This window comes from Chiloscyllium plagiosum, unplaced genomic scaffold (genome assembly GCF_037043375.1).
Source record: "Chiloscyllium plagiosum isolate Xiang-an unplaced genomic scaffold, Cpla_swu_hap1 HiC_scaffold_1, whole genome shotgun sequence".
Taxonomy (NCBI): domain Eukaryota; kingdom Metazoa; phylum Chordata; class Chondrichthyes; order Orectolobiformes; family Hemiscylliidae; genus Chiloscyllium; species Chiloscyllium plagiosum.
In genome coordinates this window covers 141,289,960-141,411,855 of record NW_028270139.1, presented here as the reverse complement: position 1 = coordinate 141,411,855, position 121,896 = coordinate 141,289,960, and the positions used below count along the sequence as shown (strand labels likewise).

Genomic DNA, 121,896 nt, shown 5'->3' with positions numbered 1-121,896 from the left:
TTGCAGAACAGAGAGTTTGAGGGGTTCAGGTACAGAGTTCTTTGAATTTTGGATCACATTGATAAGGTTAATGGTAGTTGTATTTTCCCTAGGTTGAGGATTTTAAGGCCAGGGCGCACTCTTTGTCTTGCTCACTTTCGCACTGTCTCGCTTTTGCATGCGCTCGCTCTCTTTCACGCAGTTGCACTCACTCACTCATCCCCCACCTTCCTGATAAGGTTATTTGCCAGTATGTTAACTAGAGTATCCATTTTACGTGTAGTTTTTTGATAAATATTTTAAAAGTGGTGTTTAAATGCAATTGTAGAAACGCAGACACTTGAATCAAGATGTAATGCAAAAGGTTAAATATAAGGCCCTATCTAAGAATCTATTTTCTTGGTTTAAAATTATCATTTACTCTTGTTACTTCAGGCAATAGCCGTCAATGTTTTAAGTAAACTATTCACTTGTTCATGTTACCATTTTAAAAAAAATGCATCCTGGAGAAACTCAGCAGGTCTGGCAGCATCTGTGCAGAGGCAAACAGAATTATAAAGATCATAAAATGTCGAAGCAAAGTAGGCCATTCAGCTCATTGGTGCAGATTCGATGAGATTATGGCTGATATGATAACCCTCAACTCCACTTTCTAGCCTTGATTAATTTACTGATTAAAAAATCTACCTATGCCCTATTTGAGTATACTTAGCCACCCAGCCTCAATAGCTTGTGGTATGGTGAAGAATTCTTCAAATTCACAAGCTGCTGAGAGAAGAAATTCCTTCTCATCAACTTAAATGTGTGTGACACCTTTATTCTGAGATTATGACTTTCGGTCCTAGACTCTCCCATAGTGGGGAAACAACCTTTTTGCAGCCTTTTATTTAAGTAGAAAATTATCTGCAATCTTTTTCTGTGAAACTATAGAATTCAATTATTGTATTTTCACCAAGGAGCATCTTAACGAAGCTAATTAATTAATCCTGTCTCATTGCACAATAAAATTTTTTCGTTCCACGGGATGTGGCTGTCCTGGCTAACCTAGTATTTATGGCCCATTCCTAATTGCCCAGAGGGCAGTGAAGAGTCAGCCACGTTAATGTGGAGACATATATAAGCTGACCAGGTAAAGTTTAACAGATTTCCTTCCCTAAAGAGCATTAGTGAATCCAGATGGGTTTCCTGATAATTGACAATGGTTCCATAGCTATCATTACAGACGTTAATTCCAGATTGTTCGTATTCAAATTCCACCATTTGCCATGGCAGGATTTGAACCTCGATCCCCAGAAAGGTAACTTGAGTTTCTGAATTAATAGTCTAGCGATAATATCATTAGGCCATATCGCCTATCCTTGGTATAGTATTCCAGCTAATCATTTTTTTATTTTTGCATTTCCATTCATTCAAAACTTCTTATTTTCTGTCGTGGAAGAAGAGGACGGTGAGGGCAAGAGTTATTCCGCAGAATTTCACTGTTATAGGGTTGCTTAATCACAGAAAAGATTGACAAGGGTTGTGACGGATGATCAGAAATGTTTATCTTGATAAGTCATACAGGATGTCATTTGACCTTGAGAACTATTTGATACTTTTACAGGAGTGGAAACTTGATTGGAGGGATTCAGATATTGAATTCCAGAGAAGTTAAGGACAGGTTGGAAACATGACAACATGTTCAAGGAAAATAAAAGGAGGTAGAGTTGAACAGTGGTTTGTCATGATGGTGAAGTTGAGGATTATTCTTTTGAGGATAGGAGCATTGATGGACTTAAAAGGAAGAAGGGTAAAACCTTGGGGTGTGAGAGCTGTTTACAGTTTTAGATTAACAAGGAGTGAGAATGGAAAGTTAGATGATCAACTGTTTAGTGGGAATAGAATCAAGGAACAAAAAAAAACGGAAATTTCTGGAGAAACTCAGTCTGGCAGTATCTGTGGAGAAAGTGTGTTAAAATTGAATCCAATGGCTTTTCAGAATGGTGTGGTTCTCCAAGCACATCAATTCTACATTTCCAAAATGGTGAGAAAGGAATACTAAAAAAGCAGCCAATTTTCACTCCTACGGGTTTTTGGAAATATCGATCTGCTGATCTTGCAGATTAACTTTAACTTTATGCACCGTTTTTGAACCAGGACATTCTTTCCAGTAGAAAAGCCATAGTAGTGATGGTAGAAGTTTACATTCTCTCAATTCCTAGAAATGTACAATTGATTCTGATATAACGTGATAGTTCCATTCTCATGAAATCTCGTGTTTTAAGAAAATTGAGTGATAGCCACCCCATTTTATCTAATGGGGCCAGAATATCATTATAGTCATTACAGGTAAGGAAAGTTTACATTCTACAAATAAGTCTAAATTCTTCAATTGCATTAAAGCTAATTTGCGTTAGAGAAACATGTGTTGCATCAGAACTGACTGTACTATTTTTCAGTTAAATATTTATTGCCGTATACAATTCCATAAACATGAAATTTTAATGTATCCCTATAGTTCAATTGGAAATTCCATGTTATTTTTATTCTGATAAACTTCACTATGTTTGCATAGATACAGTAATATATTCTGCTTTTTATTCTGGCAAGAAATATGAAATATCTCTAAACTATTATGTAGATTTATTGACTGACTGACTGATGCTTATAGTCACTTTGGCTGTGATTTCAAATATTTAAGCTAAATGATACTGAGTAATATTGCCAAGCTGAATTTTAGATATTGAAATTTGTTCCAGATTGCAGATTTTTCCCTTGTCTCATTGTAAATTATTTGCTTTCTTTCCAGCTATTTTTTTTTTTTGAAATATTACTGGACCACTGAGAAACTGCAGTATAATTTCCTGTAATAAATGCCAGTGACTGGAAAAATGAGGAAAGCTAAACTTTTCAAAGGAACTCTAATGTAAGATATGTATATTTGGTAATACATCTAATATCTTGTTTAAAAACTTGCATTGTTAGCAGAAATGTTTTCCAATCAATGTTGCTTTTGTGAAGAAGCTACTAAACTTGAATTTTGTTTTTAAAGACTCACACTGTGCAGTTACATATCTCTAATCCTAAATTCCTATTCATTATATTCCTAAATTAACTAATTCTCTATCTCTCAACACCTGAGCATGAAATCTGTGGTGTAGGATAGATTAGTCTGCAGCTGAAATTATCACCAGGCAAGTCAGATTCTAGGCTGAATCTAGCTTGATAGATACCATGATTTGGTTTTAACAAAGTGGTATCTTACTGAAGCAGATATAGTCTTCACAATAAAACAGAAGTTTATGAAGCAAAAGAAATCGAATTAACTATGTTATTTAGGTGTAAAGCACACAATGATTTTTAAAGTGTCAACCTACACTCCACTTAATTTGAAACAAAACTCCCTTGCACCTCTCAAGATACCTCTGTACAGTATCTAAAAGCACCACCGTGTACAGTACTCACCAGAAAACATATTTTCCCAACACCTCAATAGAATAACACTGATTTCAACTGCCAGTCTTGAAAACCAGATAGATGTTTGGAGCCTTTACATGTATGCCTGCATTAAAATATTCTCCACTTCAAAATAAACTTTACAGGGTTTTATCCTCTGGTATAGGAATATCACTAAACTGCCTCCTCTAAGGTAATTTTTTCTTTTGCTAACTTTTCTCCTTCTCCATTCATACTTTTGTTTCCTCACACTGAGAGTTCAGTGCCACAGATGAAGTCAACATTACTAACTTCACCCAGGGAAATAAAGACTGTTGAGTGCCATATTGTTGCTGAATTAATTTTAGTGAAATTCATTCTTATTAATGGCCAGTTCGACTGTAATCATCGATACCACATCTTGGAGGTCAGCATTGCTGTTGTGATTCCTATATATTTGATCATTCTCAAGTTCCTGACTTGTTTTCAGGACTGGATGCCATACTGGGAGACCAGAGCTGTTGTTTGAGGTGGATTGCAAGTTACACCAGAGGCTGCCAGGCTCCTCAAGGTGAGGTTTGATACTTGGATTGCCCTGGCAGAGCCTTGCAATACATTCCAGATGGAATGTGCTATATGTTCCTGGCATGCTGACCCCTGAACAAGTTGAGTAGACACAGCAGCTGGGAAAGTGATGTAGACTTCTGAAGGCGAAGATGAGGATGTTGACTGGAAGAAACATCACATTGAGCGTTAGGTTTTGTCTGGCTTCTTGCTCCTAACTGGTGATCAGTTCCAGGATGTGAGTTGGGTAAGATCTCTCAATTATTTTTTGTTGCAAAGACAAGTGGCCTCTGTTTAATGGCAACAGCAGATAGAACCCTTTTTTGGCAATAAATGTTGCTGTTAACAATACCTCCTGAGGCCTGAAAGATTTGGACAGTCAACCCTTCGAGTGTTTGTGGCTGGAAAGCCCAGATATATAGAGGTGATCCTACCCAGGAGCAGGCACGGCTTCCTCACTCAAGCTTCCATAGAAAGCAGAATTGAGCCATTCGTCTCATCAAATTTGTTCTATCGTTTGATCATGGCTGATATGTTTCTCACCGGGCGACATTGGAATTCAATAGTTAGCACTGCTGCTTCACAATACCAGGGACCAAATGCTAGCCTATAGCAACTGCCTGAGTGGAGTTTTCACATTCTCCCCGTGTCTCTGTAGGTTTCCCCTTGGTGCTCAGGTTTTCTCCAACAGTTCAACGATGTACTGGTTAGGTGGATTGGGAAATGCAGGGCTCTGATAGGGAGGTGAGTCTGGGTGGGATGCTAAACAGAGGGTCGGTATAGTCTTGTTAGAACAAATAGCCTGTTTCCACACTGTAGGAATTTTATGGAATCTATGGAACCCCCAATCTCCTGCCTTCTGCTCATAACTCTTGATCCTGTTATTCGAGATAAAGAACCTGTCTATCAACACGTAGTGACTTGGCCTCCACAGCCATCAGTGACAACAAGTTCCACAGATTAACCACACTGTGACTGAAGAAATTCCTCTTCTCTGTTCAAAAGGGTTGTCCTTTCGATCTGAAGCTGTGCCCTCTCGTCCTAGTGTTTTCTACTAATGGAAACATCTCCACATCCACTCTGTCCAGGCCTCTGTCATTCTGTAATGGATTCCCCACCACCCCCCAACTCATCCTTCTAAACTCAAAAGAGTACAATCCCAGAGTCCTCAACCCTCCTGCTAGGGCAACCCCTTCATCTCTGGGATTATTCTTATAAACCTCCTTTGGACCCCCTCCAAGGCCAGCACATCCTCTTATAGATATGGGGACCAAAACTGTTCACACAATTCCAGGGCCTTATACAGCCTCAGAAATGCATTTCTGCTCTCGTATTTTAGCCTTCTTGAAACGGATGCTAACACTGCATTTGCCTTCCTAATTACCAACTGAACCTGCATGCTAACCTGAAGAGAATGTTGAACTAAAACACTCTAGTCCCTTAGTGATTCAGATTTTTGAAGCCTTCCCCTGTTCAGAAGATACTCTATACGTCTTCTTCCTACTTAATCATACATTTTCCCACATCTCTCACTTCATTGCCCATTTTCCTAGCCTTTCCAAGTCTTTCTGCAGCCTCCCCACTTCCTCAGCACTACTTGTCCTTCCACCTATCTTTGTGTTATCTATAAACTTAGCATCAGTGCCTTCATCCAGATTGTTAATGTATAATACTGTCTTCTCCCAGTCAGCCAATTCTCTATCAATGCCAGTACATTGCCCCTAACACAAGGACTCTTATCTTTTTTAGCAGCCTTCTGTGTGGCACCTTGTCAAAGGTCTTCTGGAAATCATAGCTCACGTCTACTGGCTCTCCTTTGTCTAACGTGCTCATTACCTCTTCTAACAGATTTGTCAGGCTTGATTTCCTTTTGACAAAGCTATTCTGATTTAGCCCTATTTTGCTATTCACTTCCAAATATGCTGCAATTTCATTCTTGATAATGGACTCTAAAGCTTTGCGCACAGCACCAGGCTAACCAGTTTCCTGACTTCTGTCTCCCTCAAACTCTTAAACAAGTGTTAAATTAGCCATTTTCCAGACATCCAGGATGCTTCCTGACTCTAGTGATTCCTGAAAGATAGCAACCAATGCCTCTACAATCTCCTCAATTATCTCCCTCTGAACTCTGGGGTGTAGTCCATCCGAGCGATTTCATCCAACTTCAGATTTTTCAGCTTCCCCAGCAAGGTCTCATTAATGATCACCTCTGCCTTCTGAGTCTGAAGGTCTGGTGTGCTACTAATCTTTTCCATTGAGAAGTGGAAGTGGTGGTGCAGGGTACCCCTGGAATGTGTAGAGAGGAAACCTCTGAGGGTTGTGTGTGGGTCCACCTCCACCTGGGTGCCTGCGTGCATCATCTTTGAAAGGAATGGGCAGCTGGAGTGAGATTTCCCTCTTGCCTTGCTGGTGATGCTGAGCAGCAATGGTAAAATGGCTACAATGAGATGCATGCATGCCAGAACCAGCAATTAATGTCATTGTACAGTTGCATTTTTGAACTGTTGAAGTCCTTGTGAGTGTAGTGACAATTGCAATGCTGTTAGCAACAGATCTCAGAATTTTGACCCAGTGACACTGAATCAGGATGGTGGTTGGAAGGGAACTCAAAGGTGGTGGTGTTCCTGAAGGGCTAAGCCTGAAACGTTGACTCTTGCTCCTCAGATGTTGCCTGTCCTACTGTGCTTTTTCTAGCATCCCACTTTATTAACTCCCATATTTTTTGTCCTTCTTCTAGATGGCAGAGATTGCAGATTTTACTTATTTCAGGATGCCTTACCTCTAACCTGTTCCTAAAGCTCTTTTATGGCTGTTTCATTTAAATTTCTGGTAGTTGGTGACTTCCCCTGTCAAAAGGATCTTGACAGTCAGGGATTTGGTGACAGTAACATCATAAAGTATTATGAATAACAGTTGGATTCTTTTTTTGCTGGAGATAGTCAATGACTGGCATTTCAGTGATGCAAGTGTTACTTGCCACTTGTCAGCCGAAACCTGGATTCTGTCTAGTTCTTGCTGTACTTGAACATGGATGGCTTCAGTATCTGAAGAGACCAATGCCAGGCATCAGCAAACTCCCCACGTCAGACCTTTTTGATGGAGGGAAGGACTTTGAGACAACTGAAGATGGTTCGGCCAAGGGTACCATGCTGAGGGAGTCCTGAAGAGATGGTCTGGAGTTGAGTTAACTGCCTTCCAACAATCACAACAATCTTCCTTTGTAGTAGATATGACTCATTCAGTGTAGAAGTTTTGCCTTGATTGCCATTGACTTCAGTTTTGTTAGGGCTCCGTGATGCCACATTTCTTTAAATACTGCCTTAGTATTATGAGGGCTTCTGCCTCAACAACCCTTTCAAGGGAGTTCCCTGATTCCCACGACCCTCTGGGTGGGGTGGGGGAGTTAGAAATTCCTTGCATTCCCTCCATTAACGGCCAAGTTCTCTTTGCATCTACTCTACTGTTGTCCCTGTACTTTTATGCATCTTTTATGTATGTTCTCCTCCTTCCACCACCACCCACACCAACTCAGATTGAGGTTGCTTTTCTTAAAGCAGAGAAGATTATCTTTTTTTCTCTACATAACTAAAATATGATAGCCCGGTCAACATTCTACTAAATCTGCTTTGCACTCTCTCTAGTTCAGTCACAATACTTATACTGTTGCCCAAACAACAGTTTATACAGTTTCATGCATAATCTTCCTGCTCCTAAACACTCTCTTTGGCTAATAAGGGTAAATATTCCATATGTTGCTTTAATCATTTATTCTACCTGTCGTTGCTATCTTTGTGGACTTCAAAACCAAGATCCTTGATTCTTGGTGCTTTCTAAGGTCCACCATTTATCATGCACTTCCTTGCCTTTGCTATTTTGCCTGAGTACATCACGTGGCACAGTGGTTAGCACTGCTGCCTCACTGCGCCAGAGACCCGGGTTCAATTGCCGCCTCAGGCAACTGTCTGTGTGGAGTTTGCACATTCTCTGTGTCTGCATTGGTTTCCTCCGGTGCTCCGGTTTCCTCCCACAGTCCAAAGACATGCAGGTTATGTGAATTGGCCATGCTAAATTGCCCGTAATGTTAGGTGAAGGGGTAAATGTAGGGGAATGGGTCTGGGTGGATTGCTCTTCGGAGGGTCAGTATGGACTTGTTGGGCTGAAAGGCCTGTTTCCACACTAAGTAATCTAAACCTCACACTTATCTGGATTGAATTCCATTTGTCACTAATCAGCCCATCTGATGAGCCCATATATATTCTCCATTAATCTCACTATGTGCCATCATTCAAATTTTCATATCATACATGAACTTAGTTTCAAGTCTAAATGTTATATGCAGCACATATAGGGAAGTCCTTGATACTGATCCTGCTGGACATAGGCTTCCAGTCACAAACTCTCACCTGCACTGTTCCCTTGTGCCTCCTGCCATTCAGCCAAATCTGGATCTAATTCGTTAAATTTCCTTGGATCATATTAACTCTTACTTTGCAATCACCTTCCTTTGTGGGACCTTTATCAAAAGCCTTGCTGAAGTCCAAATAGCCTACTTCAAATGCATTGGCCTCAACTACACACCACCTCATCTCTTTGCAAAATTCAGTCAGTTTGGTCAGCTGCGACCTCCTCTAAATACAACCATGCTGCTTGTTTTTAATTAGTTCCTGCTTCTCCAAATGCAGATTAATTCTGTCCCTCCAAAATTACTTCCAGTAATTTCCCTAGCACTGGTTAGGCCGACTGGCCTATAGTTTCGTGGTTTATCTCTCTATTTCTGTCCGTCTGTCTGTCCATCCTGAATAACAGAACACGTTGACTGTCCTCCAATACTATGGAACCTGTCCCATGGCCAGAAAGGAATTCAAAATTATTGCCAGTGTCTCTCCTATTTCCTCCTTTGCCCCTCTCAACAGCTTTTCACCCTGAAGTTTTTATCTACTTTTGAGCCTGCCAGACCACTCAGAACATCTGTTTTGTCTGTACAAATTTCTTGAATTATATCACATTCTTTCTCTTTTTTTTTATACCCACAGTGTCCCCCTCACTAGTGAACACAGACAATTATTCATTTTAGGACACCACCGATGTCCTTAGGCTCCATGACCAAATTACTACTATGATCCTTTTATCCTTAATGTACTTAGAAAATCCTAAGTTATTTTAACCTGCCATTATCCTTTTCATGCCATGTTTTGCTCTCATTTTTTTTATATATAAGTTCCCCTTTGCACATTGTATACCTTTTCAAGGGTTTTGCTGTTTTAGCCCTCAGTTTCTGCCATAGGCCTCCCTTTTAATCTTGGATACTATATAGCCCTCTATCTGGGGTTCACTGGATTTATTGACCTCACCTTTATTGAAACATGTTGACACTGTACTCTTCCCCCTTGACATAGATGTGTCTAGAAGTATCTGTTCCCAATCCATTCTGGTCAAATTATATCTGATCTTATTAAAGTTGGCCATCCCAGAGTTTAAAACTTTTTTTATTTCAGGTCCACCCTTGTTTTTTTCTGTAGCAGCCTTGAATTTAGGGGAGTTATGATTGCTGTCTGCAAAATATTCCCCCACTGATACTTCAACCACTTGCCTGTTTTCATTACGTAAATTTAAGCCCAGGGCCGTCCCATGTCTTGTAGGGCCTTCTACATTCTTGCTTAAAAAGCTCTCCTGGATGCATTTTAAGAGACTTTTTTTCTAAATCTTTTGCACCATGACTACCCTAATTAATGTTGTGGAAGTTGAAATTCATTACTACCCTATTACTTCTCCACTTCTGAAATTTATCAACTACTCTTCCAAGTCATCTGCCTTGTTTGTCAGACATGCCTCATTAAAATAAGTACTATCCAACTATACTAAACATCCTTGTGTCTTGCCTGGCCCCTTAACAAGGAAACCTGGTCCCATGCTGGTTCATGTGCAACTTGTCACTTTGCAGAGGTTCCATTGTCCCCAGATGGTCCCAGTGCCTCAGAAATCTGCACCATTTCTCTGGTATGCATTCATTGGGATGAACCACTATTTCTAAACTCACTAGCACGTGGCACTGGAAGTTATCAGATACAATACGTAGTACCTTGCTTTCATAATATTTATACAGTGTGAAAACAAACCCTTTGGTCCAACTAGTTCATGCTGACCATATTCCCAAACTAAACTAGTCCCACCTGCCTGCATTTAGTTCATATACCTCCAAACCTTTCCTATTCATGTACTTATCCAAATGTCTTTTAAACAAATAATTGTATCTGCATCCACCACTTCCTCTGGCAGTTCATTCAACAGATTAAATTAGATTCTCTACAGCGTGGAAATGGGCCCTTGGACCCAACAAGTCCACTGACCCTCCTTTAAACTTATGTCCCCTAGTTTTTAACTCACTCACCCCAGGAAAAAGACCTTTGCTATTCACCATATCTAAGCCCCTAATGATTTTATGAACCTCCTTGAGATCGTCCCTCAACCTCCCATACTTCAGTGAAAGAAGTCCCAGCCTATTCAGCCTGTTTTAATAATTCAATTCCAGATGTCATGGAGCTGTACTGAATGGAAACAGAGCCTTTGTTCCAACTTGTCCAGGCTGACCAGATATCCTAAATTAATCTTGTCCCATTTGGCCCATATCCCTCTAAAACATTCCTGTTCACATGCCCATCCAGATGCCTTTTAAATGTTGAAATTGTACCAACCTCCTCCTCCATCTCTGGTAGTTCATTCCATACATGCACCACTCTGTGAAAAGGTTGCCTCTTAGGTCGCTTTTATATCTTGACTCCCTCGCCTTATACCAGTGCCCTTAGTACCCTGGGGAAAAGACCTTGGCTATTCGCCCTATCTATGCTCCTCATTATTTTGTAAACTTCTATAAGGTTGCCCTTCAGCTTCCGATACTCTAGGGAAAATAGCCCCAGCCTATTCAGCCTCTCACTACAGCCCAAACCCTCAAATCCTGGCAATGTCCTTTTGTAAATCTTTTCTGAACCCTCTTCAGTTTCACAACATCTTCCTGTAGCAGGGAAAACAGAATTGAACACCTTATTTCGATAGTGGCCTAACCAATGTCTTCCTGGTAAATGTTTCTTAACTTTCTCCAGTTTTATAATATCCTTCCTATAACAGGACAACCAGAACTGCACACAGTACTCCTGAAGAAGCCTCACAAATAACCTCAATATGACATCTCAACTTCTATACTCAAAGGTCTGAGCAATGAAGGCAAGCATGCTAAATGGCCCTTGACTATCTTGTTTACCTGTAACACAAATCTACTTCCTAAATTCTGCTGACAGGACCTTATCCCTTTCATCGCCTATGTTGTTGTTACTGATATGTACGGTAATGTCTTGTCAGTATGCCTTCAGGATGTTCTCCATCCATCCAGTGACTTCCCTGACTCTGGCACCTGGAAAGCAACATGCTATCCTGGAGAATCTTTTTGCGTGGCTACAGTGGACTCTTGTTTTACTTGCCTTTCACTACTCTACCTTGTAGTCACCTTTTTCATTTGTCTGTTCAGTCTCCACCTATGATATGATCACCTCACTGTATGTTCTACCCATGACATAAACAGTATAACAGATGCTCCACAGTGAGTTCACCCACAGTTCCGTCTCTGAATGCAGTTAGCCAGCAGCTGTAGAAGGATACATTTCCTGCACACATCGTCACCAGGGGCAACTGAAATTTTCATGATTTACCAAATAGTACAAGAGGAGCATGTCATGAGCATGACCCCTGCTGCCATGGCTTCCCTTACACCCCTTAGTTAATTTCTTTTTTTTAAAATAGAATTATACCATTAAACTTAATTCCTTAACTAACTTTACTTCCCTTGCCCTATTTTGCTTAATTATGTTACTTTATTGTATTAGCCCTGACTTTCGCTACTTATTCCTGTTATTTCTAGTTAATTCCTTCTTCCAAAAGTGCATTTTTAAAAAATTCTCAGGCTAATCAGCACCCCCAACTTCCCTGTCAATGCTTGCTTTTCTTTTCTCTTTCTTAATCAATAATTCCCAGAAACTGTAGCTGTTGAACTTCCCTGTCTGAGTTGAAGCAGAAGTGATGGGTCCTGATCCTGAGCCTCCTGCTGTCTCCCCTTTCTCCTGAATTTAAGCTAAAGTGCTGGACCCTTGATTTTGGGACTGAAAATATTGTTTTGCTGCATCTTTTAGCCACTGCCTTTGTGAGCAGTGTCTAGTAAATAGTAACTCCTAGGGTGTTAATGGTGGGGGATTTGGTGATGGCAATTCCATTTTGTGACAACTGGATCTCTTGTTGGAGATGGTCATTGCATGACATGAATATTAATTGCTCCTTATCAACCCAAACCTGAATATTGTGCAATAATCCATGAATACTGCCACTCTTGATTTTACAGTAAGACCATAAAGTGTGGGAGGAGAAGTAAGCCGGTTGGTCCATTGAGTTTGCTCTGCTAATTATTGAGATCCTGGCAGACTTGATGGGAAGCTTACTGATTAAGCAGCTGAAGGGAGTTGAGTAAGGTCATGATCCTAAGGCCCATCTGCAATGATGTTCTGTGGATGAGCTGACTGACCTTCAAAGAATATGCCAACTTTTTTTACTCTAAATGTTGGAGTCAGACATTTCTAGATGTGACCAGAGGCTACAATAATATGCAATCTATGTACATATACTGGCAGTAACAACAGCAAGCATGCCAGAGAATTGCATAAGAGCAACCACATAAGGTCCGCAACCAGATAGACCACAGTAATGGTTCCAAGTGAAAAGGTCTTTAGCCAGAAGCAAACAAGTTGTCCCTCCTGATTGACATGTACACCAAGTCAAATAGGATGTTTGTCGAAAGAAAATTTAAATATGCTCACAACTAAAATTGCCAGGTGAGCAAGTGCAAAATTTGGAGAATCTTGAATGTACATCTGAATTGTTGCGAGTAAACGATACAACCTACAAGTGTCTATTTCTTTCTTTGGTATATACAAATATAACAAGTTTGAATGGAAACCACAACCTGTTAGATATAAGTGGGCTGACGATAATAAGTCTTCTGATGTGCGTGGAGTTCAACATTGTCATCATTCAGGAGACCACCAATATACCAACTATAGCAGAAGAGGCCATGTATAACTGACCATAACATATAGCAGATATGAATGCATAGTTCTGACACTAGAAGGAACTTCAAAAGATTTCATAACAATAGAAGCAGGAGTAGGCCATTTGGCCCATTCATTAAGATCATGGCCGATCTATCCAATATCTCCGCTCCTCCTACCTACATTATCCCCATAACCTTTAATTCCCCTAACGTGCAAAAACCCATCCAACTGTATCTTAAATATATTTAATAAAGCTGCCTGTCCTGCTTCCTTAGGCAGAGAATTCCATAGATTCACTACTGTCTGGGAAAAGCAGGTCCTCCTCCTCCTCTCTGTCCGCAATCTACTCCCCCTACTCTTGAGTCCATGTCCCCTAGTCCTAGTCTTATGCACCAGTAGAAACCACTTGCCTGCTTTTATCTTGTCCATCCCTTTCATAGTTTTGTTTCTGTAAGGTTCCCTCTCATCCTTTTAAAATTCTAGCGAGTACAGTCCCAGGCAGTTCAACCTGTCCTCATACGGTAACCCCCTCATTTCTGGAATCAGCACTGCTTCCAAAGTCCAGTAAATTATTCCTCAAGGAGACCAGAACTGCGTACAATACTCCAGGTGCAGCCTCACCAACACCTTGTACAATTGCAGCCTCCCTCCTCTTAAATTGGTAGCTATGATGTGGAGGTGGACAAAGTTTAAAAATCGCACGCAACCCCAGGTTATAGTCTAACGGGTTTATTTGGAAATACAGCTGCTCCACAGCTACCTAATGAAGGAGCAGCACTCCGAAACCTAGTACTTCCAAATAAACCTTTTGGACTATAACTTGGTGTTGTGATTTTTAAATTAGATTAGATTAGATTACTTACAGTTGTGGAAACAAGCCCTTCGGCCCAACCAGTCCACACCGTCCCTCTGAAGAACAACCCACCCAGACCCATTCCTCTGCATTTACCCCTTCACCTAACACTACAGGCAATTTAGCATAGCCAATTCACCTAACCTGCACATCTTTGGACTGTGGGTGGAAACCGGAGCACCCGGAGGAAATCCACGCAGACACTCAGAGAATGTGCAAACTCTGCACAGACAATTGCTTGAGGTGGGAATTGAACCCAGGTCTCTGGCGCTGTGAGGCAGCGGTGCTAACCACTATGCCACCGCGCCACCCACTTGATGCTGTATTGTGTCTCAGTGGGTTAGGGTAATCTTGCCAGCAAATATTTATCCACATTCTTGTGAACATTAGGGAAAACATCTCAAAGTGAGGGTGAATGAAGGTGGTCCATGAACAACCATAAAAGTGTGAAACAACCTAGTCAACTAATGGTGGTTACAGCCTCCTGTCTGAAAAATAACCCTCCACTACCGCCACTGTCTTTCTCCTACCATCAAGCCAATTTTGTTGCAACAGGCTAGCTGTTCCCTGGATTCCATATGAACTAACCTTATTGTGTGGTACCTTATCGAAGGCCTTGCTAAAGGCCATGTAGACAATCTTTACCTCACTATCCACAACCACTGAATGAAGGAGCAGCGCTTCGAAAGCTAGTGCTTCCAAATAAACCTGTTAGACTATAACCTGGTGTTGTGATTTTTAACTTTGTACACCTCTATGTTCTTGGTCATCTCTTCAGAACACTCAATGAAATTTGAGAGATACTATTTCCCATGCACAAAAAGCCATGCTGACTATCCCTGATCAGTCCTTGCCTTTCCCAATGGATGTAGATACTCTCTGTCAGAATCCCCTCCAACTACTTAACGTTAATGTTAGGCTCACTGTTCTGTAGTTACCTGGCTTTTCCTTGCAGCTTTTCTTAACATTAAACATCCTCCAGGTTTCCGCCACCTTGCCTGTGTGTCTGTCGATGATACAAATATCTGTTGAGATGCGCCCTGCAATTTCTTCACTCGCTTCCCACAAAGTCCTGGGGTATACTTGTTCACTTCCCAGGGATTTATCTACTTTTATGCATTTTAAGATCACCAGCACCACCTTTTCTATAATATAGTCACTTTTTAGGGCATCTTTATTTGCATCCTAGTTCCCGAGCTTCCATGTCTCTCTGCACAGTAAATACTAACGAGAAATATTTTAGGATCTCAACTATTTCCTGTGGCTCCACACATCGATGACCTCCTTGATCTTTAAGGGGCAGTATCTTCTCACTACACCTTTTTGCACTTTAATATACATGTAGATTGTCTTTGGATTTTCCTTTTACCTTATCTGCCAAAGCTATCTCATGACTCCTTTTTGCTCTCCTGATTTCCTTCATAAGTGTACTAACATACTCCCTATTTCATTTGATGCCAGCTGTCTATCCCTGGCATATGCCTCCTTTTTCTTGACCAGAGACTCGACATCTCTGGTCATCCAGTGTTCACTATCAGTCTTGCTGTTCACTTTAACAGGAAGATGCTGGTTCTGAACTCTTGTTTTTGAAAGCTTTCCACTTTCTGGATGTCTCTTTACATGCAAACAGCCTCCCCAAATCAACTTCTGAAAGTTCCTGTCTAAAACCATCAAAATTGGATTTGCTCCAATTTAAACTTTAAATTGTGGATCAGACCAAGCCTTTTCCATAACAATTTTAAAGCTAATAGAATGATGGTCACTGGTCTCAAAGTGCACCCCCACTAACACCTCAGTCACTTGCCCTGCTTTATTTCCTAAAAAGATGTTGAGTTTTGTCCCTTCTGAAGTAGGGCCTTCTACATATTGAGAAATCTTTCCTGAACACTCAACAAATTCTTTCCCAGCCCAGCCCTTAATACTACGCAGCCCCAATCTTTGTTTGGAAAGCTAAATTTCCCTCCTATTATAGCCATGTTATTCTTAAACATCTATCTGTGATCTCCCTATATATTTGCTCCTCAATTTCCAGCTGACCATTGAGGTCCTATCAAAGTGATCATCTTTCCTGAAGAAGGGCTAATGCCCGAAACGTCGAAGATTCCTGAAGAAGGGCTAATGCCCGAAACGTCGATTCTCCTGTTCCATAGATGCTGCCTGACCTGCTGCGCTTTTCCAGCAACACATTTCCATCTCTGATCTCCAGCATCTGCAGACCTCACTTTCTCCTTTTATATCTCACTACCACCCATATACCCTCATTGGATAGTCCCTCAGGAATGTCCCCTTTGCTGTGATTTTTCTGCAATGAAGATGCCACATGCCCCCCACCTCTCATGCGTCCCATTCTTTCCTTTCTGTAGCATCTGTACCACAGAACATTGAGATACCAGTATTGTCCCTCCCTCAGCTGTGTTTCCGTAATAGTTAGGATATCCCAGTCCCATGTTCCCACCCGTGCCCTGAGTTCATCTGCTTTAAATATCAGGCCTCTTGCTTTGGAAGAAATGCAGTTTAATCAGTCTTCCCTCGTTCCTGACATGCTGTTGTTTGCCTTTTCTATTTAACTTTGAGATAGTGAGAACTGCAAATGTTGGAGGGTCAGAGTTGATCTGGAAAAAACACAGGCCAAGCAGCATCAGAGGAGCAGGGCAGTTGACTCCCCTTCTCTGCTACTTGACTTGCTGTGCTTTTTCTATTTAACTTGCTCTCTTTAACTTCTGTACTGGCCTCAACCCTCTCTTTCATTTCACTACTGTTTGGGGACCCACCCATTTTGCCAAACTAGTTTAAATCCCTCCAAGTAACTCTAGCAAATCTCTCCGCCAGGATATTGGTGCCGAAAAAAATGTGTTGCTGAAAAAGCGCAGCAGGTCAAGCAGCATCCAAGGAGCAGGCGAATTGACGTTTCGGGCATAATCCCTTCTTCAGGATACTGGTGCCCTCTTGTACAGTGACCTGTACAAGAGGGGTGCACCTCTGCCCCAGAGGATATCCCAATAATCCAAAAATGTGAATCCCTGCTCCTTCACCAGCTCCTCAGCCACGAGTTCTTGGCCCTATCCTCCTATTCCTCCTCTCGTTAGCATGTGGCACCAGGAGTAATTCGGAGATTAGTACCTGAGGACCTTCTTTTTAACCTCTTGTTTAACTTCCTATATTCCTATATTTACTCTGCAGGACCTCATCCCTTTTTCTGTGTACATCCTTGGTGTCAATGTGTATAATAACCTCTGGCCACTTGTGCTCGCCTTTGAGCAATTGCTGCAACTGCTTCTAGATGTCCTTGACTCTGGCAACAGGAAGGTAACATACCATCCTGTAAACTTGCTCGTGGCTGCAGAAATGCTTGTGTGTGCCCTTGACTAGGCTGTTCCCATCACAATTGCTCACTTTGACTTTGCCATACCCCCTGCTTTACTGCCAGTTGTGGTGCCAAAGACTTGGCTGCATGTTCAGGCTTCTGTATCTTCTCCCCAATGGTAGAGGTTGTAGTAAAACATTGTCAAGGTGGGATGGATCTTTGAGAATACTGGCGGTCTTTCCTTGACAGCGGGCCTGGGAGATGGATTCTGTAGATGGGGGGTTGGCCCCTCAGCCTCTGCTCCAGGGAAAGCAGCCCTGGCTTATTCAACCTCTCCCTATTAGCTCAAATCCTCCAGCCCAGGCAACATCCTTATAAATCTTTTATGAACCCTTTCAAGTTTCACAACATCCTTCTGATAGGAAGGAGACCAGAATTGCACACAATTCCAAAAGTGGCCTTCATCTTCAGACTACCTCTTCTAATATTCAGTCACACATGGTGCTTGCATAGGAGACAGTGAGGACTGCAGATGCTGGAGATCAGAGCTGTGTGTGTGTTGCTGGAAAAGCACAACAGGTGAGGCAACATCTGAGAAGCGGGAAAATCTACATTTCAGACCAGAGCCTATTTTCCTGCTCCTCTGATGCTGCCTGACCTGCTGTGCTTTTCCAACAACACACTCTCAACCATAGTCTTGTGCAGGATAAGCTCCCTTGAATTAGGCAGCATTTACCAAACTGAACTGTTGGATACATTAGGGACATTTAAGCGATTCTTGGATAGGCATATGGAAGATTAGTACAGTGAAGTGTATGTAGGTTAGTCTGATCGTAGGGTAGGATAAAAGGTTGGCACAACATAGAACTGGCCGTTTGGCCCTCGGTGTTCAAACTTTTTTTTCCTGTTTCATTGGGTGGGACCCTGTGAAATTGATTGTTGTCATTGGCTATTGGGTCTGGGATATTGTGATATATGGACCTTGACTTATCTTCCCTGGTTATTTTGGGCACCCACCAGGCATTGTTGACAGTGTTTTGATAAGTTTCTTCCCATTCCAAACGACCGCTCCTACCTTTCCATTTATGCCTACCTTGACATCCCTCCTGTTTTGTCCATTTCGGTGATAATTTTTGTGAGGTTTTGCTGAATACAACTTAATGCTATCATCCTTCCCATTGGCACGTATTGTTCTTCCCACCACTTTTTTTATTTTGTGTCATTTTTTAAATGTACTATATTTATTTCCTTTGGTACAATTGAAGTTGCTATGACCTGATGCTCAGGGCTTCTTGTGACTGCCTTGCTGCAACTGCTGCTATCTGATACTCTGGTCTTGTTGCGACTTTTGCCTTAGCTGCCTCAACTGCCAAACGGTTACCCAATTGAAGACTTCTGTTTGCTTCTAATTTACTGCCTTCAATGGTCATCTAACATAATACCATATGATAATGTAAAACTCTAAAGGCTTACCCACTGTCTATATAAATGTTCGCCTGTTGCGTGCAGTGTCACATTGTATGCAGATCTGAACACAACACTTAGTTTTTACTTTATTTCCTTTGTCCTCCACACTCAGATGTGTATGATCACTTTCTAAGATGGTGTTCTACTCCTACACATTTTCTTGCTTAATAACATTCTTTAACAGAAACTGATGCTAAATCTTAATTACAAGCACTTCAAATTCCACACGTCAGAAAATTACTCAGGCTTACCACTCTCTGGTAAAGAAATTTCTCCTCATCTTGGTCATAAATGGCCTACCTGTATGTTAGACTGTCGCCCCTGTTTATGGATACTCTGGTAATCATTTATCCTGTCAGTCCTGTTAGGATTTTATAATCTTCTGTAAGACCATCCCACCCAATTCTTCTGAACTCCAGTGAATATAGTCCTAAATGATCAAGTAACTCTTCTCACATCAGTCCTGAATTTCCAGAAACCATTCTGGTAAAACTTCGTTGAACTCCCTTCATTACCAGAACATCTTTGGATGATGAGTCTCCAGGTTTGGTCTTAGCAAGACATCCTTACTCTGTCCTCATCCTCTTGCACTGAAAGTTGACATACTATTTTCCTCCCCCATTACATGCTTGCATTCAGTGAATGGTATTCAAGGACATCCAAATCTTGTTGCTATCTTCTCTTCCTCTCAGCCTAGGAGAACAAATAGCTGCTAATTGGAACCATTAGTGGCTAACAATAAGTTGTTTGTGATAGCAGCATATATGTTTACAAGGCTTGGTGTGTGCATGTTGGAGTAAGGAAAAGGACATGGGGTTAGGTGCACAAACTTTCAAAATTTTGAATTTGATATTGAGTCCAAGAGACTGCAAGTGGAAGCTGAGGTGCTGTGTTTCCAGCTTGTGTTAGGCTTGCTCAGTGCTCCAGCAAAGCTTGAGACAGACGTTGGCCAGAAAACATGTGTTGAAATGACAGGTAACTGGAAGCTCAGGGTGACTTCTGCAGATGGAACATAGGTATTCTGCAAAGCCCAGTCTGCTGTCTGTCTCTCCTTAATGTAGAGGAGACTACAAATGCAGAGTGATACCCACACTGAGAAGGAATTTAAAAAAAAAAGATTTCAGATAAATGGAGTTTAGATCAGAGTGGTGCTGGAAGGGCTTTTGCCCGAAACGTCAATTTTCCTGCTCCTCTGTGCTGCCTGACCTGCTGTGCTCTTCCAGCACCTCTGATCTAAACTCTGGTTTCCAGCATCTGCAGTCTTCACTTTTGCCTTCAGATAAATGGAACCTACTTCATTTACCAGTCTTGGAAGTGCGATTATATGTTGTGCAAGTAAGCATGCAATTACAACAATCCACTCACTAAATTTCTGAGAAAAGCAGCGGATATTCATCTAACATTATGAATGCAGATATTTATTTAATTGGTTATGGTTTTGTCTTTTGTAGGTTCACGATTGTGATTGTGTTGTCTTACATTATTCTTGGAATTCTCAACACGTTTCTGTTTCCACATTCTTTGAATGGTGATATATGGAGCTTATACATTGTGAATGTAGAAAAAATAGAGGTGAGTGCTTTTGGAATATGTTTGCCATTTTCAAAATGTATATAACCTTTTGTGTGGCCTCTTCAGATATCATGTTTTAAAATTATCCTGAAAAATTCTGCAGTACGTTTTATGTTGACATCCCACATTAAATAAGTGGTCTCAAGTAATCAATATATTGTCAAGGTTTTGTTTGAGATGGGCATCAAGCAAGATTCTGAGTTTTATTGTTGGAAAAGTGTGACCTCCCAGTAGTGAGCTTTGAGACCAGGAGGCCATGTAAGTAGTGTGGATGGTGGACTACCTGAACCTTGCTGTCCCTTTGTAAGTAGGTTTTTCATGCAGGAATTCCTATTCTTGACCTTCCCATCCTACTGCCAGTTAATAGCCTTAAATGTTCATTTAATAACCAGATAAAATACTTTATACTGTCATTGCTGGTATTAACCCAATGGTGGGCAGGACTGTGCCAAATGATGTGTACCACAGCTAAAGCTGTGTCATAGCTGAAATAGCAGTTATTAACCTTGTTTAGATTTGAAGAAGTTTGGATTTTGAAATAGTACGTTTTTGTGAGTCTGCGTATTTCAGTAGCCATGGTGATTTCATTTTAGGAGAAAGTGAGGACTGCAGATGCTGGAGATCAAATGATTTCATTTTAAACAGGTTGTGATAGCCTTCAGTCCAAATTAGTTTTTGTGTATGTTAGAAGTATTTACTATCTAACAAGGTAAACAATTGTATATCAAGGTTTCTGTTAGAAATTTCTGGACATTTTTTTTGAAGCTTAGGAGTAACATTCATAGCTTAACAAGAGTGAGACCTTCATGTTTTAGTTCTGATTTTGAACTGTTCTGTACAAGCTCTTGGTTGAAGATGGATGTGTAAAGCAGTACTTTTGACAAAGGGTGATGAGTGAAATTGTGTATGCTAATTATCTTAGTGTGAGAGGTTTACTGATATTCTCCTTAAATAAAACCTGAAAAGGTTATTTGAAGCAAAGTACGTTTAAACTTAGATGTGTGAAAGAAGCTATAAGATTTTCCATCCCAGAAGTTGGAGTCAGTTCAATTAAATATATTGGTGTTTTTAGTTTATTCATGGGATGTTAGCATCACTGCCTCGCAACACCGGAAACCCGGCTTAGATTCTGCCCTTGGATGACTCTGTCTGTGTGGATTTGCACGTTGTCCCTGTGTCTGCAGGAATTTCTTCTGGGTGCTTCACTTTTCTCCCACAGTCAAAACATGTACAGGTTAGATGGGTTGTCCACACTAAATTTCCTGCAGTGTCCAAGGATGTTTAGGTTAGGTGGATTAGCCATGAGATATGTAGGGTTACAGGGATAGGGTCAGAGGATAGATCTAGGTAAGATGCTATTCAGAAGGTTGGTGTGGACTCGATGGGCTGAATGGCCTGCTTCCACATTGTAGGGATTCTGTGATTCTAAGATGTTCTGGAGCTGAGGTGACTACCTTCAACCACAGCCATCTTCCTTCATGCCAGGTATGACTCCAATGAATGGAAAAGTTTTCTTCAAGTGGAAGAATTTTCTTTCTGATTTATGGTGACTCCACTTTTGCTGAGTCATCTTGATGTCACAGTCAGTCGCATGCAGCCAAAGATGTCAAGGTTAGTCACTGCCATTTCACCTCTCGAAGTAAAGCTCTTTTGCCTATGTTTGAACCGAGGCTATAATTAATTCAGGAGTTGAGTTGCCCTTGCAGAACACAAACGGATAGGCAGTGAGAGAAGTGTTATCAGGTTGAAGAACATATTCTTGTTCCTATTTCTGATTTTCTTAAGTTCTTAGATTAATTACTTTTTTTTGTTCTTTTATAGAATGCCCAGAGATATGCTGCAAAGGTGTTAGGACAAAAATGTCGTAAGTCTTATGTCCAGCAAGAGATGAATATTTTGTTTCCTCAAAAATATGACATCAACATGCGCCCTTTCCTGGACAGGAATTCCATTTTACGAGAATCCGTATTCAAGTATAATACTCCATTTGGTTTTAACACTCACCAAAATCGTCTTCACCAGATCATGGATGTCATGCCCACAATATCTCTGCCAGAAGAACTAGAAAGTGAGAGCTGCAAGCGCTGTATTGTCTTGGGAAATGGTGGAATATTGCGAGGATTAGGTCTTGGACCTTATTTGAATAGATTTGATGTTGTTATCAGGTATGGAATATATCCTACTTATGCACATTGATCATACACAAGGAAACCTTTCTCAAATAACTTAATATTTGAAAGACATTGTTTTTTGTAGGCTGCCAGAATTATTGCAGTATAGATGAGGTCATTTGGCCCATCATATCTGCACCAGTTTTTGCCTCAATGTGTCTAAATGTAATGTTACCAGTTTTTCGATGAAATTTAGAAAGTTTAATTCAAAGATTGTTAATATTGATTATTAAATGGCACACAGATTTGTTATATAGAATCACGTGATTCCAACCTAGTACTCTTGCAGTGGAATCCCTCATCCTGGAAGCAGATGTGGCGAAGGCAGAGAAATTAGGGGTAAGGGATAGCATTTTTACAGGAGGGAGGGAGGGTGGGAGGAGGAGTGGTTGCAGTCATTTGATCCTTTGCATCTACTGGACTAGTTAATGTGATCATAATGGATCATCCAACTCAGTACCTTTTTCTGTCTTTCTCCTCATACCCCTTCATCCCTTTAACCCTGAGAACTACATCTAACCCATTGAAAACATTAAATATTTTGACCTCAACTGCTTTCTGTGGCAAAGAATTCCACAGACTCATCACTTTGGGTGAAGACGTTTCCTTCATCTCTGTAATAAATGGCTTACTCCAATGCTTAAACAGTGGTCTCTGGTTCTGGACTCCCACTGTGTTTACCCTGTTTGGCCCTGTTAGAATTTTATAGGTTTCTGTGAAGTCCTGTGATCATTTTCCTGAACTGTGGTGAATATTGTCCTGTCAGTCTCTCACCATATATCCGTCCTGCCATCCCAGGAATCAGTTTTGCTCTCCCTCCATAGTCAGCCATCGTTCCTACGATAAGGAGACCAAAGCTGCATGCAATACTCCAGGTATCCTCGCAGCAAGACTTCTCTGCTCCTTACTCAAATTCTGTTTGAAGACCACCATACCATTTACCTTATTTTCTCAAGTGCTGCAACTGTATGCTTTTCGTGATTGGTGTAGAAGGACACTCTGGTCACGTTGCACCTTCACCTTTCCAAACTCTCACCATCCAGTTAATGACCTTTAGCTTTGCTATGAAAGAGGATAACCTTGCGTACATCCACATTATACTTCATCTGCCATGCATTTGAGAACGTGGTCAACTTGTCCAAATCACACTGAAGCATCATTGCAGCATCCTCACAATTTACCCTCCTGTTCAATTTTGTGTTGGCTACAAGTTTGGAGATATTGTATTTAATTCCCTCTTCTAAATCATAAAATATATGCACAGTGAATAGCTGGGTCCAAGCACTGATCCCAGCATTACTCCATTTAGTTACCATTACCTGCCACCTGATAAAAGACCTATTTATTTTAACTGTTTGTTTGCTGTCTTTCCATGTCAGTACACTACCCTGATCCCATACACTAATTTTACATACTAATCTCTTTCTTGGGACCTAATTGAAAGCCATCTGAAAGTCCAAATAAACCATGCCCACTGGCTCCCCCTTTTCAACTCTACTGATTGCATTCTTGAAAACTTCCAGTAGGAATATCAAGCACCATTTTCCTTTCATAAATCCATGCTGACACTTTCTGATCTTGTCGCTAATTTCCAAGTGCTCTGCAGTTGAATCTTTTATAATGGACTCTAGCAAGATGGCGGTGGGGTCAGCAGATAACTGCTCCTGAGCAGGGGGCTCAATCACTCATGGTCCAGATGCATCCACACTGCTTCATTGTTGAATTTTGAGCTGAGTAGCTTGATGATGTTTTTATGGCTTTTGGTTGCCTTGGGGCTGTTTTCTGATGTCCTCTTGTGGGAGGCCAGGGCCCCGCGATCTCTAGCCCCACTCCATCTTTGTTGGTGGCATCAGCAGATGAACCTATCAGTAGACTCCAAGCCAGGACCCATTGGTCGATGTCCCGCATCAGAGGTGGCATGACTGTCTCTAGCTAGGAGACGGCGGACACAGAAGTGATGATGCTACCAGAAAAATAACACATTGCCAGGACTATGGGGATAATGTCAGACAGCGACGATTGGAGGAGCAGAGAGGCTAAAGCTTACAGAGCGGGAAAGCTGAACTTTTGAAGCCGTTTCAGTAATATCAATTTATTCAGAATTTTATAATTTATATAATTTATTCAGTAATCCAAGATGGCACCAGAGAATGGTGACATTGTATACTTTTCACTGTACCTGGGTAACAGTGACAGTATATTAATAAATATATCTCAACTCTGTGCTGTTAATAATTTAAGATTTTCTTCGTCCCCGCTATCATGTTCCTAATAATAAGTTGAAACATTTTTCCTCCTCCTGGTATCAGGCAAACTAGCTATAATTTCTCCTTTCTCGTTCCTTTCATGATTGCCAAGCTAATGTTTGCTATCTGCAAATCTTTGAGTGGTTCTGGATCTAAAGAATTCTGGAAGATGAAAAGCAATGCAACCACTATATCTCTGTAGTCATTTTAAAAATATTTTTTATAATATATTTTTATTAAGAAAAAATAGATTTTTAAATATTACAACAAATACAAAACAATGCAATTCAAAACAGTACAAAAATAGTACAAAACTAAACCCAAATAATAAAAAAAATTCCCCAACCCACCTTCCTATATGAATGTATAAACATATATAGAGAAGTATAAAATTAAAAAAAACCTAAACTAGCTATTTAACTAAGTAAATACCTAATAACAAATAAACAAACAAATAAATAGTTTGTTTATAAATAATAACTCAGCCCAGCCAAACCAAACACTCATACATTCACAGTTCCTCCTCCCTGGATATTGGACTCATGAAACACAATCATTACGGCTATATAAAAGCCCTTGTTAGTGTGGCAGATAAATCTGTGTCCAGGTATTTCAAAAAGGGTTGCCATGTCTTGTAAAAATTCTCAGTTTTGTGGTATACCATATTTGTGAGAAAATCCAGGGGAATATGCTCCATAACAATCTTCCTCCAGCCCCACAGGCCTGGGGGGGTTTATGATATCCAACCTAGCAAGATATTCTTCCTTGCACAGAATGTAAGAATATTGAAAAGTTTTGCCTTATGTGAGTCTGCAGGAAATATAACGGGTAGGCCCAAAAGGAGCGAAATAGGGTCCTTCTCCACCCCTACTCTAAAATCCTCTCCATTGCGCCCACCACAGCGCTCCAATATGTTTGAAGCCTGTCACAAGACCAAAGACAATGGGTAAGAGTACCCGTCCAGACCTTGCACCCGGGGCATGCTGAAGATACCCCTGGTTTAAATTTTGACAAACGGTCTGGGGCTAAATGGACTCTGTGGAGAATTTTCAACCTATTGCAAATTGATATCTTCCTTGCCTTCTCCCAAATATCCTCCCATGCCTTTGAAGAAACATCTTGCAGAGTCGATCAGACTCATCTGAGGTAGCACCCCCCAATTGGTGATATAGAGTACTGACAGAGCGTGTACTCTTAGCCCTTAGTACCCCTCTTTCTATGTCAGATTTGTAGGGATCAGTCAAAAGTGTGGTGCTTTTTTGAATAAAATCCCTAACTTTAAAAAAATGAAAGAGGTCTCTATTAGGTAACTCGTACTCCCGTACTAACTGATCGAAGGACATCATTACATCTCCCTCAAATAAATCACCCATGCAAGATATACCCCTAGCTGCCCAACGTTTAAATCCTGAATCTATCACACCTGGTTGAAAACTCGGCATACCCACTAAAGGTGTAAACAAAGATGTTTTGCCAATATTACCTTCCCTCTGCCGAATTGCCCTCCATGCTTTAACAGTATTGATGACTATTGGGTTATGGCAATATTCCCTAACTGTCCTCACCTTGTCCAAAAATAGCAAACTGGTAAGGGGGCACCTTGCCTGGGAGACTTCGATATCTAGCCATATTGAAAGAGGATCCCCACAAACCCAATCACTTACGTAGGTCAAAAGTGGGCAATTTTTAATGTCCGGAAGGTCTACTCCCCCCAATCTGTGAGGCAACTGCAGTTTGGCTAATTTAATGAGGGGCCGTTTACGGTGCCAGATAAAGGTGCTGAACCAACTGTTCAGTCTCCTGAGTGTTTGTTTATTGAAAATCAGGGGGAGCATCTGTATAGGGTATAGCAAACGAGGGAGAATATTCATCTTAATAAGCGCTATCCGACCCAACCATGAGACTGGAAGTGCCTCCCATCTTTGGAGATCTTGTTTAATTTTTTCAAATAATTGAGTAAAATTGGCTTTGGACAGCCAATCCAGAACTGGAGTAATGAATATGTCCAAATACACAATACCCCCCTGTGACCACCTAAATGGGAATCTATAGTCACTCTCAAGAGCCAACTCTTTCGGAAGACCACCCATAGGCATCTAAAAGGCCTTGATAAGGTGCCACACGGGAGGCTGCTGAGCAAGGTGAGGGCCCATGGTGTTCAAGGTGAGCTACTGGTATGGATTGAGGATTGGCTGACAGAAGGCAGAGAGTTGGGATAAAAGGTTCTTTTTCGGAATGGCAGCTGGTGACAAGCAGTGTCCCGCAAGGTTCAGTGTTGGGGCCGCAGCTGTTCACGTTATATATTAACGAACTGGATGAAGGAACTGGGGGCATTCTAGCGAAGTTTGCCGATGATACGAAGTTAGATGTACAGGCAGGTAGTACTGAGGAAGTGGGGAGGCTGCAGAAGGATCTAGACAGTTTGGGAGAGTGGTCCAGGAAATGGCTGATGGCATTCAATGTGCAGTGTGAGGTCTTGCACATTGGAAAAAAGAATACAAGCATGGACTACTTTCTAAACGGTGAGAAAATTCATAAAGCCAATTCAGAACAGAAATGCGGAGACATTTCTTCAGCCAGAGAGTGGTGGGCCTGTGGAATTCATTGCCGCAGAGTGCAGTGGAGGCCAGGACACTAAATGTCTTCAAGGCAGAGATTGATAAATTCTTGATGTCACAAGGAATTAAGGGCTACGGGGAGAATGTGGGTAAGTGGAGTTGAAATGCCCATCAGCTATGATTGAATGGCGGAGTGGACTCATTGGGCTGAATGGCCTTACTTCTACTCCTATGTCTTATGGTCTTACAGGCATAGCCTCTGATTTAGCAAAATCAATGTTAAACCCTGAAAAAGCGCCAAACGCGTGAATGCATTGTATCAGGCAAGGCACTGAAACTGCTGGATTTGTCAAGAAAAATTAGAACATCATCTGCATACAGCGAGATCTTATGTAATTTTGACCCCACTTCTGGAGCTGATATATTGAGATCCCCACGAATGGCCTCTGCCAACGGTTCAATCACCAACGTAAAAAATAATGGTTAAAGGGGACAGCCCTGCCGGCTGCTCCTAGAAATAATAAAATTGCTTGATCGTACCCCGTTGGTAATGACCGCAGCGAGAGGTACACTGTAGAGAACCTTTACCCATCAAACCGGTCTAGAGTATAGAAAAGGTACGGCCACTCAACTCAGTCAAATGCCTTCTCTGCATCTAAAGAAATCACCAATCCCTGTATTGACTGCTGTTGGCATGCTTGAATTACGTTAAGCAGCCTTCTAACGTTATTGGAGGATCTGCGACCCTTTATGAAGCCCGTCTGATCCTCTTTAATAATAGAAGGTAACACAGTCTCCAGCCTTAAAGCAAGAGCCTTAAATGTGGACTTTAAGATCCTTTCTAAGAGCGAGATGGGCCTGTATGAAGCACAGTCTTCCAGATCCTTCCCTTTTTTTTAAGGATAAGTGAAATATTGGCCTCTCTCAAAGATGGTGGGAGACAAACATGACTGTATGAATCATTAAACATATTCAGCATCGGTCCTGACAGTATACTTATAAATTCCTTATAGAATTCACTGGGAAGTCCATCAGCACTGGGCGCCTTTCCACTCTGAAGCTGCCTCACAGCTTCCTGCACTCCTTGCTCTGATAATGGGGCATTGAGAAAGGACTGTTGTTCGGGAGTCACACCCGGGAGCTTCAGATCTCTAAAAAAGGATTCCATTTTGGTTTGCCCCTCCTCACAATTCTCAGACTGATATAACTTAGAGTAGAATCTCTGGAATGCCACATTAATCTTTTTAGAATCACGTTAGGTTCCCAGACCCTTCTCTAATTGCTGTAATGGTTTGTGGGGCACTTCTCTTTCTGGCAAGGTATGCTAAGTATTTACCTGGCTTGTCACTATGCTCGTATAACCTTTGCTTTGCAAAAGCCAGCTCCTTCTTTGCCATCTGTGAGAGCACGGAATTTAGTGCAGATGGCAGTGCCGTAATCCTCTGTAGTTTGACCAACGAGGGTCTGTCAAAGTAGGCCTTCTCGGCTGCCTCCAACCGTGCTTCAAGGAGACGTTGCTGCTCACCCTTCTGCCGCTTCCTACTTGTGGAATATGAAATAACTAACCCTCTCGCATAAGCTTTGGCAGTTTCCCAGAGAACAGATGAGCTATCAACCGAGCCTATGTTGATGTCTAGGAATGCCCGAAATTCCCTAGAGAAATACTCCTCAAACTTGCTGTCCATGAGAATAAAGTGGTCCATTCGCCAGTACCTTGAATCCACTGTAACATCCTTAATTTTAACCATGAGGTACACTGGAGCATGATCAGAGATGGCAATATTACCAATCATACAGGATGCCATCAGTTCCAGGGTTACCCCAGGGGTCAGAAAAAAATCAATCCTCGTGTGACATCTGTGCGGATTGGAGAAAAATGTGAAATCCCTACCTGTAGGGTGGAGACACCTCCAGACGTCCACCAATCCTAATTCCCCACACAAACCCAATAACTGTTTAGTTTGTGCAGAGGGTCTCGAGGGACCTTTAGGCAACCTGTCTACTGTGGGGTCCATGAGGCAGTTAAAATCTCCCCCTATAATGATGTACCGAGACTTGAGACTTATCAGTTTAGAAAAAGCATCTACCAAGAATTTTAAGAGGATTAGTTGGGGGACAATAAACATTTAAAATGCCATATTCTTCCCCATTTATCAAGGCTTTAAGAATTACAAATCTCCCGTATGTGTCTTTAACACATTCCACAATTTAAATGAGAGATTTTTCCTAACCAATATAGCCACTCCCCTACTTGTATTAAATGACGAAAAATAAGCTCAGTCAAAGCCATTCTGCTGTAATTTCAGATGCTCCTTGTCATCCAAATGTGTCTCCTGTAACAAAGCAATATCCACTGTCTCCTTTCTAAGACTCGAGTACCTTCTTCCTCTTAATTGGTGAGTGACTTCCCTTGATATTCCAGGTACACCATTTAATCAAATCATTAGCCATAATCTTCTGCAATTACATTTAAATTCCAGAGAGGAGGAACCCGAACCACAAATTGCTGAGCCTTAGTGTCGCATGATCCACCAAATATAAAAACTACATAAACTAAAACCACTACATTTAACAAACATACAAAATTATTAAAAATAAAAAAACAAAAACAGATAACAAACCAACATATAAAGCGCCAATAGCGCTGAGTAGGGGAACTCACCCCCTGCCCGGAGGGGGAAACTACCCGTCCCGAACTGCCCATAAATAGGCATCTAACCATCTCAACCACCTTCACCTCTCCCAGCTAGGGCCGCATAACAAGCACAAGCTAAAAAGAATAAACACCCCATAGAATATCAATATGAATAAAAAAAAACATTCTTTTATAAAAAAAAAGGGAATAAATACCCCACCGATCCTTTGGTATGTCTTAACTTAGAAATTTAAAATGTATATCTTAACCACCGCCAGACATAGTTTGAATCAAATTATCATCAATAGAGGAAAAAAAGGGGAAAAACAAAGCTCCAACCGGATTTCCTCCATTTCTTTTACAGAATGATAAATGCATACCCAAGCAACAATATTTATACATACTACAATTGTTTAACTTAGGTTAGTTTGTCCACAAAGACTCTTGCCTTCTCCGATGTGTCAAAGAGATGCATATATCTATCGTAAGGTGATCCGAAGCACTGCCGGATATCTCAGGGAGCACTGAATCCCAAGCTCCTTCAATCTTCTCTTGACACCATCATACGATTTTCATTTCTAGATCACTGCCATTGAAAAGTGCTGAAAAAACATGATCTTAGACCCCTCGTAAATTAGGGCCTCCATGACTCTCTTCTTATTCCGGTAATGATGGAACCGCACCAGGAAAGGATGAGGGCGTTGACCCAGACCCGACCTCCGTGCTGCGACCGGTGAGCCCTCTCTATCTTCAATCCTCTCATGCCAGTCTCCAAGTCAAGGAATTTCAGAAGCCAATCTTCAACAAATCCCGCAGGCCGCTCATCCTCCTTACCCTCAGGTAGACCGATGATCCTAATGTTTTTTCTCCTGCCCCTGTTTTCAAGATCATCCACATGGTCATGCAAATTACGAACCTGTCTTCAGGGCTTGGATCTCTTCCTTGAATGAACTGGCATCAGCTTCCACCACTGTGACCCAGTGCTCCACCTCATCCGTCCTCTTCTCCAGGTCTCCCAGCTGCTGCTTATGCTTCTGCAGCATGAGAGAGACTGGAGCCAGCTTATCTTCAATCTGTTTCCCCAACATCTCGCGAGATTTCGAGAGCTGGTTCACCAGGTCCTGGAGAGTAATCTGCTCTGAGGCTGCTGCAGGTTGAGCTGCAGGCCCTGCCTCAGATGCTCCTCCTCCCTTTTTAGGCATTTCTGGACAGCCAAAAATACAGGTAAGTAAATTTTTAAATGTTTCTTGGGGCTCCACAATCTTTCCAACATCCCAAGAAATCCTGATGACCTGGGCTGGGTGGGTTCAAGGACTGTCCTGTTCCTGCTGCGATGCGAAGCTCTGCAGTGTGATCTTCTCAGATCGCCGCCATCTTAGATCCCCTTCTGTAGTCATTTTTAAAAAAAGCTTGTATGTGTGCCATCAGATTTAGGGGCTTTGATGACTCTAGTCGCATTAATCTCTAGTCCTCGCTTCTCTTGAAATACTAATTCAAGATCATTATTCATGCTGCTTCTTTGATTCTCTATTTTTAGGTTTTATGTCTTTCACAATAAATAAATATAGAAAGGGCTGAGTTTTCATTCTTGGGCTTCAAGCATGACTTCAGGATGGATTGCAGGCCAGGAAACTGGAAATACTAAACTGTGTAAGGATTTTCAAGGTAGTGCCCCATTGAAAGATTGGGTGAGGTCCCAAGAGGCAATCAATTGGGACAGTCAACTGGATTATCAGTGGTTCTCTAGCTGGCGAGGCCATATGGAGAGTTGGGCATTTACGATGTAGATAGGTAAATGACAAAATAGAAGTGCCTTTTGAAGACTTTACTCCTCCACAGAATAGCCTGTAGCCACAAGTGTGGCCCCTTCAATCACCTTTTGCACCAGGGAGCTAGAGAAGTGGTGTAATTAAAGAGGTATCCCTGCACTGCTCTCGAAACTATCTTCATTCATTTGCTAAGCTTTAGCCTTGGAGAGAAATACCAGGTGTTATGAAGACTGCTGTTATTAGATACTTCAATTGAGTTTCATGTCCAGGGTAACAAGCTATCTCACTGAAAATAATCCAGAGGTGGGAGGATGATGGCAGACCATTTGCTGATTCATGATGCAAAACTGCTTTTATTGCCCACCTCCGAACATTCTGTCTTTGCTGAATGAAAATCCATATTTGCTGAATGACTCAATTCTGAGGAATGAAGCAAGGCAGGTGATCGGAAAGCTGTTTTCAATTGGTGTTCCGCATGGTTTTGTGTTGGGACTGATCTTTTTTTTATATATGTTAAATTGAACTTGATTTGAACTTGAACATAGGGGAAATTTGCAGACGACACAAAAGTTGGCTGTGTGGAGGATCGCTCCAAAATGATATAGATAGGTTGGTGGAGTGGGCAGGAAAGTGGCAGATGTAAGTTTGAGGTAATGCATTTAGGGAGGTTGAACAGTGAAAGGGAGTACCCAATGAGCAGGAATGTGCTGAGTGGGGTAGATGAAGTTGAGACCTTGCCGTGCAAGTGCACAGATCCCTTAAGAACATAAGAAACAGGAACAGAAGTGGACTTAGCTCCACTTGTCCGCCCACCCGCTTGCCATAACCCTTAATAATTTCTTTACTTTTCAAAAATCTATCTTTGCCTTAAACATTTAGTGAGATAGCCTCAGCTGCTTCACTGGGCCAAGAATTCCACAAGTAGCAGCACAAATAGATAAGGTAGTAAAGAAGGCATATGGAATGTCCTCCTTTTATTAGCAGAAGTATAGAATACAAAAGTAGGGATATAATAATGAAACTGTATGAGACAGTGGAATGTGGGAGTTGCTGGCTGGCCCACCTTTTTATCTGTCCCTAGTTGTCTGTGAAGGTGGTGATGAGCTTGAACCTCTGCAGTCCACCTATGGGTTGACCCACATTGCTATTAGGGAAGGAAGTCCACTCAGCAACAGTGAAGGAACGGTGATTATATTTCCCAGTGAGGATGGTGAATGGATAATGGGAGGTTGGTGGAGAGCTTCAAGACAGTGGTGTTTCCAAATATCTGCTGCTCTTGTCCTTTTAGATGAAAGTGGTTGTAGGTTTGGAAGGTGCTTCTGAGGATTTTTGGTGAATTTATGTTGTACATGGTGTAGATAGTACACACTGCTGCTCGTGAGCATGAGTGAATGCAAGCAGATGTAGTGCCAATCAAGCAGGATGCTTTATTCTGGATCATGCCCTTCTTGAATGTTGTGGAAGCAGCACACATCCAGGTAAGTGGAGATTATTATATCACGCTCCTGACTTATACTTTGTAGATAATGGATAGGTTTAAGGGAGTCACGAGGTAATTACTTCTGGCAGTACTCCTAGCTTCAGACTTGGTCTTGTAGCCACTGTTTATGTGGTACGTCCAGTTCAGTGTCTGGTGAATGATAAGTACTAGGATGTTGATTAGCTGGGGGGATTTCAGTGATTGCAACACCATTGAATGTCAAAGGGCGGTGGTTAGATTATCGGTAGTTGGTGATGGTCATAGTCTGGCATTTGTGTGGCATGAATATTAATTGCCACTTGTCAGCCCAAGCCTGGATATAATCCAGATTTTGTTGGACTGCTTCAATATCTGAGGAGTTGTGAATGGTGCTGAACATTGTGCAATCATCAGCAAACATTCCCACTTCAGACCTCATGATGGAGGGAAGGTCCCTTCCCTCCATGAGGCAACTGAAGATGTTTGGGCCTAGACTATGATCATCACCAACAAGAGACCATCTAATCACCGCCCTTTGACATTCAGTGGTGATACAATCACTGAATCTTGAACTCCTGCAGAGATGTCCTGCATAACTCTCTGAAATTTAAAAAAAATAAATTTCTCTCATCTCAGTCTTAAATCTGCATTCCTTAATTCAGAGAGAGTTCCCTCTGGTCTTAGACTCTCCCATGAGGGGAAACATCATTTCAGCTTTTGCCCTGTCTCAAGCCTCTTGAGAATCCTGTAGGTTTCGATGAGATCACCTATCATTCTTCTCAAGTCCCAACCTGTTTAGCCATTGTTCATAAGACAATCTCCGCATACCAGTGAGCATCCTATTGAACCTTTCTGAACTGCCTTGAAAGAAATTCTTTCCCTAAATAAGGGAATCAAAACTGTCTACAGATTTGCTCTCACCAGCACCTTGTACAGTTGCAGTAAAGCTTTCCTATTCTTATACTCCAACCTCCATGAAATAAGGTTAACATTCCATTTGCCTTCCTATTTACTCACTGCACCTGTGTGCTAGCTTTTTGTATTTCGTGCACAAGTACCCCTAAGTCCCTTTGTTACAACCTTTCTGGTCTTTTGTTCTCCCTTCCAAAACAACTTCACAACTTCACCCAGAGAAAATCCACGCAGACACAAGGAGAATGTGCAAACTCCACACAGACAGTTGCTTGAGGCTGGAATCAAACCCGGGTCCCTTGTGTTGTGAGGTAGCATTGAGCCACCGTGTCACTCCATAGTCATCCACCTTTTGCCTCTTGCTTTAGAAGTTTTCAAATTCTCAGGTACTTCTCCAAAATCCAAAGAATTTTGGAAAAGTACAACCAAAGCATCCACCATCTTTATAGCAAATCTTTTTCAGAATCCTTGAATGCTTGCTAAGAGACTTATTTACCTTTCGCCCAGTTAGCTTGTCAGATAATACTTCCCTAGTAATGGTTCTGGTATTTAATTCCTCACCTCTGTTCTTTATCAGTGGGATGTTCAAAGTATCTTCCACCATGAAAAAAATATGTTTAATTCCTCTGTCAGTTCTTTGTTCCCAATAACCGTCTCCCCAGATTCATTTTCTTCAGGACCTGTGTTCATCTTTCACCTCCCTTCCTTTATATCTTCTTGTCAGTTTTTATATTCATGGTCAATTTGCCCTCATGGCTTATTTTCTGTCTTTAATATCTTTTTTGAATTCCTTTGTTGGATTCTTTTATCACAGTCTTCAGGACTATCACTGATCTTTGCCTCTTTCTATGGTTTTTCTTTCAATTTTAACTCTTAACTTCCTTGATTAGCCTTTGTCAGTTTATCCCTCACTTAGAATCTGCTCTTTAGTGGGTTGAATTTTTGCCGAGACTCATGAATGACCTTCAACATCTGCCACTGCTTGCTTACTGTCATTCCTGCTCATGCATTCGCCCAGTTAATTTTAGCTAACTGTATCCTCATCGTAATGGACCTTATTTAAGTAAAAGACAGTTGTTTCTGATGCAAATTTCTCACTCTGTCAAAATTAATATTAAATTCTATTATTGTTATAATCACTACTTCTTAGGTGATATTTTATTCTCTAATCATTTATTGCACCTGCCTCATTGTCCATTACTAGATACAAGACAGCCCACTCCATGTAACTTGTATTCATGGAATACCTAAATGCTGTACCATCCTTGCAGCATTCTCAATTTATTGATTTTTTTTTTTAGATTAGATTACAGTGTAGAAACAGGCCCTTCGGCCCAACAAGTCCACACCGACCCGCCGAAGCGAAACCCACCCATACCCCTACATTTACCCCTTACCTAACACTACGGGCAATTTAGTATGGCCAATTCACCTGACCCTGCACATCTTTGTGATGTGGGAGGAAACCGGAGCACCCGGAGGAAACCCACGCAGACATGGGGAGAACGTGCAAACTCCACACAGTCAGTCGCCTGAGGCGGGAATTGAACCTGGGTCTCTGGCGCTGTGAGGCAGCAGTGCTAACCACTGTGCCACCGTGCCGCCCACAATGTAATATTCTAATTCTTGTTAGCAGGTCATTAATTGCATTCGGTGATACTTTCTCCCTGTTTTTTGCTCAACTCAAGCGAAACTATAACTTGATATTCTGAGCTAAAATTTTTTCAGGCCAAATTTGTTTTTGATTTTGGGGAGACAGTGACCTCACTGGAGTCACAAAACTATTTCCTTAAACATCTGCCATTGTCGCTGAACTGTCTTAGCCCAGTAATTCAGAGGCTGAGACAGTTGATCAACAGTGACTGATGTTTAAGGAAATAGTGACTCTCAGCACAGATATATGTTCTAGTGAGGAAGAAGGATCCTAGAGAAAGGATAAGCTGACCATGATTTTTTTTTATATAGGTATTTTTATTGAAAAGAAAATTTTTCAGATTTTTTACAAAATCTCAAAATTAGTACCAACAAGTATAAGCACCAGTATAAAATTAAATAAGAAAGAAAAAACAAAAAAAAAGGGAAAAAACCCAACTAACTACAAATCTATCCTACAAACAACCAAAACATAAAATAGGATATCATACATTACTAGCAGTAAATGACAAAATAATTAAATAACTAGATACATGCTCAAAATAGATTTACATCAAGACATAATAGAACCCGTACTTATACAGGATTCCTCCTCCCGGGGGTCTCTGAACCAGCCAGAACCATTACCACAGCCAGAAAAAAGCCCTGGACAGTATGGCTGAAATATCTGTGTTGATGTAGTTCAAAAAGGGCTGCCATGTTTTATAAAATAATTTCATTTTTTGGTGCACCATATTTGTGAGGAAGTCTAGAGGGACATAGTCTGTGACTATTCTGTGCCAATTTGAAAGTCCTGGGGGGCCTTCAGCTACCCAATTCACTTGCACAAAAGGAGAGAATGGCAAATAATTTCCTCCCGTACACATCCAGGGAGGGAAAATCTGAAGAGCCCAAAAGTAGGGACACTGGATCTAATCTAATCTCCGTACCCAAGATCTCTGTCAAGGCATTCACTACTCTATTCCAATACCTACAGATCTTATGGCATGTCCATAGACAATGCGTGAGAGCGCCAACTTCTATTTTACATTTAGGCCACATTGGGGATGTTCCTGTCTTGAATTTTGCGAGTCGTTCAGGGGGCATTTGAGTCCTGTGAAGTATCTTTAATTGAATAGCCTGAGTTCTATTACAAATAGAGATCTTTCTGGCATTTTCCCAGATGTCCTCCTACATTTCTAAAGAGATTTCCAACTCTAATTCTTGATTCCAAGTTTTAAATAATTGTTCCATGTCCTTCAATACCTTATTGTATAGTGAGTGATAAAGATTACTGACTGAGGGCAGCCCCATCAGCCATAGCATTCTCCTATCCCTATCTGATTTGTAGGGGTTAACTATCAGTGTGGTCTTCTTTTGTATAAAGTCTCATATTTGGAAATACCAAAAGTGATCCCTGTTAGGCAATCCAAACCTCTGATGCAACTGCTCATAGGATATATAACCTCCACATCAAACAGGTCTCCCAAGCAGGAGATACCTTTGGACTTCCAAGTTTTAAATGTAGCATCTGTCATCCCTGGCTGAAATCCCGATGCTCCCACTATAGGGGTGTAAGGGAAGGTTTTTTGCAGGTTACCCTCATCTTGTCGCATTATCCTCCAGGCTTTAATTGTATTTAATACAGTAGGATTTTTACAATAGTCCATAATAGCTCTCACCTTGTCCATAAATAAAAGATTGATATGGGAACAGTTTGCTCAGGAGGTCTCAATATCTAATCAGATTGATTGTGAGACCCAATTAGCTACATAGGATAATAAAGAGCTCAATTGATATCTCCTGAAATCTGGAAAGTCCAAGTCTTCCCCTTTCTTGTGGAAACTCCAGCTTTTCTAATTTGATAAGGGGCCGTCTTTGATTCCAAGTAAAGGAGCCGAGCCAGTCTTAGAACTTAGGCAACGCCTGTCTCGGCAGCATCAGGGGGAGCATTCTCATAGGATATAGAAGACAAGATAGAATATTCATCTTAACTAAGGCTACTCAGCCTAACCAAGATATTGGGAATCTCCCCAGCGCTGAAGGTCCGGCCTTATTTTCTCTAATAAGTGCACAAAATTGGCTTCATACAGCTGACCAAATACTAGAGTGATAAAAATACCTAAGTATAGAAAACCTTTTGGTGACCACCGAAAGGGAAAGCAACATCCGTCCGCTAGATTGGATACATTGGCAAGACCTCCCAATGGCATGGCCTCCGATTTCATAAAATTGATTTTATAACCTGAGAGCATACCAAATAGATTGATCACTTGAATTAGGTGGTGCACGGATTTCAATGGATCACTTAAGAGGAGGACATCATCTGCACAGAGAGTGACTTTGTGCTTGCCCGATCCAACCCTCGGAGCCATTATGTTATGGTCAGCTCGTATAGCTTCCACTAGTGGTTCAATCACTAGCGTGAATGATAATAATGGTGAAAGAGGACATCCCTGACGACAGCCCTTGCCAACATGAAGCTATCCGAGCCTAAACCATTGGTGATCACTGCTGCTTTGGGATCATTATATAATACTGAAACCCATTTAGTAAATACCTCTCCGTCACCGAACCTTTCCAGTGTATAAAAAAGATATGGCCGTACTACCCGATCAAATGACTTCTCTGCATCCAAAGAGACAGCTAGACCCGGTATTGTTCCTTGTTGAAAGCCTTGTATCATATTTAAGACCTTTCTAATATTCTTAGTTAATCTGTGACCTTTTATGAACCCCGTCTGGTCCTCTTTTATGATGTATGGTAAGATCCTCTGCAGTCTTAATGCTAACATTTGGAAAGAATTTTGAAATCTACGTTTAGCTCATCTATATGATGAGCAATCTTCTGGGCCTTTCCCTTTTTAAGAATGAGACAGTTACTTGCTTCTCTCAACGAAGGTGTTGACTATGTGAGTATTTATAAGTGGCCTGGCTAGTTCCCCTATAAATTCTTTATAGAACTCCACCTGGAATCCGTTTGGCCCAGGCACTTTGCCACTCTGAAGCTGCCTAACCGCATCCAGTATTTTTTGGGTTGTCATGGGGGCATTCAAGATTGACCCCTTCTCCAGGGTTAAGCCCCGGAAGGCCAAATTTTTAAAGAAGGATTCCATCTTCCCAGATCTATCCTCACAGTCCTGCGATTTATACAGTTCAAAATAGAACTTTCTAAAGGCTGTATTGATCTTTTTATGATCACAAGTCAAGGTACCAGTACTTTCTCTAATGGACTTGATGATGGCTTTTCTTTCTAGCAAGGTACACTAGATATCTGCCAGGCTTGTCACCATATTTAAATAATCTCTGCTTTGCGAATAATATTTCCCTCTTTATTTGGGTAAGTGCGGTATTCAAGGCTGCACTAAGGGCTATGATCCTTTCTAGGTTAGTAATGGAAGGCCTGTCAACATACACTGTCTCAGCTGCCTTCAAGCGAGTCTCAAGCAGGTGATGTTGCTCTCCCTTTTTTTCTTTTCTGTATCGCAGAATATGTGATGACCAAGCCTCGCACATACGCCTTAGTGGTCTCCCACATCATCGACTGGTTACTGGCCGTACCTAAATTAATTTCCTAGAAGGTTTTGAATTCCTGTGAAAAATACTTTATAAATTTGCTATCCTTCAATAAGCAGGGATCAATATGCCAATGTCAGGGGCCTATCCTATCATCCCTAGTCTTGACTTCCATATATACTGCGGCCTCATCGGAAATAGCTATCTATTTTATAAGACCGTATCAAATTCAGAAGGGTCGAAGGGGCACAAAACCTATCAATTCTGGTATGGCACTTGTGTGGGTTAGAATAAAAAGTGAAGTCTCTTCCCTGGGGATGAAGGCATCTCCACACCTCTACTAGCTCCTTATTCAGATCCACCAGTTGTCTAGATCTCAGAGATATACCCGTAGTGCTCCGAGGTATCCTATGCGTTTCTGGGTCCATAGTACAGTTAAAATCACCTCCTATAATTGTAGGGCGGACCCCAAAACTTAGAGAACACTTCCGTTACAAATTTAAAAGGGTGTGGCGGGGGGGGGGCAATAAAGATTCAAATTTCCATATTCTTCTCCATGTATTAGGGCTTTGATCAATATATACCGTCCAGACTCATCTTTTATCTGGTTTAGCATTTGGAAAGGAAGATTCTTCTGAATAAGAATGGCTACTCCCCTACTTTTTGAACTGAAAGATGAAAGGAAAGCCTGATCAAATCCACCCTGTTGTAGCTTTAGTGTCCTTTATCAAGTAGATATGTCTCCTGTAAGAGAGCTACATCGACCCTTTCTTTTTTAAGACTTGATAATATCTTTTTCCATTTGATTGGTGAATTACTTCTCTTGACATTTCAGGTGCACCACCTAAACGAATGACTAGCCATGATCGTCCAGGCAAGCCCGAGACTCCCCAAGAGGAAGAACCCCACCCAAAAGACCTTGAATAAAGACCATAGAAAATTCACAAATACAAAAATTCTTTAAAACATTTAAACCAACACAAAAACTACTCCCAAATTTAAAAAAAAAATGCAAAACATATTTGAAAGGAAACTTTCACCCTTGCTCCCGGGGGCATAACTACCTATCACTAACCCCACCATGACCTCTCCTAGCTAGGGCCCTGCCCTTGGCCCAGGCATTATAAAATGGAGTAAACAAATTCAATGGTTTTATAAAACACTAGTTAAAAGTGAGTAACCCCCCCCCACCTCCCAGGAAAGACGAGTAGAAGAGGGATGAAAAAGAAAAAAAGGGGTAAACAAAGGGGGGCAAAATAAAGTCTTTATCCATACAGTTCGAGTCCCACAGTCTATTTAAGAGAGTCCAAGAATTCTTTTGCTTTCTCTGGTGATCTAAAGTTATAAACGGATCCTCCATGGGTGAGGCGCAGCAATGCGAATAACCCATGGGGTATTGAATATTTAGGTCTCTTAGACGCTTCTTTGCCTCATCGAATGCCCTCTTCTTGTGGACCACAACTGGGGAGAAGTCCTGAAATAACATTATCCTGGAACCCTTGTGCATCATGGCCTGAGGGTCCTTCCCCAGGATTCTGGAGGCTTCCAGGTGCATTTGTTTTTCTTTGTAGCATTGGAGTCGATTAGAGCTGGGCAGGGGCCGCTGTTCCGACCCGAGCCTGCTCACTCCAAACGGGTGAGCCCATTCCACCCGCACCTGGCCCAGTCCTGACTCCAACTTCAATAATTGTGGGAGCCATCGCTCCAAAAAAAGTCCACAAGCTCGCCTTCCTCTTCCCATTCGGGAAGGCCCAGCAACCGAATATTTTTCCAACGACCCCAATTATCGAGGTCATCGATGTGCTCCTCCAGGGTCCGGATTCGCTGCTTGAGAGCCCGGACCTGATCTAAGGACGACTTGGCAGCCGTCTCCGAGGCCGCGGCCCATTGCTCTGCCCCTCTGATGCGCTGTTCGAGTTTTTCGCTCTCTCAGCCATGCTTCTGCAGCATGACCAAGATCGACTCCCACCTGGACCGTGTCTCCTCAATGACAGCATCGATATTCTCCTGAAGTTTGGTGATACCGGAGAGCAGGCTCGCCATTGCAGGCAAGTCCCCCGAAGCAGCCGTGGGCGCCTCTGCTGCTGCGGGAGGGGGTGGGGGAGGAGTCCCTGCCTGTTGTGAGCTGTGGAGTTTTTATCCTTAGTCATTTTAAAAGAAACCCCAAACTATCCAAGTTTGATGTAAAATGACTGAATACGCTGGTCAAAAGCTGTCCTAAATGATTTAAAGGGTGAGGTGAAGGTGGGTGCCCCACTTTGCCCGAGTCTGAGGTAGAGCATTGCAGACTCAGACTTACTGGGTCGCCGCCATCTTGAATCTCAAGCTGACCATGATTTAACGGGATTTTTAGGTTGGTAGCAAATTGAGAAGAAAATATAATGTGGCAAAGATTAGTCATAAGCCCTTGAGGGCAGTCTGGGATCTCGTCTTCGAGAGTCTTCGAGGGCATATTCTGCTTGCAAGGGGTCAACCATTTAAGACAGGAAGAGGAATCTCTTAAGGTAGAGAGTCTGTGGAATTCTAGATGATAGAAGCTGTGCAGCCAAATATGTTTAAGGCTGAGCTAGGCGGGTTTTTAATCGGTAAGGGAGTCGAGCATTAAGGGGATAAGGCAGGAAAGTCGATTTAGGTTGCAGTCAGATCAGCCATGATATCATTGAATCGCAGAGAAGACTTGATGAACTAAATGGCCTATCTGCGACCCAATCCTCCCAGCAATATGGTTGACTCCTATCTGCCCACGGAAATGGCCTCGAAAGCACTCAGTTCAGAAGCAATTAGATTTGGGCAACATCTATTTTTCAGAGAGTGCTTTGCAAATTCAAACAGTATCTTTTCTTTCTTCTGATATCTCATAGCCCCTTAAGGCTCTTTACCTTTATTTTCTCTGTTCCTTCCTATGCTTATTTTATCCAAATTACTCTACAGCCTTAATATTTGCCTTATTGTCTTTGAATTTACAGTTTCGTAATTCTTCCATTCCTCCACCCTTTCATTTGAAACTGTAAGACATAGGAGCAGAAGCAGGCTGTTCAAATCATCAAGTCTACTCCATCAATCAGTGAGATCATGGCTGATGTGATGATCCTCACCTCTTCCTCCTTACTTTTCCTTATAAATCTTGATTCCTTTACTATTTAAAAATCTGTTCCTCTCAGCCTTGAATATACTTAACTCTGTGATAAAGAATTCCAAAGATTTCACTCCCCTCTGAGAGAAGAAATTCCTCTTCATATCTGTTTTAAATGTACAGCATGTTATTCTGAGATTATACCTAGATTCTCCTACAATGGGAAACCACTTTCCTGCATCAACCCTGCCAAGCCCATTAAGAATCTTGTATGTTTCAATAAGGTTATATCTCTTCTAAATTCCAGTGTGTACAGGTCCAACCTACTCAACCTCTCCTCATAAGACCGCCCCTGAATACCTGGTATCAGCCTAATGAACCTTCCCTGGACTGCCTCCAATGCCAGTATACCCTTCTTTTGATTAGGAAACCGAAACTACTTGCAGTATCCCAGTTGTGATCTGGCTAGTGCCTTGTACAGTTTTAGCAAAACCTCCCTAGTTTGATATTCAATTCCCTTTAAAATAAAGGGCAACATTCTGTTTGACTTCCTATTAGCCTGTGAATGTGGACTCTAGCTCTGTGCACTACTCTAGTTACTTGATTTACTAAGACACTGGTCCTTTTTTGGTGCCAAAGGAATAGCGTCCTTTGGATGTCAAACCCCATAAATTGACATTTCTTCCCTCGTGCAAATTTAGCACTTTAGTCTGTATACACTGTACAAATTTGCTCATGATTCATGTTTTAATTTCAGCAGCTGCTTAACTCTTAAAAGATCCTAATTTCTTGTCTCGTCAGTGTTCCTTGTTCCCACACGAGACATGGTAACCTGATCAAACCCTCATATTACTAGTTCTTCTCTAGAGACATAGAGACATACTTGGCTCCATGCAAACAACACAACATCCTGATTGCCTGCATGTGGGAGGTATTTACAGTTTTGGCTACATTCCAATTAGTCCTTTTTTTTTTGAATGCATGAAATCCAGTTAACCAAGTCTAATGGCAAATGGCAATTTGCACATCAAGATGTATTGACAAAGACTCTTTGTCACATGATAACCAGATCAGATCGTTGACTTCTGACTTGCCCATAAGAAGTTTGGAATGCTGTTGTGATCATGTTCGTTGGGGGAGAAAAAAGTCCTTGTCCAACTAGTTGTTAATTTCACCATGTCTGATTACATGAAGTGACCGTTCAGGCACACCATGCCAATTCAAGTATTCCATTTAACTGAACCCATTACACACATACCCTTAAACAGAACACTGCCATTTAAGTTATTTTTGTGGTTTTAATTACCTACCAAGAAATGTATATTCATCTCGCTTAGGTTGAACAATGCACCAATCCAAGGATTCACTGACGATGTCGGTAACAAAACCACTATAAGAATGAGCTATCCAGAGGGAGCACCAAAATCGCAGTTTGAATACGATCCTTATATGCTGTTTGTTGCTGTAATGTACAAGGGAGTAGATTTCAGCTGGCTGAAGGCCATGATTAAAAAGGAAAGAGTGGTGAGTAGATTCACTAAAATTTCAACATTTCTTACTGATGTATATTTGCATAAGTGCTACGACTGATTTCTGCCATGATCTATATGGAATAATGGTTGACTCCTGTGGTAATACAATTGGATGTAGTAAACCTCATTACCACTATAAATGGCCGTCCATTTAAAATTTCAAAGACATTGGTATACCTTAGCCATTAGGCTATATACTGGATCTTCGAATGCTGAGATACTTGACCTTTTATGCAGTAGATGTATTCTGTACTTCGCACATTTTCTGTATCTCTGCATTCTTTAGCTATCAGGATGCATTGACAAATCCAATTTCGTATTTCTTGGAGATGGTATGATATAACCAGAACAGATCTTCGTCCTCTAACTTGTCCTTAAGACTTTTGCAATGCTGTTGTAACCAAGTATGACTTCTGCTGCATAACAGGTATAAAGTTGACGGAGGGCTGTTACTCTCACTAGAGAAAGATCACAGTTGATTAAATCTCAGGGTCACCATGCCTCAGGCAAGGACAAAGGTTGAGAAGGAGAGTCCTTCGTGGTAACCTCAGCCAGTGTGGAAACTTAGTCCACATTGTTGGCATCACTTTGCATTGCAAACTACCACTCCAGCCAATAGAGCTAACCGGCTCACTCCGTAACAGGTACCTAGCTAAAGAACCTGACATTGTTCATAATCTGGTTTGCAGTTCCTTTGTATTGTTCCCTTTTTTGCCAATATTGCAGTGATGGTACAACAGCTTGAGTTTTTTGTAGAGATGAGGATATTCTTTATAATCTATTCAAGCAATGTGTGTGCAGCTGGTTAAACTAGCATTTATTGTCCATCCCTAAATGGCCCTGAAGCAGGTGGTAGTGAGCTTCTGGAACTGCTACAGTCCTCATGGGTAGACCCACAATGCTGTTTGGAAAAGAGTTCCAGGATTTTGATCCACCAACAATAAAGCAAAAACGATTTAATTTTAAGCCAGGATGGTGTGACTTAAAAGGGAAGTTGCTTGCAGGCGGTGTTTCCATGCATCTGCATCTCAGACTATTGTGCTCACTAGTAATTCCTATTTCTCAATGTTAATTTCTTAAAATATTTCACCTTGGTGTTTATACTTGTTTCTTCTTTTTCCATTGTGAAGACTGATGCAATGTATTAATTGAAGACAGTATTCAGATTTTATGGACCGACACACAGATTATTTACGTGATCCATTATGGGCCCTACTTTTTCCCTGATTGTTCTTTGTCTTTTCATATATTTAAAAAATCCCTTTTGAGTTTTTCTTTATTCAAACTGTCAGTGCTTGCACATGCACTTTCGTAGCTTTCTAATTTATTTTTTAAGTTCCCCCTTGCACTTTTTATACTCCCATAGGGACTTAGCTTTGAGCCCTTAGCATTTGTCATGAGCTTCTTTCCTAATCTTGACATCAGGGTTCTCTGGTTTTGGTTCTGCCCTTTGTCCTGTACCCTCTCTGTTTCGTCCTTTTAATGCCCCCCATTGCTCTGACACAGTTTTATCTGCAATTAGCTGCTCCCAGAGCACTTGGGCCCAGTTGTATTCACATAAGAGCATGAGAAATAGGAGCAGAAGTAGGCCTCCTCTGCCATTCAATAAGATCAGTGGGCGGCACGGTGGCACAGTGGTCGGCACTGCTGCCTCACAGTGCCAGAGATCCGGGTTCACTTCCTGCCTCAGGCGACTCTCTGTGTGGAGTTTGCATGTTCTCCCCGTGTCTGCGTGGGTTTCCTCCCACAGCCCAAAAATGTGCAGGTTAGATGAATTGGCCAAATTAAATTGCCCGTAGTGTTAGGTGAAGGGGTAAATGTAGGGGATTGGGTCTGGGTGGGTTGCGCTTTGGCAGGTAGGTGTGGACTTGTTGGGTTGAAGGGCCTGTTTCCACACTGTAAATAATCTAATCTAATCATGGCTGATCTTTTTGTGGACTCTGCTCCATTTACCCACCTGCTCACCATAATCCTTCATTCCTTTAACTTTTCAAAAATATACATGTAAAAACATTCAATGAGGTAGCCTCGACTGCTTCACTGGGCAGGGAATTCCACAGATTCACAACTGTCTGGTGAAGACATTCTTCCTCAACTCAGTCCTAAACCTGATTTCCCCTTATATTGAGGCTAGACTCTCCTTTCTCAAGTAAGGAGACCAAAACTGTACTCCAGGTGTGGCCTCACCACACCATAAACAGCTGCAATATTACCTCCTTATTTTTATACTCCATTTAGCAATGAAGGGCAGTATTCCATTTGTGTTCTTAGTTACCTGCTGCACCTGTAAACCAATTTGTGATTCATGCACAAGGACAGCCAGGTCCTTCTGTATAGCAGCATGCTGCAATTTTTAACTATTTAAGTATTAACTATTGTTGCTGTTATTCTTTCAAATTGGATGATCTCGCATTTATTGACATTGTATTCCATCTGCCAGACCCTTGCCCATCACTTAGCCTATCTATATCCCCTGCACACTTTGATCTACAACTCATCTTCATGTCGTCTGTGAACTTTGACACACTACACTTGGTCCCAAGCTCTAAAACATCTTATATTGTAAATCATTGCAGTCCTAGCACTGATCCCTGAGGCACACCACTAGCCAGTGATCGCCAACCAGAAAAACACCCATTTACCCCCGCTCGTTTCTTTCTTTTCGTTAACCAACCTCTACTCATGCTGGTATGTTACTCATAGTGTAGTGCACCTTTTATCTTATGCAGCAGCCTTTTGTATGGCACTTTGTCAAATACCTTCTGGAAATGTTCCCTATTGTCCACTGCACTTGAAACGTCCTCGAAGGATTCCTGCAACTTAGTTAAACATGGTCTGCCTTTTATGAACCTATGCTGTGTCTGCTCAACGGGATAATTTATCTCCAGATGTCTTGCTATTTCTTCCTTATTGGTAGATTCAAGCATTTTCCCACTAACAGGCCTATAGTTACCTCCCTTTTGTCCAGTTGCTTTTTTAAACAGTAGCATCACATTTGCTGTTTTCCAATCTGCCATAACTGCCCCAGAGTCCAATGAATTTTTGAAAATTACCATGAGTACATTTGCTGTTTTCCCCTGCAATCTCTTTTAGTACCCTGGGATGCATTCCATCAGGGCCAGGAGACTTATCTACCTTTAGCCACATTAGCTTGCCCAACTTTACCTCTTTAGTGATAATGATCCTTTCTAAGTCCTCATCTCTTCAATGCCTTAGTCACGTCCTCATTTCCCATTATTAAATCCCCCTTGTCATCCTGTAAAGGACAAATGTTTATCTTAGCCATTCTTTTTCATTTTATTTATTTGTAGAAACGTCTGCTGTTTGTTTTTATAGTCTGAGCTAGTAATCTATCTTACCTTTATAGCTTTTCTGATGGCTTTTTGTTGACCTTTTAAAGATTAATCAATCTTCTATTTTCTCATTAATCTTTGCCACTTTGTATGTGTTAGCTTTCAATTTTATACCCTCCTTTTTTTCCTTAGTTATCCATGGCTGTCCTTTTCCTACGGTCCTTCCTTTTCACTGGTATATACTTTTTCTGAGCACGGAGAAAAATTGCTTTGAAAGTCTGCCACCATTCCTCAATTGTTCCACTATGTAGTCTTTGCTCCCAGTCTACCTTAATCAATTCCTCCCTCATCCCATTGTAGTCTTCTTTAAGCACAAGATACTGGCATTGGATTTTACCTTCCCATACCTGATCGCTCCTTCTAAGAAAATCCCTAACTATAAAATCATTAATTATTCCTGTCTCATCGCACAGGACCTGATCTAGGATATCTTGTTCCCTTGTAGGTTCCATTGCATATTGTTTAAGGAAGCTATCATTGATGCATTCTATGAAGTCAAGGCTGCCTTGACTGACTTAGTTTGACCAATCTTTGTAGATTAAAATCCTCCATGATAATTGCCTTACCATGTTTACATGCTTCTATTATTTCTTTGTTTTTTTGCTTGCCCCGTTGTGATGTTATTATTTGGTGCGTTATAAATCATGTTTATCAGTGACTTTTTCCTTTTACTATTTCTAATTTCCACCCATATTGTCTTATGGTCTTATTATTAAGCTGGGGAGTGTTCAGAAGAGATTGACTAGGATGTTGCCCAGGATGGAAGGTTTGAGTTATAAAGAATGACTAGATAGGCTGGAACTTTTTTCACTGGAGTTTAGGAGGTTGAGAGGTGACCGGATAGAAGCATATAAAATAATGACAGGTATAGGTAGAGTTCATGGTAGTTGTCTTTGTCCTAGGATAGGGGATTTCAAGACTGGGGGGCACATTTTTAAAGTGAGAGGAAAGAGATTTTTTAAAAAAAGGAGCAAATTTTTTTTAAGAGGGTTGTGCTCGTGTGGAATGAACTTCCTGAGGAAGTGGTGGATGTGGGCACAATTACAACATTTAAAAGACATGTGGATGATTACTTGAATTGGTAAGGTTTAGAGGGATATGCGCCAGGAGTGTGGGACTACTTTAGTTTGTGTTCGGCATGGACTGGTTGGACAGCGGATCTGTTTCTGTGCTGTATGACTCTGACTGTCCACAGATGCTGTCAGATCCGCTGCATTTTTTCAGCATTCTCTGTGTTTTGTTTCAGATTCCATCATCCACAGTATTTGTCTTTTAACAAAATAAAAAGGCAGATGCAGCAATCAATTGGGAAGGCAGATGTTATGTCGGCCTACATTTCAAGGGGATTTGAATTCAGAAGTAGGAATGTCTTACTGCAGTTATACAGAACCTTATTGAGACCATACCTGGAGTACATTGTGCAGGTTTGGCCTCCCTACTTAACAAAGGATATATTTACAATGGAGAGAATACGAAAGTTCACTAGGCTGATACCAGGAATGACAGGGCTATCGTGTGAGGAGAGCTTAGTTTGACTGAATCTGTGTTCACTAAAGTTTAGAAGACTGAAAGGGATCTGATTGAAAAATATAAAATTCTAGCAGATCTAGCCACACTAGATTAAGGGAGGAAGTTTTCTATGGTTTAGAATTCTAGAAATAGGGGTCACAGACTCTGGACATGTTTTTACCCTGGTATCCAGTAGGCAATATATCACATCTGTGGCTGTAAGAATATCTGCCGACTCCTCCACTAACAAATCCCCAACCACTACTGGCCTTCCACATTTCGTCCTCCCCATCTCTGAGTTGCTAGACCTCCCACAGCATCACCTTGGTTCTGGTTGGCCTCCACAGAGTAACAGTAACTTTCATTGTTTTCTAATGCCAAAAGGTTGTTTGCAAGTGCATGACTTTGGGATTCCCTCACTGTCTGCCTGGTCCCCTACTTCTGTCTGGTTGTCACCCATTCCTTTTCTGTTTACATTTCTTTAAACTGTGGAGTGGCTACACACTGAAATATGCTGTCCACCAACCTCTGCTCTGCAAATGCTCCTTACTGCCCTCAGCAGCAGTTCAAGCTCCAAAGCTACAGTTGCACTAGCTGGAGGCACCCCTACACATATGGCCATCCAGGGGAGCCTGGGAATTCCCAAATAGTATAGCACCTGCATATCATGGTCCTAAGCTCCCCAGACATTTTTAACTAAATGAAATATGGATCCTTGTTTTTATTTTACCATTACTCCTACTTATTCTGATTTATGTTAGGCAAACAACCAGAGCCCCTTTACTCTATTTAATGAAGAAATTTAGTTTTCAAGTTCCAAAATATTAATGATCTGTGTGACGTTTTAAGCTGTACTTAGGGTCTTAATTTAAGTAATTATCCAGTTGAGAGATGAGAGAAAAAAAAATCTATTTCATCTTCTCTGATGATTAGATTAGATTAGGTTCCCTATAGTGTGGAAACACGCCCTTCGGCCCAAAAAGTCCACACTGGCCCTCAGAGTAATTCACCCAGACCCCATTCCCTCTGACTAATGCACCTATGGGCAATTTAGCATGGCCAATTCACCTAACCTGCACATCTTTGGATTATGGGAGGAAACCGGAGCAAACCCACACAGACACTAGGAGACTGTGCAAACTCCATACAGACAGTCGTCCGGGGCTGGAATCGAACCTGGGACGCTGGTGCTGTGAGGCTGCAGTACTATCCACTGAGCCATCGTGCCACCCCATTATATAAATTTCAGTGTTGTTGAAGCAGCTCTGCTGCTGATCTCTCTCTGCTTCTGGGCTCTCTTCGCTCTTATTGTTCCTTTTAACCTTCTTCCCGAGTCCCAAGATTCTGAGGCACCACGTATTTAAATTGGAAAATTGTCTCCCCGTATAGGTTGTGATGAAGGTGCCCGAGGCAAATATGTAGAAATTGTAAAATAAATTAATTGCTGTAACATTGAATGGAATGATCTATTGTCACTTGCATTTTACAGTGAACAATACAGTAAAAATCACCACAGTCTGGTACCATTTGAATAGTAAAAATGTAGCTCTACATAAACATCTGTTAACTTTTGCTATCTTCTTTACCACTTAGTCATTTTGGGAAAGAATTTGGTTTTGGCAGAAAGTTACGGAGGAATTACCAATTAAACCAACACAATTTCGAATTCTGAATCCTGAAATTATCCGCGAAACAGCTCTGGATCTACTGCAGTTACCTGAACCTCGATCAAAACTCTGGGGTTGGCACCAGGTAGGGGCTGAATTTGGGGTATTTGACGAAGAAATGTGGTTTAGAAAATGGAGTTTGGAGAAAAATGATTTTGAGGCCTGGTAATATGATTATCCATGTTTAGTAGACGGTTGCACTGGTTTGTGATTGTGGAAGTAGTATCCTTTAATGTTTGCTCGAAGCAAAAATGTAGTTCTGATTGTGAAGCACTAAAATGTAATGTTTTCAAAAGCCTTTTCTGCATCCAGTGTGATTCGCTTCTGTATCCATAGTGATGAATGTTATATTGCAGGGCACTTGATATGCTGAGAAACTTTGTTTTGTACAATTTAGAGAAAAACTTCTTGCACTTACATAGCATCTCTCATGACCACCAGACAGCTCAAATAGGTTTAGAATGGGTGACATACCTTTTTGAAGTAGAGTCACTGTTGTAAAAATGGATAGAATTGAATATTGAACATAAAGTTCTATTTTATGCCCTGTTTGCTCCTGGTTCTCATTGCATTATTTCTAAGGTAGCCACTATTTTAAAATTCCCTTTCAGTATTTGTTAAATATTCTATTACTCTATTAAATATTCTGTGAGCTGTTTCCATGTATCTTAACTGTGCCTAAAACTCCTGAAATTCTGGAGTGTTTTCATCCCTATCCTTCTCTTCATTGTAACCATTCAATGCTTCCACATCTTCTCATAATTTGTGTTTAATTCTCCATGTCAATCACTATATGCTGTACAGTGTCAGATTGTCTTTCTCATTGTGTGACCAGATTATACTTAGGATAATTTCAGATCTGAATGCTATACAAACTCAGTCATTTCCTGCAATTTTTGTGTACTTCCTATGGCTGAAAATCCTATTTAATGTTTTTATTGGCATCATATACATTGCTTATGTCCAACAGCATTTCGAAATTAGTCAAGTTTTAAATCACTCATAGGAAGTGGGTGTCACTGGCTGAGCCAGCATTTATTGTCTGTTCTTATTTCCTTTGAGAAGATGGTGCTGAGCTACCACCTTCAATCACTGCAGTCTATATGCTGAAGGTAGATGGTAGCCCCAATGCTGTTGGGAGGGAGTTCCAGGATTTTGGTCCAGCTACATTGAAGGAACAGCAATATATTTCCATGTAAGGATAGTTGGAAGGCATCCTCCAGTTGGTGGTGTTCCCATTTTATCTGCTGCCCTTTGATATTCTAGATGGAAGTGGTCATGGATTTAGAAAATGCTGACTAAGGAGGCTTGGTGTGCTTCTGAATGCTTCTTGTAAATGTATACGCTGCTGCTACGGAGGTTTGGTGGTGGATGTTTGTGGATGTGCTGCCAGTTGAGCAGGTTGCCTTGTCTTGGATGGTGTTGAGCTTCATTCTAGACTAGTGGCAAGTATTCTGTCACAATCCTGACTTGTAGCTGGTAGACAGGCTTTGGCAGAGTCAGGAGGTGAGTTGCAATATTCCTAGTCTCTGACCTGGTCTTTGAGCCATTGAATTCACACGGTGAGTTCAGTTTAGTTTCTAGCCAGTGGTAACTCTGAGAATATTGATAGTATAGCTTGCTACACCATTTCAGAGGGTACTTTCCAGACCTACAGCAATATGATTGACTGTTGTCACATGTACCCCAGACCATGTAAAAATGGTAGATTTTCTTCCCGGAAGGACAGTGAACCAGATGGGCTTTTCCAACAATTGAGAATGGTTTCATGTCATTAGATTCTTTATTTTATGACATTTATTCAATTCAAATTCAACCATCTGATATGGTGTGATTCAAACCAGCTCTCCAGCACATTACCTGCATCTCTGGATTAATAGTCTAGCGATAATACCAGTAGGCCAACATCTCCTCAGCTAAATGTCCTGTAAATAACACTATTGTCTTACATTAAAGAAAAATTCTGTTTCTTGGTAGAGACATGAAGTAAAAACAGAAAATGTTCGATTATATTCAGCAGATTTGGCAGCATATTTGAAGAAATTTTTCTGCACTAGAATGTCTGATAGATGTCTACAATTAGTTAGACCTGTCCCTGCACCGTTCAAACCAAAAGGTTTACTCATAAAGTGAAAGATGTGTGTTGATAGTATCACAGTCAGGGAAACCAAGTGTTTGGAACTTGACTGAACAGAGCAACCAACTGGATTCTCCTTCACCAGTCAGAATTATGGATTTGGAGATAAACAGCAATACAACTACTAAGTAGAATGGGGAATTTGGTGTTCAGTCAACTACAATAAAACAGAGCACCTAAAAAAGCTGTATTTTAAAAAAAAAGGGAATGTAAGGAAAAATATTGAGATTTGATGATTTTTGTGTAAGGGAGGTTGAGTTGCCATATTTAAAATTTCAGTGCGATGATCTTAACGTTTCATCAGTTTTATTGTCAGCAACTTGAAATAATGCAGTTGTTTCTGTCTTTATAAATGCTTCAATGCTTACAGTCCTTTCGCAATCTTTTAACATTACTTTTTCTTATATTATATGATATTACTATGATTATTATACTATATTATTGTTATGGAGCAGGCCACACCCCCTCAAAACATTTCAAGAAAGTGGTCCAGACCCTAACTTTGCTAGTTGTTTGCAGCAGGTGTAGATGGATATTCCAGGAGTGATGCAGCTGGATGATATGACTACTAAGTAGAATGGGGAATTTGGTGTTCAATCAACTACAATAAAACAGAACACACAAAATGACTGTATTTTTTTAAAAAACACCAAGGGAATGTAAGGAAAAATGTTGAGATTTCATGATTTTTGTGCCAGGGAGGTTGAGTTGCCGTATTTACTAGCCCTAAATATCTGGGACAATTTGATTAATATCTACCTTATGAATATACCAACTCTGCACATTCAACGCACACAGGTGAAATGTTGTCTTTGCAACTCTCAGCAACATCTGACTATTCACAACTAGGGTCTTGACTATCTTCTTAACATATTTTGAAGGGGTTTGATCTGATCCATAACAATAGTATATTAATTTTAGCACACAGAAGATCTTCGTCGCTAAATAAAACAAACTCCTGAAGAAACTTAGCAGATATGGCGCATCTACAGAGAAAGAAACAGTGTTAACATTTCAAGTCCAGTATGGTTCTTTGGAACTGAAAGGAGTTGGAAAGAATTACCTGGCTCATTTCTAATGCTTTGGAGAACTATTCCAAAACAGTTAAAAGTTCATTATGAGAGCTCTACCCCATGGTAAAACCCAGTATTTCTTTGATCCATGACAGTTTCTGCTAAAGAAAGGCACACATATAGTCCTATTCTTAAGGCTAACTGGCCAACCTGAGAAATTAATTCAGCATTATGAAACTGATTTTTTTAATGGAACCTGATATAAAGAATTTAGCATTTTCTGTGGACCATTCCCCTGGATCAGATAGCACGGTATAAAATCATAAGTGATGGTGTGTGTATGGAATGAGCTGCCAGAGGAAGTGGTGGAGGCTGGTACAATTACAGCATTTAAAAGGCATCGGGATGGGTATATGAATAGGAACGATTTGGAAGAATATGGGCCAAGTGCTTGCAAATGGGACTAGATTAGGTTAAGATATCTGGTTGGCATGGACGAGTTGGACAGAAGGGTCTGTTTCTTTCCTGTATATCTCCATGACTCTAAGTATGAGCAGGACCAGTTGGCTCATTGATCCTTTTCCGCCATTTGATAAAATTATGGCTGCCACAATTGTGGCATTGTTCAGATGATACCAGTATGATCTCTTGGCTTCATTTAAAATTTTCCCTCAACCAGTACAATTATAAGTTGTTAAGAAGGCGTACAGTGTTTTAGCTTTTATTAATAGAGGGATCAAGTTCCGGAACCATGAACTTATGCTGCAGCTGTACAAAACTCTGGTGCGGCCGCACTTGGAGTATTGTGTACTCCATTATAAGAAGGATGTGGAAGCTTTGGAAAGGGTGCAGAGGAGATTTACTAGGAGGGTATGGAGGGAAGGTCTTATGAGGAAAGGCTGAGGGACTTGAGGCTGTTTTCGTTAGAGAGAAGAAGGTTGAGAGGTGACTTAATAGAGACATATAAGATAATCAGAGGGTTAGATAGAGTGGACAGGGAGAGCCTTTTTCCAAGTGTGGTGACGGGGAGCATGAGGGGGCATAGCTTTAAATTGAGGGGTTGGTAGATATAGGACAGATGTCAGAGGTAGTTTCTTTACTCAGAGAGTAGTAAGGGTATGGAATGCTTTGTCTGCAACAGTAGTAGATTTGCCAACTTTAAGTACATTTGAGTCATCATTGGACAAGCATATAGACGTACATGGAATAGTGTAGGTTAGATGGGCTTCAGATTGGTATGACAGGTTGGCGCCACATCGAGGTCCGAAGGGCCTGTACTGCGCTGTAATGTTCTATGTTCTATAATTGAAACAGATCTGCCATTTATGTCATTATGTCCTATTTGCAAAGTAACTGTTTAATTTGTTTATATAGGAGTATAGACTTAAAAGTAATTAACTGTATGTGAAGCATTCAAAGATATAATAAGCTGCTATTTGACATGTATGTTATTCCACAGTCCAAGTGTGGTACAGATACTGACTATTGTTCCCAGTGGAATGTCTACTGCTGAAGATTCTTTGCGGCTGGGGGAGTTGTGGCGAGATGAGGGGAGCAGATTACTGACTGACTGTGGCCTTAATTCAAGAAGGGGAGAGGGGAGAGTACATGTCTGAATATAGTGAAATAATGTAAAACTTCCCAAGGAAAAGCTATGAGGGACTCCCACCTGATTCTCAGCCACAACACACATTCATCTCCATGGATATTTTTTTCCATATATGTAAAATCTTAATTGTAGAAGATAAATAGTTATTTGGCAGTATAGGACTTGAATTTTGCTGAAAAAACACTCATTTGGCAAAACCTCCTGCACACCACATTATTCACAATGTCAATTCAAGTGGAAAGCTCACTTTTATGCTGAATGGGAAGAGAATTATGATTGGGTGGCAAGTGGACTCTGGTAGAGGCATTGCTATGGAGAACTCACTCGTCAATGCTAATTGAAGTTAATAATCAGACTTTTGTTTAAATTTAAACACAGCAGGTTGACTGTGATTGGTCTGAGAAGTGAACATCTACTTTAGACAGGCACACTGTGTGAATATGTTATTTCAGCCTGTGTATTAATATATTTTAAAAGTGAAGTAGCTATGTAAATTAAAGTCAAAGTCTGAAAGTATTGTGTGTGCTGTGTTTTCTGATTTTAGCCATTCCTAGGATATGTAGCAGCTGTTGCAGCATATTTGATTTCTGTCTTTTTCTTCCTTTGTTCTGTGCTTCTCCAAAGTGATTACGTAGCTGATAATGGATGTTGAACATTCTGGGAGCATCTTGCAGGATACTTGTGTTTGTGACGTGAATATGGGGCAGACTACATGGACCAGCTGATATTCTCCTGCCAGCATGTTTTTTTCACACTTCCTTGTGTTCTTTGTTGAAACAGCTAATGACTTCAGTGTTTCATTACTTTCTTATATTGCACTTGTATTGTTTAAATTTTAAAAATCTGTCTGGCATTAGCAACATAATATTATTTGATTTATATTTCAGAATATTCCTACATTGGGAGTCAGTGCTGTTGTTCTGGCTACACATTTATGTGATGAAGTCAGCTTGGCAGGATTTGGATACAACCTTAGCCAACCACAAATACCATTGCATTACTATGAAAATGTCCAGATGCATGCTATGAAGGCCCAAACTATGCACAATGTGGAAACTGAGAGAAATTTCCTAGAAGACTTGGTTAAAGCTGGTATTGTGACAGACCTTAGTGGAGGAATTCACTGCAAATTTTGTAATAAGTTGGAAAGCACAACTTCTGAAAGTTTGCAATTCTTTTCAAAATGAACAAGTGGACTTCAGAGTAGATATCATTTGAAGCAAGTTTTTGGCAAATCCATTGGTGAATGTTGCAGTCCTAAATGATCCTACTGAAGTCTTTTGCAGGAATTATTTTTCTCAATTGTGCATCAAACATGCAGCAAGTGTAAATTTGAAAAGAAGGTATGTGATCCACTGAATTAATATGGTAATTGAGCTAAACTGGAATCATGAATGTCACTGAAGCTTTTGATGGAATGTATAATATTCTAAGCTTGGAGTATTTGTGTTAAATTGAAATTTTCATTTGCCTACTGCACATGATACTCTCATGTATCAATTTTTAAAAAATATATTCCTTGGATGTCACTGGATGGTAAACTCTATTCAGTATTAAGGTGATGTTAATTTGAATATTTCAATAATGAAGTTGGTAATTTGCAAAACAGATATTTTGAACATAGTCCTCATAATCATTTTAGAAAAAGGCATCTCTGCCTTGGAAAGTACAAATTAATTTACATTTTGTCATACTGCATACTTGATATATATTAGAGGATTGAAACAGTAATTCTAAATGATGTAGAAGAGAAATCTTCAGAATTCACTGTATGTCTGGTAGCCATTCCCTTCACAAATTTGCTTTTTTGTGCAGTACTGTTTTCCTTTTTACCACAGCAGGTCAGGCAGCATCCAGGGAACAGGAGAATCGCCGTTTCGGGCATAAGCCCTTCTTCAGGAATGATTCCTGAAGAAGGGCTTATGCCCGAAACGTCGATTCTCCTGTTCCCTGGATGCTGCCTGACCTGCGCTTTTCCAGCAACACATTTTCAGCTCTGATCTCCAGCATCTGCAGACCTCACTTTCTCCTTCCTTTTTACCACTCCAACTGTAATGTTTGTTCATTCAGGATTTTCTGGAAATAATGCATTCATGTCATGTTTTGTACTCTCGCAGTTGATTATTTCTGCCATTTGCAAAAATCACCAACTGTGATATTCTCTGGGAAAGCATTTCCTCTGAATTGTGAGACTTGCTTGTTGATAGGACTATAGTAATTTATGATTCAGATTTTCTTACATAAATGCTATGGTGATGAGAATGCACTTCCATAATAGTGTAAAAGAACTTGTGGTAAACTAATAGCTCATTTTATATCTTGTTTGATTTTTCTTTGAAAGAGCGTCAGGTCTGTAACAGATTACAGATTCACTGACCACCATTTCACACCACTAATAAACTCATTTCCAAGTTTTTATTACTGAGAAACTTTGAGAGTTTACTGAAGACATTTTGGTGATTGGTGATCAGTGTGTAGAATATAAGGTGACGTAAAATTCTGCCTCTGCAGAACTGTCAGTTAATAATATAGTTAGTTGCAGACATGTTTTCTAACTTTTTGTTTCTATTTATTACTGTAAAATAATACCATACTTGTCTACATATTCCTATTTTTATATGTACAGGTAGTCACTTGATTAGTTTAACAGATGTCAAACTTATGGATTACAGCATATTCTTTTAGAATTTTATACTGGAAATGTTAATTGTTAATTTCTTCAGGTGGTAATATGTGATTGCATTTTAAATATTTCAGCTTAGAGAAAAAAATTTGGATAACCCGGTTTATTAACTGTTGCCATGGCAAATATCTTTTCTCTTTATTTGTAGGATTTTTAAAAAATGCCTCAGCTGCATTTAAATTCTGGTTTGTTTGCGATAACTTGCTTAAATATGAGTATGGTAAGGCTTAAAATGTTATTGCTTTGCTCAATAAAGCATTTTTTTTTCTTCCCCTTGAAATTAGCAAAAAAAGATGTTGCATTCACATTTTTGCTAATATAGATAAATGGAAGATAATGTATTGAAAGTTACTTTTAGAATGACTGTTGTTATTGAAATTTACAGTTATTTACCATGGCAGCAATGTTATCACTGGAATTAATAACACAGAAAGTTGACCAATGATCTAAAATATTTCGTAAAGTCACAATTAACTAACATTTGGCCTAAAATTTGGATGGAAACAAGGAAAAGTGTATTTGAAGAGAAATCATTGTAAAATCTGAAAAGGTTTCATCTTTACAACAGTATAATTACGACCAAAGGTGGAGAATTTTGTTCCAGCATTGCACTATGTTTTATTCTGTTTAAATTAATTATTGTACATTGCTCATTTCTTTTACTTTTGTAATGACATGCAAAATGTTATTTCAAGGTTGTCTATTCAGCCTGTTGTGTTTATAGGCAATCTTTTTCTATGAAGATTTCATCAACAAGCAAACAACCTGAGCCACCAGAAGAATTAGATAAAATAAAAATGCCGTTTAGGAAGATTTACAAAACTTACTTCATAGTAATTAAGGCAAAACACTGTGGATGTTGAAAATCTGAAACAAACAAAAGATGCTGATGAAACTCAGCAAGTTTGGCACCATCTGGCAGATAAATAATTAATGTTTTGAGTCTGGTATGATTTTGTCAATTCTGACACAGAAGCTGCAAGATCTGCATTTCTCCAGGGTTCCCGAATGTGTTTGAACCATCCAGTGTTTGTTTTTATTATATATTTAATACATTTGCCAAGTGGGTGCTACTGACACAGCTTCAGTCGTGAAGGGATCCTATCGTGATGTAAAATTACATAAGGATTTCCTGTCTGGTTCCTATTGTGCCATGCTAATTTGTAAAATCTACCTCCTTGTGTAACTTTGGCAGAGAAGGCCTATTGATTGGGATTAATAAAATATTATTACAAATTTGTGACCTAATGATGTGATCTTTCAGGTTTTCAGAAATTGGAATTTTCAACGAATCTCAAATATTAAGAACACAGATGAGGCCATTTGGCCCACAGCTCTTTAAATGAGCGTCATTACGGAGTGATAATCTTCTGCATTTCCCCGACATTATTTGTATCCAAATAATCACCCAGTACTCTCTCAAATGCCTCAATTGAACTTACTTCCACCACATTTCAAGGCATTGGATTCTCTAACCTAACTGTGCCACAAGGGAAAAAAGTTTTTCCTCACTTCACCCTTGCTGATTTTACAGATCTCTTTAATTGCCCTCTTGTTTCTGTTCCTTTTACGAACAGGAATGGATTCTTGATCTACTCTATTCAGCCCACTGATGACTTGAAAACCTTTATCAAATCATCTCTCAGATTTCTCTCCAAGGAGAAACATCCCAAGTGCTTCAATCCATCCTTATACTAAAGTTCCTCATCCCTGGAATCATTCTTATAAACCATTTTCACATTCTTTCCAATATCCGCATCCTTCCAGTAATGTAATGCCCACAGTTGTTCACAGCACTCTGACTGAAATCTAACACGTGTCCTATACAAGGTCAACATCACCTCCTTGCTCTTACGCTTTGTGCTCTTATTAATACAACTGAGGATATTGTGTACTTTACTTGCTGCTCTCTCTGCCATGAAACATAGAAATTAGGAGCTGAAATTCAGCATTCAGCACTAGGTGGAGGCAATGGCCAAGTGGTATTATTGTTGCATTGTTAATCTAGGGACCCAGGTAATGTTCTGGGGACCTGGGAGTCCATGGGAGATACTAGAATTTAAATCAAGTAATAGTCTGGAATTAAGAGTCTAATGATGACCATCAGAAATAATCCATCTTGTTCACTTGTGCTTTGGGGAAGGAAGCGACCATCCTTTCCTTGTCTGGCCCACATGTAACTCCAGACCCACAGAAATGTGTTTTGAGTCTTAACTGCCCACGAGGTAATCAAGGCCGGCCTTATCCTATGAATGAATTTTTTTAAAAAAAGCTTCAAGCCTGCTCCTCCATTCATTGTGACTATGGCTGATCATCCAACTTAGCGTTTCTGCATTTCCTCCATATCCTTTAACTGCTAGTGCTGGCCCTGGGCACTGGAATTGTGGCCAACTTCCCACTGTAGAGGTGGTGATGGGAATTGTGTTTAACAGGAAATTAGAGACTCCTGCAATAAAGCATATCTGTAATTATGGGTGACTTTAATTAGAATGTAGATGGGCAAATCAAATTAGTAACAATACTGCAGAGCAGGAATTTGTGCAGTGTGTGCAAGGTGATTTTCTGGACCAACATGCTGAGAAATCAACTACAGTACAGACCATCTACAATTTAAAATTCAGCAAAGAAGGATAAAGATTGAGGGAGGTAGGGGAATATAGTATGAGAATAAGCTTGCAGGGAGTATAGCTGGCTATGAAAACTTCTATAGTTCATTTTTATGTTTATGAAAAAGGTGGAGACAAATGTAGATCCCTTACAGTCAGAAACCAGGGAATTTATAATAGGGAACAAAGACATAGCTGACCAACTAAATACATACTGAAGTTCTGTGTTCACAAAGGAGGGTGCAAGTAATACACCAGAAACATTGGGGAACACCTGATTTAGTGAGAGAAAGGAACGGAAAAAATTGATATTTTTAGGGAAATGCTGTGGAAATTGGTAGGATTGAAGGGACATAAATCCCCAAGGCCTGATAGTTTACATCCCAGAGTACTGTGGTCGTCAAGATAATGGATGTATTGATGGTCATCTTCCAAGATTCTTTAGACTCTGGAACAGTTCCTACAGGTTGGAGTATAGCTAATGTAATTGTACTATTTTAAAAAGGGGGACGAAGAGAAAGCATCAGAAATATGGTTGACTCTTAACAACATTCTGGGCAATTTGGGATAGGCAATAAATGCTGAATGAAGATGAAGGGGTACTAGGTTAAAAATGCTTGCAGAGCAAGAATAGAGAAATTAAAGACTTTAAGATTAACATGGACAGAATAAGAAAAGATGGCTACATCACTCCCCCAAAAAAGGAAAATCCTGCTTCTGAGTGACCAGCACGTTATTGGAGGAGAGATATCACAGTCTTGTCTTATTTTCTCCATGTTAATCAGAAGGTTTTTAATTTATCTATTCTTGCTCTGGAGGGGTTCACCTTAATTCTTTTCAAATCCCAAATATGCCAATAATCAGAACTAATCCTCAGAGAAGTTGGCTCCACCTTCATAACCATTGTTTCATAACCTCAATCTTATTTTTATAAAGACAGGCTAATACAAATATGGGGGTTACTCAGTAAATGCTTTATAACTGGTAAGCAAGTGATGCATTCATTGAATTGGTGTTCACTAAGAAGAAGGACATGAAAGTAAGATTAGAAATGGATATATTGATATTCTATTAATATTAGTTCGGATTTATTGTAGAAATTTTATTGCATGTACCTGATTACAGGAATACAAGAGATAGGGTTCGAGGGAGGGATTTGAATAGGAGGATGAGAACTGTAGGGGTAAAGGAGTACTGTGAAAAGTTGCCACTCCCCAACGCCATGCTAGATTACTGAAGTTAAAGGCAGAAATTAAAGAAAGAGAAACATCCAGGTCTGTCCTGGCGGTCCTTTAACAACCTGACACCATGAGTCCTGAGCTGAGGTCATCAATATCGCCATCACTGGAACAAAGACTTGCCACTCTCTGGCACCATCTCGCCGCCACCATCTTGAGTCCTGCATTGCACCCACCACTGTTGCCAACACTGCAGCTGCTGTCTCACTACCACCTGTGCCAGACCCACCAATGTCTCCACCGCTGGAACAAAAGGAGCCACTCTCCAGCACCATCTTTCACCACTGGGCCCACTTTGCTGATGCTGCCATCGATGCCCATGCTGCCTGGTCCCATGTTAGGCATACACTTACTACTGCTGCTATGAGTCCATACCTGACCTATCTCATAGATGTAGACGGAGTAACTCTCTTTCCTGGACCTTTTCTTCTTGCCACTTTTTGTTTGTGTCTTCTTGAGGGTTTGAGTGTTGTGAAAAATGTTAAGTCCCCTGGATCTGGTGGGGTCTATCGCAGGATACTAAGGGATTTGCTTCCATATGAGAAGAATTAGCTTATTAGGGATAGTCAGCATAACTTTATTCAGAAGCGGTCTTGTCCCACAAACTTGATTGAGTCATTTGATGAAGTGACCAAGCTGATTGATGAGGGTAGGGCAGTGGATGTTGTCTACATGGACTTTACGAAAGCGTTTGACAAGGTCCCTCAAGTAGGTTGGCCTAGAATATCAAATCGCATGGAATCCATGCTGAGTTGGCAAGTTGGATACAAATTGGCTTTGTCATAGAAGACTAGTTTCGGGTGGGCGTTTTTCTGACTGGAGATCTGTGACCAATTGTGTTCTGCAAAGATCAGTGCAGGGACCTCTGTAATATAAATGAATGATTGGGTGAAAATATAGGTGGTCTGATTAGTAAGTTTGCAAATGACATGAAAATTGTTGGAGTTGTGGTCAGTGAGGAAGGATATCAAAGGATACAGCAAAGTATAGATCATCTGGAAAGTTGAGAGAAGAAATTGCAGATACGTTTAATCCAAATGTAAGTGATGCATTTTGGGAGGTTAAGTGCAAGAGGAGGGTATACAGTAAATGGGAGGACCCTGAGGAGGGATGCTCCAAGCCTAGATCACCCTGCAAGTGGCAACACAAGTGGATAAGATGGTAAAGAAGGCAAATGGCATGCTTGCAATGAGTATAAAAGTTGGCAAGTTGCATTGTAGCTGTGTAAGTCTTTAGACAGGCCACATTTGGAGTACTGTGTGTAGTTCTGGTCCCTGCTCTATAGGAAGGATGTGGAGGCTTAGGAGAAGGTGCAAAAGAGGTTTACCAGGATGTTGCCTGGATTGGAGTATTAGCTGTAAGGAGATGTTAGACAAACTAGGATTGTTTTTGCTAGAGCAGCAGAGGCTGAGGGGTGATCTGATAGAAGTGTATAAAATTATGAGGGTAAAGATAGGGCAGTTAGTTGCAGTCTCTTTACCAGGGTGGAAATGTCAAATACAATGTGTACATGTGTAAGGTAAGAGGATGAACATTTAAAGTAGATTTCTGAGACGTATCTTTTACACAAAGGGCATTAGGCTCTACCAGGGATAACGGTAGAATCAAATATGATAGTAATGTTTAAGAGGCATTTGGACAGGCAAATGAACAGGTAGAGAATAGAGGGATTCAGACAGTGTGTAGGCAGAAGGGACTGGTTTAGAATAGCATCATGATCAGCACAGACTTGGTCAGCTGAAGGGTCTGATCCTGTGTTGCACTGTTTGATGTTCTAAGTTCAGATAAATGGATTTGTCACTTAAATGCTTAAAAGACGTACATATTATTTGGAAGCCTGTATTTATTATTCATGTTCTGCACCTGATTCAAATACTCAACTTCAAATAGTATCTGGATGTTTGGGCAGTTTATTTTGTGTTTCCCATGTGAGCCAGGGTGGAGATGGCCAATAGTACAGAAGTAGAACTAGGCAGCCTTTGTAATGTAATTTGGAGTTAAAAGCTCAGCTCTGGAACAAATAGATGAGCTCAGATTTGTCAAGGGAAGAATGTTGTGAGAAAAGGTTGAAATCGCGGCACGGTGGTATAGTGGTTAGCACTGCTGCCTGACAGCGCCAGAGACCTGGGTTCAATTCCCTGGGTTTCCGCCGGGTGCTCCGGTTTCCTTCCACAGTCCAAAGATGTGCAGGTTAGGTGAATTGGCCATGCTAAATTGCCCGCAGTGTTAGGTGAAGGGGTAAATGTAGGGGAATGGGTCTGGGTGGGTTGCTCTTCGGAGGGTAGGGAGTGGACTGGTTGGGCCGAAGGGCCTATTTCCACACTGTAAGTAATCTCATCTACTCAAGGTAACAGAAGCATGGGTGAGTATTTGAGCAGCAGAACTGAATCGGGATAGCGGGGCAGCTCATACAGCTGGAAGTTGTTTTTTGTTTTATTTGGTAGAGAGGATGTGGGAACAGAACCTTAGCTCGGGGCCATGTTGAATGCTGCGTTTGGTGGATTAAACATAAGTGAACAAATCCTTGCCAAACATATTGTGGGAAGGTACAGAAAGATCAAAAGGAGGAGGTTGGAGAGAAGTTTGCTATTGCCTGGCTTTTTTCCACTCCATGTTCTCTTAATGGAATTTACTCTGTATCCATATAATTTAATCAATGCTGGGGGCAAAATCCTTCAGCCTCCAAGAACAGCTGGGAATCATGATGCAGGATTAATCCATACCTGTTCCTTATTCACGCTTTGTGTTGCCAGCTCATTTAAATCGTAGTGGTAGCTAGTGTCAAATATGGTGTGGATTGGCTACGATATTAATTCGTGTGAGGCTTGTGCCACTTAAAGGTAGCCTGCGATACTTAAAGCTGACCCATAGCTTTTGAAGAGGAAGTGCATTGTGACTAAGGCAGGGGTATTGAATTTGAACCGTAAGAAGACAGACTAATGGCATAACACCAAGGCAGACTAGTGCTCAGTGTTCACTTCAACACTGGAAACCTTAGGTTGCCAAGAGGTCCTCCCGATGAACTTAGAATGGCAGTGGAAACTGTTAATGCAAACAGCGTGGCTTGTAAGGACCTGATTGCAGTGGACAAAGCTGTTTAATTCCTTCACAAAAGCAGTCAAGGTCATTGCATTCATCCTCAAATGTCATATTCTTAAACTGAACCACTAGCCTCACGGTATCAACCATTACAGCCGCATCACCAGAATACGTTTTCCCACATTAACTGACACATTTCACTTTGGCTGTGCATAGTAGGTCAATGTGTAACTCTTGGCAGCAGTAGCTAACTGCTAGAGCTGTGCCTGTGCTCTATGGCTCACCATTGGAGGAGACTGAGGCCATTGCTGACTATGCCAGAATTTATTGCACTTGAGATGGAGTGAACTATGAACCAACTTCATTTCCTTTGTGTCTACAGTAATTGGCAAGGCAGATCATAACTCAATACAAGCCTGGTAGCTCAGGCTGGGGGGGGGGGGGGGGGGGGCTAGTGCAAAAAGATAAGGCAGGGATGCTGTGATCATCCAGGTAGACTCAGAAGGAGTGAGGTCTTTGACAGAGAATGAAGAGTTTGCAGATGCGTCTTGGTCCAGTCCATGAGCTGGGTGTGTGTCCCTGAGCCTACAATGTCCTTGTTGCAGCATTGCAAAAATATTTGACAAATTAGCCCAAGGTGCAACACTGAAGTGCAGAAGTGACCTGTAATTGGATCTGAGATGTGCCTTGAGGACTCTTCGAGGCTGCCATACATCAGGTGCCAGTGTCTGTGGACATGTGTGTGTAGCTGGCGCCCTGGGTTGGGGAGTCCTAAACAAGAGGACATAAGTTTAGGGTTAGAGGAGAAAGATTTAAAAGGGATCTAAGGGACAACTTTTTCACTCAAAGGGTGGTGCGTGTTTGGAATGAGCTGCCAGTGGAAGTGGTGGAGGCTTGTACAATTACAGCTATTAAAAAGCATCTGGATGGGTATATGTGGGATAAGGATTTGTTACCTTGCTCACCCACAGTATGGCCACATTAAAAAAAACATAGAAGCTGGCCTGCAAAAACACAGAAATCAAGCCTGCCAATATACAGGGGAACCTCGATTATCCGAACAAGATGGGTGGGCACTATTTCATTCGGATAATGGATTATTCGGTTAATCGATTAAATGCCTTTCCTCTGCTTGGAGTTTTTAAAGTCTGCTTTCTGTTCAGGAGACTGCAGCAGCAGCACACAGCACGCCAGCCACCACCCCCTCCCCCTCAACCATCCAATACCTCCGCATGGACCCTGAACACCGTCCGCCCTCCAACACCGCCGCCCCCGTTCCCCGCCCCCTCAACCATCCAACACCTCCACAAGTCCCCCGACCACCGCCTGCCCCCCACCCCTGCCCCATCCAACACCGCCCTTTGCCTGCCTCCATCCCCATTCAGGACTGCCCCTGCCCCCTCTCCGAGGCAGCCGGAGTGGACACCAATAATAAGACTACTGCTGCTGCTGCCTTTGTGGGGTAAGTCTCCAAATAGCTCGCGCGCACAGCCACAACCCCACACACAACATTTTACTACATCTTTTTGACAGGTTCCACCTCTGCCCTATACAGGACAACGTTGGTCAGATTATCTGGGGGGACATGGGGTGGGGGGTTAGGGTACACCCCTCTGTAGAACTCCAGGGAAAGTGTGCGAAGAGAGAGAGGTCAGTCATTTGGAGACGGTGCCTGTTTAATCATTGTTAACAAAAGACGCGATCACTGTTGGAAACATGTCGTTGATGTAACGTTTCTAACGGGACGTCAAGATCTCCTTCAGATAATCTGATTTTTGGATAATTGGTATTCGGATAATCGAGGTTCCTCTGTATATAGAAACTACCCACAGTGTTCCAGTCTTGACCAAACAGGCTAACATAAAAACCAGACGTGGCCAAGCCCCTTCCGAGTCCAGAGAATACACTCCCTAAAATGGCTTTTCACAATCAGCTCCCAGCCCGTTTAGCACTGAAGTCTCAACACCCTAAGGACAGACTCATTTCCCATTGAAACTGGTACTGCATACACAAACAGGCAGACCGAGAAGCCCCAGAAGACTTCACTCCCAGGAGGAACACAATGGAGACACCTGGATGCCAGGAGAATCCTCCAGAAGACATTCTCACCCACTCAAGGAGATGGCTGGAATCTCCTGTGTCAATTATTAATGAATTGCTACTGATGGACGCTTGATTAATTTCCATTCTGTTTATTCTTGTTTTAATCTCTTTACAATTATTTTTTTTTTCAAAAATATACTTTATTCATAAAATAATTTGATGGTCTGTACAGTTGGTCATGCCATACATATGTAAACATGTAAATACAGAGATCAGAATTTATCATTTTTATATAGGTCTGTTCATTTTTCAATCATATGCCCATATGATTAGCTGAGGCGTCAGCAGAGCCCAAATGACTGCATGGGCCCCCTGTTCTTCATTAGACAGGCAGACTTTACACAGTGGTCTTTCCCCACCGCACCTTGGCGGCAGCTGCCCCAAGCTTCAGCGCGCCCCTCAACACGTAGTCCTGGACCTTGGAATGTGCCAGTCTGCAGCACTCAGTCGGGGTCAACTCCTTCAGCTGGAAGATCAGCAGGTTTCGGACCATTAATCTCTTTACAATTATCACCTTTGTGTTGTACCCGAATAAAATATGCCTACACTTTCTGTTCAGGGAAGAGCATTTGGTCATTTGTGCAGAGAATCACTTCTGTGTCAGCCTGGTTAATTTCTCTTCCGTGATATTGCTTTGTGTAATAAACTGCTTGTGAATTTCACTACGATCCTCATTTGTGGTCTCTGATCCATTGGGCTCAATTCTCTGACAGTACATGAATAGGAAAAGTTTAGAGGGCTTATGGTAAAAACAATGACTGCAGATGCTGGAAACCAGATTTTGGATTAGTGGTGCTGGAAGAGCACAGCAGTTCAGGCAGCATCCGAGGAGCAGCAAAATCGATGTTTCAGGCAAAAGCCCTTCATCAGGAATAAAGGCAGAGAGCCTTTATACCTGATGAAGGGCTTTTGCCTGAAACGTCGATTTTGCTGCTCCGCGGATGCTGCCTGAACTGCTGTGCTCTTCCAGCACCACTGATCCAAAAAAATAGAGGGATTATGGGCCAAGTGCTAGCAAATGGGACTAGATTAATTTAGGATATCTGGTGAGCATGGAGGAGTTGGACTGAAGGGTCTGTTTCTTTGCTGTACATCTAGACTCATAGAGATGTACAGCATGGAAACAGACCAGATATCCCAACCCAATCTAGTCCAACCAGCCAGCACTCGGCCCATATCCCTCCAAACCCTTCCTATTCATATACCCATCCAAATGCCTCTTAAATGTTGCAATAGTACCAGCCTCCACCACATCCTCTGGCAGCTCATTCCATACATGTACCACCCTCTGCGTGAAAAGGTTGCCCCTTAGGTCTCTTTTATATCTTTCCCCTCTCACCCTAAACCTATGCCCTCTAGTTCTGGACTCCCCGACACCAGGGAAAAGACTTTGTCTATTTATCCTATCCATGCCCTTCATAATTTTGTAAACCTCTATAAGGTCACCCCTCAGCCTCTGACGCTCCAGGGAATACAGCCCCAGCCTGTTCAGCCTCTCCCTGTACTCAGATCCTCCAACCCTGGCAACATCCTTGTAAATCTTTTCTGAACCCTTTCAAGTTTCACAATATCTTTCCAATAGGAAGGAGACCAGAATTGCATGCAATATTCCAACAGTGGCCTAACCAATGTCCTGTACAGCTGCAACATGACCTCCCAACTCCTGTACTCAATACTCTGACCAATAAAGGAAAGCATACCAAATGCCTTCTTCACTATCCTTTCTACCTGCAACTCCACTTTCAAGGAGCTATGAACCTGCACTCCAAGGTCTCTTTGTTCAGCAACACTCGCTAGGACCTTACCATTAAGTGTGTAAGTCCTGCTATGATTTGCTTTCCCAAAATGCAGCACCTCGCATTTATCTGAATTAAACTCCATCTGCCACTTCTCAGCCCATTGGCCCAGCTGGTCCCATTCCTGTTGTAATCTGAGATAATCCTCTTCGCTGTCCACTACACCTCCAATTTTGGTGTCATCTGCAAACTTACTAACTGTACCTCTTATGCTCACATCCAAATCATTTATGTAAATGACAAAAAGTAGAGGACCCAGCACCGATCCTTGCGGCACTCCACTGGTCACAGGCCTTCGGATGGAAAAACAACCGTCCACCACCACCCTCCGTCTTCTACCTTTGAGCCAGTTCTGTATCCAAATGGCTCGTTCTCCCTGTATTCCATGAGATCTAACCTTGCTAATCAGTCTCCCATGGGAAACCTTGTCAAACGCCTTACTGAAGTCCATATAGATCACATCTACTGCTTTGCCCTCATTAATCTTCTTTGTTACTTCTTCAAAAAACTCAATCAAGTTTGTGAGACATGATTTCCCACGCACAAAGCCATGTTGACTATCCTGAATCAGTCCTTGCCTTTCAAATACATGTACACGCTGTCCCTCAGGATTCCCTCCAACAACTTGCCACCACCGAAGTCAGGCTCACCGGTCTATAGTTCCCTGGCTTGTCTTTACAGCCCTTCTTAAACAATGGCACCGTGTTTGCCAACCTCCAGTCTTCGGCACCTCACCTGTGGCTATCGATGATACAAATATCTCAATGGTTCTATGACTCTAAGACCAAAACAATATGTATAATTAGAGATAACCCAAGCACCAATGTTTCCCCACTGGGGAAAGGACTTAATCTGGTATATGTGGCTTAATAAAATGAGGAGTCTCTCATTTAGAGTGGAAAAGAGAAGTGATCATTCCCTCAGTAGGTTGCTGGGGAAGTCTCTATGGGACAGTAACAGTCATTGAATATTTTGAATTATGAGTTAGATTGATTTCTGTCTAACAACTGAGCCATAAGACCATAAGACACAGAAGCAGATATAAGCCATTGTTCCACCTTTCAATGAGCTGATGGCTGATCTGATAATGCTCAATTCCAATTTCCTGCTTTATCCCCATAGCCCTTGATTGACCTATTGATTAAAACTGAAAATGTATTGCTGGAAAAGCGCAGCAGGTCAGGCAGCATCCAGGGAACAGGAGAATCGACGTTTCGGGCATAAACCCTTCTTCAGGAATGATTTCTGAAGAAGGGCTTATGCCCGAAACGTCGATTCTCCTGTTCCCTGGATGCTGCCTGACCTGCTGCGCTTTTCCAGCAACACATTTTCAGCTCTGATCTCCAGCATCTGTAGACCTCACTTTTCTCCTATTGATTAAAACACTAACTCAGCCTTGAGTGTACTAAATGAAGCATGCTTGACAGATGCATTCCAGCTAAAAGAAGAAATTCACCCTCATCTCTGTCTTAAATATGTAGCTCCTTCCTCTGAGATTATGCCCCTTTCCCATAGAGGAAACAACGTCTCCGCATCTACTCTCCAAAGTTCCATAAGTATCTTGTATGAGTGATGTTAAATTCCCCTAAGTCCCCTTATCCTTAGCAATACCTAAGACCATATTTCACAAGCATATTATGTTAAATGTGGCACTGTTCAAAGAGAGTGTAAAGACAAGTCCAGCAACTACAGATGAGTTGAATTAACCTCAATGTTGGAGACCCACAGAATCACAGAATTGTTATGGTGCAGAATGAAGCCATTTTGTCTCTCATGTCTGCACTGGCTATCTGAGCCCTTTGTCCTAGTGACCTAGAGCAAATCTCCTGTCTTTCCATCACAAGCTTGCAGATTGTTTCTATGTAAATAATCATCCAATGACCTCTTGAATGCCTCAATTGAGCTTTCCTCCAACACATTTCCGAAAGTGCATTCTAGACCCTAATGACTCATTGGGGCAAAAAGTGTTTTTTTTCCCCATCTTGAATTTGCATCTTTTAGAAAACTGTACCTTTTGGTTCTAAATCTTTTTATGAATGGAAACAGCTTCTCCCCCTCTACCCTGTCCAGAGTCCTTATGATTTTGCATATTTCTATTAACTCTCCTCTTAACCTTCTCCTCTACAAGGAAAATATCTCTAATCTTTCCTCATATCCGAAGTATCTCACCCTGAGACAATTTTCACAAACCTCTCATACACTCTTTTGTAAAGACTGTGTCTTTATTTTTGTGTTTTTTTTTAAAATGTAAACTGAAACATGTATGAATTGTTTTTAAACTAGTGTTTTGCAAGGATTGAAAAGCAAATAACCTAACTCTCATGGCAATCATTGTGTAAACAGTCATTTGGATAATCAGCAATTGAAGTGCTTTCTAATTAACTAGGGTTGAGGAGTTCTCTATTCAGATGGAGTTTTATTTAGCCACAAGAAACTGGTTGGTCTTTGGACTGAAGTGATCAGTTATTAATGGCAAAGGTTTTTTCTTTGCCAACAGCCATGTGTGCTTGATTCTCCAGTAGCTGGGCTGGACAAGGAAATAATCAGATCTCTACTACCTTAGGAGCTGTCTCTCTCTGTTCTCTGCAATCGAAGCCCACTTTAAATCTGAAGGAATCTTGCCTTCAGCAAGTTAAACTGTGATTTTTGATTGAAAGTCAGAAGCCTTTCATAAGTGAACCAAGCACGCTGTGCCTCTTCCAAATTGATGGACGTATTCAATAAAGGAAAGGGAAAGGAAAACCTTCTCAGCAAGAGCCAACTCACCAGATCTTGTGAACAAAGACCAATGACTTGTCTAGTTTTCCCACTCTTCCATGTGTCTTTTCCCTGTTACTATCTATTTGACTACCTCTGTGTGGAGGGGGTGTTTATAAAGTGATTTGAGTTTCAATTAGTCATGTTATATACCGATGGTTTATAAGTAGGACTCCCAAGTCTCTACGTGCTTCATATTTTCAAAGCTTTTCTCTGTTTCAAAAAATAATCTCTGTCTGTATTCTTCCTACCAAAGTGCTTAACCTCACACTTTCCTACATTATATTCTATCTACCATTTCTTTTCCCACTCTCCTAGCCTGTAGGAAGGTTTACCTGTAGTTAGAGTCTAATTACTTAGAATAGATAGTGTTTGTTGTTACACAGAGAAACCTCGTCAATGCTTTCTGTCGACCTCAGTCATAGTCAGAAATGTACATAATAGAAACAGACCATTTCCATTACCTGTGGAAACCTATGCCTTCTAGTTTTGAATTCCCCCACTTTAGAAAAATGGGTCTGCAAATCAGGTAAATTGTGGAATCTTTGCGTATTTCTAAAAACAAACCTTAAACTTTCGTGAGGAGTCTGAGCTTTGCGATACCGTGGTGAGGCATAACATTCTCCAATACATTCACATCCTTCCTGTAGTATGGTGACATGAACTGCACACAATACTCCAGCTGGTGTCCAACCAATGTTTTAAGTAAGTTCATCATGAGCTCTCTGCTCTTGTACTTTATGATTAATGAAGGCAAGAATATTGTATGTTGGGGCTATTTTCCCTGGAGCATCAGAGGATGAGAGGTTGATAAATTGATTGATTGATTAATTGATTTATTGTCACATGTACCCAAAGTACAGTGAAAAGCTTTGTTTACGAGTAGTACAAGCAGATCATAGTAAGCAAGGATGTACAGAGCAAACAGACTTAGACAGAGACATACAGGTAACATTGCACAGGGCGTGTGCTAGGTGAGATCAGTATTAGCAAGGTCAGCATTATTTGAGGCTTCCAATTAAACCTGTTGGACTATAACCTGGTGTTGTGTGATTTTTAACTTTGTACACCCCAGTCCAACACCGGCATTTCCAAATCTTCACTATTGTTGGCACGCTCAGCAACTCCGCCAATCTTCGTATCATCTGCAAACTTACTAATCAGACCACCCACATTTTCCTCCAGATCATTTCTGTATACTACAAACAACAGAGGGCCTAAAACTGTTCTCTGTGGAAAATCACTAGTTACTGGTCTCCATTCTGAAAAACACTCTTCCACCGCTACCCTCTGTCTTCTATGACCAAGCCGGTTTTGTATCCATCTAGCCAGCCCACCTCAAATCCCGTGTGCTTCCAATTAAACCTGTTGAACTATAACTTGGTGTTGTGTGATTTTTAACGATAGTGAAAGGATACAACAGGATGTAGATAGATTGGTGACTTGGGCGTGGAATTGGCAGATAGAGTTTAATTGAGACAAATAAAAGGTGATGCATTTTGGATGATCAAATTTAGGTGTGAATTATGCTGTAAATGGCAAAACTCTTAGGAGTTAACATACATGGATATGGACCTGTGTGTGCAGGTCCACAGTTCCCTAAACGTGACAACACAGGTGGCCAATATGGCATATGGCATTCTTGCCTTCATCAGCCAAGGCATGGAATATAAGAGTTGGCAAACCATGTTGCAACTATATAAAACCCTTGTTCGGCCGCATTTGGAGTATTGCGTGCCACTCTACCAGAAGGATGTGGAAGCTTTGGAGAGAGTACAGAGAAGGTTCACCAGGATGTTGCCTGGTCTCGAGGGCACTGGCCGTGAGGAAAGGTTAAAAAAGACTAGGATTGTTCTCACTGGAAAGACCTGATAGAGGTCTACAAAATTATGAGGCATTGATAGGGTGGATAATCAGAGGCTTTTTCGCAGGGTTGAAATCTGTAATGTGGGACTTTCTCAAATGCCTTACTAAACTTGTGGTCTTGCATTGTATTCCTATTTCCATCCAAATCAACTTAGAGCCTTAAAGATATACAGCATGGAAACAGACCTTTCAGTTCAACTCATCTACACCCACCAGATATCCTAAATTAATCTAGTCCCATTTGCCAGTATTTGACCCATATCCCTTTCCTATTCATATACCCATCCAGATGACTTTTAAATATTGTTAGTAATTGTACTAGCCTCCATCACTTCCTCTGGCAGCTCATTCCATACATACACCATTTTCTGTGTGATAATGTTGCCTCTTAGGTCCCTTTCAAATATTTCCCCTTTCACCTTAAACCTATACCTTCTAGTTTTGGACTCACCTACCCTGGGGAAAGATCTTGGCTATTCAAGGGGCAGAGGTTCAAGGTGAGAAAGGGGGAAAGTTTAAGGGAGAACTGCGAGGGAAATGTTTCACGCAGAGAATGTTAGGCACCTGAAACGCACTGCCAGAAGAGGTGGTAGAAGCAGGCACATTGGCAACATTTAAGAGGAAGCTGGATGGTTACATAAATAGGGAGGGCATACAGGAATATGGACTGCATTAGAGCAACTTTTTTTATATAGTTTAATTAGGGCATGATGATCGGCACAGGGTTGGAGAGCTTTAAGGGCCTGTTCGTATGCTGTATTTCTCTTTTGTTCTTATGTTTACAAAATATATCCATTCATAAGTACAGGAGACATTTGTATGTTGGATCTTTAAAATTACACCCCTGTATCGATTAGTATTTGTAAGTATGAGCATTTATAAGTTGAATGTTTCTTATTTCTCAGTTCCACCCAAATAACTTCCCTGGATGTATTTCCGGGAATATCCTCCCTCAGCACAGCTGTAATGCTATCCCTTATCAAAAATGCCACTCCCCCTCCTCTCTTGCCTCCCTTTCTATCCTTCCTGTAGCATTTGTATCCTGGAACATTAAGCTGCCAGTCCTGGGGGGATCCAAGATGGCGGCGACCCAGCAAGTCTGAGTCTATAGTGCTCTTCCCAAGACTTGGGTACAGTGGGTCACCCACCCCCATCACACTCACCAAATCATTCATAATAGCTGTTTAATTTAATTAGTTGCTTAGTATTACATTTAAACAGTCTAATATTTAGCAAAAATGACCAAAGGGAAGGGAACCCGCAGCTCTCAGCAAGCAGGAACCCCTCCCCCACCCTCTCCAGCTGCAGCAGAGGCATCCTCAGCCGCCCCGGGGAACTTACCCACAGTGACAAGCCTCGTGGAGATGATCTCCAAGCTGGATTCGAAGATCGACGCTTTTATCGAGGAGTCCCGAAGTCGATGGGGCTCATTCTCGGCCGCGCTGCAGAAGCACAACCGAGATTTAAAGAAATCGAGCGCCGAGTTGGAGGGGCGGAGCTAAAGGCTGCGACCTCCGAAACTACAGCACAATCGGCCGTGGATCGGGTCCGGACTCTCGAACAGCGAGTCCGGATCTTAGAGAATTACATTGACGACCTCAATAATTGAGGTCGCCAAAAAAATATTCGTTTGCTGGGCCATCCCGAACGGGAAGAGGAAGGCCAGCTTACAGCATTCCTCCAGCAGTGGCTGCCACAGCTTTTAAATCTGGAGGCTGGATCAGGCCAGGTAAGGGTAGAATGGGCCTAACGGGTCGCAATACGCGGGCCCGGCTCGAACCAGCGCCCACGCCCGGTCCTGTTCCGGCTGCAGAGCTATAGGGAGAGGCAGATACTTCTAGAAGCCTCTAGAAATCTTGGAAAAGACCCCCAAGCTATGATCTATAAAGGATCCAAGATCATGTTATTCCAGGACTTTTCCCCAGCTCTGGTCCGAAAGAGGAAGGCATTCGACGAGGTGAAGAAGCATTTAAGGGACTTAAATATTCAGTACTCCTTACGCTACCCAGCGACGCTACGCTTTAACCATGAAGGATCCGTGTATAACTTCGGATCGCCAGAAAAGGCTAAGGAATTCTTGGACTCTCTTAGATAAACTGTAAGACATAATGGATGTTGGTTTGCCTTTCCCCCTGCTTTTGTTTATATTTCCCCCATTTTTTTTCTTACTTTACTGATTAATATTATCATGGGGGGTGGGGAGAGGGATTTGATTTTCTCCCCCCCCCCCCCCTTGGGATTGTTTTCTTTTATTATTTTATGTATATATGTGGGATGTATGTATATGTGTGTGTGTGTATATGTATATATGTATGTATATATATATATATATAAAAGCTGGGGGCTTTGGTTAATGTTGGTGGGGGGAGGTGGTTACCTTATTCAATTTTACCTCTGTCTTTAGGAGCGGGGTTGTTTCTCCCTTGTTATTTTGTATTAGTATATTTAATTATTATTTGTTGAGGTTGTAATTTTATAGTTAAAATGTTTATATATGGTATTAACATTACCAAATATATCCAGGTGTTGGTATGGGTGGGAGTAGGGTGCTCACTGTTAACTCTAGCTTTGTATTATATCTGAATTCTCCTCATTTTATTGAGGAGCGCCTGGGTCAAGGGTGGGGCATTGGTTGGGAGAGGATATGATGGACTTTTGGAGAGGAAGTGACACCCCCTGGGGACAAGGGTGAAAATCTCCACTTAGATACATTTTATTTTTTTTTATTTAGAAATAGTTTTTTATTGTATTGGTGTGAGTGTATTAGAGAGGCTTTATTTTTGTAAATTTTATATGCTCTATGCTCGGGATGTTCTGAATAGGGTTTCCCCTCCCGAGGGGTCTCGGATTTGCCCGATGATTATGGTTGATCAGTCAGTTAAGTGGTGCACCTGGAATGTCAAGGGGAGTAATTCGCCAGTTAAAAGGAAGAAAATATTATCAAATCTTAAGAAGGAAAGAGTTGATATAGCTCTCCTACAGGAGACACACCTGTCGGATAAAGAACACTTGAAATTAAGACAGGGTGGATTTGATCAGGCCTTTTTTTCTTCTTTTAGCTCAAAAAGCAGGGGAGTTGTTATTCTTGTTCGGAAGAATTTCCTTTTCAAAATCCTAAAGCAGATAAAAGACGAATCTGGACGATATATTTTGATTAAAGCCCTCATAAATGGAGAGGAATATGGGATTTTAAATTTGTACTGCCCCCCGGCACACCCCTTTAAATTTATAACGGAAGCCTTTTCAAAATTGACGGCTTTTGGTGCCCGTCATACAATTATAGGGGGAGACTTTAATTGTATTATGGATCCAGAAATAGATAAGTTTCCCAAGAGTACTGCAGGAGTATCTCCCAGATCTAGACAATTGGTGGATCTGAACAAAGAATTAAGATTAGTAGGTGTATGGAGATGTCTTCATCCAAGGGCAGAGATTTTTCTTTCTATTCCAATCCACATAAATGTCATACCAGAATTGATATGTTTTTGCCCCCTCGATTTTTAAAAATTCTATATCATCCTGTAAAATAGGTAGTATAGCAATTTCCGACCACGCTGCTGTATATATGGAAACTAAGGCGAGGAACAATGGGACATCCCCTCGGCATTGGCGTATGGACCCCTTCCTAATGAAAGATAGTAAATTTGTAAAGTACTTCTCTCAAGAATTTAAAACCTTTTTAGAAATTAATTCAGGTACAGCTAGCAACCCATCAATGATGTGGGAGACCATCAAAGCTTACACGCGAGGTTTGATCATCTCCTACTCAGCGACCCAGAAAAAATTGAAGGGAGAACAACAGCATCTGCTTGAAGCTCGCTTTAGGACAGCTCTAAACACTACGCTTACTCAAACGGCTAAGAGGGAAATATTATTTGCAAAACAAAGGTTATATGAATATGGCGACAAACCGGGTAGATACTTAGCATTTCTTGCAAAGAAAAAAAAGACCCCTCAGACTATTAAGTCTGTCAAGGAAAGTATGGGCATTCTGACTCATGATCATAAAAAGATTAATGCGATCTTTAGAGAATTTTATTCTCAGTTATATAAATCGCAGGATTGTGAAGATAGGAGGATGCAGTCATTTTTTAAAAATTTGACCTTTCCAAGCCTAACTCCGGAACAGGTATTGGTCCTAAATGCTCCTCTAACAGTCCAAGAAATACTTGATGCAATTAGGCAACTTCAGAGTGGTAAGGCGCCGGGCCCAGACGGTTTTCAAGCTGAATTCTATAAAGAATTTACAGAAATATTGGCTGGTCCATTTATGGACATGTATAACTATGCATATAGTCAGGGCTGTCTCCCGCCTTCGCTGAAAGAGGCAAATATCTCTCTTATCCTTAAAAAAGGAAAGGATCCAGAAGATTGTACATCATATAGACCAATATCCTTGCTAAATGTAGATTTTAAAATCCTTTCTAAAACGTTAGCACTGAGACTAGAAAGGGTACTGCCACATATTATAAAGGAGGATCAGACGGGGTTTATTAAGGGCCGTAGATGATCCAATAATATTAGAAGGGTTTTGAATATGATTCATGCCTGTCATCAGGGAAAGATACCAGGAGTAGTAGTTTCATTAGACGCGGAAAAGGTATTTGATAGGGTTGAATGGTCATATTTGTTTTACACATTGGAAAGGTTTGGCGTTGGACAGGCGTTTACCAAATGGGTCTCAACATTGTATAGTGATCCCAAAGCAGTTGTGGTTACCAATGGATTAGGTTCGGATAGCTTCAGTGTGGGTAGGGGCTGCCGTCAGGGATGTCCCCTCTCGCCATTGTTATTTACGCTAATAATTGAACCACTAGCAGAAGCTATACGAGCTGATCCTAATATAACGGCCCCGAGGATTGGTACAGGTAAACATAAAATTACCCTTTATGCAGAAGATGTTCTTCTATTCCTCAGTAATCCTCTGATGTCCGTACCTCGCCTAATCCAAGTTATTAATACATTTAGCACATTCTCAGGCTATAAAATTAATTTTTCAAAATCAGAGGCTATGCCAATGGGTGGCCTTGCTATGACATCCCACTTAGTGGACGGATTCCTTTTTCCCTTTCGTTGGTCCCTGGAGGGCTTCTTATATTTAGGCATTTTTATTACTCCAGTATTTGGTCAGTTGTATAAGGCTAACTTTGTGCATTTACTGGAAAGGATAAGGCAGAACCTCCAGCGATGGGGAGACCTTCCAATTTCCTGGTTGGGTAGAATAGCACTAATCAAAATGAATGTCCTGCCCCGTCTCCAAATCGTATGAGAATGCTTCCGGTGATGCTGCCGAGGCTGGCTCTACGTAAATTATATGGCTGGCTGGGTTCCTTTATCTGGAATCATAGACGGACCCTCATTAAGCTGAAGAAGCTACAGCTTCCACAGACAAGGGAGGATTGGACTTCCCAGACTTTAGGAAATATCAGTTAAGTTCCCTATTAAGTTACATAGCTGATTGGGTCTTGTCTGATCCACAATCAATCTGGTTGGACATCGAGGCCTCTCAAGTAAAATACCCACTTATTAACCTTTTATTTTCAGACAAGAGGAAAATCATTACAGATCACTGTAAAAACCCTATAATACTAAACACAATTAAGGCTTGGAATATAATGCGGCAAAATGAGGGCAATTCACATAAAACATCCCCCTATGCACCGATAGTGGGAGCATGGGGATTCCAACCGGGGTTTACAGATGCCACTTTTAAACTCTGGAGATCCAGGGGTATCTCATGTCTAGGGGACCTATTTAAAGATGGGGTCCTGATGTCTTTTGAACAGCTGCGTCAGAAATTTGGATTATCTAATGGAGACCTCTTTCGATACTTCCAAATTCGAGATTATATACAGAAGAAGACTACGTTATTAGATAGTTTTTATAAATCAGATAGAGAATGTAGTGTCCTACGACCAGCGGGGGTATTTTCCGTCAGTACTATTTATCATTTACTACATGATGAAGTATCGGGAGATATGGATAATCTGCTTAAAACATGGGATCAGGATTTGGGACTAGAAATCTCTATAGAAACGTGGAATGATATTTGGGAAAACGCTAGAAGAATTACTATCTGTAACAGAACCCAGGCTATCCAGCTGAAGATATTTCATAGGGCCCATATAGCACCGGTTCGACTGGCAAAATTTAAGGCAGGAGCATCTCCAATGTGTCCCAAATGCAAAATGGAGGTGGGCACTCTTGTACATTGCCTATGGACCTGTCATAAGATCCGTAGATATTGGACTAAAGTAGCAAGTACCCTGACAGAAATTTTAGGAACGGAAGTTAAAGTGGACTCTGTATCTCTCCTTTTGGGCTTTTCGAACTTTCCCTCCCTGGACATGTACGGGAAGAGATTATTTTCTATGCAAGGAAAAATATTTTGGTGAACTGGGTGGCTGAGGGCCTCCCTGGACTTTCAAATTGGCACAGATTAATTATGGAATGTATTCCCCTTGACTTCCTTACAAATATGGTGCACCGAAAGACCGAATTATTTTATAAAATATGGCAGCCCTTTTTGAATTATATAAATACAGATATCTCGGCTATCCTAACAAGGGCTTTTATTTAATTGAGATTACAAACCTGGCTGGTCCGGGGCCCCTTAGGAGACGAATCCCGCATGAATACGGGTTTTATTACATCTGATGTTAACACATTCCGAACATGTAAGAGACTTAAATATACACTCTGGTTAGTTGTAGGTTAGATTAGTAGATAGTTGATTTTTGTTTTTTTTTGTTTTTTTTATTCTTTTGTTAAATTTTGGCTATTGTATATTTGATTTAATTGTATATCAATGTTTATATTTGAGAGTTTTGTTTATTTTTGTAAACTTGTAAAAATGTTAAATTTCTAATAAAAATATCTATAACAAAAAGCTGCCAGTCCTGCCCATCTCTGAGGCATGTTTCTGTCATTGCTATGATATCCTAGTCCCATGTTCCTAACCATGCCCTGAGTTCATCTGCCTTCCCTGTTCGGCCCTTGCATTGAAATACATGCAGTTTAATTTATTAGTCCCACCTTGTCCCTGCCTGCCCTGACTGCTTGGCTCACTTCTGTTCTCAACTGTACCAGTCTCAGATTGATCTCTTTCCTCACTATCGCCCTGGGTCCCAACCCCCACCTTACTAGTTTAAATCCTCCCGAGCAGCTCTAGCAAATTTCTCTGCCTGTATATTATTCCCCTTCCAATTTAGGTGCAATCCGTCCTTCCTGTACAGGTCACCTCTACCCCAAAAGAGATTCCAATGATCCAAAAATGTGAATCCTTCCCCCATACACCAGCTCCTCAGCCATGCATTCATCTGCTCTATCCTCCTATTCCTGCCCTCACTAGCTCGTAGCACTGGGAGTAATCCAGATATTACTACTCTCGAGGACCTCCTTTTAAATTTCTGCCTAACTCTCTGTAATCTCCCTTTGGAATCTCAACCTTTTCCCTTCCTATGTCGTTGGTTATAATGTGGTTCCAGATTACAGAGGAGGAAGTGCTGGATGTCTTGAAATGCATGAAAGTGGATAAATCCCCAGGACCTGATCAGGTGTACTCTAGAACTCTGTGGGAAGCTAGAGAAGTGATTGCTGGGCCTCTTGCTGAGATATTTGTATCATCGATAGTCACAGGTGAGATGCTGGAAGACTGGAGGTTGGCTAACGTGGTGGCACTGTTTATGAAGGGTGGTAAGGACACGCCAGGGAACTATAGACCAGTGAACCTGACCTCAGTGGTGGGCAGGTTGTTGTAGGGAATCCTGAGGGACAGGATGTACATGTATTTGAAAGGCAAGGACCGATTAGGGATAGTCAACATGGTTTTGTGCATGGAAAATCATGTCTCACAAACTTGATTGAGTTTGTTGAGGAAGTAACAAAGAGGCTTGACGAGGGCAGAGCGGGAGATGTGATCTATATGGACTTCAGTAAAGGCGTTCGACAAGGTTCCCCATGGGAGTCTGATTAGCGAGGTTAGATCTCATGGAATACAGGGTGAACTAGCCATTTGGATACAGAACTGGCTCAAAGGTAGAAGACAGAAGGTGGTGGTGGAGGGTTGTTTTTCAGACTGGAGGCCTGTGACCAGTGGAGTGCCACAAGGATCGGTACTGGATCTTCTACTTTTTGTCATTTACATAAATGATTTGGATGTGAGCATAAGAGGTACAGTTAGTAAGTTTGCAGATGACACCAAAATTGGAGGTGTAGTGGACAGCGAAGAGGGTTACCTCAGATTATAACAGGATCTTAACCAGACGGGCCAATGGGCTGAGAAGTGGCAAATGGAGTTTAATTCAGATAAATACGATGTGCTGCATTTTGGGAAAGCAAATCTTAGCAGGACTTATACACTTAATGGTAAGGTCCGAGGGAGTGTGGCTGAACAAAGAGACCTTGGAGTGCATGTTCATAGCTCCTTGAAAGTGGAGTCACAGGTAGATAGGATAGTGAAGAAGGCATTTGGTATGCTTTCCTTTATTGGTCAGAGTATTGAGTACAGGAGTTGGGAGGTCATGTTGCGGCTGTACAGGACATTGGTTAGGCCACTGTTGGAATATTGCGTGCAATTCTGGTCTCCTTCCTATCGGAAAGATGTTGTGAAACTTGAAAGGGTTCAGAAAAGATTTACAAGGATGTTGCCAGTGTTGGAGGATTTGAGCTATAGGGAGAAGCTGAACAGGCTGGGGCTGTTTTCCCTTGAGCATTGGAGGCTGAGGGGTGACCTTATAGAGGTTTACAAAATTATGAGGGGCATGGATAGGATAAATAGGCAAAGTCTTTTCCATGGGGTCCGGGAGTCTAGAACTAGAGGACATAGGTTTAGGTGAGAGGAGAAAGATATAAAAGATATTAAAGGGCAACTTTTTCACACAGAGCATGGTGCGTGTATGGAATGAGCTGCCAGAGGACGTGGTGGAGGCTGGTACAATTGCAACATTTAAAAGGCATTTGGATGGGTATATGAATAGGAAGGGTTTGGAGGGATATGGGCTGGGTGCTGGCAGGTGGGACTAGATTGGGTTGGGATATCTGGTCGGCATGGACAGGTTGGATCGAAGGGTGTGTTTCCATGCTGTACATCTTTATGACTCTATAAGTTGGAGACCCCTGCATCTGTTTTGTTATTCAGGGAGCTGTGGATTTGCTTGTTCCTCCCTGCCATTTTAAGGGAGTAGACCATGACTGTGCCCACATCATTTCTAGTTTGAGAGTAACCCATTGTAGAGCTCATGGCTTTCCTGCCAACGTTTTCTTCCAGTCTATTTGGCCCAGCTCTGTTCTTGTCCCTTTGAAGCCAACTCTCTCCAAATTGATTATTCTTACTCTGATGGACCAATCAGATATAATGCTTACCACCCCCTCAATATTCTGTCACTGTCACGATCTACTTTGCCCACCTCATACCCAAGAACCAGGCCCAGCAGTGTCTCCTTTCTTGTCGGACTGGACATACATCGCTTTAGGAAATCCTCCTGAACACAGTCTAGGAAAACTTGTGTCTTGCTGAACCTTACATAGCCACCATCCCAGTTGATATACAGATAATGAAAATCCCCCATTTTTACTACTCACTGATGTACTCATGGGAGTTCAGGAGAATGAGAGGAGACCTTATTGAAACATACTAGTTTCTCAGAGGACTTGAGACGGTAGTCACTGGAAGGTTGTCTCTCCTTTGTGGGGGACTCTAGAACCGGAGGGCATAATCTCAGATTAAGGTGTTACCCATTTAAGACAGGGATGAGGAGGATTTGTTTTCTCTCAGATGGTAGTAAATCTTTGGAATTCTTTGCCACTGAGGGCTGTGAGGCCCTCCCTGGGAGTTAATGTTTGACCCTTGCTCTGTCTGATACATAATTAATAATCTAGACTTTGTACAGGCCATCATTTCAAAATTTGTAGCTGATACAAAATTATTTTCAAAGCTGAGACAGATTCTTACTCAGCAAGGGAATCAACGGTTACAGGGAAAAGATAGGAAAGTGGAGTTAAGGATGATCATATTGGCCATGATCCCATTGAGTGGTGGAATTGACTGAATGGGCTGAATGGCCTACTTCGGCCCCTATGTTTTATTGTCTTACACAGTTACAGCAGCATCTCTGAAACCACTGTCAGCTCAAACCTGTGCAGCCAATGACATTTCTTGCACATGGTCTCATCAGGTTACAGGAATTGTCCACAACTTCCCAAAGGATGTGCATTCTGCTTAGCTCAGGTGCTCTGCCATACCTTACTTCTAATTTTATATTTCTTTACTAACTGTTACTTTAATTATTTCAAACTTACTCTGGCACAATTATGTAATAATTAGGAGAATGTAACACAAATTGTCTCCCCTGTTGAATTTGAATTCCACCAGCTGCCTTGCTGGGATTTGAACCCATGCCCTTAGAACTTTTGTCTGGGCCTCTGCATTACTAGTCCAGTGACATTACCACTATGCCACTGTCTATAAGAAAAACTCCAATAAGCAACAATTTAGGACAAAATAATAGTCACTCAGGCAATTATGGGTTAATTAAGGAAAATTGGCATGGATTTGTTAAGGCCCAATTAACTCGCTTGAGTTTTTTGATGAAGTAACAGAGATGTTTCATGAAGGTCAGGCTATTTGTGTGGTTTACTTCCAAAAGATATTGATAAAGTTCTTAACGACATACTTATGAGTAAACCAACAGGTAGAGTAACAAGATGGAAATGAAATTGCTTGAGCAACAGGAGGCAGAGGAGAAGCTCTAACTGGCTGGTAATATGAACAGAGATGAATATCGGGCTGGAGGGAAGTTTCCAGCAAAAGAGTTAAGAAAGAGTTGGATAGAGCTCTCAAAGATAGTGGAATCAAGGATTATGGAGATAAGGCAGGAACAGGATACTGATTAGGAATGATCAGCCATGATCATATTGAATGGCGGTGCAGGTTCGAAGGGCTGAATGGCCTACTCCTACACCTATTGTCTATTGTCTATTGTCTAAAATTCCCCGGGAATTAATATTTGATCCTTGCTCTGTCTGAATAACAATCTAGACATTGTACAGAACATCATTTCAAAATTTGTAGCTGATACAAAATTATGAACTGTGAGGAGGATTGAGAAGAACTTCAAAGGTACGTGAATAGTTTGGTGGAATAGACAGTTCCCTATAAACTACTCGGCTCTGTGCACACAGCTGCTCCCATGTTCCATGAAAGGATAATCTGTATCAACTGTGGCATCAACTTCCAATTTGGGAAGGCGTTGCTATGCACAGACCTCAGGACAGCAGCGGTATGAAAATTAGAGGGAACACTGATGGACAGGCTAATGGCAGAATAAACTTACTGCAGAGAGTGTGAAGTGATTCATTATGGTAGGATGAGACAATATAATATAAAAGGTGCATTTCTAAGGGGGAGGCAGGAACAGTTCTGAGTGTAGGTGTGCATTAATCACTGAAGGCAGTAGGACAGATTGAGAGCACTGTTAATGAAACAAACAGCATTGTGGACTTCTTTATCTCTCCATGGATGCTGCCAGACCTGTTGAGTTTCTCCAGTATCCTCCATGTTTTTTTTCTGGGCTTTATTAATTTTAGAGTACAAAAGCAAAGATCTGTTACCATTTTATAAAACACTGGTTTAGCCTCACCTGGGGGATTGTGTGCAGTCCTGGGTACCATAATTTCGGAAATATGTGAAAATGTCACAGGCAGTGCAGAAAGGATTCACAAGATTCACTCCAGGGAAGAGGAACTTCACTTATGTAGAAAACATGGAGAAGTTGGGACTACTGCCTGTGGAGAAGAGAGGATTGAGAGGAGATTCGATATTTACAATCATCAGAGGAAGGACAGAGAAGGTCAGGAAAGTCTACTCTCACTTCTGGAATGAAAGAGACCTAAAGGAGATCAATCCAAGATGGTGGTGAAATATGGAAAAGGTTATTTTAAGCAATTAGTTGGAACCTGGAGTGGTCTGTCTGAGAGTGTGGTAGAGGCAGGTTTAATCCTGCAGGGCAATGAAGAGGCAGAAGGGCATGGAATGACTTTTTTCTTCAGAGGGCCAGGGCAGACAAGACCAGTTAAATGCGCACGTGCACCACCTTCTGCACTGTAAGTATTCTTTGTTTCTGTAAAGTCATCCGCCTGCCTCCACACATGTGCCTGATTATGTTGTTGAAGAACTTGGCCACATACAGTCGATTGAAGCTTTGAGTTTTTGCCTTTGGGACAGCTGCCACTGTCAGATGCTGGAGGTTCCAGAGTGGGAAGAGACAAGATCACACACAGCAAAAAGGAAAGAAGAAGCTGGAGGAGGGCACTTGGGGCATTTGGCATCTCGGTGTCATTTGATATATCACCAGCCAGTCAGGCAGGCCACAAAGCCAGCCACAACACTGCCTGTGGAGAGTCTTACTTTCTTAGCTCCGTGTGTGCACATGGTTTTGTTTATTTTATTAATTCTTGCTTTGGAAGCAAGTTGCTGAATTTCGACAGCACCCCTTCAACTCAGTGTTGAAAGCAAATACTTTGCAACTGTTTGTGCAGCCATTCAGGCGTCTTTGCAATTTTTTTTAACAGAGTTACAAATCACACAACACCAGGTTATAGTCCAAAAGGTTTTATTGGAAACACTAGCGTTTGGAGTGCTGCTCCTTCATCAGGTGTTTGTGGAGTGTGCAATTGTAAGACACAGAACAGAGATGTGTAAATTGTATTCCTTCCCTTTTCCAACGTTGTAGTGATTGTTTTGCATTGCTGCGCAGTATCTCTGGCACACTGCCTTCTTGCTGATGTCAGAAAGGGAAAATAAATGCTCCATCAAAGGTTAGTTTCTTCAGCTTTAGTTCCCCCCAGTCCCGGCATAAGAAATAAATCTGTACTATACTTAGCAATGTGTCCCACCCAGCAGCTGGAAGTTTGTCTTTTCTTTTCCCAGTAGTGTTTTGGGCATGTTTATCACCACTCCTCTATTCGATTTTGTACTGAAGCTTAATGAGGAATCTGGATTGCTGGCTGTGTTACTCTTGGTGTCTTTAACTACCCCTGAGCCATTAGTACGTCAGCTTCTTCAAGCACAGCTTAGCAACTGGCTGGCCTCAACTCCCACCCATATCTTACAGGAAGGAAACTGTACAGAACAATGTTTACAGTGCAGGAGCAGATCATCGTGTCATTGTTTCTGCACTCGCTCTCCAGATAAGCTTTATGATTTTATGCCAAACCTCTGACTTTACCCTGTAGCCCTAAACAATGTTTCTATTCAAATAATCATCTAATGCCTGAGTTGAACCTACCTCCACCACACTCCCCCAGCGACTCACTGAATGAAAACGTTCTTTCTCATGACACATTTGTTTCTTCAGCAAATCACTTTAAATCTATAGGAGTTTTCTCATTCTTGATCAATCTATGAGTGGAAATGGGTTCTCCCTGTCTACACCTCTCAAGAACTGCTTAAAACCACTTCCAAATACTTTTAGGAAGGAATTTTTGATACCATCCTAACTTAGTGAAATGTCAGTGGTGAAATTAGGACAGTCAGAAAGCCTTTTTGTCATGAAACCAGTGAAGCAATTAGTTTACTGGCAATTATTCTCTTGATTTCATCTCTATCTCTTCCTTCCTCTTGTGACACCCCCCAAAACCCACAAAGTTCTAGTGCATAGTGACAATTGAGCTTGACCACAAACATTAATACCAAATGTGGTAAAAACAATGACTGCAGATGCTGGAAACCAGATTCTAGAATAGAGTGGTGCTGGAAAAGCACAGCAGTTCAGGCAGCATCTGAGGAGCAGGAAAATCGATGTTTCGGGCAAAAGCCCTTCATCAGGAATCCTGGATTCCTGATGAAGGGCATTTGCCCAACACAGATATCCCAACTCAATCTAGTCCCACCTGCCAGCACCTGGCCCATATCCCTCCAAACCCTTCCTATTCATATACCCATCCAGATGCCTCCTAAATGTTGCAATTGTACCCGCCTCCACGACATCCTCTGGCAGTTCATTCCATACACGGACCACCCTCTGTGTGAAAAAGTTGCCCCGTAGGTCTCTTTTATACCTTTCTCCTCTCACCCTGGTGTTCTGGACTACTAAACTGAGTGACATCGCCACTATGCCACCAACTCCCCTTAACAGTGTTCACTTTTATCGTTGTGTTTGAATTTCCGTAAGTTCCGTAGGATCCTCCATCATGGAGATTTAATATCAATGGCTTTCCAGAATCATGAGTTATCTTATCTAAACAGAACCTCCCCCACTACCTTGCCCTGACTCCATAAATCTTTTTTTTAATAGTGAAATGTCCACTATCTTCATAAATTCACGACCACGGGTAGGCATATTGTTATCAAATGGCAGAACAGGCTTGGTGGGCCAAAAGACCTACTCCAGCTGCTATTTCTCCTCATCCCCATCATTCTACCTTAGTAAACCCAGCAGAGATTCTATCACAAAGGGAAGGCGTGTTTACTATCACAGGAGCCTCTGGAATTGTTGTGCATTTTCTGGTGAACTGCACAAATGAGGATTCAGCCATCTCCAAGGAAGCCACTACCTGTCACAGGTTGTTGAGGTGGGCCTGAAATGCATGAACAGTTTTAACTTTGTTAGTAAAAGGGATTTGCATAAAGCCTGTGATGTCTGAATATGAAGGAAGGTTGTTAGTAGCAGACTCCTACCCTTACACAGCTACCAACATATTGTTCTGCTCACCCATGCCGACTCTTTTATCTCGAGATTATCTGCTTTCCTCCTCACAGAATTTTATTCCATTTTCCCAGTTTCTCCGTATCTACTGGGGGCTTCCAAAATGTCCTACTTTTCCTCAAATGTCCCCATTGGCAGTGATAGGGCCTGAGGCATGTCTGACTCATTTCTCACACCCTTTGCCCATTCCCCTCCCTTCCAGTACACTGATAAGGGTTCCCTTTGACCTCACTTTCCAACCCACGAGTCTCCACATTCAAAGGATTGACCTTGGCCTCTTCTGTCACCCTCCAACAGAATATCATGACCAAACACACCTCCCCGACCCCTCCCTTGCCAACACTCCAGTCTACTTCTCTCTCACTGTTAATACCTCCAGGCAATGGTACATTTCCAGAGGGTCTAACACTTACTCATTTACACTTACTCCTCTATCACTCTAATGCAAAGAGGGATACGTCGGGTTCCAAGAAATCAATTGTGTTAGGGGATTCTGTAGTCTGAAGTACAGACAGACGTTTCTGTGGCCAGCAGAGAAAAAGCAGAATGGTGTGTTGCTTCCCGGGTGCCAGGATCAAGGATGTTTCAGAGAGGGTGCAGAATGTTCTCACGGGGGAGAGGGGCCAGCAAGGGGGTCATTGTCCACATTGGAACCAATGACATAGGAAGGGAAAAGGTTGAGATTCTGAAGGGAGATTACAGAGAGTTAGGCAGAAATTTAAAAAGGAGGTCCTCGAGAGTAGTAATATCTGGATTACTCCCAGTGCTACGAGCTAGTGAGGGCAGGAATAGGAGGATAGAGCAGATGAATGCATGGCTGAGGAGCTGGTGTATGGGAGTACGATTCACATTTTTGGATCATTGGAATCACTTTTGGGGTAGAAGTGACCTATATAAGAAGGACGGATTGCACCTAAGTTGGAAGGGGTCTGGCAGGGAAATTTGCTAGAGCTGCTTGGGAGGATTTAAACTAGTAAGGTGGGGGTGTGGGACCCAGGGGGATAGTGAGGAAAGAGATCAATCTGAGACTGGTACAGTTGAGAACAGAAGTGAGTCAAACAGTCAGAGCAGGCAGGGACAAGGTAGGACTAATAAATTAAACTGCATTTATTTCAATGCAAGGGGCCTAACAGGGAAGGCAGATGAACTCAGGGCATGGTTAGGAACATGGGACTAGGATATCATACCAATTACAGAAACATGGCTCTGGGATGGGCAGGACTGGCAGCTTAATGTTCCAGGATACAAAAGCTACAGGAAAGATAGAAAGAGAGGCGAGAAAGGAGGGGGAGTGGCATTTTTGATAAGGGATAGCATTATAGCTGTGCTGAGGGAGGATATTCCCAGAAATGCATCCAGGGAAGTTATTTGGGTGGAACTGAGAAATAAGAAAGGGATGATCACCTTATTGGGATTGTATTATAGACCCCCTAACAGTCAGAGGGAAATTGAGAAACAAACATGTAAGGAGATCTCAGCTTTCTGTAAGAATAATAGGATCATTATGGTAGGGGATTTTAACTTTCCAAACATAGATTGGGACTGCCATAGTGTTAAAGGTTTAGATGGGGAGGAATTTGTTAAGTGTGTACAAGACAATTTTCTGATTCAGTATGTGGATGTATCCATGAGAGAAGGTACAAAACTTGACCTACTCTTGGGAAATAAGGCAGGGCAGGTGACTGAGGTGACAGTGGGGGAGCACTTTGGGGCCAGCAACCATAATTCAATTAGATTTAAAATAGTGACGGAAAAGGATAGATCAGATCTAAAAGTTGAAGTTCTAAATTGGAGAAAGGACAATTTTGATGTTATTAGGCAAGAACTTTCGAAAGCTGATTGGGGGCAGATGTTCGCAGGTAAAGGGATGGCTGGAAAATGGGAAGCCTTCAGAAATGAGATAACGAGAATCCAGAGAAAGTATATTCCTGTTAGGGTGAAAGGAAAGGCTGGTAGGTATAGGGAATGGTGGATGACTAAAGAAACTGAAGGTTTGGTTATGAAAAAGAAGAAAGCATATGTCAGGTATAGACAGGATAGATTGAGTGAATCCTTAGAAGAGTATAAAGGAAGTAGGAGTAAACTTAAGAGGGAAATCAGGAGGGCAAAAAGGGGACATGAGATTGCTTTGGCAAATAGAATTAAGGAGAATCCAAAGGATTTTTACAAATATATTAAGGACAAAAGGGTAACTAGGGATAGAATAGGGCCCCTCAAAGATCAGCAAGGTGGCCTTTGTGTGAAGCCGCAGAAAATGGGGGAGACACTAACTGATTATTTTGCATCAGTATTTACTGTGGAAAAGGAGATGGAACATATAGACTGTAGGGAAATAGATGGTGACATCTTGCAAAATGTCCAGATTACAGAGGAGGAAGTGCTGGATGTCTTGAAAGGGGTAAAGGTGGATAAATCCCTAGGACATGGTCAGGTGTACACGAGAACTCTGTGGGAAGCTAGAGAAGTGATTGCTGGGCCTCTTGCTGAGATATTTGTATCATCAATAGTCATAGGTGAGGTGCTGGAAGACTGGAGGTTGGCAAACGAGGTGCCACTGTTTAAGAAGGGTGGCAAGGACAAGCCAGGGAACTGTAGACCAGTGAGCAAGGTGGTGGGCAAGTTGTTGTAGGGAATCCTGAGGGACAGGATCTACATGTATTTGGAAAGGCAAGGACTGATTAGGGATAGTCAACAGGGGTTTGTGCGTGGGAAATCATGTCTTACAAACTTGACTGAGTTTTTTGAAGAAGTAACAAAGAGGATTGATGAGGGAAGAGTGATAGAGTTGATCTATATGGACTTCAGTAAGGCGTTCGACAAGGGTCCCCATGGGAGAACATTGGTTCTGTACAGGACATTGGTTGGAATACTGCGTACAATTCTGGTTTCCTTCCTATTGAAAAGATGTTGTGAAACTTGAAAGGGTTCAGAAAAGATTTACAAGGATGTTGCCAGGGTTGGAGGATTTGAGCTGTAGGGAGAGGCTGAACAGGCTGGAGCTGTTTTCCCTGGAGCGTCGGAGGCTGAGGGGTGACCTTATAGAGGTTTACAAAATTATGAGGGGCATGGATAGGATAAATAGGCAAAGTCTTTTCCCTGGGGTAGAGGAGTCCAGAACTAGAGGGCATAGGTTTAGGATGAGAGGGGAAAGATATAAAAGAGACTTACGGGGCAACTTTTTCACATAGAGGGTGGTACGTGTATGGGATGAACTGCCGGAGGAAGTGATGGAGACCGGTACAATTGCAACATTTAAGAGGCATTTGGATGGGTATATGAGTAGGAAGGGTTTGGAACGATATGGGCTGGGACTAGGTTGGGTTGGGATATCTGGTCGGCATGGACAGGTTGGACTGAAGGGTCTGTTTCCATGCTGTACATCTCTATGACTCTATGACTCTATGACTTACTCCTCTAACACTTCCAGAGCAAATACAGAGGGTCAAATACTTACTCCTTTACCTCTTTCCTCCTCATTTTCCACGGACCAAACACACATTTTAGTTGAAGCAACATTTTAATTTTATTTCTTTCAATCCAGTCTACTGTATTCACAGCTCACAATGAGGCCTCCTCTACATCATAAAATAACGACAGCATGGAAGCAGCCCATTCGGCCCATCAAATCCTTACTGATATTCCAAAGAGCATCCCACCCAGACCCACGGCCTTTACCCTATAATCCTGCACTTCCCATGGCTAACTCACCTAACCTGCACATTCCTGGACACTATGGGCAATTTAGTATGGCCAATGGCCTAACCTGCACATCTTTGATCTGACCTGCTGTGCTTTTCCAGCACCACTGTGATCTTCACAGCATGCATACTGTCCACTATTTGGATTGCACCCTCTTTTTCCACCTCTAGTGTCTCCCTGCATGGGTTTGGCAGAGCTGACCTATTTCCTTTTAATCATACCTACAATTGACACATAGTCTGCATTCATATCTCTCCTTTACCACCGTCAGCACTGCCTTCGTCTTTTGTCCTGGGCGCCCTCACTATCTGTTCCCCTCGCTCCTCCATGCTGTTAGGCAACAGCAGAAACACTATCATTTCCCAGCCCCTTCAGTTCTGTAGAGGAGTCTTAATGGACTCAATGCTAACTTTGGGGAGAGTGTCCCCAGCCTCTGAATGATATGGGTCAGGGCGAGAGGTTTGGAAACATCAGGGAGACATTCAACGACGCCCTTCTTGCCATGAAATCCAAAAAGGCATAATTTTCAACTGAATCCTGAATGTCGAAATGAAATCCATTATTGAATATGAGAGGAATGTTAGCATGGACTATCGTAATTATTTCCCTCACTGCTAATTAACCTTGGCTTATTAATCGCTATGGCACCGAAGGAGGCCGGTTGGCCCATTGACCCTGCACTAGTTATTCAAACAAGCATCATTACTTAATACCAACCTCTTGCCTTTTCCCCGTACCCTTGCACATCATTTTTATCCAAGTAATCATCCCAATGTCCTCTTGAACATTTCAATTGATCCTGCTTCCACCATATTTCCAGGCAGTGCCCAATTATTCGCTGTGTAAAATCTTTTCTCATATCGCCCTTGTTTCCCCCATATCAGGGAAAAGACCTTGTCTATTTACCCTACTCATGACCCTCATAATTTTATAAACTGCTATAAGGTCACCCCCTCAGCCTCCGATGCTCCAGGGAAAACAATCCCTAGCCTATTCAACCTCTCCCTCCAACCCTGGCAACATCCTTGTAAATCTTTTCTGAACTCTTTCAAGTCTCACAACATCTTTCTGATAGGAAAGAGACCAGAATTGCACACAATATTCAAAAAGTGGCCTAACCAATGTCCTGTACTGCTGCAACATGACCTCTCAACTCCTGCGCAATGTCAATCTCACAACTATAGCACCTGCTACCAACTTATATGGCAAATACACTGCAAGTGTTTCAACCAAATGGCCATGTCTCAAGGGGAGTGGTCCTCAGTCAAGTAAAGAGCCATTTCTGATATCCATGCTGGACATGTTCATTCTGTTGCTCTTGGTGGATAGGGTCAGGATCCTCTCTTCACTGGGGGATGAGAAATACTTTAGGAGCAGGGCAGCTAATTAATATGGTGAGAGAACTCAGGCTTCATGTTGAAAAGTTCTTCAAGAAACAAACTCAACACAACTCTGATTCAGGTATAAGAAAAAGTTCAGCCCAGTTCCATCACTATCCTCAATATTTTCACTTTGTAAATTTTAGTGTTTCAGTTTGTGAGTCCTGCCCTATTTCAAAAGTGTTGAGAGTGTATGGTGCTGGAAAAGCACAGCAGGTCATGCAGCATCCGAGGAGCAGGAGAATCGACGTTTCAGGCAGGAGCCCTTCCTCAGGAATGGTCCTCGGATGCTGCCTGACCTGCTGTGCTTTTCCAGCAGGTCTCCACTCTCCACTCTGATCTCCAGAATCTGCCGTCCTCACTTTCTCCTATTTCAAAAGGGCACAACCATTCTGCAAGACACCCAAGACAAACAACGGGAGAAATATGATTAAAGCACAAAAAGACATTGATGGAAAGTGCAGCATCAGTGTACAGCCAGGAAACCAGAGCTTACAGGTTGACTCTGAGCTGCCACACAATTAAACATTTCTTCCTTAAGATTGAGTACATCTGCCTGGGCAATGCTATCCTGTTTGTAGAATTTTCCTTTATGCAACAAACAGATGCAAAAAATATTTGTCATATCCTGATTAAAATTGCTGAGCTGCTCAATCCATTTGTTCATTTCTCATACCTTCATCGTGTTGTTGAAATATCTGCCACATGCTGGAATATTTTGGGAAAGCACAATGCATTTCCAAGGACAGTCTTTAGGAATTTCTCCTGTCCTTTAGCCAGATGGTTCACTTTACACTACTGGAACAGCTTTAAAGTGAATGAATATGAACTTTACTACCGAATGGAAAAAGTGGCAAAGTGAAAGTCAGCACTTTTTCAGGGGACTGAAGTTACATTATTAACAGATTCCTTTTTTGGATCGCCTTAATGTCTGAGTGCATCATGATATAATTCAGTGTATAGGGCCTGAAAATCTACCCTGGTGAGCTAAAACATTTCATGTCTGGCCCTGGTGGCTACTGTAAAGAGATATTCCTTTAAGAATCTGATGGGCCCAACTATCGTACACCTAGCAACGCTAATGGGATATATTTCCAAGTGAGGATGTGGCCCATGCAACTGGTGCCCTTCTCCTTGTAGAGGTCAGGCTTTGAAATGTGCCATCAATGGAGCCTGGGCAAATTGATACAGAGCATCTTGTGGATGGTATACATTGCTACCAATGTGCTTCATTGGTGGAGGGAATAAATATTTAATTTGGTAAATGGGGTGCTCCATCAAATGGGTTGCCTTTTCCTTGACTGTGTCCAACATCTTGAGCATAGTTGAACCCGCTCATCTGTGTAGGTGGAGAGTATTTCATCACACTTCTGGCTTGTGTCTTGGACTTGGTGGACAGACTTTGAGAATCAGGAGATGAGTTGCTTGACACAGAATCTCAACCTTTGGCCTGTCCTGTACCCACAATATTTATATTGCTGGTTCAGTTCAGTCCCTGGCCAATGCTAACCTTCAGGGTTTGAAAAGTGGGATTCAGTTGTGGTAATATCTTTGAATTTCAAATAGTTAAGTTCTCTCGCATTGTAGCTAGTCACAAATGTTTCTTACCACTTATCTAGGGAACCAGGTCTTGTTACATTTGATATGGACTGCTTCAGTACCCGAGGAATCGTCAGTGGTGTTGAACATTGTGTAATAATTAGTGAATATCCCCATTTCTGACCTTGTGCTGGAGGGAAGGCCATTGATAAAGCAGCTGAAGATAGTTGGGCCGAGGACATTGCCCTGAGGAATTCCTACAGAGATGTCCTGGAGCTGAGATGACTGACCTCCAACAACCACAACCATCTTCCTACGTGCAGGTATGACTCTAACTGGAGGAGAAATTTCCCTGAAATATGATTGGCTTCAGTTTATTTGAAAGGAAGGGGATGTGGGGAGTAGTGGTGACAACACAGTGGCCATTGGTAGACCTTAGACTAGCTTTTTATCCAGATTTTTATTGAATTCAAATTTCACCAGCTGATGTGGTGGGATTCAATGTCCCATGTCCCCAGTTACTACCCACAGCAAATGGACAGCAGTGGTTCAAGAAAGCAGCTCACCAACACCTTCTCTAGGGCAATAGAGATTGATAATAAATGCTGGCCCAGTCTGTGACAATCACATCCTGTGAATGAGTAAGGAAAAGCTTTAAGGTGGAGATCTAGGTTACTAGTCTCGTGACATTACCAGTACACCATCACATTTCCTGATTAATCCCCCAAATCCAACTAGCCTGAACCTAATTTACAGCAAAGGACATTTGGACAGGGACAGGAAAATGAAAGCTTTCGCGGGATAGGGACGACGTGCAGGCAAATGGGACTAGTTAAGTTTGCATACCTGGTTGGCATTGATGAACTGGGGCAAATGCTGTGTTTCTTTGCTGTATGAGTCTATGACTTAATGACATGGATTGTTTTGGGACCTGAATCAAACAGGACCATTTGGCACCCAGTTATTTAATAGTAAGGTGACATCTTTTGTGAAGGGAAGATCCCAGTGTGTTGAGTGCATAGTGCATCATCTGGCGCGGAAGATATCCCTTGACACTCAGTTGGACTCTTAATCAAAAGAAGGGAACGGTTTAAAATCATGTACAACAGGAGAAGAAGTAGACTATTCAATCTTTCAAGCCTGCTCTGCAATTCAGTAACATCAAATGACCTTTTCTCTCAACTCCACCCTTCTGAATGGGAAAGATAACAGCGTACCAAAAGGCTGTTCAATTGGTCTAGTCTATCTTTTGATTCCTTTAGTATCCAAAATCCAAATGACCTCTGTCATAAATACACCCAATAACTTGAGTTTCCATAGGCCTCTGAGGTAATTCACAATCCTCGAAATGAAAAAAATTTCTCCACACCTCAACCTTAAATGACCAACACTTTTTCCAAAACTGTGTGAGAAACATGCCCGTTCTGTCATGTCCTTGAATTGTTTTATTAAATGTGATGAGATCATCTCTCATTGTTCTGAACTCCTAGGAATGTAGGTGGAGTCGACACAATCTCATCTCATTGGATAATCCCCTTAATCCAGGAGTGCATCCAGTGAACTTCTTCCTACACCTGTTATGGATGGTGCAAGGTAAGGCAATGAAATCTGCACACAGTAATCCAGATGGAGTCTCATCAATACTGTATACAATCACTCCAGTTAGGAGCACAAATAGGCCTCTTGGCTCCTTCGGCCTGTTGCAACTTTCAATAAGACCATGGCTTATCTAATCACTGCACATTGAAAAATCTGTGTCTTTCAAGTTCAGGTCTCTCGAGAATCCTTGGTTTTAATTGTTCTGCTTTTAGCTGCCTACGCAGCAGGAAAAACCAGTAACTGACACGCCTGCCTCAAAAACAGAGCTCCTGACAACCAGGGCGCTCATTTCCAATTACTGATTGAATGGACTGATCTTTCCCTTTTGCTAAATCCCATTTTTGGAATATTGTCTTCCGCCACTGAAGATCTAGACCCCCTTGCAGGGCCTCTTGGTCTCCGGATTGATCAAAAGAATTACAAGGAGTACTGTCTGTTTAAAGCAAGGTTACAAGTATAATAAATTAAGGCAGCTTGGTGCAGATTTGTCCTGCAACACAGAGATTAAAACTTCTGTGTTCCGCGGAGAAATGGTGCAATCACATTCAAAAATTACACATTATTTATATGTTTTTGAGAGATAGTACAGCCTTAATTACAAGAAAAGACCAATCACTTATCATAAGGTGCCATGATTGACAACAGGCTAATCCAGTGATATTTCCGGTTATACGCACAGAATCACCCCATATTTGCTAGTTCAAGGTCAGTTCAAATATCAAATCACTGTCTTATAATTCATATTCTGAAAAATCTATTGTATTCTCTTATTTAGCTTAACTCAGCAAAGCAGTCGCACAAGTTCACAGAGTCAAATCATTACTTGCAACCATTTTGTGATATTATTTTAAATTGAAAAGCCATTTTGTGATTAATAAAAATCTACATATACTTGTTGCTTCTGACAACAGCCTCAATTCAAATTTTAGAACCTCACCATCAACATACTGGACTCACAAAACTACCCTTTCTAAATTCTTCACTACCTTCCAAAGCTTAAGAATGGACTCAGTAATTGGGGTGAATTGGTCCTTCACTGTACCAGGGACCCAGGTTTGATTCCAGCCTTGGGCGATTGCCTGTGTGGAGTTTGTGCGTTCTCCCTGCGTCTACTTGGGTTTCCTCTAGATGCTCTGATTTTCTCTCACAGTCCAAAGGTGTACAGGTTAGATGGATTAGCCACGCGAAATGCAGGGTTACAGGGATCGGGAGACGGTCTGGGTCTGGCTGGGATGCTCTTTGGAGGTTCAGTGTGGACTCAGCGGTCTGAATGACCTGCTTCCACACTGTAGCGATTCTATGATGGATACAATATGCCACCTGGGATCAAACTACAACATTATATGTTGAGCACAACTTTCTGACTTTTGTAGATTTTCATTTATTTATAAGATTCAGCATCCAATACTCAGTCACACATATGTTGTACGTTTTTGATCTACTTGATCTATGTGCTACCGATACTGGAGACTGACATTAATGGGAGATCCCACATTTCTGAAGTGGTCACTTGTTCCTCTTACCCCTCTATCCAACAACATCTGTGGGCATCTGTATTCTGTTCTATGTGGACGGGTGGTGGAGAACAGGAAGCCTAATCTTTCGATAATTTTGGAGCATTTATTTACAGAGGTCCATATTACAAGCATGCATCTCCTAATGTCTCAGCACAGTTGTCTGTTCCCATTTATTGAACACCAGCTAAAAGCCGTCACTTCCATTGAATTAATGTGCAATGAATAATCATCTAATAATGGTGGGTTAATTATAGTTTCCATTATTTGAACAGCTTGCCTGATTTTGTGCCAAATGTTAAACGTTGAGTTGATAGCCCAGGGGAGAGTGACTGGGGAGGTGGAAGTGTTTATAGGACATAACTAAGAAAAAGAATGCTGATAATGGGAGATGCACAGGAGGACGTTAGGGAAGGGGAAGGGAGGGGTTGAAGATTAGGTAAGCAGCATTGTTATAGAATAGAATGTTGAAACACTAGAAAAACATACTGAAAAACTAAGACCTATGGCTAACATAGCGAAACCGAATTGAAAATATTGTCAGTCCGTGTTTTCTGTAGGAAGGAAATCTTGATACTGTCAGGGGACACTCTTTCGTCAGCTTTGTTCGAAAGAATTATAATTATGTTTTGATTGGCACCATTGGGATTGAAAATGCTGCAGCTGTGGTTCCGTACGTGGACAGTTGTACTTTTCCAGATGTTAACCTTTAATTGTGGTCTATTCTTCCTTGCTAATATTTTCCCTTCAAATTTATGTAAATATTCCAGCTTACTGCCCCAGATGACAGTAACTCCTCAATGTAGTAGCAATTCCACAGCTGTTGCTTGCGCGTCTCACCAAATATACATTCTTCATTGTGTCGACAATGAATGACGGAACACTATACTATTGCACAGGTCATCACCATCCCAGTGTACCAACTCTGTCTTCAACAGACCTTAATCAGTTAATTTTCTGAGTCATCAGAGTTATGACCGTATGGAAATCCTATCTGATTTCTCATGCCTCAGTTCTGTGGTTGAGAAGTCATTCGTATTATGTAAGTATATAAGAAATATGTGCAGGAGTAGGCCATCTGGCCCAACAAGGAGACAGTGAGGTCTGCAGATGTTGAGAGTATGTTGCTGGAAAAGCACAGCAGGTCTAGCAGCATCTGAACAGCAGGAAAATCCATGTTTCAGGCCAGAGCTCTTCATCAGGACTGAGGCTGGGAGCCTCAGGGGTGGAGAGGGAAATGGGAGGGGGTGGGTCTGGAAAGAAGATAGCTGAGAGGTGGATGGAGGTGGGGGTAAAGGTCAGAGAGGAGGGTGGAGAGGATAGGTGGAAAGGAAGATTGACAGGTGGGACAGGTCATGAGGGCGGGCGCTGAGCTGGAAGTTTGGAACTGGGGTAAGGTGGGGGGGAGGGGAAATGAAGTCCATATTGATGCCCTGGGGTTGAAGGGTCCCGAGGCGGAAGATAAGGTGTTCTTCCTCCAGGCATCGGGTGGTAAGGGAGTGGCAGTGGAGGAGGCCCAGGACCTGCATGTCCTGAGCAGAGTGGGAGGGGGAGTTGAAATGTTCAGCCACTGGATGGTAGGGTTGATTGGTGCGGGTGTCCCAGAGATGTTCCCTAAAGCGCTCTGCGAGAAGGTGTCTGGTCTCCCATATGTAGAGGAGACAGCATCAGGAGCAACGGATACAATAAGTGACATGTGTGGAAGTGCAGGTGAAACTTTGATGGATGTGGAAGGCTCCTTTGGGGCCTTGGATGGAGGTGAGGGTGGCAGGTGTGGGCACAGGTTTTGCAATTCCTGCGGTGGCAGGGGAAGATGCCAGAAGGGGAGGGTGGGTTGTTAGGAGGCATGGACCTGACCAGGTAGTTGCGGAGGGAATGGTCTTTGTGGAAAGCAGATGGGGTGGGGAGGGAAATATATCCCTGGTGGTGGGGTCCGTTTGGAGGTGGCGGAAATGTTGGCAGATGATGCGGTTTATGCGAAGATGGGTAGGGTGGAAGGTAAGGACCGGGGGATTCTGTCCTTGTTACAGTTGGAGGGGTGGGGTTTGAGGGAGCAGGTGCAGAACATGGATGAAATGCATTGGAGGACATCTTCAACCACGTTGGAGGGGAACTTTCGGTCTTTAAAGATGGAAGCCATCTGGTGTGTTCTGTGATGAAACTGGTCCTCCTGGGAGCAGATGCGGCAGAGATGGAGGAATTGGGAATAAGGGATGGCACTTTTGCAGGAGGTAGGATGGGAAGAGGTGTCATCCAGATAGCTGTGGGAGTCAGTGGGATTGTAAAAAAATGTTAGTGTTGAGCCGGTCCTCATGGATGGAGATGGAGAGGTCTAGGAAGGGGAGGGAGATGTCAGAGATGGTGCAGATGAATTTAAGGTCCGGGTGGAATGTGTTGGTAAAGTTGATGAACTGTTCTACATAGCTGGGGCCTGAGCATTTTTTTCTGGAGGCAGGTAATGAGGAAGGACATTTCCCCTAGAATAGTCCATCTTCCGGATTTACATCGGCACCACTCCCCACCTCTTCCTTTGTTACATTGATGACTGCATCGGCGCCACCTCGCACTCCCATGAGGAAGTCGAACAGATCATCACCTTGACCAAAACATTTCACCTCAACCTTAAATCAACCTGGACCATCTCTGACACTTCCCTCCCCTTCCTAGACCTCTCCATCTCCATCCACGAGGACTGACTCAACAGTGACATTTTTTACAAACCCACTGACTCCCACAGCTACCTGGATTACACCTCCACTCAACCTACCTCCTGTAAAAATGCCATTCCGTATTCCCAATTCCTCCGCCTCCGCCATATCTGCTCCCAGGAGGACCAGTTCCACCACAGAACACACCGGATGGCCTCCTTCTTTAAAGACTGAAATTTTCCCTCCCATGTGGTTGAAGATGCCCTCCAACACATCTCATCCACATCCCGCTCCTCTGCTCTTGAATCTCATCCCTCCAACAACAACAAGGACAGAACCCCCCTGGTCCTTACCTTCCACCCCTCCGACCTCCACATAAACCGTATCATCCGCTGAAATTTCTGCTATATACAAACAGACCCCACCACCAGAGATATATTTCCCTCCCCACCCCATCTGCTTTCCGCAAAGACCGTTCTCTCCGCAATTACCTGGTCAGGTCCATGCCTCCTAACAACCCACACTCCCCTTCTGGCATCTTTCCCTGCCACAGCAAGAATTGCAAAACCTGTGCCCACACCTCCCCTCTCACCTCCATCCAAGGCCCCAAAGGAGCCTTCCACATCCATCAAAATTTCACCTGTACTTCCACACGTCATTTACTGTATTCATTGCTCCCCATGCGGTTTCCTGTACATTGGGGAGACCGGACACCTTCTCGCAGAGCACTTTAGAGAACATCTCTGGGACACCCGCACCAATCAACCTCACCACCCCGTGGCCCAACATTTCAACTCCCCCTCCCACACTGCCGAGGACATGGAGGTCCTGGGCCTCCTCCACCACCACTCCCTTACCACCCGATGCCTGGAGGAAGAACGCCTCATCTTCTGCCTCGGGACCCTTCAACCCCAGGGCATCAATGTGGACTTCACCAGTTTCCTCATTTCCCCTCCCAACACCTTACCCCAGTTCCAACCTTATAGCTCAGCACCATCCTCATGACCTGTCCCACCTGTCCATCTTCCTTCCCACCTATCCGATCCACCCTCCTCTCCAACCTTTCACCTTTACCCCTACCTCCAACCAACCACTGCACTCCCAGCTACCTTCTCCCCAGCCCCATCCCTCCCATTTATCTCCCACCCCCGAGGCTTCCAGCCTCATTCCTGGTGAAGGGCTCCAGCCCGCAACATTGATTTTCCTGCTGTTCGGATGCTGCCTGACCTGCTGTGCTTTTCTAGTAACACACTCTCAACATCTGGCCCATCCAGCCCGCTCTGCCATTTAATAAGATCATGGCTGCTCTTTTCATGGACTCAGTTCCACTTACCCATCCGCTCACCAAAACCTTTAATTCCTTTATTGTTCAAAAATCTATCTTTGCCTTAAAAATATACAATGAAACAGCCTCAACTGCTTCGCTGAGCAGGGAATTGCACAGATTCACAACCCTTTGGGTGAAGAAGTTCCTCCTCAACTCAGTCCTAAACCTGGCCCCCCCCCCCCCTCCCTAATTTTAAGGCTTTGCACCTGGTTCTTTAGTCAGCCCCAACTGTTACTCAGATTGTCTCACTCAACACAGACTGAGGATGAACCTGGGGTCTTCTATTCATTTCTTAAGGACATTATTTAACTCCCCCTCTGCCTGCCATTGTAGTTAATAACTTCGATCATTCCACAAAATGTGTATGCTAGGATATTGGTTATTTACATTAAACGGGTATTACAAATAAAGATATTACAAGTAGATGCTCAGAAATAGCACACATAGTGAGTCGTAAAGTCATAGAGGTATACAGCATAGAAAAAGGCCCTTCGGCCCATTGAATCTGCAATCAGTCAAAACCAAGCACCTATCTTTTCTAATCCCATTTTCTTGCACATGGCCCATAGCCTTGTATGCTTCGACATCACAAGTGCATTTCTAAATAATTCTTAAATATTATGAGGTGTTCTCTGTCTACCACCCTTACAGGCAGCAAGTTCCAGATTCCCACCACCCGCTGGGTGACAACATTTTACTCATATTACCTCTAAACCTTTTGCCCTTTACTTTAAATCTATGCCTCCTGGTTATTGGTCTCTCTATCAAGGGGAAAAGTTCCTTCATGTCCATCCTATCCATGCCCATCAGAATTTTATACATTGCAATCATGTCCCACTTCAGCCTCCTCTATTCCAAGCAAAACAACTACAATCTGTCCAATGTGTCTTCACATCTATCTCTCTCCAACCTAGGTAATATCCTGATAAATCTCCTAACCCTTTACGGTATTATCACATCCCAGCTATAATGTGGATTCCAGAACTGCACATAATACTCTCGTGGTGGCCCAACCAACAATTTAAATACTTTCAGCATAACCTCCTGGCTCTTAAACTGTACGTCTCAGTTAATAAAAGGAAGTATCCATTTGCTTTCTTTATCACTTATCTGTCCTACTACCTTAAGTGAATAGTGGGCATGCATGCCAAGATCTCTCTGATCCTTGATTCTTCGCAGGATCCTACCATTTGTCATGTATTCCCTTGCCTTTTTTGTCCTGTCCAAATGCATCACCTCAGAATCATCCAGATTGAATTTCATTTACCATTATTCAGCCCATCTGACCAGCCCATCTATATCCTCCTGTAATCTAAGGCTATCCTCCCCATTATTTATCATCCCAAAAATGTTTGTATCATCTGCAAACTTACTGATCAATCATCGTACATTCAAGTCTAAACTGTTTATGTAAACCACAAACTGAAAGGCCTCTAATAATGGTGCCAATGGACACAGGTTTCCAGTCAGAAAACAACCTTGATATCTCTCTTTGTTTTCTGCCACTCAATTAACTCTGGATTCAATTAGCCAAATTTTCTTGAATCCTGTGGGCTTTACCTTTATTAATAGTTTCCTCTGTGGGACCAAGTAGATGACTTCAAATGTATTGCCCTCATCTACACACCAAGTCACCTCTTCCAGAAATTCAATCAAATTGGTTAGACATAACAAAACCTTGAGAAAACCTTGTTGACTTTTCTTGATTACTCTCTATCTCTCCAAGCGCAGATTAATTTTTACCCTTGGGATTCCTTTTAAGTTACCCCACCACTGAGGTTAGACTGACTGGCCTATAGCTTCCTGGTTTATCCCTTACTTCCTTCTTGAATAACAATACCATATTGGCTGTCTGCCAGTTCTCTGGCATCTCTCCTAGGGACAGAGAGGTGTTAAGAATTATTGCCAGTGCCCCTGCTGTTTCCTCCCTTGCCTTACTCAACAGCAGGGGTACATTTCATCGCATCAAAAGGTTTACTTTTAAGCCTTTTAAGCCTCTCAGAACTTCCACTCGGTCTATGCTAATTTGATTAAGTATATCATAGTCCTCTCCTGATTTCTATGTCAATATTGATCCTCTCACAAGCAAACACCAAAACAAAGTATTAATTTAAAACCTTGTGTTGCAAGATGGCGGCGAAGTAGGATGCTCCAGCCACAGTTCACCGACTCTGCCCCTCTTCTTCTTCTCTTCCTTTTCTTCTCTTCTTCTTCCTCCTAGTGGTTTTTCTCTTCTTCTCCATTGTTTTCCTCTTTGACTCCCGGCCTCCAGCAGCGATCTCCCAGAGTGCTGTATTGCTGGAGCAGGGTGGAGCCAGGGCCTGGTGTGGGCTGGAAGCTAGGTGCCAGCTTAGTCTGCTGTCTTGAACCCTTTTCTGTAAAGTTGGACATTTTATTTCTGAGTTGTCTTAAAATCTTGTAACTAAAGAAACTGTACCTCGGTACCTTGGTATCTAGATTGGCGACGTATAAACTTTTCACTACATTCATTGAGTATATGTGACAATAAAGGATATTCTAAAATTCTAATTCTACCTATTCTGGTCTATGCACAAAATATCGCTTTGGTTCTTAGTGGTCCTTACTCTTTCCCTCGTTATACTGTTATACCTAATGTACTTATAAAATTTATCCTTTTATCCATTTGTGTGGGTTTCCTCCGGGTGCTCCGGTTTCTTCCCACAGTCCAAAGATGTGCAGGTCAGGTGAATTGGCCATGCTAAATTGCCCGTAGTGTTAGGTAAGGGGTAAATGTAGGGGTATGGGTGGGTTGCGCTTCGGTGGGTCAGTGTGGATTTGTTGGGCTGAAGGGCCTGTATTCTAATCTAATCCTTAATGTACTTGTATATAATGAGCTTCTTAACCTACCCCTGCCATCAGAGGAAAATAGAAAGTCAAAGAGTTTCTGTATGGGAAGGAAAGCTAAACCAAAAATATAAGTTATCCATCAATGAGCGCGTGCGGGGACTTCTAAGAAACAGATTATTAGTATCATCACAGGAACTCTGGGAAATGTTGAATGGCACTGACGAATGAGAAAGAGGAGAATATAGAATAAATAACTTCTTAAAAAAACAACCAAGATACTTGCTTCCACATTATTCTATTATGACTTAATACTCTTGGTAAAAGTGAGGACTGCAGATGCTGGAAACCAGAGTTTAGGTCAGAGTGGTGCTGGAAAAGCACAGCAGGTCAGGAAGAATCCAAGGAGCAGGAAAATCAATGTTTCGGGCAAAAGCCCTTCATCAGGAATAGAGACAGGAAGCCTCCAGGGTAGAGAGGTAAATGGGTGAGAGTGGGGCTGGGGAGAAGGTAGCAAAGAGTACAATAGGTGAATGGGGGTGGGGATGGAGGTGATAGGTCAGAGAGGAGGGTGGAGTGGATAGGTGGGAAGGAAGATTGGCAGGAAGGACAGGTCATGGGGACAGTGCTGAGCTGGAAGTTTGGAACTGAGGTAAGGTGGGGGGAGGGGAAATGAGAAAACTGCTGAAGTCCACATTGATGCCCTGGATTTGAAGTGTTCCGAGGCTCAGCATGAGGTGTTCTTCCTCCAGGCATCGGGTGGGGAGGGAGCGGCAGTGAAGGAGGCCCAGGACTTGCATGTCTTCGGCAGAGTGGGAGGGGGAATTGAAATGTTGGGCCACGGGGCGGTGTGGTTGATTGGTGCGGGTGTCTCGGAGATGTTCCCGGGAGGCGTCCAGTCTCCCCATTGTACAGGAGACTACATCAGGAGCAACGGATACAATAAATGATATTGGTGGATGTGCAGGTGAAACTTTGATGGATGTGGAAGGTTCCTTTGGGGCCTTGGATAGAGGTGAGGGAGGAGGTGTGGGCGCAGGTTTTGCAATTCCTGCGGGTGGCAGGGGAAGGTGCCAGGATGGGAGGGTGGGCTGTAGGGGGGTGTGGGCCTGACCAGGTAGTCACGGATGGAACGGTCTTTGCGGAAAGCGGAAAGGGGTGGGGAGGGAAATATATCCCTGGTGGTGGGGTCCGTTTGGAGTGGCGGAAATGTCGGCGGATGATTTGGTTTATGCGAAGGTTGGTAGGGTGGAAGGTGAGCACCAAGGGGGTTCTGTCCTTGTTACGGTTGGAGGGGTGGGGTCTGAGGGTGGAGGTGCAGGATGTAGACGAGATGCGTTGGAGGGCATCTTTAACCACGTGGGAAGGGAAATTGCGGTCTCTAATGAAGGAGGCCATCTGGTGTGTTCTGTGGTGGAACTGGTGCTCCTGGGAGCAGATACGGCGGAGGAATTGGGAATACCGGATGGAACTTTTGCAGGAGGTAGGGTGGGAAGAGGTGTAATCCAGGTAGCTGTGGGAGTCGGTGCGTATATAAAAAAGGTTGGTGTCAAGTCGGTCATCATTAATGGAGATGGAGAGGTCCAGGAAGGGGAGGGAGGTGTCAGAGATGGTCCAGGTAAATTTAAGGTCAGGGTGGAATGTGTTGGTGAAGTTGATGAATTGCTCAACCTCCTCGTGGGAGCACGAGTTGGCACCAATGCAGTCATCAATGTAGTGGAGGAAGAGGTGGGGAGTGGTGCCTGTGTAACTACGGAAGATGGACTGTTCTATGTAGCCAACAAAGAGACAGGCATAGCTGGGGCCCATACAGGTGCCCATGGCTACCCCTTTGGTCTGGAGGAAGTGAGAGGATTCAAAGGAGAAATTGTTAAGGGTGAGGACCAGTTCAGCCAAACGACTGAGAGTGTCAGTGGAAGGGTACTGTTGGGGACGTCGGGAGAGGAAGAAATGGAGGGCTTGGAGGCCCTGGTCATGGCGGATGGAGGTGTAGAGGGATTAGATATCCATGGTGAAGATGAGGCGTTGAGGGCCAGGGAAACAGAAGTCTTGGAGGTGGTGGAGGGAGTGGGTGGTGTCTCGAACGTATGTTGGGAGTTCCTGGACTAGGGGGGATAGGACAGTGTCGAGGTAGGTAGAGATGAGTTCAGTGGAGCAGGAGCAGGCTGAGACAATGGGTCAGCCAGGGTGGTCAGGCTTGTGGATCTTGGGAAGGAGGTGGAATCGGGCAGTGCGGGGTTCCCGGACTGGAGGCTTCCTGCCTCTATTCTTGATGAAGGGCTTTTGCCCGAAATGTCGATCTCCCTTAATTCTCTTGGTGTTTGGCAGCTTTGCTATAATGTCTCCCTGGGAATCCAGACACCCCCCCTGTGATGTTGGAATCACAACATTGGAATGTCAGCCTACACTTTGTGCTCAAGTGGCAGTAATGCCAACTGAATCAAAGGTATCAGTTCTACCCTGAATCATGTTAACACTTTTATCCAATACATGCTGTTTTTATTTGCTTTCAGTATTTCCAAGATGACACCTGATTCTTGTGAAAATATACCTTCTTTAGTGTGGTTACCCCCGCAGGCAACCTGCTGTGGTCAAACTTGGTGGCTTGTTCTCCTCAAAAATGTGACCATCAGCTGAAATTCTGCACTGCTCAGGAAATTGGCCTTGTGTTCATCAAGATGTCATGAGGTTAAGTGGAACTGATTTGTTTATGCAAACTTTGTTTTGAGATTAGTCAAGATAGAACATTCTTCTGTAGATGAGAAAAGATCTTGTGGTCCAGCCAAATGTAAAAAGAATTTAATTTTGATTCCAGAATGAAGTTGAGCTCTTTTTGAAACTTCTGGCATGTGAAAAGCTGAGGCTCTCAGCATCTTGATGTGTTTTAAATCCTGTGCAGGTTTGACAATATTATCTCAATTGTGAAAGATAAATATTTGAATTTCTTAGTTCCTGAATGAACCGTACATTGGAAAGAAAGGGGATTTTTATAAAAATGATTCCTTTATTCATGGGATGTGGGTATCAATGGTAGGGTCATACCTCGTTTCCCTTGAGAAAGTGGTGCTACTCTTCTTGAACTGCTGCAGTCCATATGGTGAGTCCTATATACTGCAAGGTAGGAGGTGCCAAGATTTTGATCCAAAGAACAAAGAAAATTTACAGCCCAGGAACAGGCCCTTCGGCCCTCCAAGCCTGAGCCGATCCAAATGTACTGCCTAAACCTGTCGGTCAATTCCTAAGCATCTGTATCCCTCTGCTCCCCACCTACTCATGCATCTGTCCAGACGCATCTTAAATGAATCTACCATGCCTGCCTCTACCACCTCTGCTGGCAAAGTGTTCCAAACACCCACCACCCTCTGTGTGAAGTACTTGCCACGTGTATCCCCCTTAAACTTTCCACCTCCCACCTTGAAAGCGTGACCTCTCGTTATTGAATCCTTCACCCTGGGAAAAAGTTTGTCTCTATCCACCCTGTCTATACCCTTCATGATTTTGTAAACATCAATCAGGTCCCCTCTCAATCTCCTTTTTTTCTAATGAAAATAAACCGAACCTACTCAACCTCTATTCCATACCAGGCAACATCCTCATCTGCACCCTCTCCAAAGCATCCACATCCTTTTGGTAATGTGGCGCCCAGAACTGTACACAGTATTCTAAATGCGGCCGAACCAATGTCTTGTACAATTTTAACATGGCTTGCCAGCTCTTATACTTAATACCCTGTCCAATGAAGGCAAGCATACTATATGCCTTCTTGACCACTCTATCCACCTGTGCAGCAACCTTCAGGGTACAATGGACCTGTACTCCCAGATCTCTCTGCCCATCAACTTTTCCCAAGGCTCTTCCATTCATTGCATAATTCGCTCTAGAATTAGACTTGCCTAAATGCATCACCTCACATTTGTCTGGATTGAAAGCCATCTGCCACTTTTCCGCCCAACTCTCCAGTCTATCTATATCCTCCTGTATTCTCTGACAGTCCCTCATGCTTTCTGCCACTCCACCAATCTTAGTGTCATCTGCAAATTTGCTGATCATACCAACAGTGCCCTCTTCCAGATCATTTATGTATATCACAAACTTACAGTGGCCCCAGCACTGATCCCTGTGGAACACCACTGGTCACCTTTCTCCATTTCGAGAAACTCCCTTCAACTACTACTCTGTCCCCTGTTGCTCAACTAGTTCTTTATCCACTTAGCTAGAACACCCTGCACACCATGTGACTTCACTTTCTCCACTGGTCTACTATGGGGAACCTTATCAAATGCCTTCCTAAAGACCATGTATATGACATCAACAGCCCTTCCTTCATCTATCAACTTAGTCACTTCCTCGAAGAACTCTATTAAGTTGGTAAGGCACGATCTCCCCTGCACAAAACCATGTTGCCTATCACTGATAAGGCCATTCTTTTCTAAATATAAATAAATCCTCTCCCTCAGTACCTTCTCCAGCAACTTTTCCACCACCGACATCAGGCTCACTGGTCTGTAGTTACCCGGAATATCCCTACTTCTTATACAGGGGGACAACATGAGCAACCCTCCAATCCTCCAGCACTTCACCTGTGTTTAAGGATGCCACAAAGATATCTGTCAGGGCCCCAGCTATTTCCTCTCTCGCCTCCCTCAGCAACCTGGGATAGATCCCATCCGGTCCTGGGGATTTGTCCACCTTAATAACCTCTACCCTACCCAACACATCTTCCCTACTTATGTCAACATGATACAGACTAATCAAACTTCTATCTCTAATCTCAACATTCATCATGTTCCTCTCCTCAGTGAACACTGATGCAAAGTAATCATTCAGAATCTCACCCATTCTCTCAGGTTTGGCACACAGCCTTCCTTCATTATCCTTTAGTGGACCAATCCTTTCTCTAGTTACCCACTTGCTTCTTATATAAGAATAAAATGCTTTGGGCATCTCCTTAATTCTGCTCGCTAAAGTTATTTCATGACCCCGGATCAGTGGTGCTGGAAGAGCACAGCAATTCAGGCAGCATCCGAGGACAGGCAAAATCGACGTTTCGGGCAAAAGCCCTTCATCAGGAATAAAGGCAGAGAGCCTGAAGTGTGGAGAGATAAGCTAGAGGAGGGTGGGGGTGGGGAGAAAGTAGCATAGAGTACAATAGGTCAGTGGGGAAGGAGATGAAGGTGATAGGTCAGGGAGGAGAGGGTGGAGTGGATAGGTGGAAAAGGAGCTGGGCAGGTCGGACAAGTCCGGACAAGTCAAGGGGATCGTGTTGCTGGAGGTTAGAAACTAGGATGAGGTGGGGGAAGGGGAAATGAGGAAGCTGTTGAAATCCACATTGATGCCCTGGGGTTGAAGTGTTCCGAGGCGGAAGATGAGGCGTTCTTCTTCCATGCGTCTGGTGGTGAGGGAGCAGCGGTGGAGGAGGCCCAGCACCTCCATATCCTCGGCAGAGTGGGAGGGGGAGTTGAAATGTTGAGCCACGGGGCGGTTTGGTTGATTGGTGCGGGTGTCTCGGAGATGTTCCCTAAAGCGCTCTGCTAGGAGGTGCCCAGTCTCCCCAATGTAGAGGAGACCGTATCGGGAGCAACGGATACAATAAATGATATTAGTGGATGTGCAGGTAAAACTTTGATGGACGTGGAAGGCTCCTTTAGGGCCTTGGATGGAGGTGAGGGAGGAGGTGTGTGCACAGGTTTTACAGTTCCTGCGGTGGCAGGGGAAAGTGCCAGGATGGGAGGGTGGGTCGTAGGGGGGCGTGGACCTGACCAGGTAGTCACAGAGGGAACGGTCTTTGCGGAAGGCGGAGAGGGTTGGGGAGGGAAATATATCCCTGGTGGTGGGGTCTGTTTGGAGGTGGCAGAAATGTCGGCGGATGATTTGGTTTATGCGAAGGTTGGTAGGGTGGAAGGTGAGCACCAGGGGCGTTCTGTCCTTGTTGCGGTTGGAGGGGTTGGGTCTGAGGGCGGAGGTGCGGGATGTGGACGAGATGCGTTGGAGGGCATCTTTAACCATGTGGGAAGAGAAATTGCGGTCTCTAAAGAAGGAGGCCGTCTGGTGTGTTCTATGGTGGAACTGGTCCTCCTGGGAGCATATACGACGGAGGCGGATGAATTGGGAATACAGGATGGCATTTTTGCAAGAGGTAGGGTGGGAAGAGGTGTAATCCAGGTAGCTGTGATAGTCGGTGGGTTTGTAGAAAATGCCAGTGTCAAGTCGGCCGTCACTGATGGAGATGGAGAGGTCCAGGAAGGGGAGGGAGGTGTCAGAGATGGTCCAGGTAAATTTAAGGTCAGGGTGGAATGTGTTGGTGAAGTTGATGAATTGTCAAGTCGGTCGTCACTGATGGAGATGGAGAGGTCCAGGAAGGGGAGGGAGAAGTCAGAGATGGTCCACTAGATGGCCTCCTTCTTTAGAGACCGCAATTTCCCTTCCCACGTGGTTAAAGATGCCCTCCAACGCATCTCGTCCGCATCCCGCACCTCCACCCTCAGACCCAACCCCTCCAACCGCAACAAGGACAGAACGCCCCTGGTGCTCACCTTCCACCCTACCAACCTTCGCATAAACCAAATCATCCGCCGACATTTCTGCCACCTCCAAACAGACCCCACCACCAGGGATATATTTCCCTCCCCACCCCTCTCCGCCTTCCGCAAAGACCGTTCCCTCCGTGACTACCTGGTCAGGTCCACGCACCCTACGACCCACCCTCCCATCCTGGCACTTTCCCCTGCCACCGCAGGAACTGTAAAACCTGTGCCCACACCTCCTCCCTCACCTCCATCCAAGGCCCTAAAGGAGCCTTCCACATCCATCAAAGTTTTACCTGCACATCCACTAATATCATTTATTGTATCCGTTGCTCCCGATGCAGTCTCCTCTACATTGGGGAGACTGGGCGCCTCCTAGCAGAGCGCTTTAGGGAACATCTCCGAGACACCCGCACCAATCAACCAAACCGCCCCGTGGCTCAACATTTCAACTCCCCCTCCCACTCTGCCGAGGATATGGAGGTGCTGGGCCTCCTCCACCGCCGCTCCCTCACCACCAGACGCATGGAAGAAGAACGCCTCATCTTCCGCCTCGGAACACTTCAACCCCAGGGCATCAATGTGGATTTCAACAGCTTCCTCATTTCCCCTTCCCCCACCTCATCCTAGTTTCTAACCTCCAGCAACACGATCCCCTTGACTTGTCCGGACTTGTCCGACCTGCCCAGCTCCTTTTCCACCTATCCACTCCACCCTCTCCTCCCTGACCTATCACCTTCATCTCCTCCCCCACTGACCTATTGTACTCTATGCTACTCTATCTCCACCCCCACCCTCCTCTAGCTTATCTCTCCACGCTTCAGGCTCTCTGCCTTTATTCCTGATGAAGGGCTTTTGCCCGAAACGTCGATTTTGCCTGTCCTCGGATGCTGCCTGAATTGCTGTGCTCTTCCAGCACCACTGATCCAGAATCTGGTTTCCAGCATCTGCAGTCATTGTTTTTACCTTATTTCATGACCCCTTCTAACCTGCTTGATTCCTCATTTAAGACTTGTCCTCCTCTTCCGATATTCCTCCTGAGCCCGTTCTGTTCTTAGCTGCCTAGACCTTATGTACTCTTCCCTTTTCCTCTTGGCTAGTCATACAATTTCTCCTGTCATCCATGGTTCACAAATCTTTCCCTTCCTATCCTTTGCCTTCAACGGGACATGCCTATCCTGCACTATCTTTAACCTATCTTTGAAAGCCTCCCACATCTCAAATGTGGACTTCCCTTCAAATAGCTGTGTCCAATCCATATTTCCGAACTCCTGCCTAATTTTGCTATAATTGGCCTTGGCCCCATTTAGTACTCTTCCCTATGACCACTCTCTTTTTTATCTATGAGTATTTTAAAACTTACAGAATTGTGGTCACTGTTCCCAAAGAAATCCCCCACCGCAACTTCTACCACCTGTCCTGGCTCTCTCCCCAACACCAGGTCCAATATGGCCCCTTCCCTCGTCAGACTATTGACATACTGCTCTAGAAAACTCTCCTGGATAGAATAAATGCAGGGAGGATGTTCCTGAAGACCAGGGAACCAAGGCTCACAGTCTAAAGTATATGTGGGCACCCATTTAGGACTGAGATATGGAGACATTTCTTTACCCAGAGCTTGGTGAACCTGGAGAATTCTCTGCCACAGAGAGAGGTTTAGGCCAAAGCATTGAATGTTTTCAAGTAGAAGTTAGACATAAGAGAGCTTAAGGCTAAAAGGATCAAAGAGCGTGGGGAGAAAGTGGGAACAAGGAACTAAGTTGGATGATCAGCATGATTGTATTGAATACCGAAGCAGGCCTGAAGGGCCAAATGGGAGAAAGTGAGGACTTTGTAGAGATAATGCGGCCATACACAAACCCACTGACTCCCACAGCTACCTAGGTCACACCAACTCCCATCCTACCTCCTGTAAAATGGCTATCCCTTATTCCCAATTCCTCCGCCGTATCTGCTCCCAGGAGGACCAATTCACCACAGAACACACTAGATGGCCTCCTTCTTCAAAGACCGCAATTTCCCTTCCCACATGGTAGATGATGCCCTCCACCGCATCTCATCCACTCCCCGCACCTCCACCCTTGATCCCACTCCTCCAACTGTAACAAGGTCAGAACCTCCCTGGTCCTCACCTTCCACCCACCAATCTCCAGATACATCACATCATCCTCCACCATTTCTGCCACCTACAAGCAGACCCCAGCACCAGGGATATATTTCCCTCCTCACCCCATCTGCGTTCCATAAAGACCATTCCCTCCACGACTCTCTTGTCTGGTCCACGTCCCCCACCAACTCACCATCCCCTTCCAGCATCTTCCCCCCTCACCTCCATCCAAAGCCCCAAAGGAGCCTTCTACAACCGTCAGAGATTTACCTACACTTCCACATATGTGGAATCCGTTGTTCCCGATGCAGTCTTCTTGTCATTGGGGAGACAGGACGCCTACTTGCAGAACGTTTCAGAGAACATCTCTGGGACACAGGCACGAAACAACCCCACCACCCCATGGCCGAATATTTTATCTCCACCTCCCACTCCCCCAAGGACCTGCAGGTCCTGGGCCTCCTCCATCGCCAAACCCTTACCACCCACCTGGAGGAAGAAAGTCTCATTTTCCACCTTAGGACCCTCCAACCACATGGGATCAATGTGGATTTCACCGGTTTCCTCATTTCCCCTTCCACCACTTTATCTCAGTTCCAACCTTCCAACTATGCACTGCCCTCTTGACCTGTCCTACCTGTCCATCTTCCTTCCCACCTATCTGCTCCACCCTCCTCTCTGATCTATCACCTTCACCCCCCCCCCCTTCAATCTACCTATCGCACTCTCAACTACCTTCCCCCCAGCCCCACCACCCCCCCCCCCCCCCCCTCCCATTTATCTCTTAGCCCCCTTGGCCCACGAGCCTCATTCCTTATGCCCGAAATGTCGACTCGCCTGCTCCTCGGATGCTGCCTGACCAGCTGTGCTTTTCCAGCACCACTCTCAACTCTGAAGGGCCAACGCCCCACTTCTTGTCCTATTTTCAATGTTTAATATTGTTCCTTAGGATATTGACAGTGGGGGAATTTAACGGTGATGAAGCCATTGAATATCGAGGAGGAGTGATTAAACTCTTGTTGGAGGTGCCATTGCTTGATATTTGTGACACTTGTTGCCACTTGTAAGTCCAAACCTGGATGATGTCAAGATCTTGTGATACGGGAACATGCATTTCTTCATTATCTGAAGAGTTGCAAATTGAACTGAAAATTGGGGTCTATGGGGTGAATTTGCATTTGCAGATTTGTATTTGCAGATATAAATTTTGTTTAAAAAGCACTCAATCTGTAGGCGGTCAGTCAATGTGACATTTAATAAATTCCTACTTTGGAAATAGAACCAGTCTGACTGAAGGATGAGATACAGACAGACTCTAACCTCACACCTTTAATGCATTGTCTGAGCTGAGATGTCACTTTTTTAATATACTGATAAAACCTTAAGTTACCTCAGGGCTGTGACTTTAAAGAAATTCTGGCATTTATATATTAATCAATTGAAACCTGCATTCCCTTTCTCAGTGATTAAATCTACATTTGTTCAATACATGGCATCAGTTGGGTGACACTTTGACCTTTTACTATAAATTCTGTGTCCTATGGACCTGCCCCACTAGCTACCTGACAAAGAAGCAGTACTCTAGAAGTTTGTCCTTCCAAACAAAACTGTTGGACTATAACCTGGTGTTGTGTGATTTTTAACATTGTCTACCCCAATTCAAAACCTGCACCTCCACATCATTGACAAATAGAGTATCCCCAAGAGACAAGGTCATTGGAGAAAGGTCATTGATCAAGCAGCTGACAGTGATTGGGCCAAGGACACTAATCTGGCGAACTCCAGGGCAACTCTCAGTCCTGGAGCTTAGATGACTGACCTCCAAGAGCCATAATCATCTTCTTTTATGCCAGGTATGACTCCAATTGGCAGATGATGTTCCTCCTTATCACCATTAATTTAAATTTTATAATAGCTCCTTAGTGAGGAAGGCAATAAGCTAGTGGTGTTATCGCTAGACTATAAATCCAGAAACTCAGCTAATGTTCCAGGGACCCGGGTTCGAATCCTGCCACAGCAGAAAGTGGAATTTGAATTCACTAAAAAAAATGGAAATATGTATCTACTGATGACTGTGAAACCTTTACCATTTGGCAGAAAAACTGTTCCTTTAGGGAAAGAAATTCTTCACCTGGTCTGGCCTACACATGACTCCAGACCCACAGTGACTCTTAAATGAAATGGCCTCAGTTATATCGATAGCTATGGACCACCTGGCATCGACCTAGGCAACAGCAAAAACAGCCCAGTCACCCCTGCAAAGTCTTCTTTACTAACATCTTGGCACTAGTGTCAAAACCAGGAGAGCTGTCTCACAGACTAGTCATATTTACAGACAATATCCCAGACACCGCTATCACCATCCCTGGATATCCCTTATCCCACTGGCAGGATAGACCCAGCAGAGTTGGCTGCACAGTGATATACAGTCAGAAGGATTTCCCCTGGGAGCCCTGAACCTGATGAAGCCTCAGGTTACACATGGGCAAGTAATCCTCCTGCTGATTACCATATACTGTCCTCCCTTGGCTGATGAATCTGCACTCCGCCATGACGAACAACATATGGAGGAAGCAGGGAAGGCGGCAAGGGTGCAAAATGTATCCTGGGTGGGAGACTTCAATGTCTAGTGGCTTGGCCACAATTCTACTGATCGTGCTAATCAGAACCTAAAGGACATAGCTACTAGACTGGGTCTGCAACAGGCAGGAAGGCAACTAAGAGGGAAAAATGTACTTGACCTCTTTTCAATACTTACCTGGCAGAGGAGATACCAGATTAAGAGTGGAGCTTCGAGTCATCAGAGCTAGTGGAGATCATTGCTGGATCGTGATTGGACGTTGGAGGATTGTTTGGTTGTGCTGACCTGTTCTTGATGGATCTTCATGCTGGCTTCGGCCTAACACCAATTGAGGGACCAACCAACCTCGGAGCTTTGGCCTCAGGAGCCACCCGCAGCCTAGGCCAGGGCATTCGCAAAACAGTGACTGTGAAGAAGGTGGAGGATTGTACACCTGTCGATCGGACAGTATTTGCCAAGAAGGTTCTGCTGGAGTGCTGTAGGTTTGATGAGCAGTGCCAGTCTGTATGAGCTTTGGGGAGGGAATCTGCAATTGGATCAGACTGCTCTACACCAACATTGTCAGTGCAGTCTCAATCAACGGGTGGTAATCAGATCTGGAGTCAGGCAGGGCTGCCCCCTCTCTCCTGCCTTGTTTGTGTGCTGCATAGAGCGATTTGCCGAGTCCATCAGGAAGGATGTGAGCCTGAGAGGGGTGACTATTCCTGGCAGCAGGGACCTGCAGGTTAAGGCCTCCCTGTACATGGATGACGTCGCCGTTTTCTGCTCGGATCCGCTGTCCGTGCGCAGACTCATGTGCATTTGTGACCAGTTCGAACGGGCCTCGGGGGCCAAGGTAAACCGAGGCAAGAGCGAGGCCATGCTCTTCGGGAACTGGGCCGACCAATCCTCGATCCCCTTCACCGTCAGGACCGACTACCTGAAGGTGCTGGGTATTTGGTTCGGAGGGGCTGGGGCGTGCGCCAAGTCTTGGGAGGAGCGTATCAGCAAAGTGAGGCAGAAACTGGGCAGATGGTCATCAGGTGTGAGGCACTGTCATTGCTATTATACGTGGCACAGGTCTGGCCTATTCCCAGAACCTGTGCCGCTGCAGTCACCCAGGCCATCTTCCAGTTTAATATGGAGGTCAAAGATGGACCGGGTCCGAAGGGACTCACTGTACAAAGATCTGGGCAACGGGGGAAAAAATACACCCAATGCCACCCTCACCCTGATGGCCACCTTTGTGTGTGGCTGCATCAAGCTGTGCGTGGATCCCCGGTACGCAAACACCAAGTGTCACTACGTACTGAGGTTCTACCTGTCCCAGGTGTTGCGAAGGATGGGCCTGGCCTCGCTGCCGCGGAACGCTCCGAGTAGTTGGACCGTTCCGTACCACCTGTCCTTCATGGAGAAATTTATGAAGAAAAACACCTTTGACCACAAGTCCATCAGGAAGTGGTCAGCACGTAGTGTCCTTGAGACCCATCGGGAAAAGGTGAGGGCGGATCATATCGAGCGGTTCCCTGAGCAGACTGTCAAAGCCATTTGGCAGAATGCCTCATCGCCAGAACTTTCCAACAAGCACCAAGCCATGGCTTGGCTGGTGGTGAGAAGGGCTCTGCCTGTGAGATCCTTTATGCAGGCCCAGACTCTCAGCCGCACCGCACACTGCCCTCAAAGCGGCTGCGGGGGGGACGAGACTGTCACACACCTCCTTCTGGAATGTGCCTATGCAGAGGAAGTCTGGAGAGGAATGCAGTGGTGTTTGTCGAGGTTCGTCCCGAGCAGCGCCGTGACGCGGGACTCCGTGCTCTACGGTCTGTTCCCCGGGACGCACACCGAGACAAACATCAACTGTGCCTGGAGGATCATCAACTCGGTGAAGGACGGTGGTCCGAAACCTGCTGATCTTCCAGCTAAAGCAGTTGACCCCGACTGAGTGTTGCAGACTGGCACATTCCATGGTCCAGGACTACGTGTTGAGGGACGCGCTGAAGCTTGGGGCAGCTGCCGCCAAGGCGCGGTGGGGAAAGACCACTGTGTAACGTCTGCCTGCCTAGCGAAGAACAGGGGGCCCACGCAGTCATTTGGGCTCTGCTGGAGCCTCAGCTAATCATATGGGCATATGATTGAAAAATGTACAGACCTGTATAAAAATGATAAATTCTGATCTCTGTATGTACATGTTTACATATGTATGGTATGACCAACTGTACGGACCAAATTATTTTATGAATAAAGTATATTTTTGAAATAAAAAAAAGTGCCAGTCTGTATGACGCGAAGCCGACCGACAACGCGATCTCCCAGACGTTCCTGTCTCAATCAATGGGTGGGAATCAGGTAGCTTCCCAGTCAAATTAGATTAGATTAGATTAGATTAGATTAGATTACAGTGTGGAAACAGGCCATTTGGCCCAACAAGTCCACACCGACCCGCCGAAGCGAAACCCACCCATACCCCTACATTTACCCCTTACCTAACACTACGGGCAATTTAGTATGGCCAATTCACCTGACCTGCACATCTTTTGGACTGTGGGAGGAAACCGGAGCCCCCGGAGGAAACCCACGCAGACACGGGGAGAACGTGCAAACTCCACACAGTCAGTCGCCTGAGTCGGGAATTGAACCCGGGTCTCTGGCGCTGCGAGGCAGCAGTGCTAACCACTGTGCCACCGTGCCGCCCACTGGAGGAGAAAGTGAGGTCTGCAGATGCTGGAGATCAGAGCTGGAAATGTGTTGCTGGAAAAGCGCAGCAGGTCAGGCAGCATCCAGGGAACAGGAGAATCGACGTTTCGGGCATAAGCCCTTCTTCAGGAATGGAGTCAGGCAGGGCTGCCCTCTCTCTCCTGCCTTGTTTGTGTGCTGCATAGAGCCATTTGCCGAGTCCATCAGGAAGGATGCGAGCCTGAGAGGGGTGACTATTCCTGGCAGCGGGGGCTTGCAGGTTAAGGCCTCCCTGTACATGGATGACGTCGCCGTTTTCTGCTCAGATCTGCTGTCCATGCGCAGACACATGTGCATATGTGACCAGTTCGAATGGGCCTTGGGGGCCAAGGTAAACCGAGGCAAGAGCGAAGCCATGCTCTTCGGGAACTGGGCCGACCAATCCTTCATCCCCTTCACCTTCAGGACCGACCACCTGAAGGTGCTGGGTATTTGGTTCGGAGAGGCTGGGTCGTGCGCCAAGTCTTGGGAGAAGCGTATCAGCAAAGTGAGGCAGAAACTGGGCAGATGGAAGATACGGTCGCTCTCCATCACGGGAAAAAACCTGGTCATCAGGTGTGAGGCAATGTCATTGCTGTTATACGTGGCACAGGTCTGGCCTGTTCCCAGAACCTGTGCCGCTGCAGTCACCCGGGCCATCTTCCAGTTTATATGGAGGTCAAAGATGGACCGGGTCTGAAGGGACTCGCTGTACAAAAATCTGGGCAACGGGGGAAAAAATACACCCAATGCCACCCTCACCCTGATGGCCACCTTTGTGTGTGGCTGCATCAAGCTGTGCGTGGATCCCCGGTACGCAAACACCAAGTGTCACTACATACTGAGGTTCTACCTGTCCCCGGTGTTGCAAAGGATGGGCCTGGCCTCGCTGCTGCGGAACGCTCCGAGTAGTTGGACCGTTCCGTTTCACCTGTCCTTCGTGGAGAAATTTATGAAGAAAAACACCTTTGACCACAAGTCCATCAGGAAGTGGTCAGCACGTAGTGTCCTTGAGACCCTTCGGGAAAAGGAGAGGGCAGATCCTATCGAGCGTTTCCCTGAGCAGACTGTCAAAGCCATTTGGCAGAATGCCTCATCACCAGAACTTTCCAACAAGCACCAAGACATGGCTTGGATGGTGGTGAGAAGGGCTCTGCCTGTGAGATCCTTTATGCACGCCCGGACTCTCAGCCGCACCGCACGCTGCCCTCGACACGGATGCGGCGGGGACGAGACTGTCACACACCTCCTTCTGGAATGTGCCTATGCAGAGGAAGTCTGGAGAGGGATGCAGTGGTGTTTGTTGAGGTTTGTCCCGAGCAGTGCCGTGACATGGGACTCCGTGCTCTACGGCCTGTTCCCCGGGACGCACACCGAGACGAACATCAACTGCGCCTGGAGGATCATCAACTCGGTGAAGGACGCTCTCTGGGTGGTCTGAAACCTGTTGATCTTCCAGCTGAAGGAGCTGACCCCGACTGAGTGTTGCAGACTGGCACATTCCAAGGTCCAGGACTATGTGTTGAGGGACGCGCTGAAGCTTGGGGCAGCTGCCGCCAAGGCGCGGTGGGGAAAGACCACTGTGTAACATCTGCCTGCCTAACGAAGAACCGGGGGCCCACGCAGTCATTTGGGCTCCGCTGACACCTCAGCTAAACATCTGGATGGAAAATGTACAGACTTGTATATAGAAATGATTAATTCCGATCTCTGTATGTAAAGAAATGGAATGTATATGTATGTATGGCATGACCAATTGTACAGATCATCAAATTATTTTATAAATAAGTATATTTTTGAAATTTAAAAAAAAGTCAGCTGCAGACATATCTGTCCAAGACAGTATTGGTGAGGGTGACCATTGCACAGTCCTTCTGGATTTGAAGTCTCGCCTTCACATTGAGAATACCCTTCATCATGTTATGTGACATTATCACCATGCTAAAAGGAACAGACTTTGAACAAGATCGAGCAACTCAAGACTGGGCATCCATAGGGTGTTGAGAGTAATCATCAGCAGGAGAATTGTACAAATCTGTAACCTCATGGCCTGGCATATCCCTCAACCATTACCATCAAGCCAGGGAATCAACCCTGGTTCAATGGAGAGTGCAGGAGGGCATCCAGGAGCAGCACTAGGTATACCTAAGACTGAGGTCTCAACCTGTGAAGTTACCAATTGGGACTACTTGCATGCTAAACAGCATGTTCAGCAAGTAATAGACAGAGTTAAGTAACCCCATAACCAATGTATCAGATCTAAGCTCTGCTGTCCTGCCCCATCCAATCTTGAATGGTGGTGGACAATTAATCTACTTACTGGAGGTGGAGGGTCCACAAATATTCCTGTCCTCAATGATGGAAGAGCCCAGCACGAGTGCAAAAGATAAGGCTGAATCATTTGCAGCAATCTTCAGCCAGAAGTGCCGAGTGGATAATTGTGTCCTCCTCCAGTGAATTGAATTGAATTTATTGTCACGTGTACCAAGATACAGTGAAAAGCTTTGCCTTGCGAACAATACAGGCAGATCACAGAGTTAAGTAGCATAGATAGTAAATAATAGATAAACAGCGTCAAATCAAAAACACTGGTAACAGGTGAACATTAAGAGTTTGAGAGTCCATTCAGTATTCTAACAACAGTAAGGTAGAAACTGTTGAAAAACTGGCTGGTTTGTGTGTTGAGGCTTCTGTACCTTCTCCCTGATGGTAGAGGTTGTAGAAAAACATTGCCAGGATGGGATGGATCTTTGAGAATGCTGGCGGCCTTTCCTTGACAGCGGGCCAGGTAGATGGATTCTATAGATGGGAGGTTAGCCTTTGTGATTGTCCGGGCTGAATATACCCCTCTCTGTAACCATCTCCGATCTTGAATGGTGTCTTTCACTGTGTCTCACACCTGCACACACACACACCATGGGTGCTGGGGATAAAATAAGCACTACCACACTTAGGTGGTAGTGTGGGGGTTAAATTATTTAAAAAAAAACAAAAAAAAACGGGGGAGAAATAAGCACTACCGCACTTAGGTGGTAGTGTGGGGGAAAAGGAAAAAAATAAATAAATGGGCTGTCCCCCCTTCACTGTTTTGATCACACAGCACTGCCCTTTGATGTGAAGGGCAGTGTTTGTCACTGGCCAAAAAAAAAATAAACAGGAGATTAAGGGCAGTGTTTGTCACTCGCCACTTGGGTGTTTTCAAAAGAAAGAAAAGAAAAAAAAAGATGAACAGGAGATTTACATTGCCCTTTATGGAAGGCACTGCTTGTCACTGGCCACTCGGGTGTTTTCCTATCTTCCTGGTGATGGAATTTGAATAAAGATTCGTGCACTTTGTGTCTTTCACTGTCTCTCACACCTGCACACATACACCATGGGTGCTGGGGAAAAAATAAACACTACCGCACTTAGGAAAAAGAAATATATAAACAGGAGGTTGCCTATCAATTATATATATATCTATTTTGATTTAGTCCCTACCCTCCCCCTCACTGTTTTGATCACACAGCACTGCCCTTTGATGTGAAGGGCAGTGTTTGTCACTGGCCACTCGGGTGTTTGCCTATTGTGAGTGTATGTGCAAGGACTCTCCTTGAAGGGGACTATCCCTAGACCAGCTGCCCTACAGAGAGAGGAAGGAGAAGGAGAAGAAGAGACC

The 121,896-nt window shown here is 42.9% G+C and overlaps 1 protein-coding gene and 1 long non-coding RNA gene across 2 annotated transcripts; both read left to right on the top strand.

Annotated features, from left to right (window-relative positions):
* Positions 1-1,244: 1,244 nt before the first annotated feature.
* On the top strand, positions 1,245-58,951 carry st3gal5 (ST3 beta-galactoside alpha-2,3-sialyltransferase 5). The gene is made up of 7 exons (XM_087977045.1): positions 1,245-1,276; positions 3,884-3,964; positions 20,122-20,242; positions 22,064-22,407; positions 43,550-43,736; positions 50,200-50,358; positions 55,920-58,951. Exons 1-7 carry the CDS (start codon positions 1,245-1,247, stop codon positions 56,217-56,219), a joined length of 1,224 nt encoding a protein of 407 aa, XP_087833171.1. The 3' UTR covers positions 56,220-58,951.
* Positions 58,952-94,717: 35,766 nt separating this feature from the next.
* On the top strand, positions 94,718-106,915 carry LOC148152237 (uncharacterized). Its single transcript, XR_015759650.1, has 3 exons — positions 94,718-94,765; positions 95,933-96,035; positions 106,849-106,915. It is a non-coding gene; the product is annotated as an uncharacterized LOC148152237 (long non-coding RNA).
* The last annotated feature ends 14,981 nt before the right edge of the window (positions 106,916-121,896 follow it).

What these genes read in the sequence shown, in the direction of transcription:
- st3gal5 (XM_087977045.1), top strand. Translation starts at nt 1,245, where the DNA reads ATGGCAGGATTTGAACCTCGATCCCCAGAAAG. An exon ending in GAACCTCGATCCCCAGAAAG is followed by an intron (nt 1,277 to 3,883) that starts GTAACTTGAGTT and finishes ACTTGTTTTCAG; the next exon opens with GACTGGATGCCATACTGGGA. An exon ending in AGATTTGATGTTGTTATCAG is followed by an intron (nt 22,408 to 43,549) that starts GTATGGAATATA and finishes CATCTCGCTTAG; the next exon opens with GTTGAACAATGCACCAATCC.